The sequence below is a fragment of the Tenrec ecaudatus genome, chromosome 1, assembly GCF_050624435.1.
Source record: "Tenrec ecaudatus isolate mTenEca1 chromosome 1, mTenEca1.hap1, whole genome shotgun sequence".
NCBI lineage: Eukaryota > Metazoa > Chordata > Mammalia > Afrosoricida > Tenrecidae > Tenrec > Tenrec ecaudatus.
Window position 1 is genome coordinate 155756730 of NC_134530.1, and position 113694 is coordinate 155870423.

Here is a 113694-nt window from a genome sequence, read left to right on the forward strand (position 1 = left end):
TCCCTGGATTTGGTCTGGCCCCTGCCATACTACCAGGACCTCACCCCAGGAATGTTTGTATACAGTAGCTTTTTCCCTATGCCCCTTTCACATTTTTAAGTTTACCTCAGTGGACTCATGCTGTACTTGTCCTTTTGTGCTTGGCTTACTTCACTTAGCATAATTTCCTCCAGTTCTTCCCACACGGCAATGTGCTTCCTGTGTTCATCACTGCTTTTATGTATTGTGTATTCCTGTGTTCAGCACTGCATTGTATGTATTTAGCAGTTTTTAATCCATTTGTCTGTTGATGGAAATGTGGGTTGTTTCCAACTCCTTGAAATTGTGAACTGTGCTGCGATGAACATTGGAGCACAGATGTCTGGCCATGGTTTGAGAAACACACATTTTAAATTGAATTCCACATCACACATTCTTGGAAAACCTCAAGCAAGTGACAGTGCAGTGGTCTCAGACTGTACTTCCTTTGTGTGTTGTTGAATCTTCGGGTGTGTGACAGAGGATTGCACCTCAAACCACCGAGGGGTCCTTCATTTACCTGCACCCCACATGCGCTCCAGACTTCTTCTCAGTCGGAATGGAGTGAACAGTGAAGGTCTGCATATCGCTGCCTGATGTGGCTTCCCTGGACCACTCTGCAGATGCTCACCGTGGCAACAACACACTCCCAGCCGGTGGGCCTGGAGGCACCACTTTAAAGCTGTTTGCTTGTTCTCTGGACTCCAACCACACACTCCTTCCTTTAGTTCCACGCCGTTCTCAGCCCTCAACCCCACAAAGCTATCTGCACCCAAACTGTTCCCATTGCCTGGAGCCTCCCTCTCGTCATTCTCTCTCCCACTTTTGAATGTCTCAAATGCCTAGTTAACACCCGAGGAGCCCTGGTGATGGGTGCTTTCAGGTTATGCTGCTAAGCATAAGGTCAGCAGTTCGAAACCAACAGTTATTCTGAGGGAGAAAGACGGGGCTTTTTAGTACCCTAAATAGTTAGTCTGGCAACTCATAGGGGCACTTCTCTCCTGTCCTATGGAGTCATTATGAGTCAGCTGTACTTCTTGGAAGAAGCCTGTCTTCTCTTGATATGATAAAAAAAATCACCACTGTTCACGGTTGTTGTTGTTAGGTGCCATTGAGTTGGTTCTGACTCATGGCGACCCTGTGCACAGCAGAATGAAGGTGCCACCTGGTCCTCCATCAGCCTTACAATGGTGGTTCTGTTTGAGCCCACTGTTGCAGCCACTACATCAAGGATTTTTTCTTTCTTTCTTTCTTTCTTTCTTTTCTTCTTCTTCTTCTTCCTCTTCTTCTTCCTCTTCTTCTCCTTCTTCTCCTCCTCTTTCTCCTCTTCCTCCTCCTCCTCCTCCTCCTCCTTCTTTTTAACCAAACATGATGTTCATCTGCAGGGACTGGTCTCTATTGACAACATGTGATAAGTCTCACCATCCTTACCTCTAAGGACCCTTTTGACTGTACTTCGTCCAAGACATATTTGTTTATTCTTTTGGAAGTTCATGATATTTTCAATGCCCTTCCCCAACACCATATTTCAAATGCATCAATTCTTCTTTGGTCTTCCTTATTTGATGTCCAACTTTCACATTTATATGAATCAATGAAAAAAGCCATGGCTTAGGCCAGGCACACCTTAGGTCTCAAAGTAGCATCCTTACTTTTTAATACTCTGAAGAGGTCTCGTCCAGCAGATTTACCCAATGCAATTTGATCTCTGGACCGCTGCTTCCATGAGCATTGATTGTGAGCCCAAGCAAGATGAAACTCTTGACAACTTCATTCTTTTCTCTATTATTATTATTATTATTATTATTGGTTTGGTTGTGAGGATTTTGGTTTTCTTCACATTGAGTTGTAGTCCACATTGAAGGCAGAAATCCTTGATCTTCATCAGCAAGTGCTTCAAGTCTTTTTCACTTTCAGTAAGCAACACTGTGTCATCTGTACATCGAAGTGTGCTAATAAGCCTTCCTCTAGTCCTGTTGTCTTCTTCTTCTTCAAATACTCCAGCTTCTCTGATGATTTGTTCAGCATGCAGATTGAATACATTTGATGAGAAGAGACAACCCGGACGCACACCTTTCATGATGTAAAACCATGCAGCATTTCTTTGTTCTGTTTGGAAGACTGTCTCTTGTTCCATGTCCAGGTTCTACATGAGCACAATGAAGTATTCTAGAATTCCCATCTTCTCAGTTATCCATAGTTTATTATGATCCACACAGTTGAGTGCTTTTTACATAGTGAATGAAACACAAATAAACATCTTTCTGTGGTTCTCTGCTTTGAGCTACAATCCATCCAATATCAGCAATGACATCTCTTGTTCTAAATGCTCTTCTTCTGGATCTGTCCTGAACCTCTGGCAGCTCCCTGTCAATGTACTGCTGCACCTGTCCTTGGATGATCTTCAACAACATTGTACTTGCATGTGATGTTCACAATACTGTTCTACAATCTGAGCATTCTGTTGAGTCATCTTTCTTTGGATCTCTTCCAGCCAGTTGGCCAGGTAGTTACCTTCCCCAGTTATATTTTGAGCACCCTTCAACCTGAGGGTCTCACCTTCTGGCACTATTTCTGACAATATTCTGTTGCTACTCATATGGTTTTCAAGAGGACAAACTGACAGATGAGTGGTGGACCTACCCCATGGGAATGTTATCTCCTCTAGTTATATTTATCAGAGACTTTAAAATACATAATAAGTGTCTATATTATTATTATTGATATGTTTCATATTGTTACCATGTCCAGTGCATATAAAATACAGATATTAACCTGAGATTTGAGGGATCTAGGAGGTTCACAAATAAGCTTTAGGGGGTTCATAGATCCCCAAAACTAAATTCACACTTTAGAAGGCAAAGGGTGTGTCATTTGATCAGATTCTTATAGAGTTCAGTGAATTAAAAGATTTCAAGCCGCTGTAGTTAAAGTTAAGCAGACCAGTGTGTGAGGTATCAGAAGGACATTCTCTGATTACGAGATTTCCAAGGGAACAATTCAGAGTTCATACCCAACTCAACAATTTAGAAATATGATTTCATCTGAGATCCCACAATTGATCAGAGCTCCAGAGATTGCCACCAGCCTCATTCATAAGAGACTTGTATATAAATCAGACTGCAAAGTGTTCATAAGTAAAAGGAATTGGTGGACTAGGGACTGCAATGCCAGACCCCAGGCTTTCCTGCCTCTTGATATTGGGGGCAGGGATTGTGAGGGTGTCTGAGCAGCAGTCACCCCTGGTGATAGAGACTCCTTCGGGAACAGTCTTTAACTTCTACTTGTTTCTCCTGCTGTCATAGGGCTTAAAAATTACGGGGTCTACTGGGAAACAGGTCCACTAGAAGCCCCTTATTGGCATCAACCTCTTGCCATCGACTTGATTCTGGCTCCTGCGAAGACCATGTATGTCAGAGTAGAACTGCCCCATCGTATTTGCAAAGGCTGGTTTTTCTGAAATAGGTCACCAGGCGTTCCTTCCAACGTGCCTGGGGTGGGCGCAAACCTCCAACCTTTTGGTCAGTAGCTGAGCATATTATTTATACTTTGACACCACTGGTATCAAGGGATCTAGAAAATAAAATACTTTCTCAGCAGAGTGATAAACACAAGGAGTCACATAGTCAGAAGGGACATTTTTCAAACAGATTCTGATAAAATCGGTGAATTTTCTCTGCCCTTGATCAAATTACACCATGCAGATAGTACAGTTGGTCTCTCCCTGGGTTTTGTACATGCTGTGTAAAATTCAAAACACATCTTGCCAATGTTTTTAACCCACAGCCTTGGTCTTTGTATTCACTTAGAGTACACCTGTAGAAAAAAAAAGATATATGGTGTGCTTTGTTATGTTACAGTTTTCTTTTACAGTCAAGTGTACTTTGATGAAACAGGACCCTCTTCCCTTAATTTGATCTAGTGGTTCCCCAAACAACTCTTTCTGGCATTTGCCTTCTTTCCAGATAGGTTACTTTCTCAGGTAGTTAGCTTCATGCATTTTTTATTGATTTTTATTAGTTTCACAGGTGGCGGGTGGCCCTTTCAAGTTCTGGATGTACCTTACTGAGTCCTTTCTTACGTTCCTGCTAGATATTATCCTAACATTCCTCATCCTAATGCTAGCAAAAAAAAATTCTGTAACCAAAGGCTTCCTTTCTTTGCTGACATAGAGTATTCTTTTAAAAACTGAACTTGTAGAGTGCTATTTCCCTCCTGCTGAGGAACCATTCAGTGATTCTCATCCCACTTAGAATAAAGCCTACATTCTTTACCTGGGCGGAATAGCCAACTACTGATGTTACCGTTTGTCTTGTGTACTTCTGAGATGGCTCATTTTAAACCTAGTGAGATGGCAGATCTGAATGGAGGGTTCCATGAACCTTATCTGTCTTGGTTTCATTCAGCACTGTGATAGTTAAGATGATGTCAACTAGACAGGTAGGCTGGAGTTCAACCTATCGATCTGGTCACAGCCTGATAGTACGTCCCTAGGTGTGGCCTTTTGTATTAGAGAGAAAGCCTGAGCAGAGGAGAATTCTACTTGACCCTTCAGCTTCTGCTGGAGCTGAATCTCCCCTCTGGTTTCACAGTCTCTTGCATCACCCACCTATCTCAGGAGGCATCAGCCATCAGACTGACTTTGTATTCATATTGCCTGTGTATCCACCAGCCGGTGCCCCACAACTGTCTGCTTTGTCATCCTCCTTCCTATTCATCAGCTTCCACAAATCAGGAGAAGCCTTATTTGAACCAGACTGGATTTAATCTATTTCTACAACTGGGTAAGGCATTTCTTTATCTCACGTGTAAGCATCACTGTTTTTGCATCTTTAACCCAATCTAACACAAGCATGATGAATTTTCTTCTGGGAATCTTCTTCTTTTTCTTTCTTCAAACTTCCAGTCTATATTTGATGGAACTAACTTTTTCCTCAGATCCGAAGTGAACACTTTACTCAGAATGGACCAATCAGCAAACCTACTTCCTGCCACTGTGATTGGTTTAGGGATAGACACGTGACCCCCATTGCCCCAAGAAGGTTGGGTCTTGGATTTTTCTAGCAATGATTGAGAAACTAGTGTGATCTTCTAACTATCATTCTTTCCTCTTTGATTCAATTTTTCATTCCAATCACCATTAACCATCAATGCATCTTGATTACATGTTTGATAAATTTCAGGTTGAAGGAGAAGTACAGCCAGAATGTTCCTTGACAGCAAGAATGACAAGACATCATCCCACATATTTTGGACATGGTATCAGGAGACAGCAGTCCCTGGAGAAGGACATCATGCTTGGTAAAGTGGAGGGACAGTGAAAAAGAGGAAGACATTTGACAAGATGGATTGACTCAATGACAGCATCAATGGGCTCAAACATTTGAACAGCTGTGAGAACAGCACGGGACTGGGTAGCATTTGGTTATGGTGTACAGAGGACAGACTCAGTGGTACCTAACAACACAACAAGGCTACAGGAGGGATGGCAGACCTCCTCTAATTTCACGAAGGGGAGAGAGAGCCACCTTCAGCATCAGACCAAGACTGATTTCTGTGGGTGAGAAGTCAGACATCCCTCCTCTTGTCAATCTTTTTGCCAACTCTAACACTACTGAACCGTCTGAAGGCACTCTCAACTTTTCTGCTAGCTCCCATAATTCACAGCAGTGACCATATAGGACTCAGAAAATAGTCACAATTATGAAATTTATTAGAGTTGGAATAGGAGGTAACTTAGGATCAAGATCAACTTAAAACTAACAGGAACAACTCAGAGTACAGATTTTTTAAAATTATTTTATTTTATTTTTTTTACATTTTATTAGGGGCTCATACAACTCTTATCACAATCCATACATATACATACATCAATTGTATAAAGCACATCTGTACATTCTTTGCCCTCATCATTTTCAAAGCATTTGCTCTCCACTTAAGCCCTCTGCATCAGGTCCTCTTTTCCCCCCCCTCCCTCCCCACTCCCCCCTCCCTCATGAGCCCTTGATAATTTATAGATTGTTATTTTGTCATATCTTGTCCTATCTGGACAGATGTGTTTTTAATCATTTTATTGGGGCCTCTTACAACTCTTATCACAATCCATCCATCCATTCATTGTGTCAAGCACATTTGTACATTTGTTGCCATCATCTTTCCCAAAACATTTTCTTTCTACTTGAGCCCTTGGTATCAACTCCTCATTTTCCCCTCCTTCCCTGCCCCCTCCCTCATGAACCCTTGATAATTTATAAATTATTATTATTTTGTCATGTCTTACACTATCTGACGTCTCCCTCACCCACTTTTCTGTTGTCCATCCCCCAGGGAAGGGGTTATATGTAGATTCTTGTGATCGGTTCCCTGTTCACACCCACCTTCCCTCCACCCTCCCGGTATCACCACAGAGTACAGATTTCCCCCCCAATGATAGTACACCTATATTTGATTCTTACATCTTCAAAAAGCTCATTCTTTACACCCATAAGGCCTTTCTTGACTGCGAGTCCACATGTGTCGAGAGAGAAAGTGCTTCTCACATCACTACTCCACATGAACGATTTCCCGAAGGGACAAATGCTCTCACAGTTGTTAATGTGCACGCCTTCTTTGTACGGTGTTATTTTGTGTGGAGGGGTAAAGTCTGACGAAACACTTCCTTAGATTGTGCTTTCTTTTCTGCTGAGTCTTCTTTATTCAAGGTCCAACTTTCACATGCTTGCGAGGATAATCCAGTTTCTCTGATTATTTGCTCAGGAGCGAAGCTAGTCAATATCAGAAGGACAGATGCTGCACAAACCCACTACGATAAAAATAAACACCAACACAAGGCAACGGAATTTGTTCTCCGGTCATGTAATCTTCTTATCTAATCTACCAACCCACAAGGCAGTGTGGCTGCCTAAGGCTCAGCTTATTTATACATCTTCATGCCCATTTCAATGGAGGAGGCCTCCCCGCAGCTGGAGTCGGCTCCTCATATTGAGGGAAGAGGGGGAAGACCAGTTCATTTCCGTCACACAATGTGTTTTACAATCACCTCAAATCATCAGACACGCTTACTCAGTGAACCTTAAAGGAAATCCAAATCAAAAGGTGGGGGAGGAGAGAAGATGTCTGTCTCTGAGAAGATTATTTCACTTCTATTGGTGGGTTAACCAGGTGGGACAACCTGCCAGTGGATAAAGGTTTAACATTGTTATATAGACACCCCCCCACCCCAATGGGAGCATATGCCAGTTATTGTTTTCCTAATTGGTCACTTTGGGCCTAGTTTCTATCCATCCCTCGGTGACCCAGACTGTGTTCTACAGGCAACCGAGACTTTAAATCCTGTCCTTTAAAGGCTCACAACATCCAACATAGGTAACACCAGAAGGATTCAATTTGGAAACCCCACGAAGTGAACTGCACTTTATCTTAAATATATCTGTAGTAGATTAAAGGAACTGAATTAGTCCCCTGGACTGACAAGCGGAAATGCCCTCAGAAGAGAAGCAGATGACTAACTCCTATCCCAAAGTTATTGGACTTTTGTTCAAATCTCTTGCTTTGAAGGCGCCCAATAAAGGCAACCCAAGATTACCGTATATCTGCTGTTGTCATACTCTGCTTTTTATGACGTATCTGAGTCTTGCAGGCATTGTTCTGCCTTTGTGAATGAATAATATTAAAATTTTTGCCCTATCTCCAACCCTCACTGTTTGCTTAATCGGTGCTTCTCAACCTTCCTAATGCCGTGACCCTTTAATACAGCTCCTCATGGTGTGGTGATCTCCCAACCATAAAACCATTTTCGTTGTGAGGTAGTTTATTGTGCCAACCTGGCCGATAAACACATGTGAGGTTAATTGAAAGGCGGAGGGATACATGGCTCAGTGAGCCTCACCTTTCGAGTTCTCGGGTCTCTTGCTTTGTGATGGTCGGACCAGGGTGCAGCTGCCTTAACCAGTTCCCTACTTCAGCTGGGAAGGCTCACTTCCTGCAAGACATCCCCAAGGAGAAACCCCATGGACCTACCTCAATGCAGCCCTGGGTGCTGGAACAGCCCTGTGGAGATCCCTGCCAGCGCTGAGAAGCTTACACGTTCACTGACTTGGCTTTCCCCCTGAAGTTGGCATCATAGTGTGTGCTTTGTGTGATGTAGGAGGACTTTGTGGATTGGTGTTGGACATACGGGTTAATGGGTTAGTGCTGGACTTGTGGGGTTGGGCAGCACTGGGACGGGATGTTTTCTTGATGTGCACGTACCCTTTATATAAAACTCTCTCTTACACATATGAGTTTCTGTGGATTTGTTTCTCTAAATTATCCAGACCAACACAGTTGCTACTTCATAACTGTAATTTTGTACTGTTATGAATCCGGTGACCCCTGTGAAAGGGTCATTTGACACCCAAAGGGGTCACCACCCACAGCTTGAGAACCGGTGGCTTAAATCGTGTCTACTCACTTAAATTTTTCATCTATACAAGTAGAAAATCCATGTATTTTAGTCTAAAAAACTGCCTTACATATGTATGCTTCCTTTTTCTCAACAGAATTTTAGATTCTATTCCATTAGATAAATGAATGATAATGTCAATAGCATTACCATGTGCCCCATGGGATGATTTATGATGTCCCTCAATAGAACAATAAGATCTCTAATGTGAATCAAGGGCATAGCTAAACAATAGATACATGAATGGATTTTGAGCACACACTTAGTTCTTATGACCTGGCCCTCCTCAATACTTATACCCATGAAGAGTTCACTGAAGATATGGGTGCTCTAGCAAAGTGTGATGAGAAAAGCAGACGGTCTCTGGCTATCAAAGAAGAACAGCTTCTAGGATCTTACAGCGTTGTCATGCATCTGTACTGCCGTTGAGTAATGCTTAAGCTCCTTCCCAAGGTAAGAGCCTTCACGAGCGACCCATAGCCCATTTGCAGTCTCGTCTCATGAACTATCTCAGCACTCCCCCACCCCTAAATGTAGAGCTCATCCCTGAACGTTGTTTGTGCAGCTGTCCACTTCTCCAGCCCACTGCCATGGGGCTGATTCTGATTCACGGAGAGTTTTTAGAACAGACTAGACTGCTTTATAGGGCGTCTGTGCCAACAAGTAAAATTATATCTGGAAGCAGACAGCCTCATCTTTCTCCCACATGGGGATCGGTGGGTTTGAACCTTTGCATTCACAGCTCAATGCTTACCTTTATCTCTGGGTCTTTGTAAATGTCATTCTTGTATTATTATTAATCAAAGATCACTTTATTGGGGGTCTTACAACGCTTGGCACAATCCATACATTGATGGCACCAGGCATGTTTGTACATATGTTGCCTTCATTCTTTTCTAGGCATTTACTTTCTATTGAGCTCTTGGTATCGGCTTCTCTTTTTATCTCCCCCCCACCCCACCATGGCCCCTTGATAGATCGGCAATTATTATTTTCATAGCTCACATTGACCGCCATCTCCCTCCCCCATGTTTTCTGCTGTTCTTCCCCCTGGAGAGGGGTGTATGGTTACGTGCCTATGTGTCGATTACTGCAATCAGTCCTTTTGCTCTCTGGTTATTTCCTAGGGCAGTTAAGATTGGGAACTTAACCTCAGGCAGTGGGGACAAGTGGTCACTTACTTATCTTTGTCCCCTCTGAGCCTTGCTAAGTGGCTGTGCGGGGCACAGGTACAGTTCACCTGGGTCAGGGCTGGAACAGGCTGTGGAAAACCAAAGTCTGAGGTGGGCCTAAGTTTCGGTTTCTCGGAAAGGGCCTAAGGTTCAGTTTCAGGTTCCTGGAACAGACGTAAACCACCGCCTGATGTAGCCTGACCCACGCTGACCAATGGGACACAGTGTCCAACAGGTGACCACCCACCATCGGCAGACCAATCGGGAGGACAAACGCGACCCTTCTGGCCAGTCACTGCTGGACAAGACTGGCACCAGAAATATTCTCCAATAAATTTAAAGAATAATAACCCTGGACTGCCCCTTGCCCCCTAGCCCTATAAGAGCCTGGAGAACGAAGAACTCAGGGCTGATCCCCTTTGAATGCTGGGTCCCCGCTGCGCTGGGCAGCGGAGGGAGGAAAGCCCTAGCTCGAGCTAGAAAATTAAACTCCTTTTGCCATTTTTGCATCTCAAATGGTCGTAATTCTTCCATGCACCCAAGGTGAGCTCGCATTCCATTCCCCAATCTAACAGCTGCCTGTAGGTAAAATCAAAGTGGCATTGCCAGATTTCCTGGTGCCCCAGGTTGTGCTAGGGAGGTCTCTACCTTTCAGGATCTTGGACTCTAGAGGAGGTGACTCACAGTGACCCTCTAGGATGGAATAGAACTGTGCGTGTCCAAGACTGCAAGTTTACCGGACTAGAAAGCCTGGTCTTTCTCCTGAAAAGCAGCCACTACGCCACCCAGGCTGCTACCATCTGTCAGGAGAAGCCAGCCTCTAGCACATCATTACGGGTCCGGTAGGGACAATTGTATAGCGATAATAAGTAAAGGTCATAGTAAAGTTATAGAGACATGAGAGATAGAAGAGAAGTATTGAAATAAATGGAGTCAGACACAATTCATGGTAGCATGCTCACCTCAGCCCCACTCGGTGGTCCACGTGGAGGGAGAGAGAGTTTAATGCTAGCCCAGGCTTTTATATTCTCTGGGGACATGCAAGCCTCCTAATTACACATGAGGACATACGTCACAGGAAGGGGTTGTGCTATAGGTAATACAGTAATGAGAGGGGGTGATCTAGGGATTTACACGCAATAGGAAGGGGAGGGATTGGGGATATACATATGGCAAGATGGGCAGATCCTAGATTCATGATGGCGGCCTAACCTTGGTCACCCTTGGGTGGGTTTGACCTCTCTGGGGTCTCCTACAAGGAAACAGACAACTACTATCCTGATCAGAAGGAAGTGGGCCCTACTTGTTGTGGGATAAACAGTGGTGACTGCTTGCCCTAGATGGCTGAAGCTCTTAGGGAGCATAACCCCTGACCTACTTCTGATGACTTCCAAGTGTAGTCATTCCCAAGCAGCTGTTCGGCATATATGTGGGGGAGACAGCTGGGGAGAAATCCTTCCGTAACCCACAGCCCTCTTTTATGATACGTATTTAATAATAAACTAATGTTTTATCGCCATATTCTTCACATAGTGGATGATTTAATCATGTGATCATATTAAGAAAAGTTGTGCAATCATCACCCCAGTCAATACGATACACTTTAATTGCTGGGTTTCTTTCTTTCTAAGACAAAAAAATTCAGTAAAATCAAGAAAACAGATTCTTTCTTAGGCCTCCAGAAAGAAATGCAGTCCTGTCCACACCCTGGCTTAGTCCAGTGACACCTAAGTCACACTTCCAACCTACAGAAGTGTGAGATAGTACACGTGCGTTGTTTAAAGCCAAAAAGAAAGGAATCGTTGTTGGCTCTGTTGGAAGACACGCAGCAAAACACCCACCATTTCTACGCTGTGCAACCGTCCACCTCTCCTTTTAAATGAGACGTCCATGAAAGTAGGATCCTAAACCTCCAAGCCCAGGAACCCAAGCCCACGAGGCATTTAATTTTACACAAGCAGCCTCAGTAGTTAGTGTGTGTGTGTGTGTGTGTGTGTGTTGGGGCGGGGGGGCGAGGGGAGGAGGCTGGGGCAGGGAGACACTGTAGTTTGGCCATAGAATCTTTTATGGACACAGCCCGCCAGGTATTTCTCCCATTTAGTCACCAAGTGGGTTTGAACTGCCAACCTTAGGTTAGAAGAGCTTGCAAACCACTCGTGCCACCCGGGAGGATAGGTAGCATCATGGCAGGGATGGGGTGGCGTGTGTGAGTGTGTAACGTGCTCTTAACGAAATGAGAATGGAGAGCACAAGGTAGGGGGTGTTTGCATGCATCAGTTACAAAGCCCCTTGTGAGATGACTTGAAACAACCAATGCTATTCGAATTTAAATGCGGGAGGAAGCACTTGTAGAAGTTGTTTGTTTTTTTTAAATTTTTTTAATTTAATTTAATTTTTTTTTATTTTTTTAGAAGTTGTGTGTTTTGTGGTAAAACTTAAACTCCGTCCTTTTAAGGACACCGTCGATTCCACCTGGAAATAATTTGGTTTCCATTTTTCAGTATTTTCCTAAAAGATTAGAAAGATCTTTCCTTTTGGACTATGGGAGCCCGGGTGGTAGAGTGGTTCAGCGTGATCAGCGTGGTCGGCAGTTCAAAAAGAGCAGCAGCTCCTCGGGAGAAAGACTGGGCTTTCTACTCTCCTACACAGTCAGTCTCGGAAACCCACAGGGGGTTGCTATGAGTCAGCCCTGAGTCAATGGCACTGAGCTTGGTTTTGGGTCATTTGGGACTTGGACTATGTTGAAGGTATCTGTGACGTACATTTAGTTTTTTGGTTTGAAGGACATACATAATAAGGAAAATATAATATGGAAAAAATAATAAAGGGTTCAGGTCTGGCAGGCCCTCTGGGTTCACTTCAGACATTTCATATTCATGTGGGTTGACTTGCTGTAAAGAGGTGCAATGACCGGGTTTAAAGTCTCCACTGGGTGGAGACAGGGGATGGTCCCATGAAGGCTTGAAGAAAAGTAATAGTTAAAAAAAAAAAAGAGAGAGAAAGAAAAATAATATATTTTTAAGTGCTTCCTGTGTCCCCTCCCATTAGCCTCCTGGCATAGGCCTACTGTCTGCGGCACCCCGTCAGGACTGTTGGGTGCTTCCTGAAGAGACAGAGGAGAGAAATGCAGGGCACACACATGCTGGCCTGTGTGGAAAGTGATGCATCCATACAATTAAATAGAAGAGACCAGTTACCCTCTTTTCTACGGGGAGATTTGATGTCAAATCTGATTCGGAAGCCTTAGTACCTAGGAACAATCCATCCAAAATTTTCATAAATTTGGATTAGATAATGCATAATTCTAAAGGATAAGGATCTAGCATTAGACTGTCTTGAACAATAGAGGGCAAAAGCATACCGTGATTAAACAGATCGGATATGTCTATAGAGCTGCATTCTAGCTCGGTGTGTGTCTCAGAAATTAATATTTGCATCCTAACTCAGTACACGGGGCCCTGGTGGTATAGTGATTATGCGCTGGACTGCTAACCCACGAGTTCTGTACTTCGAAGCCACCAGGCGCTCCACAGGAGTAAAACGAGGCTTTCTACGCCGGTCAAGAGTTATAGCTTTAGGAACCCAGGGTGAGTGGGTGTTGGGGGCAGTTTTACCCTGTCGTGTAGGGTTGCGGTGACTGAGAATTGGCTCGGTGGCAGTGAGATTTTAGGAGTAACTCCGTGCACAGCCTGGCAGGACAGTGGAGTCAAGGGTGGGCTGCAGACCTCAGGCCTGCGTTTGAAAGACACCAGCTGTGCGGGAGGAGGTGGACGGTACTTTCTGTTTCCTTAGCGACGGATCTTGGTGGGTTTGGGGGTTGATTTGCACGCAATGTGGCACAGGAAAAGCGGGCTCTGTACAGTAGCCCCGCAGGCTCGTCTACCCATACGCTTCTGGGTGAACTACCAAGTGCAGCCTTTGCTTTAGCAGCCTGTAGCTGACTTGTCATTGTGTTTGGGTTCCCTATGCTCTGATGTTAGGCCCAGGAGCACGGTGGCCCCATGGTTAAAAGTCTGGGGGAGTGGGGGGCGAGTGGAAGTCTGTGTCTGTAGATCCCAGCCTTGGAAATCCTATGGGGTAAATATCTCCCAGTAGAATGGAAGTCAGCAAAGAGAATGGGTTTGTTTGTTTGTTTTTGTTTCTTTTCTGGGTGCTTGGCCACCAGAGACATGGGCTACTTCTGCAGAGTCAAGCACAGTGCCTTGCACATAATCGTTGCCCTCCACGAACGCGCGATATGCAAATGATGCATGAAGGAGGGGAAACAATAAAGATGAGAACTTCTTTTTCTCCCAGTCCGATCGCTTAGGCTTCGTTTGTTCCAGATATGAATCAGCTAAGCAGCGCAGACTTGCGCCTTCATTTGCGTACCAGGTGTAAGCAGGGAGGCGCTTCTGCCGAGATTGAGAGATTGATTCATCTCGGGAGAACAATAAAGTGGGCGCTGAACTGGCAAGCTGGAACCGCAAGGAGAAGGCGGAGCCACCAAGAGTTGGAGCCTTTCTGTCCAATCAAAAGAAGCGCTGGCGGCCGGAGGGGGAGGGAACGGAGGAGCGGGAGCCCCAGAATCTTGCCCACTTGCGCGAGCTCCAGGCCGAGCGGCGGTGCTTCGGTTAAGTTCCTGCGCAGAGGGACGCCGCGCGTTCGGAGAGCGACTTCAGCCATGGCCTTCGCCGATATGCGGAAAGTGCTCATCAGCGATAGCCTGGATCCTTGCTGCCGGCAGATCCTGCAAGATGGAGGGCTGCGGGTGGTGGAGAAGCAGAATCTGAGCAAGGAGGAGCTGATCGCCGAGCTGCAGGTAATGCAAGCGGCAAAGGGCGTGGGTCCTGGCCACTGGCCACCGTGCCCTGGCCAGCGCGTCCCTGCCCTCCCTCCGGGTATCCGTCACCCGGGGGGCCTCCAGAGATGGAGGATTTGGGAGGGACGAACCCACGGCGGCGGGCCGCGAGATGCAAACTTTTTTGTTTAGTTTGCAACAGCCTGGTTCCCGTTGGCTTGCCTCCCTCGGGCATTGCAACGCGCAGGCTGCTCCAACTGGTCCTGCCGGCTCGCCGCGAGATGCCCACGCGCCACGCCAGCGCCCGGGCGAGCAGCGGCCCAGCTGCCGGTCCACGCGCGGCAGGGACCCGAGGGGGCAGGGACGCCAAAGTGGCTTCCTTCGGGGAGCTCTGGAACCAGGGGCCCCTCCTAGAGCAAATCCCCACGCGGTCTGCAGTCTGGTGGCTGCTGAGGAAGCTGCTGGGGCAGGCGGCCCTGTTGGGGCAGCAAACGCCATGCCTGCCTTTAGTCTGATGCAAGACTCCTGCATGCTTTCGCCGCCCCCTGGGCCTCTGGGGGAGCGCTCTGAGAGCAGGGGGCCGGCAGGGGGCCGCCGCCTGACGCTGGGCCCATGCCTTGCCCCTCCACCTGGATCAGGCCACAGTGCCTTACTTCTGACCTGGAATGACCAGGCTGACCCAGAATCCTGTCTCTTCCAAACGTCCCCCGAAAGTTTATTTTCCTGAGCAAGTCTTTCCAACTCATTGGCTACCTTTGCATTGTGACACACCAGGAACTCCTCCTTCAGATATGATCCACCTTGCATGAAAAAGACCTTTGAAGTTTGGTAGCTGTATCTCAAAAGAGATTAACGAGCCTTCCTCTTCAGCTCCTGCACGTCCCCACTCTCACCCATCCTCCTAGACTCTCTCCTTGTCCAGGCCTGGCCTCCTACCACCCCCATTAGCGACACAAACAATAAAACTCAGCCCAAGCCAAAAACAAAAAACTCAAATCAACCCACTTCCCACTCTAGGCATTGGCCTACCTCTTAACCAGGGTCTCCTTAGCCCTTCAAGGCAGCTGATGATGTTTCAGCTTTGCCACACCTCTTGGTCCTCAAAACTGCCTGGGGCCCTCCTTGTCCACCTGTCTGTCAGAGGCTGTTTTCCATGGAACCTCCCACTTCCACCCACCCTGGCACGGAATCCACCTTCCCAGCTCTTTTCTTGTACCCAGAGAAGTTCCCTTCCACTCTGCCTTTAAGAAGCTTGTAGTCTAGTTGGGCAGCGTCACTAACACAGATGAAACCATGGGTGGACCCAGTAAGACAGCACTTCAGTGCCAAGTTGGCCATTTCACTGCCTGCTGGAATTGTAGAGAAAGGGGGGGAGGGCGGTGTCATTGTGGCCTGGCCTGGTGCACAAGGGTTTTAGGGCCTGACTCTGGACATCCTGGCGGGGAGGTGGAGCTCCAGCATGTTTCCCTCTCCTCTCTGGTGGTAGGCTTGCTGTCACTGACCTTGGCTCCGGGGTGGTTTGCAAACCAGTTTTGACACACACTTAGGGCAACAGACTGGGCAGACTGTTGTTTGTTTTGGTTGTTAGGTTCCATCAAGTGGTTTCCAACTTAAAGTGACTTTGTGTACAACAGAATAAAGCACAGTCCAGCCCGTCTCACAATTGTTGTCATGTTTGAGGCCATTGTGGCAGCCACTGCATCAGTCCATCTTGCTCAGGGCCTTCCTGTTTTTTTGCCAGCTCTTCACTTTACCAAGCATGATGTCCTTCTCCAGGGATTGATCTCTCCTGACAACATATCCCAAGTATGTAAGATAAAACGAAGTCCCCCCATCCTTACCTCTAAGGAAGTAAGGGCCCATATCTCCTGGCTGGACTTCTAAGACAGATCCGTTTGTTCATTTTGGCAGTCCTTGGGACTTTCCATGTTCTTTGCCAGCACCGTAATTCAAATGCATTGATTCTTCTTCAGTCTTCTGTATTCAATGTCAAACTCTTACATGCATATGAGGCAATTGAAAATACCATGGCTGGGCCCAGGCGCACCTTAGTCCTTGCTTTATTTAAAGTGTTAAAAAGCAAGGAGGCTACTCTGAGGACAGGATCACCAGACCCTAGCCATGGTATTTTCGATGCTCAGGGAAGCAGCAGTCACAGGAGCGCCTTTACCACTTTCTAATACAAATTTACAAACCTAACAGCCTTGGCGAGTGGGGTGGGGCGGGGAGCCGGACCCTGCAATAGGTTATGGAGACTGGCAGACTGCTGCCAGTCTGGGGACTGACACACAGTGGAAGTGAAGTCTGCAGCTGACACTTACAGAACGCTTTAAAACTCACTGCCATCGCGTACGTCAGTGCTCACTGAGAGCGACCCGATATGGCAGGGTGTAGAACTGCCCAGCAAGTTCCGAGATGAACTGTTGAAGGGAGTAGAAAGCCCCTGCTGATGGCTTCCAACTGCCAACCTTTCTGATCGCAGCCATGGCCATGCGTCACCACCACTAGGCCGTGGGGATCCTTTACGGAACCCTTTCCAGCTTTGAAAATACCTGCCCAGAAAGGAGGACCTTTGTCAGCTGCCATTGAATAAGGGAGGCTGAAGAATGATTGATGCATTTGAATTATGGGGCTGGTGGAGAATATTGAAAGAACCACGGACTTCCAGAAGAACCAACAAATCTGTCTTGCAAGCAGTACAGCCCGAGTGCTTCTTCGAGGCATGGATGTCGAGACTTTGTCTCAAGTACTTTCGACGTGATGTCAGGCGCGCCCAGTCCCTGGACGTGATGCTTGGTAAAGGAGAGGGGCAGCGAAACAAGAGGGAGGCCCGTGACAAGATGGATTGACACATGGACTGCAACAATGGATTCAAACATAAGAACCATGGTGAGGCTGGCGCAAGACCGGGCAGTGTTTCACTCTGTTGTGCACAGGGTCAGTATGAGTCAGATCTGACATTACGGCATCAAGCAACAACAGTAACATATCTGCTGGTCATGGTAGGCCCATTGGGAGGGCTGGGCCATTGTAAAGTGTCAGCTTTAGAAGGTCACTTAATCTTGAGCTTCCCCCTAAAAGGGGCCCTTTCATATTATGCCTTGTTATTGTGTAGTGCCAACTGCCCCTCCCCCCATTATTTATTTATTTTAAAAATACCACTGGTGGGAACTGGGACCAGCCAGAGGCCCTCAGTTTTCAAGCCTTTGTATTCTGAGCCAGCCTCTAAGCCAACCTAGTTCGCTCTCTCTCTTTCTCATGGCATGACCATTCCCCTAGACCCCTTAAAGGGGTCGCGACCCACAGGTTGAGAACCACTGCTCAGAATGATCCTTTCACTGCTTACAGCAAGTCACTCAACTCATGAGCAGATAAAGGAATGCTTTCAAAGGTCATGGGCGGCATTTATGAAAACAAAATAGGATATATCCCAGAGCGATTACCCACAGCAAGGTGCACAATTGTTTCGTGAAATTTCCTTCACTGTGAGAAGGATGTGTGTGGTATGTGAGCATCTAATCACAACTTAGGTGTGTTTTGGCTGTTTTAAGGAGAGAGCACTAAAAAAGTTTGAAAAACACTGGCTTCAAGCAATAAAGCATCCTCTTCAAACAACTCGGCCTGTGTGCCTCTCTTTGTCCCCAGGTATCACCTCATAAATAAATAGGAATATAGAGGAAGATAGATATGAACAATCTTACTATTCATCAATGCCATTTGAAGTTTCACCAGAACTCAAAATAAGAAACAAATTTTACATCATAACTCAGTACACACAGATGCATGTAACAAGGATACATATTTACATTTAAACATAATAAAGTTTCACGAAATGATACTCTACATGTGATGTACTTGAAGAAGAATATTCTTTTGCTTCATTACTTGTCCAGGCAGGTCCCCTACACCCGCCACCCCCAGAACAAAACAAAAGCCACCTGACTGCCATCAAGTTGACTGAGTAGCCACTCTCTAGAACTGCTCCTGGGGGTTTCCCAGGCTATAACTCGTGATGGGAGCAGAAAGCCTCATCTTTCTCCCAAGGAATGACTGGTGGCTTGGAACTGCTGACCTTGTGGTTAGCAGCCCAATGCCTAACCCACTATGTCACCTTTTCTGACTCAAAGTGACCCAAAACAGAATTTCTGAAACTGCAAATGTTTCTGGGAGCAGATGATGGGTTGCCCCTGCACCACCAGGGTTCACTAAGTAGCGCATTTAACCTCATGCTGTAGTGGGTTGCACCCTGGGCTGCCCACCATGGCCTGCCGAAGAAGACGAGGCTCCCTGCTCTCCTAGAGACGAACAGCCTTGGAAAAGCAAAGGAGCCATTCGACTCTGCCCTGTAGGGTCCCTGTGGGGGGAACGGACTCCTGGTAGTGAGGTTGGTTTTCAGTTTAATGCATTTAACCTACTGAAGTACCTTTCTGTCTTTATCTCAGAATTTTAAGAAAGATACAAGGCACACACGTGAAAGTCCATCTTTGAAGAGACTATATTTAACTCAGCACATTTACCCAAGGCTTTAGTTTGCAGAAAGTTAACTAACCACCCAGTGAGTCAAGATCAAATCTGTTCAAACCAGGGCATACTTGCCTTCTCATTGAGTTCGATTTAAATCAGTGGTGCAAGCCATGTTAGAGTTGCCCCGAGGCCAAGCGCAGCCTCCTTGGCAAAGCAAGCAAGTGCAGACTTGAGAAACGTGCTGTGGATTTCTGCTGCTGAGTTGGCAGTTTGTCAGGAGCAAGCGTCTTTGAAGCAGAACAGTGGCTGAGGGACGGGGAGGGGGAGGACACCAAATGTAGACAGTTTCTGTTCCTCCCAGCTGCAGGGCCGAGCTGCAGCCCAAGGGGAGCTGGGAGCAGGAGTGTCCGGGAGGGCAGAGGAGGGGGAGGAGGAGGGGGCGGGGAGGATCTTGGGATGCTGGAGAAGAAAGTGGTTAGTTGCCTTCAAAGCAGTGCTTCTAGTCCAGTGGTTCTCCACCTTCCTCATGCCGTGAGCCTTTCATACAGTTCCTCATGTGGTGGTGACCCCCCCCCCAACCATAAAGTTATTTTCGTTGCTACTTCCTAACTGTAATTTTGCTACTGTTATGAATCGGGTGACCCCTGTGAAAGGGTCATTTGACCCCCAAAGGGATCTCGATCCACAGGTTGAGAACCGCTGCTCTAGTTCCTGAATGCTTCCTCTCGCTCACTACCGTGACTTAGTTCTACCTTAAAAATCGGCTAGACTGGAGTACACACATTGGTAGAGATAAGAGCTCTCAACACATGGAATTCAGGACAGATAAACCCCTCAGGGGCAGTAGTGGGAGTGCAATGTCATGAGGGTAGGGGGATAGGGGGGAAAGGGGAACCCATCACAAGGTTGGATATACAGCCCCTGGGGTGACAAATAGCAGTAGGGTGGGTGAAGGGGGACAACGGACCGTGTAAGACACGAAACAACTATAATAATATATAATTGATCAAGGATTTAGGAGGGTGGGAGGGAGGAGGAAAAAAAGAGCTGATACCAAGGGCTCAAGTAGAAAGAAAGTGTTTTGGAAATGGTGATGACAACATATGTACCGGTGTGCTTAATACTATTGAAAGGTGGATTGTTACAAGACTAGTCAGAGCCCCTCAGTAAAATGATTAACTTAAAAACAAAATGGTGCTTCCAAACACAACAGAATGAAACACTGCTGGTTCTGCACTATTTTCAAGGTTTCCCATGCTTTTGATCATAGGTAGTGGCCGCTGTGTATTGTGCGTTTCGTCTAGTCTGTGGTTACACATGGGTTGCGAACTGCATGGTCGACAGCTACCAACCAACAGTGGCTCCATGGAGAAAGACTGGGTTAGAGTCTCAGAGACCCACGGGGTCACCGTGAGGCGGCATTGACTCGATGGCAGGGAGTTATTTTTTCTCTAGTCTATGGGCTCGCCATCCAGCACTGCCGTAGATGATGTTTCGCTATGAAAAATTGGCTACTTTTTGGAAGTAAGTCTTGCCTTTTTCTTCAGCTTGTCTTAGTCTGGAAGCTCCACTGAAACCCATCCACTCTGGGTGACTCTGCTGGTGTCTGACACACCAATGCTTGCAGCGTCTCAGCGACACAATAGGCGAGCCTCCATGGAATGACCAAGCGGCAGACGAGGAGGGCGTGGACATTAGGATAGGTCGTCACGCATAGTGGAGGGCTGGGGTTGGCAGCATAGTGCAAAATCATGGGGGGTTGAGATATGCCCTATGGAAGGGGCAGTGCCTGAGCGTGCGAGGGGTTGAGGGGGATAGGTAGGCTGGCTCTCAATAAATGTGTTGTCTGAATGGGCAGAGGGGCCAGTTGACTGTGAGAAACCATGGAAACCAGTTAACTGATCAATATGGGGAGCCCTGGTTCTAGTTGTGGGTGAGCTGGTGTCTCTTAAGGCAATTCCCTGCCTGGGACACTAACCGATTGAACACTGATTTGAAATGCTTCAGCCTTCCTAGTGCCAAAGGTTGATTTGAGGGGTAGTAGTCTTGAGGGTATAGAGCCACTAGAGGGTAAGTCAAGAGACCTAGTGGCGCTGAGGTTAAGCATGTACATTTTGTCTATAAATTAGAACACATCGGCCTCTTTGTGGAATAAAGATTTGGCGGTCTGTTTCCATAAAGATGACAGTCTTAGAAGCCCTGTGGGGCAGTTCTGTTCTGTCCTGTGGGGTCATTGCTAGTCAGAATCACTAGTGGATTTGGTTTTGGCTTGAGCAAGGTGAGCCTCAAGAATAGGGCAAAGAGAGGAAGAAGGAAAAGGAGAAGGAGAGGAGAGCACTTTATAGCTAGACACTCTGCGTGTGTGTGTGTGTGTGTGTGTGTGTGTGTGTGTGTGTGTGTGGTTTCTTAAAGTGCTGTTTCTGTGCTTGAGTTTAGCTTGGCAAGAATGGGGTGGAATTCTGGGAACCTATAGTCCAGTGGGAATGATGAGGAAACCACAGGATCCGGTGCAGCCGTGGGCATGAGGGAAGGAAGAATGTGATGGATGAGGTTAGCTCTCTGGTCCAACTCCTCTTCTCTACAGTTGAACTTTGAACCTGACCCTTCGTCCTGGGCTGCCCACTTCAAAGGAAGGTTTTATTTCCTCTGCATGGTCACCCATTACTTAAAGTGTAGTTACTGCGTATAAAGGAATGAATGGAAAATGTGCTTACATACTGACAAATTGTCTTCAGAAAAGGTGGTACCATTTTTAGTCCCTTTCCCCCTGCCCCCTCCCCAACACAGAGCATGATCATTGCTTTAGCCAACAGGATGCCTGAAAACACACTTCAATTTTACTGTTCTTCCTTCTATTCCCTTTAATTATTGCTGAACTCTTTAATGAATTCATTTGCTTATTTATTTATTTATTTTTTTGCGAACTGGGTGAATGTTTACAGAGCAAATCCGTTTTCATACACATTTTGTTTCAGGCGTTGATTATAGGATGTCCCGCGGTTGACCATTTTCTTGCTACCTCGAGCTTACTCCTTCTCAGCCATCAAGTCTACTCTGAGGGCTAGCAGCCCCTGGGCAGGGGAGAACTGCCCCTGGGGGCTTCCCAGACTGTAAATCTTTACAAGACTGGAAAGCTGCCTCTTTCTGCCACAGAGTAGCTATTGGTTTCACACTTCTGACCTTGTGGTTAGTAGCCCAACACATCACCACGATGCCACCAGGGCCCCTTCTGCAAGTTATTGTAACAGCCACACCGAACTCCCAGACACGATTCGTGATAGAAGGTGGGGCTCCTTGGTGCTGCGTTTGGGCTTCTCATTACTGGTAAATCCGTCCAAGGTTTCTGCCTGGAACGGACGGTCGGCCCTTGCCTCTGACCTGATCGTGTTAGCGTCTTGTCTTGCTCTCCGGCTCTTCCTTAGGTACAGGCTCAGAGCTTGCCCATGGTGATGACTTCCGGGTTCCTGGGCTGGTTTGCCATCTTTAAGTGCCTTTTTCTCATGTCGAAAATGGGCATCGTTTCACCCTTTCTCTGCGGGCAGTGCTGAGAATAATGCATGGCCTCCGGTGTGATGTTTGGCACCTGCTAGGGGTGCGTGCTGATATTTACAGCACAGATTAGGGAAGCGAGCGAGCACGACGGAGAAAGATTTAACAACCCAGATAGAGGGAGCATTTGAATACCTAGCCCTGGCGTAGGGAGGGAAACTTGGTGTCGCTGAGAAGGAAGCTGCAGGTCAAAGAGAAGACAGCCGCTTGTGAAACACGACACTGGTGACATAGGAGCGGAAGTAGGAGCAGGGGTTGTTGGCAAAGGTTTTGTGGAAGAGAAGTTGCTGAGCCTTGGAAACTGACAGAGCATTAGCAGGGTCAGGAACTTAAATGTGGGGTGGAGAACAGCATCCCCTCGCTGCCCCAGAATCGCTGATATTCTCTGAGGCTGCGGCTCAGCAGGAAAATCAGGGGTCCCTGGATATGCCCCGAGCTGGCCACATTCCTGGGGCATTTACCCAGACGTGTCTCCTGCTTCATGTTGCTATCTTCGCAGCATCCGTTGGTCCACCTGTCACAGCACTCATGGTGATGATGGACTTTGGTGTGTCTGTCACCGTGAGTCCCTTGAGGACTGGGACTGTGTTGAAAGGGCTTAGCATAATACTGTATATCTGCAAATAAAACCCCAAAATACAGCACCATGGAGTGGGCCCTGACTCACAGTGACCCGAGCTACAGATGGTTTGCGAGGCTGCAAATCTTTATGGGAGCAGGCAGCCTCATCTTTCTCCTTTGGAGCCGCTGGTTGGTTTGAACCACGGACATGTGATTAGCCTTACAATGTTTACCCAACAGTGCCGACAGGGTTCCTTGTAAATACGTACAAAACCAAAACACCATACTCGCTGCCATCGAGTTGATTTTCTGAGACTAACTTTATGGGCATAGTAGTAGAAAGCTTCATCTTTTACCCTTGTTGGAGCAATGCTGGTATCGAACTGCTGACCTTGCAGTTAGCAGCCTGTGTTAGTCCAGGTTGACTAGAGAAACAAACTCATAGATGTGTATAAGAGAGAACTTTATATCAAAGAGTAATTGTACATTAAGAAAGCATCCCAGATCAACTCCATAAGTTCAATATTACCCCGTATGTCGACACTAGTCTATAAATTCCTCTTTAGACTCACGCAGCCATGCAGTGATGCTGAATGCAGGGAGATCATAGGCCAGTGGGTGGAAAGTCTTGTGAATCCAGTGGTGGTGAAAGCATCTCAGCGCTGGTGTGGGTCTCCACGTGGCTCCTCCAGCTCCTGGGTAGTGGTTCCATCAATGCAGCCCCATGTGGCTTATCACCAGGAATGTCTCGCAGGGAGAGAGTGTATGTCTGGCCTCCAGTGAGCTATTTATCTTCCTAGCACCTCCAAATGGGTCATCCTAGACTCGACCCCTTTGCTCTTAATAGTCTCAAGTTGACACCAGATCGTGTAACTGCCAGGCCACCAGGGCTCCTACGTACAAACACGGCTCCCAATAAATATAAATCAGCTGTAACTGAGCTACCCCATGTGTGTGAATAGAACTGTGCTCTGTACGGATATCAGTGACTAGTTTTTGAGCAGTACCTCACCAGGCCTTTCTTCCAAGGTGCCTCTACTGGTCTGGAACCACAGGACCTCCATTCAATAAGCAGAAGGAAAGAAAAGGGGAGAGTGGAATTAGGCAATCTTATCTTCCTTGGGCTTCAGTTTCTCATTAAATTGGGTTGGACCTGCTACTTGTAAATGTCCCTCTGAATGTTCACTTGGAAGCTTTGTTTCAGAACCTCAGCTGTACAGGGACTTGAGGCATCCTGCATCTGGCTCTCTGTGATCAAGAGATCACAACCCAACCCTTGAGAAGGTGTGGGACCTGCTTCTAAGCTCCCCTGGGAAAGAATTCTGCAGTCTCTCCTGAATGATCCCTTTTCCAGTGCTCAGAAACCCTGATGAGCTAACTCTCTCATGCTTCAGCGTTCCCTCCCTTCCCCTTCTTCCCTGCGTGGAGGTGAATTGCACACTGCTTCTCTGGTAGGGCGTGCTCTATATTTCTATATTTCTACCTGTTCAAACTTGCTCCAGGCCTTGTGGGTGCACAGTCAATCCGTGTGGGCCCTCACCCTAGGAACTGCCTTCATGTGGCTGTTCCAGAATCCCTGCGGTGGGGCGGGGAGAAATGAGAAGGTTCTGGTTGGATCCAGCTGAGTCCTGCCATGGGGAAAATGCAGAGGCTTACCCCCGGCGGCTGTCAGGTCAGACCTGGGAGGAACCTGCAAGCCGTCTGCTCTGGTCCTCTCCTTGTGCGGATGGAGACTAGGGGTAGGGAGTGATTCGACTTGTCCACAGGGACCAGCTGGCCACTGACAGACCTACAACTAGAACTCTGGCCTTGGGATTGATTACCAGCAGGGTGTTTTTGCCCTGGCTGTCTTCGCCATCTGGGGCAGAGTACGGACTGCTAAGTATTTCAGGGCTCCTCATTTGCTATTTGGGCAAAAATAAGACCTTGTTCTGGTAAGATGCCAGAAGATGCTATATGAACCTAAAAGGGCCATCCTGGATCATCCTGGGGTGTGGCTTGCCCATCTGAAGGGTCTGTGATGGTTTTAAAAGACTCATTTTTCACATGTGCACCTTTGCAGTCGAATATTGTCTGGGTTGCTCTGCAGATAGATAGCAGTTGATGGTTCTCTCCTGCTGCCCCTTTCTTGGAATTCGGATTTAGGAAATGTTCCTCCCACCATTGTCTTTCATTCACTTAAAAAGCAATCTATTCAACCAGGTTACCGAGCCCCTGCCTTGGCTTATGGAGGCAATTCTAACTTGTAACAACACTATAGGGTAGACTAGAACTGCCCATTGTCAGTTTCCAAGGCTGTAAGGTTTTTTTTTAAAATTTATTATTAATGGGAGTTTATACATAGAGGATATAAGTCTACATGGAAGCAGAAAGCCTCATCTTTTCCCCTCCAAGTAGCTAGTGGGTTTTAACCACCAACTTAAGGCCACCAGGGCTCCTTGTGCCTGTTTAGGAGCCTTTAAAGAGATGGAGCTGCCTCTGCCCTCCAGCACCTCGTTATGTAGATGAGAAGGTGATGTCGGTTGAGTGGGACCAGGGATTACCTATCTTATTTCATTACCTCTTCCCACATCAGAGGGGCTGGAACCTCGTAGCTAGTGAGGGATGGAGCTGGCATTTGAATCCTGGCCAGACATGACAAAGACTTTTCAGGTATCCCTTCTAGCATATATTCAAATCCAGCCAGCACCCAGGAGCACTCACTTTGGGCGAAGCAACATGCAGAAATAGAGAACTCACCGAGATGAACAGGCCATGGTTTCTGACTTCCTGTATGCGTCTGGCGTGCACTGAGAGTCCATTAAGGATACGCACCACTTAGCTGGTCCTGGGTGCTCCTCCTGGCAGCGGGTGGCGTGGCGCACTCCAGGGAGAGACAGGCCTGCTGTCTAGAGCCCCAGAGTGGGTGCTGAGTGTGCCACGTGAGCACTTGGTGTCCTAGCACTGTGGAGCCTCCAGTTGGGCAGACGGTTAATGCTCTGGGTTGGTAATGGGAAGATTAGAGGACCCAACCAACAGGTGCTTAGGAAGATAGACCTGGTGGTGCACTTCCAACAAGCCGGCCATTGTAAACCCTCGGGAGCCCTGTTCTACTACGACACATAAGGGGTCACCATGAGTCAGTTTTTCCTCAACTCTCAGTGAAGAGGATTTGACTCTTAGCCCACATCTCTGACTCATTACAGGCATTCCAAACAAGCCTGTGAGCAGGCTATGAACCTGTCTGCGCGGGTCTGGGAATGGCAAGGTTTCAAGGTGGTGCTAAAGGTGTTAGTTGGTAATTATTCCCCCCTCACAGCTCTGGAAGAAAGACCTGGTGATCTACTGCCACCAAGATCACAGTCAAGAAAGCCATATTGGAGCAATCCTGCTCTGTCACATGGTCAGAATTGACAGTGGTGGGTGGTAGGGTACAGTCGATTTTTCAGTGGGAATATGAATCTCAAGTGAACTCTGTGGACCTTGGTTTCTCCCCTGCCTCAGGACTGCGAAGGCCTTATTGTCCGCTCGGCCACCAAGGTGACTGCGGATGTCATCAACGCTGCAGACAAGCTCCAGGTGGTGGGCAGGGCCGGCACAGGCGTGGACAATGTGGACCTGGAGGCGGCCACCAGGAAGGGCGTCCTGGTCATGAAGTAAGTCAGGGAGCCTGCGGGGTTGGTATGGTTCTTGACAGAGAGAAAGCCATGTCCTGCTGAGCGGGGCAGCTGAGGGGAGCGCTGGGTCTTGGTCCCTGAGTCCAGAGTTATGATCAAGGCCCAGAGCTGAGTGGTTTTCGGCCATTTGAAGTAGGGACTCTTGGTGCTCTCACAAGGTGCCACCCCCTTACCCCACGTGAGGAGGACGTTCAAGAGTATAGCTGCTTTCCCTGTGCCTCCGCCTCTTGCGCCGATCATGGTCAGGCTTTGTAGAAGCTCTGCCTTATTCCACCTTGAACGAAGATGCTGCTGCTGCCGGTAATAGGAGTCCACACCCTTCCTCTGCCTCCCTGCCCCACAGGGAGCCTAGCCACCACCCCATTGCTTTCTTCGCTCCCTGTGCCGAGAGGTGTTCCCTTGCAGAAGCCCAGCATACCAGCACCGAGCCCTCTCGTTTCTGACTCCTGTCCTGGGACCTGCGCCCCCACCCTTGAGCCTGTACCCGTCTCTTGAGGCCCTCCCTCAAGTCCTCAAGGTCTTTCCCCTCCCCTGCTCACCACGGGCCCCTGTAGGGTAGCAGGTAGCTAGCTCGCCTGTCGCTGGCCTTGCTCAATAACAGACAGGCACAAGGTTAAATAGTAGCGTTCTTTCTTGCCTTGGACACAGCCAACCCCCAGGCCCTGCTCCTCACGCCTCCCCTTCTAAGCTGGTGGTAGGGGGAGAGGCGGAAGTCAGGTTTCTTGTGGGAAAAGACTGACTCTGACAATCCCCTCATGTCTCCAGCAGAATCACTAGACTTTTTCTCCACGTACCCTTAATTTCCAGGGGTGAACAGACCTAATGGGGTAGAAGGAGAGTGAATCTGTGCTAAAGTCTTCCCAGCACGGGACTTGAGAATAGGGCTAACTTTGTGGGTGGCCACCTCTAGTCTCCTTTCTGTAAAATGGGGACAGTCAACCTAGCCCTGGGGGTGGGGTATGAGGAGTCTAGTAAATAACACCCTTCTCCATTCCGGACTTACTGTGAGCGGAGCAGACAGCTAGCCGGAGGTCAAAGAAGCGGCGTTATTACTGACAAACGTAATGTGGTGGGCATCTGTGGGAAAGGAGACAGACTCGCCCACTCACCGAGGAGCCCTGGTTACACTGTGAGTGATGGATGCCTTGGGCTGCTAGCCAACCACAGAGCTGCTGGTTCGAAACCCACCAGCTGCTCTGCAGGAACAAGATGCGGCTGTCTACAGCCTCGGAAGCCCTATGGAGCAAAGCAACTCTGCCCCATTAGGGTCACTAGGCAGTGGCATCAACTGGGTGGCTGTGGGCTACCCGCCCATCCCATGAGCCCTGGCGCCACAATGGTTCAGCATTCGGCTGCTCAATGGAAGGTGTTTGAAACCCACACTAAGGGAGGCTCTGGGAGAGAAAAAGGACAAGCTGTCCCCCCCAAAAGGGAAAGTCTATGTCACAGTGTGACCGGGCCACTGTGGGCCAGAGTGAACTTGACTTTACCTAACAACCCCCACCACCCGTCCCTCACAGAATCAGGCTGAGCAAGACTTAGGCATGGCGCTGGAAGGATCCTGTGCCTTCTGCAGGTAGGGGCGTCTGGAAGGAGCACAGCTGAAGGGCGGAGCCACATGTAGCTCTCCCAATCTCGTGGGGCAGGAGTGGGCGTCCTGGGTCTGGGTGCACTGATGTATCCCCTCTTGTCTTTGGTCTTTAGCACCCCCAACGGGAACAGCCTCAGTGCTGCGGAGCTCACCTGTGGGATGATCATGTGCCTGGCCAGGTAAGCCCCGCCCTTAGCAAAGCCTGTCCGTCCAGTGGCTCCTGACAGGGAAGTAGACTTATTTTAGCTTGGGGATGCTGACAGCGCTGAGAACCTTCAGGCGATTAGTCTCTCTGATGAACATTCATTACACTGGTTCCATCAACATCCAAAGGTCAACAACTCCTCAGGTTCCCAGTGATTACAAATGGAGAGAGGAGGGGGCGAGGTAGGTCTGCTACTCAGTACCCAGGGAACTGATTGTTCCTTGACGGAACCCTTCCTGTTACCGCACCCTCATTTTTCTGTCTGGACATCCATCCTATGCTGTAGCCAGAGCAGTACATTTCTGAGCACTGGCCTTCGCTGGCCTCTATGCTTTGCAATTACTGTTGGAGCCTCGCTTCCTGCAGTCTTTGTCCAGGCAACCTGACTTTGTCCTTCAAGATTAAGCTCAAGTGTTATCTTACACAAGGAGCCCTAAAAAAGAAAACAGAATCATTAAAAAATGAGCCATGGTGGTGTAGTGGTTACAGTGTTGGCCTGCTAACTGCAAGGTCAGCTTTTCAAACTACCAGCTGCTCTGTGACAGACAGATGAGACTTTCTGCTCCCATAACAAGAGTTAGCAGTCTTGAAAACTCAAAGAGGCAGTTGGACCCTACCAGTAGGGTGGCTATGAGTTGGCATTGACTCAATGGCAGTGAGTGTTTTTGTTGCTGTTGTTATTTCATACATAGAGCTATGCTTCCCACTGACTCGTAAGGCCCTCACACTTCTGTCACTAATCTTACAAATCCAGATTGTAATTCAGTGAAACAAAAAGCTGCCTTCCCTGGGGAATCTCTGTGCCTACCTATGGATTGACACGACAAGAGAACTGAGCATAACAGATGTGTTGGACTCTGATATTTAGAGAATTGCACAGTGTGCGTGGAGAGCAGGTGAGCAGGGCCTCTCAGTGGGGGACTTTGAACAGACAGCATGAATTTCTGGAGTGTACGATTCTAGGAGGCTGGATAAAACAGTGGCCCAAAGAAGAGAAATGCAGCAATAATGAAAAAAGTAAGTGCTGAGACTGTACATACAAGCACACACCTCCTGGGATTGGTTCTTGGTTTGAAGGTTTAAGGTCCGTCATGGTTTCACATGTTGGTGCTTCAGTTCTATCACCTACTATATATACTCGTGCATAAGTCGAGTTTTTCAGCACAAAAAATGTGCTGGAAAACGGGTTCGGCTTATACATGGGTCAGTGGTACCCCAGCGAGGTGTAACGAGCGCCCATGATCTCACAGGTGATTGCCATTTCTCTGCTGTTCATTCAAACCCCCGCTGACACTGCAGGTCTTTGAACGTTTGTTTACTCACATCTAACCAATCAGAGCCGTCCTATGATGTGGACGGCTCCAATTTACAGAAGCACCTGTAGTGATTCACTTACGCAGGCAGCTGAACTGGTAAGGGTGTGTCTGTGGCTGCGCTCCATCTCTCCCCTCTGGTCTCTGTATTAATTCACATCCTGCATCTCCCACCCGCACAGACTCCGAAATCCCTGCCCCCTCCTTCCAGCTAACACATCGCACGCTTGGAGGTGAGGGGGATGGGGTATTACCATGAAAGTTCTTTTTCAAAGTCTTGTTTTTGTTTTGTATCCTATTAGAAGTGGATACTCTTGGACCAAAACAAAAATGCCGGTCATATGAGGCTGGTTTCAAAATGAAGGTTGTGTCAAAAGCAGAAGAGAGCATTAACAGTATTGCAAGTAGGGAATTCTGTGTTGACGAAAAACAAGTGAGGGAGTGGCCGAAAATGAAGGCTGACTTGGAACAGATTCCAAAAGCTAAAAAAGCTTGCCATGGTTTAACGTCTTTTTATGGGGCTCTAGAGAGAGAATTGCATAAATGGGTTATGGAATGTCGTCAAAATGGTTACATGGTTACTGGGTAACACAAATGGGAATCCACGTACGTGCTCTACAATGGCTAAGGATGACAAATAGAAAGCACCAGGCATTGAAAAATTTGCTGCGTCTGCAGGATGGTGTACCCGCTTCATGAATAGGTTTGGCCTATGTTTGAGACAATGAACAAAGATTTCCCAGAAATTGCCACAAGACCTTGACGAAAAAACTATGTTATGTCATTCCAGTCATTGATTATAAAACAAAGAAAGATTTATAATTATGACTTGGCAGATATTGGGAATACGGATGAAACTGCCATGACTTTTGATCTTCCAAGCAACAGAACTGTGGCAAGTTTAGGAGAAAAAACTGTTTTTCTCAAAATCACAGGAAATTTAAAAAACGTACTTTACAGTTGTTCTATCATGTTTAGCTAATGGAACTAAGCTGCATCCTGTCATTATTTTTAAAAGAAGGACCTTGCCTAAAAAGATCAATTTCCCACCAAGAATTACTGTGCGTGCACAAGTTAAAGGCTGGATGGATGAAGACGGAACAAAAAAATGGCTGGAAGAAATTTGGAACCGACGACCAGAAGCATCCTTAAAGAAAAAGCCATGGTTACTTGTTTGGGATATGTTCAGAACCCACCTATTGGATGACATAAAAAAATTGGCAAAATCTAATAAAGTTACTTTAACTGTTATACCAGGTGGGCTTACATCTGTACTACAGCCTCTGTATGTGTCTTTGAATAAGCCTTTTAAAGACTGTGTGCTCAGGATGTGGCATGAATGGATGTCATCTGGTCAAGCCTGACTAACAAAAGGAGGAAATCTCATGAAGCCTGACATAGAGTTAATAGCAAAGGGGTTCGAGATGCATTGGGAAGACATTCCAGAAGACATGGTGCGACGTGACGTGCCTTCCAGAAATGCAGTATTAGTAATGCTATGGATGGCAGAGAAGACCGTGCTTTGTATGAAAATGACAGCAGTGATGGTGATGACGGCGATCTCAGTGAGGACAGCGTCTATGATGACCTCACACCAGCTGAAGCTCTGCATTGGGATATGGATGATGATGAGGAATCCAGTTTTGAAGGATTTTAACTCTACATTTTAGCTTGGTTGCTGATTGAGCTCAGGGAATAGTACTCTTAAGGTATCATTGTTGATACCTTATTGCTTTTGTTGAACCTATTTTCCACTTACTGTGCTGGTTTACTGATGTTAAATGACTTGTTGTCCTTTTATTTCTGTTTTTTTTTAATTTAAAATAAATATTTAAATACATTACCCCACTGATGTCTCAATTTTTAGTAATTTTATTTTCATTTGTTTTGATTATTGAAACGCACCAATAACTTCTGCATTTTCCACCCTAGGCTTATACTTGAGTCAATCAGATTTTCTGGTTTACCAGGTAATAATTAGGTACCTCGGCTTATACTCAGGTCAGCTTATATTCAAGTATATACAGTAGTTTATTGCAGGGGGTTGGGGGTAGGTGGACTAGGGACTTCAAAACCTACAATCAGCTATCCAAGGCACAACAAATGGTCTCTATAGAGGGTCTCCAACTGTATTATGATGGGATTCCATTCTAAGTGCTCAGTTAATAGTTGCTTCTGATATAAGTCAAATACCTTGAGTTTTCCCCCTATTCTTAATTTCTTTTGTTATTACTATCTTTGTAATTCTTAATAGTGAACATACCCAAGGGTAATACCAGAAGCAAATTACTCTTTGTATGCAGCACTCATTATCAATGAAAAAATGTACCAAGAAAGAAAGAGAAGAGTTCGGGGTGCAGTTCCCCCAATTTGGAACTATCTGTAGGCACCCAAGAGTCGGCAAAGGAAAGTTAGGGTGATGAAGAGGAAATGGAATGTGTGGCTAATTTCCTCCATGTATAACTAACTACCCCCTTTGCCACAAGACAAGAAGTGGATGGTGCCCTGGCTACCATCGTTGAACATGGCCATCAAAGACTCTGCGGTAACATTTTGATCAAAAGGGGAAATTGTAGAACCGAATTTCAAATTTCCATGAACTCCAGACTTTCTGGAGCCACGAAGGCTGGATGAATGTCTAAAATGATTGCCTTGAAGTACTCTTTAAGCCTCAAACTTAATATATCCCCTGAAGTCTACTTTGCATCAAATTATCACGTAGCTTAAGTAGCAAAGAATGTCTGCCTTTAGCAGTTGTGCTCTTTTAAGAACTATCTATATGGAATCAAATTTGGGGGTCTGTGAGCATATGCTAACGAGGGAAAATAATTTGGAAAAGGGTGAAATAGGATAGACAACTTGAATGTGATCAATATCCCTAGATTGCACATGTAACAATGGCTAAGTTGGTGTATGTGAAGGTATTGTTCAGTGAAGTGAAAATGTAAGCACAATACCTTAGGATACTTATTTTGATGCTCGCACACACTCCACTCTGAAGTTGTTGGCTTGCAAGAAAGCCGGCGAGGCTAGATAGCCATCTCTTCTCTTTGTTTGCCTCCAGAAACTTCCACGATGACCCAGGATTTAGCTCTACCTTTTGATCGCTAACTTTGCCCCAGCTGACACTTTCTCTGTTCCCTCCCAGAGGCACGTGAGAAGATCTGACTGCCGTGGGGACCAATAGGAGGAGAAGAGAAGCGAGTCTATTTGGTAGTAGGCAGAAGAGTGGTGCGCATGGTAGACAGGGCGGGACAGGCAGTCAGGTCAGAATGGAACAATCTGGATTTGGGTACCTTCTCTGAACAAACCAGCCTGAGGATTTAAGAAATGATAAAGGAAGAATTCAAGAGAGCTGGCTGATGAACAAAGAAGACCAAGGAAGAAATGATGCACTTGAATTGTGGTGTTGGTGGAGAATATTACAAGAACCATGGACTGCCAGAAGAGAACTACATCTGTCTCAGAACAAATACAGCCAGAGCGCTCCCGGAGTGAGGATGACTGCTCCTGACGTGTCCCTGGAAAAGGACATTATGCCTGGGAGATCAGCAAAAGAAGTCCCCAGATGAGATGGACTGACCCGATGACTGCAACGGACTCACACCTGACATTGTGAGGAAACTGCAGCACCGGGCCAGGTACTGTTCCCCCGGGCTGTGGCACATACGGTCGCTCTGAGGTGGAGGTAACTTGAAGGCACTCAACAGCAACAAAAAAGAAGGAGTAATCAGATCTCTCCTTGCACAGCAGAAATTAAAATAATAGGATTCATTTTGATGGACTAGGAAGGTGAAGATAGTGGCTTATATTTTGGAGTACCTGATGTTACTCTGGGGGAAATTGCCACAAGTGAAGAAATTAAATTGTATTCTGTAGCCGCGAAAAGACAACAAATGTTGGCTATTCCATCAGAACAATATCTGCCCGAGTCCAAAGAACACGACAAAGTCAACAACAGAAACAATATCACAGTTTAATAAAGCATTTTCTTTCCATAGATTTGCTAAATCACTACTGGATTGCCATGGTTTCTTTAAACAATGGAAGAAACTATCACCATTGTCTTTTACACAAGTATTGGAAACATTCTTGGTTTGTGATGCAAAGATTATTTTGAAAACATGTTGAAGTCTTCTGACTTCATGGAATCGAATGGGAGAGGCTGTTCATTGGTTTCTCGTTCACAGCAAAGGCTGACAACTTTCTCAGTCTTAGATTGTGCAAACATGAAACGCTGTAGACGTCCTACTCATGGATGTAAGAAATGGCACATACATATATTTCATTCACAAAGCCTATCGGAAACTTTCCTATGCCTGTAATACAAACAGTACTTTGGAAACATGGGAAATAAATTTTACCTCATGCACTTGAATGATAAATATTGTAAATGGTTGCCTTTTCCACATAATAATATTGGAAATATTTCCATCCTTAAAATGGAAAGTGTACTCTGGCAATGTATGAAAAACTCTTCAGTTTTTGTATAGAACAACTCTACATCTCACTATTTTAGTCAACACTTTGAGAAATGCATAAAATTATGTTTACTTCATGTATGTGAATGAGATAAGCTTTATATTTATTTCCCACTTCCTCTTGCTTCCATTCCTCCTCCTAACCCTCTTTACTTTATCCTTGGGTAAATGCTGCCCTTCTGACCTGGAATGGTTGGTTGATGGTTCTAGCACAGGAGTGAGCTCAGCTCCAGATCTGAAAGGTGTCTGAAGACCACAGTATTTGGGGTGGCAAAGTCTTCATCTGATCAGGAAGCCTGGTCTCTCAGGATTGCTTTTTGAAGAATCATTGGTGTCTGTCTATTCAGTAAGGAGGGTCTTTATTGGAAGGACGAGAAGCATCTTGTTTGTTGTAAGAAGGCATGTCCAGTCAAGTTCCCTAGCTTTTTCTACTTTCCGCAGGGGTAATGTCCTCTGGCTTCATGAGGGGGAAGGAGAATCCAACTCCCCATCTGCCCAAGGATGATTTCTTTGAGCCAGAAGTCAGACATGGCTCCACCCTCCAGCCTTCTTTACCTATTTTGATCGCAACTGCCCTCCACACACACTCTTTCTGCTGGGTTTACCCATTGCAATGACCTCACAGAGTTCACAGAAAGTATAATTCTCACAATTCTGGGGTTGATTAGGCAAGCTAACAGGTAACAAGTCAGGATCAGAAATGTTCAGGATACAATTCTGTTGTACTTTTGCTCAGTCATGCTGGCAGGCACATCTGTCTGGTCTTTGTGCTCTCGGTCCATGACCTCTGCCTGCTTCCCCCTTTAAGTACTGATAAATGCCCAAAGGACACACCACTCTACAAACCACCCTATTACCTGAAGGAACTTGGCTTTACTGATTCTGGGGGCCAGGAACCCTCCCACTGGCTCATGGTCTCCAGGCTCCGGCAGCTGCAACTTTTGCATGCAGAGATCTCAAATGTGCTCAGCTTGTGACGCTTCTTCCTTGATGACTATGAGATCCTCAGTTCTTGCTACTGAGATGTCTCACTTTAGGCCCAGTAGAATGGCCAGGCTGACCAGTCCTCGTGTTAAAAGTTTTACACACCCAATTTGCAGGATCTCACCCAGACATTTGTTTGGGGGTACAAAGACTGCATAGAAGAGCCATACCAACTAATTGAACTAGCCATAACTAATTAATTTACTCTTCCTGCTTGATATATAGTCAAGTTTTAACCATGATTTTTCTGAGGTCAAAATGCTTTTCCCTATACTTTTTTTCTTTTGACTTGTCTACACATGGAAATGTTTGCAGTACAATGGTCAGAGTCACTGGGAAATTAACAGAAGCCACTCAAATAGTGTCTGAACTTAATAGCAAAAATTGAGTCAGGGTTCCAACTGTAGGCTGCAGCCTTGAACAAATTAAATGCTTTTAAACTTTAGGCTCTGATTTGATTGCTTCTAATCCCCATTTTAAGCTCCCTGCCATCGAGTCAATTCTTATACAGCAACCCTACAAATCCCGAAGCACTGTATTGCTTAGACCCCCAAGTCATCCTTTTGGTGGCTGAGGTGGAACCAGGGTCTCTTTCCAGACGCCTTGGCTTGTAAGTCAGGTCTTTCTCTGCTTCACCTCTTTACCCACCCCTGGGATCCCAGAACTAGACTGCATTCGATGCGCGAGGGGTTGAGTGCCCATGGGTGTACAGGCTGAGGTACTTTCTCCTTCCAGGGCTGCCTGGGTCTTGGGAGGGCCCACTGAATGTGTGTCTTTCTTGCAGACAGATTCCCCAGGCGACAGCTTCCATGAAGAATGGCAAATGGGACCGGAAGAAGGTGAGCAGCCGTCCCGCCTCTCCCAGCCTGGGCCTACTGCCAAGATTCACTCCTGGTGCTGACTTTGCCTGTTTGATTGCAGTTCATGGGGATGGAGCTGAATGGAAAGACCCTGGGAATTCTTGGCCTTGGCAGAATAGGGAGAGAAGTAGCCACGCGGATGCAGTCCTTTGGGATGAAGGTAAGGGGAGTCCTTTAGGGCATTCTGGACTGGGAGAAGCTAAAGGCTGACCTTCCATCAAAGCTCGTGATGACACAAAGCCTAAAGGGAGGAAACAGGTGTACCTGTGTGCCTTTAGGGCTAGGATGCTGTGGGCGTGTGTGGTTAAGAAATATATGTCTTGGAACACAGAGATAATACTTTTTAAAAATTACTGAATGGTATTCTATTGAATGGATCACTTGCTTTCTATTTGGCCATTATGCCAATGATGGATGTTGACATTAAAAAGTATCTATTTAATTTGTGCTGTTGGCAGTGCAACAGGAAGCACTGCTCTGAGATATACACGGCAGGAGGGTCATCGATTCAACAAATTCTACCAGAGCACGTCAGTGACCTTGATCTTCAAGATTTCCCACCCTTCTCAACCTCCTCCTGTTCCTCCTCCATGAACATAAACCCGCTGCCTCCACCCCCGCCGCCCCTCCAGAGTCCTTCTATTCTTTCTAGTTGCGGTTGCCAATCTAGTCCCATGGAGGTACATTTAAAGAGCGTAATGCTCAAGGCACGTGTTCTTGACTCCTTAAACTCTACCAAGACTTCAACTTTTTCTACTGGAGACCCTTTACGCCCCAAATTGGCAGCATGGACAAATGCTGCCAGGACCTCCGCAGGCTGAGTACGCCTTTGATCTTGACTTCATTTTTGGTCACTGTGAGTTCAGAGTCCTTTTACTGTTGCCAAGTTTTCCACGACCCCCACACTCATTTACACAAACCCCAATGGGGTCTCGACCCACAGTTTAAGAAGCTTTGATGCTACTGCACTGTTTGGTTTAGAGAAGACTTCCGGGGCCATTGTTGGTTTAAGGCTTAAAGATTATCTCGGGACAATAGTTTCAGGAGTCCAGCCAGTCTCCATGGCTCCAGAAAGTCTGGAGTCTACGAGAAGTTGGAATTCTGTCCGGATTCTTCTATAGAATGTGATCAAAAGCGTCGTTAACTGAGTACCACCCAGTCCGTCTGATCTTGAGACTAGGAGAGCAGTTGTCCATGGCGGCGATCAGCCTCACTTTCTGTGTTCTCCTATTCTTGACTGGTTTTCTCCCCCATGTGATTGGATTGTTTGTATGTTTGGACTTTCTTACCAAATCTTTGGTGAGGTTTATTATGATATGGCCAAAGTGCTCCTTAGAGGCAAGCAGGGTAAGATTTCAGCTAATATTCTTTGGACATAGGGTCAGGAGAGAGATCAGTCCCTGGAGAAGGACATCCTGCTTGCAGTGAAAAAGAAGGAGGCCTTCAAAGAAATGGACGTGCACAGTGGCTGACGCAATAGGAACAATTGTGAGGATGGCACAGGTCCAGGAGTGCATCCTTCTATTGTACACAGGGGTGTTATGAGTTGGGACTAATTTAATGGTGCCTAACAACAGCATTATGATTCCAAGGAGCGGAGGTGGCATGGTGGTCAAGCAGTAGGGTCAAACACATCAACCATTCCAGCTGTCTGCTTCCATAAAGATTTACACCCTGGGGAACTCTACGGAGCAGTTCAGCTGTGAGCTGGAACAGACAGGGTGACAGTGGGGTCATGAGGCCCTAGGGTTAGGACCAAGGATGTAAGCGTGGAGTTAGAAAGTTCAGGGATTTAGTCACTGGTGGAAGGATTACTATTCACTGCCATCGAGTCAATGCCCACTCATGGCAACTCTATAGGCAGGGTAGAACTGCCTCTGTGGGATTCCCAGACTGTAACTCTATGGGAGTAGAAAGGCTCATCTTTCTCCTTCTGAGCTGCCTGGTAGTTTTGAACTGCTGACCTTCCAGATAACAGCCCAACACATAACCACTACACCACCGGGGCTCTGGGTAGAAGGGTAGACCCGCCTTACTCTGGAGAAGGGGCGATTACACTGGAACGTTCGGGACTCTGCCTTGCCCATTCACAACAACAAGCAAGATGATGTACCATTTGTGGATGACAGGAAGCAGGGAGAGGTAGAGGTAGATGGAATGATGTCTCGCCCAAGTACGCCTTCTGCACCCTAATCTTCCAGTTGCTGTCTTAGGTTAATAAGACAAGGTTCATGTAGGGTGTGTGCTCAATTAATCTCTTTGGAAAGATAAAAGAGATCGAACAGGGTGGCAGCGGAGAGATGAGGGATGAAAGATGTTATGCACAGGGAGGTTACAATTGAGCAGACACTGTATCCTTCCCCCGGGGCTGGCAGGGAAAGCGTTCCTCTGGAATCGGGCATTCCTCTGGAGGCAGACTTATGTTCAGTCTTCTAGCTTCATCTGCATGTGAATTTGAAAGACCCAAGAAGAAGAATCTATGCATTTATTTGAACGGTGGTCCAAGGGAAGAATGCTGAAACTATCTGACAGAAGAATAGACGGACCTATGTCAGGAGTACATACAGCTCCTTAGCATGGAGGTTGGTGGGGCTTTGTCTCACTTTTACTTTTGGACTTGCTGCCTGTCCGGAGAGACAGTCTGTGCGAAAGGACACCAGGCTCGGTAACGCAGAGGGCCAGTGGGAAACAGGAAGGCCTTCGACAAGCTGAATGGACACAGGTGCTGCAGTAACTCACTCAAACACAACAACAGTTGTGAGGGTGTCACAAGAACGTAGGGTCGCCATGAGTTGGAGCCAGTGGGATGGCACCTAACAACAGCAGCAAACTGAGAAAATTGAATTTCTGCCGCAGCACTGGGTAACTAACCCACTAGCTAAGCCTGGATCAGGCCCTAAACGCCCAAAGGAAACGGGAATGACTAGTTACCTTAACAGACCATTTATAGGGTGACCTTTCACCACCCCCATGTGGATGCAAAATCTAGACACAAAGGCCTTTAGGAAATACCTCTAGGGTCTTAGCTGACCAGAGCTCCATGGTTCCTCCAGTGGTGTGCCTGGGGAAGACTTGGCAGCTTTAAAAGAAGTCCAGGTTCCAGAGGGAGGGAGCTCTGGACTGGTCAGGCAGGCTTTCTCTGCAGGTACTATGAGCTTTGAAGGGCCCCGTGCTCTGTGAACCTGTGGAGGTACTAGAGACAAGAAGAGATGGCCGGGAGGCCTGTCTGTGCATCCTAAGGGGAAGCTGAAGGTGTTGGGGTTGTTGAGCCCCATCAACATTGGGGAGTCAGCCTATTGAAGAGTCATGCAGCCTTCTCAGCGTCTGGCTTCCTATGTAAAGCTGAGGGGGAATCGATGGGTCTGAGTTACGCAGACGAGTTGTTCACAAATAGAATGGGTGGTCGGTCTAGAGAGCAAGCAAGTTCGCCATCACAGCAGATACGCATGCAAGACTGGATGACCACCGGGTGGGCATTGACAGTGCCGTGGAAGCAGGGGCCTTTAAAAGTGTAAAGCCCTGGCATCTTTGAGCATCCACTTTTCATGGGTGACTTGGTCTTTGTGAAATTGTGAGTTCCTGGTGCAGCCATAGGAAAGAGCTGAGAGGACTGAAGACCAGGGTGTTATAGGGAGAACAGGTGGGGGTGGGGCAGCCTCTCAGGAGCCCTGTTGCCTGAATGAGGACAAAGGCATGGTTTCTTGAGTGGTTCCGTTTGGGAGGGCCCAGGCATGGATGCGAAGATTTCCTTTTATCACGTCCTTTCTTTCCCTGGAGCCTGGGATCTCAACCCAGACTGACCTGTCACCCAGACTGCTAATCAATGGCTGTTGACCATTGACTGGCACCTGACCCCTCTGCAGAGTATGACCCCGTCAGAGCTGTGTTTAGATTCAGGCACGCCACCTTGATTCCCTTGCTTGCTTCATGGGTTCTGGTCACTCAGGGAAGGGAAAGGGCTCCAGTTAGCTCTTCCGGGACTTAGCCCGCACCACCTGGCTGCAGGCGTGATGGGTACTTGGGACTAGAAGTCTGTGTCAGTCCACCTCTCCCGACAGTCCATCGGACACAGGGACAGGTGGGAACTAGGCATGCCACCTCATCCTGGCAGCAGGCAGAATGGGGGTTTTCTGAAACACAGAGTCCCTATGCTGTAGAATGCGTCTTCAACGTGTACCCTTTGCTGCTAATGAGTAACTGGCTAGAGCGCTGAAGACACAACCTGAACATTCACGCTGGTTTAGCCCCAGGACATGTAGGCAGACCCAAGCCTGTCAGGAGCTGAGCCTTATACTTTCTTATCAGTGCTTTCCCCGAGGGGCCAAACCACATGCCTGCCCTTCCAGTCAGAGGATGAGCTGGACATTCGCTCAGAGGGGTGGACATTGAACCCAGAGCCACCCAGTTGCTTCCTCTTCCTTCAGAGATGGGGCTGGTGCTCCGTGAGGGCCGGTGTGCTGACAACAGTCCTGTGGGCCATTGTTGCTCTGATTTTACAGAAAAGGAAACTGAGGCTCGGAAGGTCAGACGATATGCTCAAGAGAGGAAGTGGTAGCGTCTAGAGCCGGGGTCTTCAGACTTGCAGTCTGCTGCTCTTTGCCCAGTACCCACACTGCTGTCTTCCATTAATGACTGCAAGGTAAACAGGTCCTGGAGCCAGATGGGCTTCTACTCCCATAAAGAGTCACAGTCTCAGAAACTCACAGGGGCCGTTCCTTCTACCCTGTCAGACAGCATCGCTATGAGTCGGCCTAGGCTCGATGGCAGTGAGGTAGGTTTTCTCTGTTTTGCTTAGCCCCCTCTACATCTCGGGCCCGGCGGCAGTGGGCCTCCAACTCTCTCCAGAGCCACTGGTTCTGGAAGGGTGCTTTAGGGAAAAAGGTGGGGGTGGGGAGAGGGCCAACGGGGACCGCAAAGGGTGGGGTACTGGTCCTTCAACTTCACAGCTTGAAGTGTAGCCTTCTCATGTGGGGTGGGTTTCAGCATGCTCTGCTGCCCTCGGTAGGTGGGCGGCTCAAGCCTGTATGCTCAGAGGCCCCCTGCAAGAAAGACCTGGCAATAATCCACTTCCAGAAACCCAGCCACTGAACGCTCCCTGGAGCACAGGGCTACTCTGACACGGGTGATTAGAATCGACTCAGTGGCAACAGGTTTTTGTTTTGTTTTGCATTTGGTTTCTATGCAAGATTTAACTGAGCGTGGGGGGTGGTCAGGGACACAGGGAACAAGAGCTCAGTCTCTAAAACCAAAACACGTTGGCTCTAGGCCAGAGAGAAGCTAGGGTTTTCCTTGAAGCTCCTGGCTCTGCTCTGCTTCCACTGCCCAGACAGCAGTGCTTCCGAGCAGGCCTGCCGGGCCTCCCCTGGCCCCGGCTAGGAGAGCTCCCTACAGGGCACCCCAGAGAACCAAGGATTTCTCAGCTGCACCAGCGCCCGGGGTCTATCCTGGGGCTGGGATGGGGGGGGCATCCCTGGGGTGTCCCTCCGTAGCTCCGCTGTAGCAAGGGTCTCTGGCTGATGTGTCCAGAGACGTGCTCCAACAGCTAGGGATCCCAGGACATCAGGACCCTGCGCAGGCCCACATTTCTTGGGTCCAGGATGACCCTTGTGACGGGTCTCCTAGCATGGTCCCCTTCCTGGTGGAGAATATTCTATGTAGGCGGTTCCTGCCGCATGAAACGTTTCAATAGTGTTGCTGAATAAGACGCTGTAACTTTGAGACTTAGTGCGTCTATGCTGGCCTGGCATCCAGAACACCGAACAGACTCAAATCAGTTCCCCCTACCCCCCACCAGGGCGGGCTGATTCCGCTCTGGCCCGCGCTGGCTGTCGCCAGGGCACAATGAGAGCAAGGGGGAGCTCGCCAAAGCCTTTCCCTGTGGTGGTCTGTGGAGGAAGGAGACGCCGTGTCTGGAGGAAAGAGGGTGAGCTCATCCCGGTTGGCCATCTCCTCTTATGCCCCATCCTTTCCCTGAACCCGAGGGAAGCCCTCATTGGCAGGGGTGCGGGGGTGGGGGCCCGGCACATAGTGCAGACCCTGCCTCCTGCCAGGCTCCGGCTGTTCCTTGGCTCCTGAGAGCCAGGCAGGCGAGAGAGTTCTGTGAACTGGGTCAGCTGACCTGGCTCTGTGATCCTTGCTGGTCCCACTCCACATGCAAAAAAAGTCCATCTGGCTTAGCGATGAATGGACCCATTGTCCTAGCCATTCTCAGAGCCGCCAGACAAAGAAGACTTGTAGCAACAAGGGCCGAGATGCTATCTCCTCCCCTGGACATTTCATCCTCCCCAAGAGAAGGGAGGAGGGCAGTTTTTGTTCAAGGACCCAGGTTTGGGGGCCAGGGACGCTGGTTCCACCTTGATGCTGTTGGCAGTGATGGTGCCAGGAAGCAGATCTAAGGCTCCTGCATCACAGCTGATGACATTGGGTCCTGCTGCCTGCCCTGCCTTCTTGAGGACATGAGTACCTCTGAGACTTAGTGTTCCCAAGTCTCTTCCCCCCGACTTCGTCAGTATTGAGGATGTGGGCAAAACTCACAGAGCTGAGAGGGCCTCAGGCTGACCAGGCAGAAAGTGGATAGGGCTTTGCAGTTCCTGGGGGGTCAGACCCTTTGGGCTTCCCTCTGCCCAGGTGTCTGTGTCGGTCGGGTGGCCCATCAGGCACTGCCCTCACTGTGCTGGAGGATGTAGGGCTGGAATCTAAGACTCTCAGATGCAGGAGAGGAGTGGTCCTCTCTCATCGCAGTCCATTCTCCTTTCACCATTCCAGGGACTGTGGTGCCCTCCCGCCTGACCGCCACGTGACAGAGGTCCCATGTGTGCACCTGCCCTTCTTGCCAGGCTTACAACCCCTGTTGAGAGCCTATACACATAGTGCAGGGACCACTAGCCCTGGTGCAGAATGGTTACAGGTTGGCTGCAATGTCAGTGGCTTGAAATCACCTTTTGCTCTGCAGGAGAAAGGTGGGGTTTTCTACTCCTGTTAAGAGTTACAGTTTTAGAACCTTACAGGGCAGGTCTACCCTATCTCATTGGGTTGCTCTGGGTCAGCAACACCTTGATGGCAGTGAGATACATCGAGTGCCGGCCCTGGCGCCAGAACACCTGGTTTGTATCCCAGATCTACCATCTACCCAGGTGGTAATGTGGTTTAAGCATTGAACTGCTCGCCCAAAGCTTGGCAGTTCAAACTCACCATGTAAGCAAAACAGGAGGTTCATGTCCGAAACCCTCACTATGAGCCAACACTGACTTGATGGCTGTGGGTTTTCTATCATTTACTAACTTTGTGACCTTGGATACATGATGTAACTTCCCGTGCCTCAGTTTCCTCATCTGTAAAATGGGGAAGGAACCGTGTCTAACCACTAAATAATCAGTGTAGATAAAAACATCTGATTCACAGTAAATGCTATTGAAATATTTGCACTGTTTGGCTATGGCTACACACCCAATCAGGACTTTAACATATTGCATTGGGCGCATCTGCTGCACAAGATCTATTTAAAGTGTTAAAGACATCCCTGTGAGGACAGAGGTGTGCCGAACCCAAGCCACGTTATTTTCAATCACCGCCTATGTATGCAAAGACTGGGCTTTGAATAAGGTGGACCCAGGAAGAGTTGATGCATTTGAATTACAGTGCTGGCCAAGAACACTGAAAGTCCCACGGGCTGCTGGAAGAGTAAACCCATCTGTTTTGGGGGGAACTACAGTCCGAATTTGGGGAAGCTAGGGTGGTGATATTGTCTCATGTACTTTGGGCATGTTCTCAGGAGAGGCCAGTCCCTGGAAAAAGACATCGTGCTTGCAAAGTGGAGGGTCAGCAAAACAGGGAGACCCTCAGCTGGACTGGCACAGTGGCTGCAACCATGGCTTCAGACACAGCAGCAATCATGAGGCTGGTGCAGGACCAGGCAGTGTTACATGCTGTGTTTTAGGGTTGCTATGGTTGGCACCTAACAAAACAACAACAACACACACACACACACACACACCCTCTCCTCTTTCGTTGGAGCATTGTCTCGGCAGCATCTCTGTCCTATCACTAATCTACAGTTGGACAGTTTCATAAACTGGTGGAGTTTGCTGGAGTTTTCTGACTCCATTTCGCAGGATCCGATCTCTCTTCCTTCTCAGCAGCTTCAGGGAGTCCCTTTGCTTTGGGGACCCCTGTCTTCCCTGACCAGTCTAGACCAGGGTTCAACATGGTCCCTTCCCCATCTTCCCTGTCAGTATGTGCCATGTTCCACCTCTTGTCCCCACCAAGATCAGATCTGCCTTAGTCCCTTGTACTGTGGTGTGATCTTCGTCACCAAGCTAGGCCCTCCACGACTAGATGCCTTGTAAGCTTTTTATGAAAAGTAATGCTGGAAAACACTCCTAAAGGTCAACTAACAGACCTGGAACTATTTATAGGCTTTTCTTTTGTTGTCGTTGGGTTTGTTTTGTTTTGATTGTTTTGCTCTGTCTTGTTTTTGTGCTTATTATTGTCTCTGCATGTTTATCCAGATAAGATAGGGGGGATATACAATCCAGAGGAGAAAACAATGGTACTGATGGTCCCAGAGGGACACAGGAGAAGGGGAGCCAGGGGAAAGGAAAGAGGGTGTCAACAAACCCAGGCTAGCCACCTAAAGGTGTGGGGGGATGCAAATAAGAGCAACCCATTGGGCCGTTGTGGGAATTAAACCAGTGTTTGCAGCTAGGCTCAGCTTAGTGTTTGGATTATGGTAACTGCTCAACAGGTGGTAGCCCCCTCGCCCCCCCCCCCATGTGAATGATGGCAGCAATCATGACAAGCTCTCTCTGGCTTCTGCTCAGACTGTAGGGTACGACCCCATCATCTCTCCAGAGGTCTCGTCCTCCTTCGGAGTTCAGCAGCTGCCCCTGGACGAGATCTGGCCCCTCTGCGATTTCATCACGGTGCACACACCTCTCCTTCCCTCCACCACAGGTAGGTGTGCTCCTGCCTGTGGGTTGGCCACAGCTGCCACAGCAGGTCCTGGTTGGTGGCTAGCTGAGGAGACCTCGGTGATGCTCGGTTAGACGGGCTGTCTCAGAGGGAGGCATGCTGAGCTGGCTGGAAGTGGACAGGACATCCGGACGAGTTTGCTACAGCCTGTACGTCCTGTGAGCCCAGGAGTGATTCAGGGGATCCTGCCAGCCTTTCTGACTCCTGAACTCTTCGAGACAGGCATCCCTCGGACTTCTGGGATGTCTCCAGACAAAACTTTTAGCTCAGAGCCGGCCCAGATCCTGACTGGTCCTGGAGCATCTGAGGAGGGAGAGCTGAGACCCAGAGGGAAGGACGGGCATTCCAGGCACCTGCCAGCAGGGAAACTCCCTCTTTTTTCCAGGCTTGCTGAATGACAGCACTTTTGCCCAGTGCAAGAAGGGCGTGCGTGTGGTAAACTGCGCTCGAGGGGGGATTGTGGATGAAGGCGCCCTGCTCCGCGCCCTGCAGTCAGGCCAGTGTGGTGGGGCAGCGCTGGATGTGTTTACCGAGGTAAGTGCCTGGCAGCCCGTGGCGGAGGAGCACGGAGACCCCAGGGCAGAAGGAGCCCAGCCCAGCATGGTCCCATGCCAGGGGGGTCTCTGCTTACTCTTCTTGGGCCCATGATCCATGGGGGCAGCCGTGTGGACTCTTGAAAGCTTTCAATAAGACCGCATCTCCTCGGCTGCCATTTCCATAACTCGAGGGAAAGACCGAACCCAAAGCTGCGCCCACTGCCAGCACGTCCACTCTGACTGATGGTGACGCGGTGTGAGGTTTCTGAGGCTGGGAATCTCAGGGGGACCCAGCGTCTCGTCTTTCTCCCTAGGTGTTTTTGAACTGCCGGCCTTGCGCTTACCCGGCGGCACCACCAGGACCCCTTAGGGGAAGACAGGAGCTGGAGAGCAGTCTGAGCAATTGCTGACGTGTGTGTGTGTGTGTGTGTGTGTGTGTGTGTGTGTGTGTGTGTGTGTGTGTGTGTGGTGGGGAAGTGTCTGTGAAGCCAAGGCAGCAGGATGGGAAGGATTGAATGTGCTTATGGCTACAGGTCTCTCGTTGACGAAAATGGTCCAATGTGGGAACCATTGACAGACCCATTGCCAGCCTCTTCCCGGGACTGGGAAGGAAGCCCTCAGAAAACAGTGGTGGAAGGGACCCCTCACTCCCCAGACTGGGCTGCCGTCCCTGCGCCACTGACCGTCCCCACACGCCCCAACGAACAGGACAAGTGCATTTTCATGCTTTCTGCGCACACTGTTTGCCCCAGGTCCAGGGCGTCCCTCTCCGTCTGGGACACAGGGGAGGAAGCATGGCCTCTGGGCCAGGCAGAGGTCTGCTCACTCCAGTGCCTACTTGCTGGGTGTCCTGGGGCAGGTACTGGCCCCTCGGCTGTGCATTTTTGTCTTGTCCTTGTGGTCATTTTGCTGAAGTAGATTATAAGCTCCTTGATGGCAGAAGGCCAGTCTCTGTATTACCAACCTATCCGAACACCCTAATACTGCACCGAAAAGTGTTCTTTTGGGAATCTTGGGGCTTGGGTTCATTAGGCTGCAAGGTCAAAGTTCAGCAGGAGCCAACAGAGCTGGGGAGGGAGCCCAGAAAAGGTCAAGCTACTTTCCCAAAGGTGATACATTCTGCCCGGTGTGCAGAAGGGGCGTAAGGGACTCTCAGGTGGGAGGCGCCCCCTTGAGCCTGGGAGAGGAACCCAGGTGCAGGCAGGGGAAATGCAGAACACTGCCCACAAGAGGCGCCGCGCTGCGGGCGTGCAGAGGCCGAGCGTCGCAGGAGTCAACAGATAACACTATGAGGACCACCTTTGTGAAAGGAGCAGAAACCAGCGGCTGTGGAGCTGATGCAGACTCCTGGCAGCCCCACATGCCAGGGTGTAACTGCGTTCCGTAGGGTCTCCAGAGGAGCCCTGGTAACAGAGTGCTTATGCATCAGACTGCTAACCACAAGGTCTGAAGTTCAATACCACCATCCTCTCTGTGGGAGAAAGACCGGGCTTTCCACTCACATAAAAAGTTATCGTCTCAGGGGCAGTTCTACCCTGTCCTGTGGGGTCGCTGTGAGTCAGCATTGACTTGATTGACGTCGGTGAGGTTTTGGTTGTTTGTTTGGCATGAATAGATGCCCCGGCCTTTCTTCCCAGGAAACTGGTGAACCCACACCTCAGCTGTTTGATGGCCTAGCCCCCTAGGACACGGTCATTTGTACCACCCAGGGGCTCTAAGGGTGCATGACCTCACAACAGTGCCATGATGTAGATGCGAATCAACCCACTCTGGAGAGAGGGAAAGGGAGGCTTCAAGAGATCAATATTTGTCCAAAGGCATCTAGGTGCTGAGGTTTGACTCCGGGTCCCCGGTGGTGATGCTCACGCTGCTGTGCCAGAACCAGTGATCTGGGAATAAAGGCCCTCGGGGAGCATCCCTGGAGGGAGACCTCTGAGCCATAGGGGTTAGAGCCAGTGCAGATCTGAGGACACCCCTTCAGCTCCCACCCCGACCCTGGGGTCCGCAATCGGAGGAAAGGGGCAGGGTGTGGGGAAGGCAGAACCACAGAACCCTGGCACGCTCTCACCACCTGAAAGCTGGCTGGGCTGAGATTAAGGGTCCCGCTAATGCTTCCCCACCTCCTTTGGGCCCTCCCAGTGAAATGTGATCCACCAAGGCAGCTTGAGCCTCCCCTCATGGGGTGGCGTCCTGGTGGCATGGGGCTTCGAACTGCAAGGTCAGCAGTTCGAAGCCACCTGCAGCTCTGTGGGAGAAAACCAGGACTTTAAGCTACTCCTGTAACGAGTTAACAGCCCGGAAACCCACGGGGCTCTTCGACCCTGTGCCACGGGGTCTCTCTGAGTGCGCCTCGTGTGAACATTCATGCGGAGTCAGTGATTGAGTTGAGTGAACGGCCTGATAAACCCAAAGCAGATGGTCGCTCTCCCCCTGCCTTCTCCCTCTCCAACTTCCCTTCGCTCTGGGGCTGCCCGAGGGCAAGTGGCGGCCCAAGCACAGGCATCGACGGGCAGGGTGTCTTCCTGGACAGGAGCCACCCCGAGACCGAGCCTTGGTGGACCACGAGAACGTCATCAGCTGCCCCCACCTGGGTGCCAGCACCAAGGAAGCCCAGAGCCGCTGCGGGGAGGAAATCGCCATCCAGTTCGTGGACATGGTGAAGGGCAAGTCTCTAGCAGGGGTGGTAAGTATCCCCAGGCGGGGCTGGTGAGAGCCGGGGCTGAGGGAGGGCGGGTGGAGCAGCCGTGTGCCCCCGCCTGGCAGCGGCCTGGCCTGGCGGCAGAGGCGCCCAGCTTCACCGTGCTTCGGGGATCGCGGGCGCTTCCCAGGCCAGGCTCCCAGAGAAAGGGCCCTTTGTTCCTGCATGCCTTGGGAAGCCGCAGCGTTGCTGAGGTGACTGCCCATGCCGCCAGTGGGGGGGCCTGTGTGGAAAGCCCCTTCACACCGGGCAGAGCCTCCAGAGCCCCTCCCTCTTCGTGTCTTGCCTTTGAGCCCAGATGAAGGTCCCCCCGCCCCGCCCCCAACAAACTCTCCGCACCAGCCTTCTGCCTTGTTTTCTCCAAACCACGGCCTCATTGCCCCTCACATTTGCACAGTGTGGTGAGAGGGTGCAGTTAGTCGATTCGACATGCTGTGCCCCTATCATTCCTGACGCCGGTGCATCAGTCAGCACGCGCTGCCACGTCTGCAGCCGCATTCATCGCCACGAGCTCCAGCATTCACGCGATGCTTCCGCCTCCGTGGCGGCCCCTCACCTCGTCTCCCCCGGCCCTGGTCCGTGTACATTTGCCTGCTGCACACATTGCATGGGCGTGTCCGTGCCCCACATCTTGTCTTCTTTTTCTTCTGGCTTGACTAACGCTCCAACTCCTGCTCGGTCATTCCTCCTGGAGACTCTTCTGCAGTCCCAGGGGTGCCGCGTGCACTCAGTAGAGAGGCTGGAGCAGCTCGTGGTTTCGAACTGCTGACCTTGAGGTTAGCAGCCCAACTTGGAATGCACGACGCCACCAGGGGCCTTTTGGAGTGTGCAAGGAGGGGCTTTGAAAAGCTTGTGGGACGATTCTGTCATCTTTCATTTCTACTCTTGTATGAGCTTTTGAAGCCCCTCTTACACACACTGCCCACGGCAGCTTCAGGGCTGGGCTACCAACCAGAAGGTCGGGGGTTGAGAGCCAGCGGCCACTGCTGGAGAAAGTCGAGGCCGAGGCAAGGCAGTCTGCTTCCATAAAGATTCCCAGCCTTGGACACCCTGGGCAGTCTACTCTGTCCGATAGAGTCACTGTGAGTCTGAATCGGCACCAAGCCTGTGGGTTCGTGCCTTTCCTTCACTGGGTTCACCACTCACTCCACAGAGACTGAGAGTACAGCTGCCCCTGTGGGTTTTCCGGGAATAAATCTTAGCGGAGCTGAAAGCCTCACCACGGTCCATGCTCCGTGGCCTTTTACCTTGCCTCGCTCTAGTTTCTGTGAGGACAAACGCCAGGACGTAAAGCTTCCCTGTGGCCTGTGTCGTGCCTTTGCCCTCACCCGGAGTGTCCCCAAGGAGCTAAGGGGCGAGGGGAGAACTGGCTGGCCTCCAGCCACGTTGAGAGATCTTGGCCTTCTCTCTCTGCTTGATAAGGGCAAGCCATTGCCTGCCTGGTGACTGGGGAGCAGTTGCTACCCACCAGGCACCCCAGCAAGGGTGGCCCTTTGCCATCTGCTCTCCATGTGGCAGCAAGAGGCTGACTTAGGAGTTGGGCGGGCACACCCCGGCCTGCCTCTTCCTGCCCTCCGTCCTCCTCCCTTCTCTGCAGGTCAATGCCCAGGCCCTTACCAGTGCCTTCTCTCCACACACCAAGCCGTGGATTGGTCTGGCAGAAGCTCTGGGGACACTGATGCGAGCCTGGGCTGGTTCCCCCAAAGGGACCATCCAAGTGGTGACACAGGGTGAGTCCAGATATTGTCACCTGCACTGGAGGAGCTGGGGGCCCTGTCAAGGGAGGGAGATGAGCGGCAAGGACACTGCACCCAGCTGAGGGTGACAGACCGCAGAGCAGATCATAGATCCGGAGGTGACTTAGAGCCTGGTCAGGTGATTTCCCACATCCTGTTGGGGGCAGTAGGTTTAATGCCCACAAATTCTGTTTGTGCCGGGTTTTTGACATGTACATTGTTGGGGTCCAGGAGATCTCTCACACGAGGCAGACTTGCCTGCAGGAAGCAGAGGATCTGAGGAGGGAGGCCCCATGAAGCAACAGGATGTTAGCTTTGGGTTTGAACCTGCTGCTAACCTACCATGTGACTTCCCCTTCTCTTGTGATGTGAGAGGAGGGGAGGCTGTTGGGGGTGGGGGGTGGCTGGTGTGTTCTGTGACATATTGAGCAGTGTGTGCCCTTGGGAGTGTTTGCTCAGCCACAGAGTGGGTGGGGATGGGAACCCGGGGTGCCCTTTGTCCAAACTCCTCAAGGACACAGAGCAGGCTCTGGATGCCTCTGGAGGGGACCCAGCCCTGGGCAGATGTGGTTGAGAGGCCAGGGGGGTATGTCCTTCCCCTGTGACTGCTGGGCACTGATGTACTTTGGGTAGAGAAGAGGGTGGAGACACTAGTGCCCAGGCCCTGAAGATATTGAGACTAGGTCACAGAGGGATGTGAGAGGGTGACCCAGCAATCCCTTCTGTTTCCATTTCCTAAGGCCCACAAGACACCGGGTGGCAGGAAGGGGTGCAAGTAGGGAGTTCTCCCAGTGTGACCTCTAGGAAGGCGAATAGAGGGGCGGCACGAAGTGGGGTCTATCTGAGTCTTCCAGAGGCGTTTCTCAGGGCAGGGAGAGGTGGAGAGCATTCCAGGTTTCCCAGCTGGGACCCCAGGGTGCCCCTGCCCCAGCTGGCTCTGAGCCCCCGGGAGGAAAAGCGCAGTCTCTTGGGGCCGTGAATGAGTGAGATGGGGTCAGCAGCCTGCTGCCCATCCCGTGTTCCCAACAGGGTCTTAATGGTAGTTTCTCTTGGTTCCCAGGAACATCCCTGAAGAACGCCGGGAACTGCCTGAGCCCCGCCGTCATTGTGGGCCTCCTGAAAGAGGCCTCCAATCAGGCGGAGGTGAACTTGGTGAACGCTAAGCTGCTGGTGAAGGAAGCTGGACTTAATGTACGCCCCACCCCTGCCCCTTCCCGCCTTCACTATAGCCTTACCCCTCACCCCATGACCGTAGAGTCACTTCGGACTCATGGCCATCCCATAGGATAGAGTAAAACTGCCCCTGTGGGTTTACAAGACCTTAAACCTTTACGGGAGTGGACAGCCTCACCTTTCCTCCTTGGAGTCGCTGGTGGTTTCGAACTGCTAATCTTACGGTTAGCAGTCCGATGCGTGCCACATTGGTACCAGGGCTCTCTACAGTCCTACTCACCGAGTATATACCCTGGGTCTCTGAGAGGACGGTGTGCTGTCCACCTCTGAAGGTCACTGTGAAGACGGCATGAGTGTGACAGGCAACAGGATAGTAGTGTCCCCATTGCTTGGCGCGGTAGGGCTGTGGACAAAACAAAACCTCAGGCAGGTGGGTTTGAAGCACAAGGTTATTTCTCCCAGTCCAGAGGGACTAGAGCTCTAAATTCAGGGGGTGGCCCCACCAGGGAGGGCCATCCGTGTCCCTCTCAGCTTCTCGCAGCTGCCGGCAAACCCAGGTGTTCTGTCCCATATGCCTGTCTTCATTCGGCGTCTTTCCTGGCGTGCCTCTGAGCCGCTTCTATGACCCATGAGAGCCCTGGCGCGGAGTGTCCACTCCCTGGGTTGTGACCCGAAAGGTCAGCAGTTAATTCAAACCCAGCAGCTGCTCCTCGGGAGGAAGATGAGGCTGCCCACTCCTTTCGAGAGGGATACTCTCCGAAACTCTCAGGGCAGTTCTGCTCTGTCTTAGGCGGCTGCTATGAACTGCACTGGCTCATGCCAGTGAGCTGTGTTTTGTTTTTTTTAAATAGTCCTCGAGGTGATTATGTTGAGGACCCACCTTCTATCATTGGTATGACTTCATAAACCGCTCAAAAGAAAAATTCCTATTTCCACACAGTGTCATACCAGGGGGCTTCAAAAGTTTGCGGAAAAATAGAATGGATAGAGATAGAATTTTCCTACAAAACCTTCTGAAACCCCCTTTTATTTCCAGGTACAGGCGTCAGGGTGTCCATGCATGTATCTAGACACGCAATCCCATCCCTAACACTCCATCTTTCTGCAGAGGAGAACGGCAACCTGGCCAAGGCTCCAGGCAGCATCTGGCCTGCTGAGGACTCGGAGAGGGCCCCGAACCCCAGGCCCCTGCCCAGCCCCCAGTGTTCCTTCACCCTCGGTGCTCCACTTCCTGATGAGCTCGCCAACCTTGAGAGCAAGCAGAGTACCCCACGCATCCTCTCCTGCCCCTCGCTGCTTCCCTTGCCTCTTCACCTTTGACCCCTTTCGCAGATCAAAGTTTGAGTTGCTCAGCCTAGGGGAGCTAGCTGGCCGCACACGGGCAGTGGAAGCCCAGAGCCGTGTTTGGAATCCGCTGCCATCAAGTCGATTCCGACTCATGTCAGAACAGAACTGTGCACTCTAGAGTTTCCCATGGATGGGCTCAAGCCTCCAGATCTCTCGGTTTCCAGGCTAGAGAATGAGCCATGTGAATCACCCAGGAACTCCAAACAGAGGTTTCCTCCCCTATCTCCCAACTTCCTCCTTCCCCACTATAGGGTACCAGCCCCCACAATCGAACAGTTCCAAGAGGCGGGTGTGTAACTGAGGCGTAAAATTAAAGAGACTTCAGACAACATGAGGCATCCAATTGCTCACCTGCCGGACGGCCATGATCTCAGCAGCCGGGTCCACGCAGAGAGCAGGAGGAGGAGGAGGAGGGAGAGTGAATATAGTTCTGACCAAGGCTTTTATATCCTTAGGGGGCATGCAGGTCCCACTGATTACAGGTAACCACATACGGAGCAGGAAGGCGCTGTCCATGAGGCATATGCGTGACAGGAAGGGGACGAGCTAGTGGTGTGCATACAATCGGAAGGGGTGGCACTAAGGGTACACCTGTGACGAGATGGGCGGACCCTAGATTCAAGATGGCGGCCTAACCTTGGTCTTCCTTGAGTTGCCTCCACCTTGTCTCTGGGCTCTCCTTCAGTGAGATAATCTATTCTTATCAGCAGATAGTGGGGCCTACTTAGGGTGAGACAAACTATAGCACCTGACTGCTCTAGATGGTTGATGACCTCAGGCAGATAACCTCTAAGCAGTTGACATTGACCTCCAAGTATACTGTCATTTACCATGTGTTGCTTGCAGCGTCTTAGGTTTGACAGGTATTTTGGGGACAACCTGGGGAAAACCCTTCTGCATCCTACACCCCACCTCATTCCTCCTCCCTTCCAACTACCATCTGCCCAGCTGGGCCACTGACCCTGCACTGAAAAGCAGTAAGTCATAGTGGGAGAGGCCAGGCTGAGTCATCCATGGCCCGCTGCCTCCCTCTCTTCCACTGCCGCCTCTCGCAAATTTGCACCTGTAAGATCGCTGTGTCCCTCCTCCAGAGAGCCAGCGGCCATCCCAGGAAGCCAGTGCCCAAGGGCGCAAGCTTAGCTGTCTCCCCCGCTGCATCTGAACGTAGCATTGTGTCTCAGCTCGACCAGTGGCCTGTTTAGCCGAGGGGAGGGTGGACGTGATGCTGTGGGGATGAATCACGGCCTCCTTGCTTTCTCTTCACAGGTGACCACCTCCCACACCGCTGCCCCATCCGGGGAACAGGGCTGTGGGGAATGCCTCCTGACCGTGACCCTGGCAGGTGCCCCCTACCAAGCTGTGGGCTCCGTTCAAGGCACCACACCTGTGCTGCAGGCACTGAACGGAGCAGTCTTCAGACCAGAAGTGACTCTGCGCAGGGGCCTGCCTCTGCTCATGTTCCGTGCTCAGCCCTCCAACCCTGCCATGCTGCCTACCATGATTGGTGAGGAGGGAGGGGCCTATGGGGACTGCTGGCACCCTGGAGGAAGGGATGGGGTTTTCTGTCCCTGAGAATGGGCCCCACAGATGTTCTGCCTCTTCTCCACACCGCAGAGCAGCTCTGTCCGCATCCTGCTGTGGGTCTGTCACACCCATTTCCAGGCCAGTAAGAGCAATGGACTGCCTGCAGAGAAGGGAAGGGCCTTCCTTCTTCAAGGCTGCAGAGCGGTGTGAAGGTCGGGACCAGAGCTCCTGCTGACCTAGATGTGTTGACCGTGCCTGAGACCCAAGCTCCCAGGACCTTAGCCCTGACCATAGGACCTTCTCCTGACCACAGGTCCTGATGCCCAACCAGGCTGTAGCCGAGCCTGCCGGGGCAGCCCCTCCAGCAGCTGTGGGCATCTCGATCCTGCCGCTATGCTGAACTCTGGTCCCCGGGGGCCGGCTGGGAGCACATCCAGGTTTGGCAGAGGGCGTGTCAGGCTCAGAGGCCTGCACTTTGCCATCCTTGCCAAGGTGCCCAGCAGAACATCCCCCTGCTTTCCACTCTTACTCTGAGTCTAGCGAAAGCGGCGGTCGGCAAGTCAAAAGGGCTACAGCTGTCTGGACCTCTCCTCTGTGCCCGACAGCCAGGGTGCGCCCAGGCTCTGGGACAGCGGGGGGAAGCTGGCCAATTGCACTTGCTCCTTCCAGCGCCGATGGCTTGGATTCCGTGGCCGCCGTGGTTCTCCCTCGCTGCTTTGACGGTGCTGTTGCTTGCAGTGGAGTTGGTGCCAGTTGGCACGACCCCTTGTGTACAGAGTAGAACTCCTCCGGAGGCCTTTTCTCTGGGGGCTAATGTTACGAGCAGATCGGTTTTCCAGTCCACAATCTCTAGACATATTTGTTTGTGTCACCGATTGCAGTCCCCGCAATGCCACCTCATGTATTTATTCCACTTCCTCCCCTTGTTGCCTGTCTCCATTCCTCTTCCTTCCTAACCATTCTGAACTTGGTCCTTGGGCCCCTTTGCACGGGAATGGCTGATGGCTGTAAGGAGGGTGCCTCACTCACTAGTGCTGCTGTTCCCCCAATACACCTACCTCTCCACGGTTTGCCTGAAAATCAGGCCGCGGAAGGTCAGGTATTTTTCAGACTTGAAGTGTGACTGAACACCATTGTCTTTGGGTTTTTAACCGTCTCTACCTGATCAGTATGCCTCCTGGCTTTTTATGTAAATTTGAGTTTTGTTCCATGTTTTTTCTCTCACTCCACCCAGGACCTGCTAAGGCAGTCGGTGTCTTTCAGAGTATCGGAAGGGGTTCTCGGGCACTGTCTAGCTCTTCTTGTCTGAGAGTCATGGAGACTGAGTTTTGAGTGGACCCTTCACTCATCCCATTATTTTTTTTCATGGGCCTATGATTTTTTTCTTCCAATCTTCTTTCCTCCAGATAGGGAGAGACCAGCAGTTGCACCTTAGTAGCTGCTCATGAGCTTAAACAATAAGTAATTGAATAGTGAATGGGAAAAGGTGTACAGAGCTGTCCAGACAACACTTCAGACCACTTGTTTCATCTCACCCCCACCCCCAGTGTCCCATCCGGATCCCACTTCCTCCCTTTCCTAGCCCTTCTGACCTTTGTCTTTGAGTGAATCCTGCCCCTTTGACCTCAAATGGTTGATTATTCAAACCTCTGTGTTTTTGAAAGTTTGGTTTGGCTTTATATGAAGGGGTACCTCAACCCCCCAAACTCCGCTGGACATACACATCTTTTCCACTCAGTGAACATCGACCAACTCGCTTTGAGTTAGTGCACCCAGTGGTGTCACCTGGGAAGGTTCTCTCTGGTCACAGTGACTTTTTTCATAAAAGCAGTTTCCCTTGCGCCTCAATTTTGGTCATGGTCAGTTTTTAAGAGAACAGCGTGCTGACTGTGAAATTTTGTTTCCTGCTCAGGAAAAACACAGCAGGAACTGTTGTGATGTTGAACACAGCTTACTAGGATAAAGCTATGGGGAGAAAAAAAACTCAAGTGTAGGAGTGGTTTTTTCATTTAAAAAAAGACGAAATGTTGACCGATATATTGGACAGGGTTCTCGAGAAAGACAAACCAGATAGCTAGTAATTATTTATAAATATATTTATAAGGATAGATATATAATTCAAGAAATAAACCGTTAAATAATATACAGATAGATAATACAAGAAATTAACAGTTAAATTATAAAGCAGTGAGACACTAGCAGTCCTTCGAGTTTTTTGTTTTGTTTTGTTTTAAAAACATTTTATTAGGGGCTCATACAACTCTTATCACAATCCATACATATACATACATCAATTGTATAAAGCACATCTGTACATTCTTTGCCCTAATCATTTTCACTTAAGCCCTTTGCATCAGGTCCTCTTTTTTTCCCCTCCCTTCCCACAGTCCTTCGAGTTTTGAGAGCTGCTAGGAGCCAGTCCCCTTCTGTAGAGAGAGCTGGGCTATATATAGCCAGGCAGCAAACAGCAAGGCAGGTCCCCAACTGTCATCAACTGTCAGTCCCCAGCTCCAGAGATGAACATTCCAATCGTGTGGGCTTAAAGGGACCTCAACTTACAGCGACACAGCCCACAGGCTAGGCATCCCACAGGTAGTGTACCCCTTTAAACTGAGGCACAGAACAACCAAGGTGAGGCTCACCAAGCCATTTATCCCTCTGCCCTTCAGTTAATCCTACTTGTGTTTATCGGCCAGGCTGGCACAATAAACTATAGCAATTGATGACAAACCTCATTCTGGACATCCGTCACTTCCCTAACGGATGAAAACGTCGAGAAAATCTGAGCACTTGTGCTTGAAGACAGACCATGAACCATTGCAGAGATGGGAAGCTATCCGGACTGTCTTGGCGCTCGGATCAGTGGATTGAAGTGGAAGATTTGGGACTGAGAAGGGTCACTGCGAAATGTGTGCCTCAGATTCTGATTGACCAACAAAGAGTATTGAGTGGAAACATGCCATGCTTTGAAAGAACAGCTCCAAAGTGACCCAGACTTTGTTTCCCCAAGGCCATTACTGGTGACGAGATGTGGTGCTATTCTTATGACCTCGAAAGCAAACATCAAGCAAGCCAGTGAAAGACACCACCGTCACTTTGACCTCCCCAAAATCTTGTCAAATGAAAAAAAAAAATCAAGACAATAGTCATCTGGGTTTTTTGGGGTTTTTTTTATGTGAGGGGGATAATGCATTTGGAGTTCATTCCACCAGGTCAGACTGTTCATCAAACTTTCTATTTAGAGATTTTGAGAAGATTGTGTAACAGTGTGGAACAAAAAAAAAAAGGCATGATCTGTGGCAGACTGGGGACTGGTTTTGCCAGCACGACAATGCAACTGTTCACGCTGCCATCTCAGAGCACCAGTTTTTGGCAAAAAACAGCATACCTCTCTTGCCCCAAACACCTTATTCACCTGACCTCACTCCATGGGACTCCTTTTTGTTTCCACGAATGCAGAGGGACATGAAAGATCAGTGATTTGGAAATGTAGAAGAGGTGAGAAAAAAATCGAGGGAGATGCTGTCAGCCATCCAAACAGATGAGTTTGAAAAATGTTTCCAAGAATAGAATTCCAGATTTGACAAAGTATTAGATGTAATGGAGAATAATACTTTGAAGGTGATAAAGTTGTTTTGAAAAATTTAAAAATATATAGCTTTGAGAAACAATTCTTTTTGGGGGGGAGGGGTGTACCACCCTCGTTTGCATTCAGAGGCATGCTCTCCTTGGCCCACCGTGCTTTCAGGGCAACCACCTCTGTCTGAAATGCCAACCCCTCCACGCGTGGTGGAGCACTCCACTTTTTGCACCACCCAGGGGGCCCCAGCTTTGGTCACTGCAGCCCCCACGTCTCATCCAACCCCCTGCCCCTCCCTCCTCCTTTTCCATGTTGTTGCCAACCAGGGTGTCTTCTGTTCCGCAGGCCTGCTGGCAGAGGCAGACGTGCAGCTGCTGTCTTACCAGACCTCGGTGGTGTCGGATGGGGAGACCTGGCACGTCATGGGCATCTCCTCACCGCTGCCCAGCCTGGAGGCGTGGAAGCAGCACGTGACCGAGGCCTTCCAGTTCCACTTCTAACTTTGGGGCTCACTGGTCCCGCCTCCAAGGCTTTTTGAAGAACCCTACCACTGTGACCAACCGGGAGAGGAGAGCCACATCCCAGGACTCACCGTGGGCCACTGACACTGCTTCCGCCTCCAAATCCCTCTGAGCCCCATGAAGCAGCAATAAGCCTCCATCCAATAAAGGCCGCCCCAAACTCCCCGTTTCTTTGTCTTGCATTACCTTTCAGAACCACCGGAGGGCAGCCCTGGCGCTTGATTTGGGCTGCAGGAGTGTGGAGGGTAGGGGTAGAGGGCTGAGACAGGATCCTTGCGGGGGTTTTTTCAGATGCATATTGACTAAACTCACTAGAGGGAACATGGAATATCTATTTTAGGTTCCGGTGGCACTTTATATTTGGGAGCGTGTCAGCAACTCCATGTGACAGGAGAACTGCCCCCATTGAGTTTTCCAGCCTAATCCATGTGAGTAGATCACGTGTTTCTCTGGTTTGCGGCACCATCACAAACGTGCCCATTAGTGAGCAGAATTCAACCAGGGACACGCTTAACGTGCTGGGCAGTGGGCTGGGTGCTTACGAGGATGAGAACATCCAGACCTCACTGCCATGGGAGCCTGCCTCAGGAGGACCAGAGATTAAGGCCCATGACGCGTTCTGTACGTTACATAGTATGTCTCTGTATTCAATATATGTATCAAAGCCACCGCCCAAGTTGCTCTGCTGCTTCTTAGCACCCGTAAGCTTATGGTTTGAACCCTTGCACCTATGTTTGCCTCAAGGTGCTGGGGGGGGTCACCTGAGCAGCCCCCCGGGCTGGGAATCAGAAACCTGAAGGATGGGGACGGTGTCTCCTTGTAGGCCCGGGTACAAAGGGGTGACAGGACAGGACACGCACCAGTGGAACTAGCAGCAGCGGCTGGGGGACCTGGCTCCTGGGCTGAGCCCTGGTAGTGGAACGAGCCCATACAAATGTGGCATACTCATAGCTGGCCCAGTCCCTGGGCACCTTCCCAAAAGCCCCTCCCCACCCCACCGACGTGGGACATTACGTAGTGCACACCTGTGTGGGTGCCTCAGACCAGACATTCATCTGAGCTGAAACAGCATTTCAGAAGGAGATATTGGGGAAGATATTACAGGATGCAGAAAATGTGTAAAGACGTGAGAAATACTTGACACGTTCACAAGGAAATCCAGTAAAGTATTGGGCCATATTAAAACCCCACTTTGGACTCTGACTGTGGCGACCCTTAGAACCAAGTAGAACTACCCCACAGGGTTTCTGAGGCTCTAAGTTCTTTCTGAAGCAGACTACCTCAACTTCCTTCCTCGGCGCAGCTGGCGGGTCCAACTCCCTCCTACCTTCCAGTTAGCCGCCCAGTGCCCAACCCACTGCGCCACTAGGACTCATGGCCAGTGTTGTTTCCTATTTAAAAAGATGAGTTTCATGTGAAATATTTTTAAAATGGCAGCGTGGCGCCCCACCCAAAAGGGCTCAGTAGCATCTGCTTTGGAGACGCCTACCAGGGCTCACGGAGAGCAGGTGAGCAGCACCTGCAGGGCGGCCCGCCCACCACGTTGGTCTGCGCACTGTGATTGGGCACAGTGTTGACTGGCAGTCCAACGAGGAGTTGGGAGAAGTCTAAGAAGAACTTGCTATAATACAGGCCTTGAAGGAGAAGGGCCTGGACTTGGACTGCAAGGGCAGCTTTCCTGGTTCAGCAGGTTTATGCCCTTGAACGCTAGATTTAACTCCTCTTTTGTTTCCTCCTCTGCGAGGGGTGAGGGGGTTGAAAACGCCTCCCACAGGACTGCGGGAGAATTGTATGGCAATTCCTGAAGGCCTTAGAGAAGGCTGGCCTCCTCCGCCAGATGCCTTGAAGCGAACCCTGCACCCAGAGCCCCACATCCGCCCTTGTTGGACCAGATCTGGATGCACGACGTTTGATGTCACACAAGCCCGCCCCAGGACTGGAGACGAGTCTGTTTCGAGGATCTAGATAAGGTCGTTTCCTGAGTCCATGGATAGGTCGAAAAGCGACTGAGGTGGATGAAATGACTTTGTCCAATAGCAGTTAAATAAAACTCATAAAACTCAAGCTCCATTTTCAGTCTCAGCCTCCTTCCTCAAAGCATAAAATTCTGTGCCCCCAAGAACTTCTTCCGTCTTCACTGTAGCTAAAGATCTGTGGGAAATGGTGAGGACAATTCCAGGGTCACCGTGTCTCTCTATTTTCAGAAGTTTTGCATCACCTTGGCAGAAACGCAGTGTCCCCTTCAGCTCTAACTCCTCTCTCCCCTTCCCCCTTTCAATCTCACGGAAGCAGAGAGCATCCTCTTCTCCTTCGCACGTGCTGTTTGTACCAATAACCTTGCGGTGAGCAGCCCAGGGCCTCACGCACAAGGCCACTAGAACCAGAAAACACCAAACTCACTGTCACTGAGTCCAATCTGACTTACAGAAACCCTGTAGCAGCACTGCCCCTGTGGATTTCCAAGGCTGTTAGCCTTTGGGGAAGCAGACAGCCTCATCTTTCCCTCAAGGATTGAGCACCCTAAATAGCTTGCTGAGGGGAAGCAGGCAGCAGGGTGCTTTGCAAAGAGGGACTGCTGAGCAGTGGAATATTGGTCACTGAGGGACTGCTGAGCAGTGGAATATTGGTCACTGAGGGACTGCTGAGCAGTGGAATATTGGTCACTGAGGGACTGCTGAGCAATGGAATATTTTTAGCTGGACTCGTGCAAGGCCCTTGAGAGGCAGCTTGTGAAGAGAATCGATTGATGCTTGTTTAGCGGCACAGTTGAGGTTTACTTCAGATTTGCTGACTGGTTACAAATTGGGCTGCACATCACAACATCAGAAGTTCCAATCCACAAGCGGTTCCTTGGAGAGAGATGAGCCTACGCGCTTCCACAAAGATTTACAATCACAGAAACCCAAAGGGCCCTGTCTTCTGTCTTGCAGGACCCCTATCAGTCCTAATCGACTCAATGGCAGTCAATTTTTTAATTTTGTTTTGTTTTTTGGGGGGGAGGCTATAAACAACCTAGAGTCCAAAAGTGGACTAGAGACAGCCCAGGATTCAGTAGGCTCCAATGATTCCCAAGGTCTTCTAAAGAATGTCCTGTTCTTTCTCTCTCCTTTTTTTGTTCCTTTCTTTCTATTTATAATTTATTGAGCTTTCCCATTCAGTTTTGGGGAAAGAACCTATAATAATGGGATGTTTACATTGCCATCAGCAATCAAAAAAGATGCTCACAAGAGCAAATTGCCGTGACAAGATGCTTTCATTTGTTTCTTTCCTCATACTGTTTCAGTAGTCCCATTTTCAGAGTCATTCTGTTAACCCAGGAGATGTTGCTACCTCCAAGAATGGCCTGCAGGGGACCTCCGTGCCTGGGCATCCAGCAATCGCAGAGTGTCTTGCTGTGATCAATGGTAGCTTGAAGTGCTGTTGGTGTCGGGGCTTGAGGACACAGCTCTTTACCAACTGCGGGGCAGAAATATTTCAAGCAAAGTGTTATCCTCTTATTGGGGTGGCTGATTTTAAATCATGCAGTGTCCCCTTGTTCTGTTTGAACAACTGTTTCTTAGTCTGTGGACAGATCCCAGCTGAGAACAATTAAGTTTCTGGAGTTTCCATTCTTTGAAATATTATCCATAGCTCGTTAAGATCCAAGTAGCCAGATGCCTTTGCATAGTCAATAAAACACAAGTAAAAATTGATGTATGTATTTAAGTATGGATTGTGATAAGAGTTGTATGAGGCCCTAATAAAATGTTTTAAAAAAACACAAGTAAACATATTTGTGGTATGCTCTGCTTTCAGTCAAAATCCATCTAATGTCAGCAGTGAACTCCCTTGTTCAGAATTCAGCTTGAATTTTTGGCATATCTCTGTCAAAGTACGGCTAAAGCCATTTTGGAATGATCTTTAGCAAATTTTTATTTCCATGTGATATTCTTCCTACTGTTCAATAGTTTCTGCATTCTGTTGGATTGCTTTTCTTTGGAAATGGCACAGATATGGGCCTCTTCCAGTTGCCTATCTTCAAAATTTTTCTACATAGATTATAGAGTACTGTTAGCCCAGCATCAATTTTTTGAACCATTTCAGTTGGTATTTCGTCAATCCTGGGGTTGGTTTCTGGACAATGTCTTCAGTGCAGTTTGGACCTCTTCCTTCAAAACCAGGAGTTCTTTTTTTTTTTTTTAATCATTTTATTGGGGGCTCATACAATTCTTATCACAATCCATACCTACATCCATTGTGTCAAGCACATTTGTTGCCATCATCATTCTCAAAACATTTGCCTCTACTTGAGGCCTTAATATCGGCTGCTCATTTCCCCCTCCCCACTCCCCCCACCTCATGAACCCTTCATAATTCATAAATTATTATTATTTTGTCATATGTTACACTGTCCAAAGTCTCCACCACCCTCTTCTCTGCTGTCCATCCCCCAGGAGGGAGACTATATGTACATTCTTACAATCAGTTCCCCCTTTTTACCCCACATTCCCTCTACCCTCCAGGCGTTGCCACTCTCACCACTGGTCCTGAAGGAGTCATCTGTCCTGGATTCCCTGTGTTTCCAGTTACTATCTGTACCAATATACAACCTCTTGTCTAGCCAGATTTGTAAGGTAGAAGTGGGATCATGATGGTGGGGGGAGGAAGCCTTTAAGAACTAGAGGAAAGTTATATGTTTCATCATTGCTACCCTGCACCCTAACTGGCTCATCTCCTCCCCACAACCCTTCAGTAAGGGGATGTCCAGTTGCCTACTGATGGGCTTTGAGTCTCCACTCTGCACTCACCCACATTTACAATGATATGATATTTTGTTCCTTTATGCTTGATAGCTGATTCCTTTGACAGCTCATGGTCACACAGACTGATGTGTTTCTTCCATGTGGGCTTTGTTGATTCTGAACTAAATAGCCACTTGTTTATCTTCAAGCCTTTAAGACCCCAGACACTATATCTTTTGATAGCCGGGCACCATTAGCTTTCTTCACCACATTTGCTTATGCACATGTTTGTCTTCAGTGATCGTATCAGGAAGGTGGGTACCCACTGATATGATTTTTAGTTCTTTGGTGTCTGATAACTGGTCCGTTCTACACCTCGTGGTAACATAGGCTGGTGTGCTTCTTCCATGTGGGCTTTGATGCCTCTCAGCTAGATGGCCGCTTGTTTATCTTCAAACTTTTAAGACCCCAGATGCTATATCTTTTGATAGCCGGGCACCGGCAGCTTCTTCACCACATTTGCTTATGCACACATTTTTCTTCAGCAATCGTGTCAGGAAGGTGTGCACCCTGGAGTGTCAATTTAGTAGAACAACATGTTCTTGCATTGAGTAAGTGCTTGAGTGGAGGCCCAATGTCTATCTGCTGTCTTAATACTAAACCTATAAATATATGCACATAGATCTGTTTCCCCACACTCATATAAATATATTTACATGTGTACATTCCAGTCTTTAGACCCCATAAATACCCTTTGTCACCTAGTTCTTTCCTCTATTTCCTTTTACTTTCCTCTTGTCCCACTATCATGCTCAGCCTTCATTTGGGTTTCAGTAATTTCTCTCGGTTACCTTGCTCTTGCTGAATCCCTACCAGGCCTCTGACACCCTTTTTGCCACTGATTTGGGCTCACTTGTTGCTCCCCTGTCCCTGGGTTGGTCAGCACCACTTCCTTACCCCGCCTCCCCCTCTCCCATGTCACCCCGGAACCATTGGTCCCATTATTTTTTCCTCCAGACTATTCATCCAGTCTATCTTATCAAGATAGATTTGTAGAGGTAATAATATATACCAAGAATCAAGCCATAGCACGATAAATGATGAGTGAGAACACAGCAATGACAACCAAAAAGGAAATCAATTACCCATAGAAGAATAAATTAATTAAAACAAAAGATTTTTAAAAGAAAGAAAAACCTGTAAATAGATCAAGGTCTGATTTTTTATCTCTAGGCATGTCCTTCAGTCAGGTCTGATGGGGTACCGTGTGTTGGCCCCAGAGTCTGTCCTTTGTACTCCCTCAGGGGCTCCCTGCTCTGCTCCCATGGTTGCTCTGCCGCACGCTTTTAGTGGTTTTCCTCGGTGTCACAGGGTCAGTCTGGGCCAATCCCAACATTGAGTATCCAATGTTGTCCCCCTTAGGGTCCTGGGCCATCAAGGGACGGTGTGTCTCATAGAGGGATCAGCCATATTGTCCACTCTGTCCTTTGGCTGGTTAGAGAGGGGAAAATCGTCCTCCACGTCTAATGGGCCAGGATGTGCTCCACTCTCTCTCCTTCTCCCTCCATTTGCTCCCATTTGTGCTGATCAGACATGCCCCTCTTCTCTAGCTGCAGCTTCAGTGCCGTCCTCTCAAATAAATTCTTCTGGGGGGAGGAGCAATTGTCCACGTAGCTGGTATGGGGGCCGAGCCCTCAGGCCCCTCCACTGACTCCCTACTCCTTGCCAGCACACTGCATTCATCTGGCACTGGCTTTATATCTGGTCCCTCTTTCCCTGTTGAGACACAAACAATACCCTCCCCTTGGGTGGGTCAGTGTCCTATTCCCCCATCGCACATCTTTTTTTTTTAATTTCCCTTTTCCTCCCTCCACTCCCTTTTTAGTTGGCTACCATATGTACCCCTGGATTTGGTCTGGCCCCTACCATACTACCTGGATCTCACCCCTGGAGTATTTGTATACAGTAGCTTTTTCCCTGTGCCCTTTTTGCACTTACCTTTCTGTTCTCTCTTTTATATATATAAACTTACCTCAGCAGACACATACTGTGCTTGTCCTTTTGTGCTTGGCTTACTTCACTCAGCACAATTTCCTCCAGTTCTTCCCATGCGGAGTTATGCTTCATGCATTCATGACTGCTTTTTTGTGATGCATAGTACTCCATTGTATGTATGCACCACAGTTTTTTCATCTATTCGTCTGTTGATGGAAATATGGGTTGTTTCCAACTCCTTGCGATTGTGAACTGTGCGGCAATGAACATTGGAGCACAGATGTCTGTTTGTGGGTTTTTTCTTGCCTCTTCCCAGTAGGGGATTGCTGGGTTTTATGGTAACTCAATTTCCATCTGTTTGAGAAATCGCTGTACATACCTACAGGTCCACCAGCAGTGGATGAGAGTTCCTATCTCACCACAGCCCCTCCAACACTTATTGCTTTCTGATTTTTTGAATTGGGCTATCTTTGAGGGTGTTAGGTGGTATCTCTTAGTTGTTATGATTTGCATTTCTCTTATGGCTAATGAACGGGAACATTTTCTCATATGTTTATTAGCCATTCGGATTTCAGATTCTGTGAAACTTCTGTTCAGGTCCTTTGCCCACCTCCTCAGTGGGCATTTAGTTTTTCTCTTATTGTAAGCTTGCAAAATATTATAGATTTTAGTAATAAGGCCTTTGTCTGATGTGTCATTGCTAAAGATATTTTCCCAGTTGGTGGATTCTCTTATTACCTCTTGGTGAATTCTTTCGATGTACACAGGTGTCTTATCTTCGGTATATCCCACTTGTCTATTTGTGACTCCTCAGTATTTGTATTCTTCCCTATTTCTGAAAGCCTATGTATTCCCTGTGCCAAGGTTCTCAGGTTTGCCCCAATTCCCTCATTAATCGCTCTAATTGTTTGGGGTTTTATCTGAAGGTCTGTGATCCACCTTGAGTTTATTCTTGTGCATGGAGTGATGTAAGGTCCTTGCTTCATTTTTCTGCAGGCAAATGTCCATTTTTATCAGCACCATAATTAAAGATGGCATCTGCTTCCCATTTAATAATTTTTGGACCCTTTTCAGAGATCAGTTGCCTGTATGCTGATGTTTTTGTTTCTGGGTCTTCAGCTCTTTTCCATTGGTCTGAATATCTGTCATTTTTCCAGTACCACACTGTTTTGACTACTGTGGCTGTATAGTCATGCTAAAGTCAGGTAGAGAAAGCTCACCCACTTTGTCCTTCTTCTTGAGGAGTTCTCTGCTAATTCTGGGCTTCTTCCCCCTCCATATGAAGTTGGTCATCTGTTTTTCCAATTCTTTGAAGAAGATATTCATATTGGGATAGCATTAAAGTTATATAGTGCCTTGGGCAAAACTGACATATTTACTATATTGAGTCTGCCAATCCACGAGTATGGGATAGTCTTCCATTTGTTGAGGTCATGCTTGATTTCTGGTAGTAGTGTTTTATAATTTTCCTCATACAAAGCCTTCATTTTTTAAGTCAGGTATATCCCTAGGTATCTCAACTTATGCTTGGCTATTGTAAAGGGTACTACCTTTTAAAACATCTCTTCGGTGGTCTTGTCTGATGTGTAGAGCAGTCCACTATACCTCTGTTTGTCGATTTTGTATCCCGCCACTCTGCCATATTCTTCTATTGCTTCCAGCACTCCCCTGGTGGAGTTTAGGGGAGCTTCGAAATATAGAATCATATCGTCTACAAATAATGATAATTTCGCCTCTTCATTCCCCAGATGAATACCTTTAATATCTTTCCTTTGACTTATGTTGTTAGCTAGGACCTCCCGTGTGATGTTAAATAGGAGTGGGGGCAAGGGGCATCCTTGTCCCCTTTTTCAGTGGAAATACTTTCATCTTTTCTCCGTTAACTACCACGTTGGCTATTGGTTTGTCATATATGGCTTGTATGATATTGTGGAATTTTCCTTCTATTCCTATCTTCTTAAGTGTCTTAAACAGGAATGCGTGTTGGATGTTGTCGCAGGCTTTTTCCGTATCTATCGATATTATCATGTGCTTCTTAACATTTTTCCTGCCAATGTGCTGAATAATGCTGATGTTCTTTCATAGGTTGAACCATCCCTATATCCCTGGTATGAATCCCACTTGGTCATGGTGAATTGTTTTTTAATATGCTTTTGTATTCTATAGGCCAGTATTTTGCGAAGGCTTTTTGCATCAATGCTTATTAGGGATATTGGCCTATAGTTCTCGATTCCTGTGGCTTTTCCCACTTTAGGTGTCAGGGTTATACTAGCTTCATAGAAAGAGTTTGGGAGTTTTCTTTCTTTTTCTATGTTCTAGAAGTCTTTCCCTGAATGCTTGGTAGAATTCTCCTGTGACGCCATCTGGCCCAGGGGATTTTTGTTGGTAGTCCCTTGATTACCTTCCTTTGCTATGTGTCTGTTAAAGTTCTTGACATCCATCTGGGGCAGTCTAGAGAGGGATTGTGTTTCCAAATATTTGTCCATGTCTTCCAAACTGTTCAATTAGTTAGAGTATAGACCTTCATAGTACTGTGTAATTATCCTTTTGATTCATTAGGGTCCGTTGTAATGTCCCCTGTTTCATCCCTCATCCTTGAAAATGTCATTTGTCCCTTCCTTTCTTTGGTTAGGTTTGCCAGAGGTCTATCAATTCTGTAAATTCTTTCAAAGAACCAACTTTCGGAGCCATTAATTTTTTTCCATAGTTTTCTTGTTTTCCCTCTCCTGTATCTTGGCCCTGGTTTTTATTATATTTATCCTCTTGCTATTAGTTGGGTTGTTCTGATGACTCTGCACTGATTGGTGTAAGTTTTGTGTCAGCATATCATCCACGAGTCTCTTCTTTTTTCATGTGTGCATTTATTGCTATCAGCCTTCCTCTGATAAATGCCTTTGCTGCATCCCACAGGTTTTGGTACATCATATTTTCATTCTCACTGGTTTCTCGAAACTTTCTGATTTTATCTCAGATCTGGGTTAATACCCATTCCTTTTGCAATAGGAAATTGTTCATCCTCCAATTATTTGCCCTTGTTTTCTTCACCATCCTTCTGTTGATTTCCAATTTTATGGCACAGTGATCGGAGAGAGATGTCTGTATAACCTCTATGTGCTTGAGTTTACTCAAGTTCAACTTGTGTCCCGGCATGTGGTCTATTTTCGAATATGTGCCATGTGAACTTAAAAAGAATGTGAATTTTTTGCATGTGGGTGGAAAGCTGAAAATATCTATCAAGTCAAGGCGTCAAATTGTGCTATTTAGATCTGTAGCCTCCTTGTTGAGTTTCTTTCCCAATGATCTATCTTTTTCAGAGTGTAGTGTATTAAAGTCACCAACTGTTGAGCCTGTGATCTCTTTTTTCACCTTTTGGAGTGTTTGAATTACGAATTTTGCAGGTCTCTTATTAATTGCTTATATGTTTATAATGCTCTTGGTCTATTGTTCTCTTGAGCATTATATAGTGCAGCCACCTTGTCTCTTGTTATGGCCTGTATCTTGAGGTTAATTTAGATTCCTACCTGCTTTTTTTTTTTTTTTTTGCATTACCATTTGCTTGGTATATTTTTCTCCAGCCTTTAATTCTCAACCTATTTTTGTCTGCAAGCTTGAGATGAGTCTCCTGGAGGCAGCATATCAATGCGTTATGTTTTCTGAGCCAGTCTGTTAGCCTCTGCCTTTTAAGGCCTGAGTTCAGGCCTTTGATATTCAGTGTTATTATATCCATCTGTGGGCTCTGTAATGTCACCTTGTATCTTTTGTGTTGGATATTTTCCTATCTACTTATCTGCTCATGTTGTGTGTGTGGTTTATGTTTGCCTTCTATCCACTATTGAGCTGATGCTATCCTGGGGGCTGTTTCCTCTTTGTTGCCCTATGGGTGGAATTGTTCTATGCGATGGTCTCTTATTTGCCCTCGGTGAGTGTTGATCTTCTGCCCGTACTGGATCAGCAAGGATCTTTTGTAGGGCTGGATTTCTTATGTATTCTTTGAGGTTGTCCTTGTCTGGGAAGACTCTTAGTTCTCCATCTGTCTTAATAGAGAATTTGTCTTGGTAAAGTATTATTGGGTTTGCATTGTGGGATTACTTCAAAGGCAAGATGATACCTGTGGCCAGGCATCAGGTGAGTGCTGGAGTTTGCTGGTGTACCTGCCTGTGCTGTATGTAGCAGTGCAGCAGAGGCCAGGGCAGGGGTGTTCCCACAGCCCAGTCTAGGGCCCCAGGACAGGCAGGACCTCCTCAGCTGTGTGTAGAATCACTGTGAGGGAAGCTGGGCTTATTGTCCTATCTAGTCTGTTGTTGCCTACAAGATCAGAGGATTTTATTTTTTATTTTTTTTATCCCCCTGGCCAGCTAGAATAAAATCATATTAAATTGTCTCCCACAGTCTCTGGGCTGTAGCTCCTTGCTGTTTGAAGGTGACACTTGCTACTGCGGGCTTTTGTTATGCAAAAGGTGCCCAGCCCTGTAGCTGAGTTCTGGCATTTCTTAGCTAGGTTGCTTCTTATGCTAATTTATGTTAAGGAAACACCCCTCCCACCACCACCACCACCACCTCTGTGCTCCTTGGAGCTCAGCAATGAGACTTAGGTTTGAATTTTAAGCCAATAATATATATTTCACCCTTTTAAAATTATGCTTGTGAAGTGCTCCAATTTGGGCCTGTCACGCTGACCCACAGAGGGGGAGATCTAGCTTATCAGGGGGTTGTTTTCTTCTCGGCCAATTGGAAATAAATTCGCTCCCTGGACTCCCGACTTTCCGCCTATTTTCTCCCACAACTCGATCTCCCTGAGGTAAATCTGCTTTTTCTTCTACTCTAAATTATGGCTATCCGCCACCGCCACTCCCCAGGCTGTGAGCTCAAGGCAGCCAACAGCACGGAGAGCTTCGGCGTGGGGTTCTTCTCGTGTCTGGGATTCTGTCCCCTTTAGGGCGTCAGCCTGGAGAAATCGCTGCTCCCGGCAAGGGCACAGCCGGCGCCCGCAGGCTTGACAGAGCGAGAGCGCTTTAGAGTGTTCTTGCTTTGCTTTGTGAGTGGAAATCCCACACAAAAAGGGGTTCAGGAGAGACCCTGGTACCCTAGTTCTAATTCAGGACTCCACTTCCCCGTTTCCTTCACCTTACCTCACAATTTTCTTGTCTGGCAGCAGGAGCTATCGGGTCGCCATTTTTCCCGGTCCCATGGGTTCTTGATCATATGCTACCTCTTGAAATGTCAACCAATGTGGTTTGCTGCAGAGACTCTGTTTATTCCTTCCCTCTTCCTTGGACATTTCCTGCATCCTTCAATATTTTGATCCCAGAGTCCTTTAGTATTTGAACTTGAGGCTTAGATTTTTTCCCTTCATTTCTTTCGGCTTGAGAAATGCTAAGCATGCTCTTCCCTTGGGCTTCCTAACTCCAGGCCTTTGCACATTTCATTGTGATACTCTTTTTCCCTTTCAAACTGCCAAATGAAAACTTCTGCTTGGCTATTTACCTCATTTCTTCATTTGCTTTAACTTTCTATGTTGAAGAACAACTTTCAGAGTCTCTTCTGATATCCACTTTGATCTTTCCTTTTTTTCCCTGATTTCTTTTTAATCATTTTATTGGGGGCTCGTGCAACTCTTATCACAATCCATACAGATATCCATGTGTCAAGCATATTTGTATATTTGTTGCCACCATCGTTCTCAAAACATTTGTTTTCTGCTTGAGCCCTTGGAATCAGCTCCTCATCGCCTCCCCCCTCCCACTCTCCCTAATGCTCATGAACCCTTGATAATTTATAAATTATTATTATTTTGTCATATCTTATACTGTCTGATGTCTCCCTTCATCCACTTTTCTGTTGTCCAAACACTGGAGAGGAGGTTATATGTAGATCCTTGTAATTGGTTACCCCTTTCTACCCCACCTTCCCTCCACCCTCCAGGAATCACCACTCTCTCCACTGGTCCTGAAGGGATCATCGGTCCTGGATTCCCTGTGTTTCCAGTTCCTATCTATACTAGTGTACACCCTCTGGTCTAGCCAGATTTGTAAGGTAGAATTGGGACCATGATAGGGGTGAGGTGGGGGGTGGGGAGGAAGCATTTAGGAAGTAGAGGAAAGTTGTATGTTTCATCATTGCTACCCCGCACCCTGACTGGCTCGTCTCCTCCCCACAACCCTTCTGTAAGGGGATATCCACTTGTCTACAGATGGGTCATGGGTCCCCAATCTGCACTCCCCCTCATTCACAATGATTTGATTTTATGTTCTTTGATACCTGATACCTGATTACTTCAAAACCTCATGATCACACAGGCTGGTATGCTTTTTCCATGTGGGCTCTGTTGCTTCTCAGCTAGATGACCACTTTTTTTACCTTCAAGTCTTTAAGACCCTAGATGCTATATTTTTGATAGCCGGCTCCATCACCTTCCCTCATCACATTTGCTTATGTACTTGCTTTGTGTTCAGTGCTCATGTCGGGAAGGTGAGGATCATGGAATGTCAGTTTAACAGAACAAAGTATCCTTGCATTGAGGGAGTACTTGAGTGGAGGCCCGATGTCCATGTGCTACCTTAATACTAAACCTATAAATATATGCACATAAGTCTATTTCCCCATCCCCATATATAAATATATTTACATATGTGCATGCCTGTATTTTGACCTCTATAAATGTCCTTTGCCTCTTAGTTATTTCCTCTATTTCCTTTAACTTTCCTCTTGTCCCACTATCATGCTCAGCCTTCATTTGGATTTCAGTAATTCCTCTTGGTTACATTACCCTTGATCAATCCCTACCAGGCCTCCTACACATTCCTCACCACCGATTTGGATCACTTGTTGTTCCCTTGTCCCTGGGTTTGTTACCACCACTTCCTTTTCCCCTGCCTCCTCCTCTCCCATGTCCCCCTGGAACCATCTGTCCTGTTGTTTTCACCTCCAGATTGTCCATACAGCCTATCTTATTTAGACAGACCTCTGAAGATAATAACATGCACAAAAACAAGACAGAGCAAAACCAAGCAACAAAAGAAAACAAAACAACAGCAACCAAAAGCCAATGACAAAAACAATAAAGAAAAGGTTATAGTTAGTTCAAGGACTGTTTGTTGGTCTTTAGGAGTGTTTTCTTGTCGAGTCTGATGGGATGCCATGCTCTGGCCCCAAAGTCTATTTTTGGTATTACCTGTGGACTTTGTTGCTTTGCTCCCCTTGCTGTTCTGTTGCATGCCCTTAGTGTTTTGCCTCGGTGAGGTGGGATCAGATTGGGCACAATTCTCACACTGTGTCTCCAGTGTTGTCCTCTGTAGGGCTATGGGTCAGTGAGGGATATCGTGTCTCATAGTGGGGCCTGCCATATGGTCCTCTCTGTGGATTGGCTGTGCTAAGTGGGAATATCATCCTCAAGGCTTGGTGGGCCAGCATGTCTCTACTCTCTCTTCCTCCCCCTTCATTTCTTCCCGTGTGGTCTGATCAGACATGTCCCGCTCCCTGAGCTGCAGCTTCAGTGAAGTCATCTGAAATAAATTCTTCTGGGAGGAGGGACAGGTGTCCACATAATTGGCATTGGGGTTGGCCCCTCATCTTTTCTGATTTTTTTAAATGACCTTTTTCTATCTTCACATACAATGTTCTTGATGTCACTATATAACTCTTCGAGTTTTCAATCATTAGGGTTTTGGTGTGTCAAACCTGTTCTTGAGATGGTCTTTAATTCAATATTTTTGCTGTCATGGACTTGTTTTAACTTTTCTTCAGCTTCAACCTCAACTTTGCATATGAGAAATGGATGGTGTTCCCCAGTCAACCCTGATCTTGTTTTGACTGATATCAAACTTCTCTAAGACAGAACTTAGAATATTCATTTTGGCGATGAATTTGTTCTGTGTGCATTTGTCTAGAAAATATTGGCATGGTGTGATCAAGGAGGCTTGAGCTATAGCTTCTGCAAACATGGTTTCTACCCTGCCTCCACCTGTAGGCGCTGTATCTTTGACCTCATTGTTTATTTTTTTAAAGAAGATTGCCTGGCCTTTCTTCCTAGTGTGTCTTAGGCGCCACGGAAAACTGTCCATCACCCTAGCGATACACAAGCCTCCTCTTGATGACAGGTGGTCATTGTACACAAGGTGCAGGGATCAACTGTTGGACTGTTGTTTCATTAAGGAGAGTAGGAATTTGACCACTGGGCCCCCACTGCCCTCACGCTGCATCTGTGGACTGGGAAAATGGGCAGAGCCTGAAGCTGTGTGTTTTCCATCTTTGTTTCCCTGGACCTCTCTCAATGAGCTTGTCGAGGAAATGGACTGGAATTGGGAAGGGAAAGCATGGGGTGAGCTAAGTAATCAGCATTTTTATTACAGTGGTGCAGGCTCAGGGTGGGAAGAAGGAGTGTCCCTAGCCTGATGGGCTGGTAGTCTTCTTATTAATTGGTATTTAATATGTATATCATATAATTCCATGGTTCAGTCACGTCAAGTTGGCATTCTTCTATGCACACCACCTGTGCACTTTGGGGGCGTTTCCCTCAGGACATACAGACATCCTTCCTTCTTTCTTTTTGCTGGCTGATATTGTTTTAGTAAGGTCCCTGTGTGGTGAAAATAGTTGGTGCTTCATTATTCAAGATTGGCCATCAGAACCCACAGCCATAAAGATTCCTGCCAAGCAAACCCTATGGAGCAGTTCTACTCTGTCACTTGGGGTCTCCGTGGGTCAGAATGGGTGGAATGGGAATGCGTTGGGTTCCTTTAGTATCAGCTGTAACATTTAGAACACCTTAAGAAATAGACAAAAAGATAGATCAGTATAGACATTTAATCATAATAAAAATAACCAAGCTATAACAAATGATTGAAAAGTTATCTGGGCCTTGAAGGAAACCAATGGTCCCTCACATTTCTGAGGACTGCTCATTGCAGAACCAATCTCCTCTCCGTCCCCGCATCTCACTCTGCACAGCTGGGACAGCGGCTGCAGCTGAGAAAGCAGTGATGATCTGTGTAAGGTTGGCTCTTCATTCTATGTCCTGTGTATGGGAGAAACTGCACGCAACCCGCGTACCAGCAAAGAGAGAGGACTTTTTCTGTACAGGATCACAGGAAGAAGCTCTGCGGCTCCATGGATCTATAGAATGAAAAGACACAGAAGAAGGACGGTCACTCACTGGTCTCATGATGAGGCATGTCTGCATCCAGCGCCTGCTCTTTGCCAGAGGAGTGACTTTGCAGGGCGGTCTTCCTAACAGCTCCCACTGCTTGGCCAATCCTAATGCACAGGAGCAAAGGCTGGGGCTCGAGGGTCCCCTCACAGGTGCTGACTGAGACTGGAGAGCCAGCTAGACATTGTTGGGGCAAGGCACAAGTTCCTAGGGCTGCACTGACATTAGATTCCACTGCTAAAACCTATCTCCACTCGTCCGACTGCCCACGTGAATAAGCAGTGTGAGAAAAGTATGAGAGTGTCCTAGCTCCAGTCCTGCTTGCCGTATTGAGAGACGCTTTGTGTCAGTCTGGGTACTTTAGAGAAACAAATCCACAGAAACTCATGTATAAGAGAGAGTTTATGTAAAGGTTAAGTGTGCATCAAGAAAACACCCCAACCCAGTGCTGCCCAGGCCCACAAATTCAACATTAACCCATATATCCAACACCAATCCACAAAGTCCTCCTCCATCTCACAAAACACACACAATGATGCTGACTGCAGGGGGAAAGCCGAGTCAGTGAATGTGTAAGCATCTCAGTGCTGGCAGGGGTCTCCACACGGCTTCTCCAGCACCCAGGGCTGCATCGGGGTAGGTTCATGTGGCTTCTCCTCAGCGATGTCTTGCAGGAAGAGAGCCTTGCAAGCTGAAGTAGGGAACTGGCTAAGGCAGCTGCACCCTGGTCCGACCATCACAAAGCAAGAGACCCAAGAACTCAAAAAGTGAGGCTCACCAAGCCATTTATCCCTCCTCCTTTCAACTAACCTCACATGTGTTTATTGGCCAGGTTGGCACATTAAACTACCTCAGGCTTATACCATGAGAGGGGAGGAGTCTGATTTGGAAATTCTCCAAAATCTTCTTCCCTCCTTCTCTCCCTTCCTCCCACCCATCTTTCTTATTTTGCTTATGGTGACTGAACTTTGTGAATACATTAGTAGCCTTGCCACTGGAGATCCTGGGTGGTGCAAGGCGTTAAGCATTCGAATACCAACTAAAAGGCTGATGATTTGAATCTATCCAGGGCCGTTGACTTCCTAACCACCAGCCATTGAGCACCCTGTGGTGCGCAGTTCCACTCTGACACGTGTGGAGTGGGCCTGACTCAGGTTTGACGCCATAACAACGGGCTGGTTGTCATTGTTGCTTCCTTTCCACAAGTGGGAACTTGTCACTGTGAGGTGTCACTGAGTCCATTTTTATGGTGGCTCTACGTGGCCTCTTTGGTGGACCCAAATGTCCCAAAGGGTTCTCTTGCCAGTACTTTTTCTGAGAATCAACCATGGTGTCTGTCACCTGAGAAAGCACTGGTTAGTTTTGAACCACCAACCACTCCATTAGCAGCTGGGTATTTAACTGTTTACCACCAGGAACCAGATTTAAGTCAAATGAAAGACTGATAAAACCAAAGTCCTGTGAGTCTGCTCACTGGTTTGCTTGTCAGCGCCTCCTGCACCACAGCCCCTTCCCGCCTCAGGCAGTGCCTCACATCTTGGGTGCAGGGATTTGGTGTCTTAAGAATGAGGCCAGGCAGCTGAGAATGCCCCCAGGAGTTAGGGGTGAATGGAGAGGGGCACCTCACCTAGAAGCTCTCCTACTTCCTCTCCTGGTGCACTGCCTGTCCATTCCCTTTATCCACGGGCTTCCACCCCCACCCTACCCCTTTCCCGGGCTCCACACCTTTCACTCTTCCCCTTTCACCTACCAAAGGAGAAAGATCAGTATGAGGGGTGTAGCAGTATTAGTGAGATTATTTTTAAAAGCACCACTTCTCACCCATCCCTTTGGCTGAGCTTACTTATTTGGAAGCCAAAATGAAGGCAGGTCTACTGCGGCAAAATGATGAGATTCCAATTCTGAACATTTGCTGTTTCTTTTAGTGGTGCCCTGCAGAATTCTCCCATTTTCCCCTCTTACCCAGCCCTCTTCCAGGGAACTCTCCCTTGCTGTACTGCTCCGGACTTACTTCCCAAACCTCCCTGTGCCTCTCCAGAAGGAATTGGATTGACACGAGAACCGTTCCCTGGCTCCCTACCTCCGAGGAGTCCTATTGGTAGAGTGGTTAAGAGTTCAGCTGCTACCCTATGTATGGGAGGTTTAAACCACCAGCCATTCCATAGGAGAAAGACGCCTGCTTCCTTTCGAAAATCCCCTGGGGTACAATCCCTTGGGGTACGTCTCCTCTGTCCTAAAGGATTGCTAGAAATTGGAATGGACTCCATGATAATGGAGTTGGTCTGGGTTTCCCCTAGTCTAAGAGACCCCCGCCCCCAGCTCAGACTTCTGCCTTGAGAAGAGCCCCCCAACACCCTATTTCCTTAGGAATCTGTCTCCATGGGAACAATGAGCTCCCTGGGTTCAGGCTCAGAGCTACTACTTTTGTCTCTCTGAAACTTCTAGAGATACTTCAGGCTTTGAGCATATCAAGATAGCAAGTCTTGCTCAACTAGTCACATTCATTTAGTGACTTTAAACTTTCCCCCGGGTTTTATTGGCCCTCATGGTATAGCCTCCCTATCACGGACCAGACTGGAAGCAACGGGCCATCTCAGACCCAGTGGCAGTGTGAGCATCAAACCTGTCACCCAGAGGAACGACATCGTGGTTTCATGCCCCTGGCTCTTGCACGCTCACTCACCACCTTTAGAAGGGACGCCGCTCGTACTTCCGGCGGTACATCTCATCCACTTGCTTCAGGTACCAAGTGCCTGGGAAAAGGCTGTTTGTGTCACCAGGGGGCGAGAAATTCACTGTGGAATGATGAGAAGAGCCAAAACTCAAAAAAAAAGGCAATAGAATGGAGAGGAAGAACCAAAGAGTAATACGGATGCTGTGCTAGTTAGAATTTGTATCAACTAGACACGCTTGGGGTGGAGCCCAGCCTATCGATCATGTCACAGTCTGATGACACCTCCTTGGGGGTGTGGCCTTTGGTATAAGAGAGACCCTGAGCAGAGCAGAGCCTCTTTGCCCCTTTTTCTTCTGCTGCATCTGGTCAAGTATCTAGTTAGTTGATCTTCTGTTGTGTTGCCTGCCTTGCTGCCTGCCGATCCCAGGAGCTGTCAGACTTGGCCAACAATTTGGCCAACTTGAGATTCATTTACCTCTGCATCCGCCAGCCTGTGGCTGTTCTATTTCTTCATCCTGCTTCCTGATAATCAGCTTCCATAGTTACATGAGTCAGAGACAGCTTCAAATTACATCTGACCTACGGGCTTGAACCAGACTGTACTTAGCCTCTTCTACAGCGGTGTAAGTCATTTCTTGATATGCATCTCTTACTCTCTATATACACATACACGTATCACTGGTTTTGCTTCTCTAGAGAATGGAACCTAACACAGGTGACATCACTTCATGGTGAAGCTCTCCATGCTGTCCTTCGGGGGCTGCTAGATATCGTTCTCCGGTTACAGCACTGGGCCAGCAGAGGGTTCAGAGACGCACGCAGCCACTGTGGGTCTGGAACTTGGCTTGGCTGTTCACAGCTTTATCCTAGGAGTAGAAGTTTCCCTCTGGGAACACACTTTCTCCCCTGAAATCATCCTTTGCCCGATGATACACTGTTTATGATGGACTCCAACCAAAATGTCCACTTTCCTGATAGATATTTCCTTCCTCACCAAGTTGTCTAATTGTGATTTCATTGTAGCATTCCTTTGCTTTGTCCATTAATGTTCTCATAAGACATCCTATTTTATGTAAATTTTATTGTGGTAAAATATAGATAGCAAAACCGTTAACCCTATTAAGTATATCATCCAGCAACAATAATTTCATTCTCTATATTGTGATATTATCTATTTCAGACTGTTTTTCGTCATCTTAAGCAGAAACTCACTATACCTTAAGCAATAATTCCATCTTTCTTCTCCTCCTTGTCCCTGGTAAGCACTAATAACCATGTGCTTCTTGGTGTTTGCCTTGTCTAGATACTTCAAATACTTCTGAGATATATTTCAATATCTGTCCTTTTGTGGCATACTTGGTATCTTCGCAACAGGCAGACCTCCCAGACAGATACTCACCTGTGACTGTGTGTAAAGTGTTTTGGTCAGGAACAGGACCCTGGTCTCCTGCTCAGAAGGTGAGAATTCCTCCACTGGCTCCCAAACACTGGCATGCATAGACTCTGAGGTGTGTCGCCTTCACTGTTTCTCACCCTGCTTCTTTTCTTACCCTTTCGCAGAAAGTGCTCTCTCTGATCCATGATTTCTGTGAACTCCTCCACAGATGCGCGCTTCCTGGAGGCTAGGCGGTTAGGCAGGTCTGATACGCTAGACACCAGCTTCTCCAGTGGAGATCCTGGCAAGAAAAAGTGAGATGTATGACCTGCTTCATCAGCACTGCCAGCGACCAGTAGCCAGATTCTGTGGGAGCTCACATCCTGGAGACAGTGCTCTGCAGGTGGCATAGAATATCAGCAAATCAAGGACAGCCAACTGGCTAGGCAGACTCACTGCACTGATCAAGGCGTATCTCACAGGGTGCCTAGACGTGCGTCCTGGAGTAGGTGAATCATGAAATCATCAGCAAATATTTTCTGGATACCTCAAATACATCAACTTATCTTCCAGCCATTGCAACCAACTCCTGTCTTAGTAGACCTCCCCCTCTCCCTCTGGCCTCTACGATTTGCTGGTCTCACCTTTATTCCTCTTCTGTTTGTGCTCTAAGTAATAGCCAAGTGTGGCAGTTAGATTTCTTGTCAACCTGAATTTGTATGAAAGTATAAGGGGGTGGAGTCCAACCTGTCAATCAGGTCACATTCTGGTGATGTGTTCCTGGTGGTGTGGCCTTTTTCAAAGGGATACATTGGGAACCTCTTTCTCGATGGCCCTTCGCTTTCCTGCTTACTGGAAATCTACGTGCTGCCCTGCCTCATGTGGCCACCTGACCCTGAGAACTGTTGGCGCCCTGCCAACCAAGTGTTTCTACCAACCTCGGATCCGCATGACTCTGGACTGACTAGCTTGTGATCTTCCTGCATCGCACTTCCCTTTCTGCAGCTACCTGACTGAATCCCCAGCTAACATCAGACCCATCACCTTAGGTTGAACTGGGCTGGGAGGCTTTCTTGTTATAGAGTTACTTTGTGGTATAACTTCTTTCTTCTCTATCGATGTGTGTCTCTGGATTTGTTTCTGTAGACAACCCAGGCTAACACAACAAGGGAACGCTTTTAGAACACACATGATACAATTTACTCCACTGCTCACAGCCCTTTGGTGATTTGCTCTGCTTTCAATCTCAAGCCCACGAAGATGTGAGCCTCAACATTCGGGAGACAGCAGAGTTTCTTTTACAGATGAATCTCCTTAAGAGGGCTTCAATGGAAATTGATGGGACTCACCTGAGGAAGCATCCTTGGATACTCGCAAGGAAAATAAGCTTGCAGCCATGCCAGAGCCATAGGAGAAGGCACCAATCCTGGAGCCGGCCAAGTCTTGGGCAGAGTGCCTGCAGGGAAACAAACCCAAGCAAAAACACACCCCACTTTATTCTGTACTTCGAGTAGGTCGGCACCCTCTCTGCCAAATCCAATCCCTGTCAACCTCGTGCCAACTGCAAATGGCTCCAGGGCATCTACCTCTACAGGGACTCAGGGTCGGCCCTGAGGAAAGGGGTGGATGCGGAAACCTGAGTCCAGAGGAGAGCAGATGACGGCTGAGATACCGGAGGTTCAGTGCTCATAAGGGGATTTGTGGGTGCAAAAGGAATGTCTCCAGTCAAGGACAAGATGAGCTCAGTGAACTCTGAAAGCCCTTTCGCATGGCGGCCACGTCACCGCCTCATGGCCCCATGCTGCCTGCGCATGCCTCAGTAGTCACACTCTCCCACCGTCTCCTCAGCAGTCACATCCGATCAAGCACACCCATCTCTATGGTTCCCCGGCTCACACAGGTTTGCTATTAGCAACAACAACAAAGCATCTTCCACTGAGTCAATTCCAAGTCAAGGTGACGCTGGGTGTGTCAGAGTTGGATTGTCCTCCATAGGGTTTTCCATGGCTGATTTTTTGGAATTCAATCACCAGGCCTTTCTTTGGAGGCACCTATGGGGAGAGGTGCAACCCCCAGTCTTTCAGTTAGCAGCTGAGCGTGTTAATGGTTTGCACCACAAAGGTTTCTATGCTACAATGGTTTCCTTATAAACCACGTAAGATAGAATCAGTGAAAACAACAGCTAACATTTGAGCACCTGCTTAATGCTACCGTCAGTGCCTGGTGACCGCGCTTGGCTGCTGAAAGAAAGACTGTAAACGTACGAGGCACCTTAGAAGACAGGTCTAGCCATGACCTGAAAAGTCAGCCGTTGGAAACCTCTGAAGCATGGTTCTCCTCTGACATGAAGGGCCCCCTAGGAATGGATGCGATAGCATGTGGTAAAAAGACACTTAATGCTCACCAAGACTGTATATGGTAGCTCTTCTATCCACCATATTTTACAGATGGGGAAAGTCAGGCAAATAAAAGCTGTCTTTCCCCCCTAGGTCTAAGCTAAGAAGAGGCAGAGAGGGATTTGACTCCTGAACATGAACTCTAAAGGTAGACACTTCAAACCCTACCACGCTCTACTAAGTACAGAGATTTTAAGTGAATATGATAAAAATATAAATAAAAATTCTACTATTTCTTGCAGCTCCCAAATTGATTTTGCCCAGTCCCTGGTATATATGCACTTCACTTTAGAGACGACTGTTTAATGATGATAAATTTACCTATAAAGACACCTTTGAGACTAGTTCCGTTCATGGTCTTTCCTTCCCCCTTCTCTTTCTTCCACCAGTTCTCCCATCCACGCTCCCTCCTTCCTTCATCCCACTCATTCTTCTTCCCTCTCCCCCCGCCCCCCCATTTCCCCATTTCTTGTTTTTTTTCTCTCTAATTTTCTTATAACTTTTGGGGCCAGGAGATAGAACATATCCGGGGGTGGGGAGGTGAAGAGGGGTGCTCCGTGTGGGGGTGGCAGTGGGGCTGGGTGCTGTACTCACTGGGAGAGAAGTGAGGCCAGGCACCCATACAGGGACGAGGTGTACATGTTCCCGTTGCGCGCGGAGAGGTACAGGGAGGCCTTGGTTTTCTTATTGAACATGTCCAGCGAAGCCTTTTGAAATGCCGCATCCACGTCCCGGTTGGTGTAGGTGTCTTCCAACTTCAGGCCGCTGTGAAGCAGCCCGAGGAGTCAGCCAGGTGTGAGCACACAGGAGGGGAGGAAGAGACCAAGGAGAAAAGTTACAGCTTCTGGAGAGAAGACTCAGGGGGCCATGGCTTTATTGTACATTGTTATAGAATATTTTATTGTATTTCATTACGGAGTATTGTAGAAAAGTACAAAGGAAAATTTTCAACAATAGTCCTACTATTCATAGGAAGCACTTATGTCATGTTTTTCTTGTAGAATCCATCCTTTGTTTCATACATTTTATTCGAAAATAATATTATGTTAATATTCTGTTTAATATACTTTAGAATAAAACACATCTCTAGTGCCTAATACATTGAGCTTCTAATGGAAAGGCCATTGGTTTGAACCCACCAGCCACTCCAGGGAGAAAAATGAGGTCATTGACTCTCACAAATATGTCGTTTCAGAAATTTATTCTGCACGATAGGGCCACTCTGAGCCAGATGTAACTCGATGGTAGTGAGCCTGGTTTCGATTTTATAACTCTCTTTAGATATCTACATATCCACACACACAAATATAATTTCTGTCTTGATATTAACTCATGTAACATTATTTTTAAAGGCTGCAGAATGATCCACGGTAGGACGAATGTTGCTTTAACCAGTCACCATTTTTCTTTCTCACTATTTGAAATATTACAGTAAATACCCAAGTGTCCTTTACACAAACTCAGCTACTAAGCCAATAGCTTTCTAAAGGCATTTGCTTTCTCTTGCCCTATTGCTCACCAACCAGGCTGTGTTGACTTACACATCCCCTATAGCCCACTCTTCATCGCCTTGCTCATTCTGGGGAATATTATGGCACCTAGTTTTAATTTGCTGTTAATGAGCTCATACATTTAAAACTATTACATCTATTTCTTTTTGGGGGGAAATATCCCTTTCCTATCCTTTGCTCGTTTTCTCGTAGGTGTTTACCATGCGAGTGAGATCTTTATATATTCATGGCTTTCGGCATTCTCTCTGGCATATATCACAGTTGTTTTTTTGATGATTTTTGTTCTGAGGGTCAGTGTTTGTGCTCAGTTTGAGGCTTAGGTCAGTGGTAAGGTTTTTGGTAGAGGCAGATGTTGGTAGAATGCTTCTAAATATTAGACAGATATTAAACAAAGAAGGAAACAGTCCAACCCTACTGGGAGGCCTTTCTTCATACTGAAAGCTTTTACAGTCTAAAAATATACCTATGAGTAATGCTTAAACACAGAAACTCCGTGTGTATCCCTTATGTGAAGGGCAGTGACACCTGGGGTTGTCTCCTCTGGGGCTCTGCGCTGACCTGCATGGGGTTGTCCTGAATTGGAATCCACTTGACAGCAGCCAGCAAGAGCACCACGTGTCAGTGTAGACTGTGAGCTCCTCCGTGGCAGGGATCATTGGGTCACATTCAAATTTATGTCTGGTGGCATAGTGGCTATATGTTGGGCTGCGATCCCAAGGTCCCCAGTTCAAAACCACCAAATGCTCCTCGAGAGAGAGTGACGGGCTTTCTACTCCCATAAAAAGTTACAGTCTCAGAAACTCGCAGCAGTTCTAGTCTGTCCTATTGAGCCACTGTGAGTAGGCATCGATTGGAGGGCAGTGAGGTTGAGGGGTTTTTCTTTTGAAGCATCTTCAAGTTACATGCAGATGGTAGCCTGCTAACACATGCAAGGATTCTGTCTCATTGTGTTGTGTTGGAAGAGGCTGATAATCTAGCTTAAGGTGTCTGCTCCACCTTCCTCATCCCCAGGTGCCTCTCGGATCCCCATGAAGAGCACTCACCTGAAGGCCTCCAGGCCCTTGTAGCGGCTGGTTTGTACGTCACTGCTGGCTGACAGGAAGTCATTGAACATCAAACGTCCCAAGGATTTCTGGACCAATTTGCAGAAGGGTGAGTGAAAGATTATGAACTGGAAATCTTCCATGGTGAAAGGTCGTTCGATGCCAGCTAGAGGAAGCACAGGAACAAGGATGTCCAGAACAGACTAGCCACCCTGACCTACGTCTCCAGGGACTCAGTAGAGCCTGCGATGCTAGGCCTCCACCGAGGACTAGTCCCTACCTCCAAGAAGCTTACAGAATAGAAAGGGGCAAATTGTTTATTCATTTAACAAGTATTTACTGGGGACCTTTTACGTGTAAGAAAAGAAGGAAAGAAGTAAGCATCTTCTGAAGAAATTATCGTGACCCTCTATGGCAGCGGATTTTTATTTATCTGTGTATTTAAGATTTCACTGTGAATTGGGTGTGGGTTTACAGAGCAGACTGTCAGTTTTACACCCAATGATTCATACTCATGTTATTTCTTCTCAGTCATGGCAATCCCTCCAATGTAATACCACTTATCCCACTTCCTTTCTACATTTCCTGTTCCCAGTTCTTCCCTTTGGATCTCAAGTAGCTGATGAAGATGTGTTATTGTTCACTAGTGCTATGGTTCCCCTTCTAGACCTGTATCTTGTTTGGCTGAAAACTGAGCCCGTGAGGTGAGTTCATTTTCAGACCTGAAGGTCAACTAAGAGTCCCAGTGTCAGTAAGCCTGGCGTCTTTTACGATTTTGTGCTTTGTTCCCCATTTTTCTCCCACTCTCCCCAGGACGCTGGACACCGTCTAGTTCTTCTGGTCTCCGCATCACGGAGATTCATATTTGCATGGTCCCTTAGATCATTGGCCTAATTGTTTCCATCTGTCTTCAATTTCTTCATTCTTTTTTTCCTCCAGAGAGGGGGAGAGATGGCTGCGTCTCAGATGGCTCCTCGTGAGCATTTCAGACCGCAGTTGCTACTGGCCGAAGCAAGACGTGGAATGTTGTCTTTGTGAACTCTGTTCTCCTGACACTGTGATCCTGAGCCCTCATGCCCAGCAGCACATTCCCTCCAGGTGTTTGATTAGGGCTAGGAAATTGTCATAACGGTGCCACCTGTATGCTCCACCAACTTCCTGGATACATACTCCCATTCTCCCATACCCATGCAGGCCGCATGTCTAGGATATGTATGGATTATGTATAGAACAATATTGACTCTGTTGCCTTTAATGCTTGCAAACTTCCCAGTGTGTTCTCCTGCTTCCATCATTTTTTTTTTTTTTTTGGCCAACCTCCTGCTTCTGGTATATTGCCTTTCTCGTCACCAAAATTAACATGTGTCTACTCTCTAGTTCATAACTTGCCCACCATTGCCCTCCCTCACACACCTGGAAAAATCAAAGAATATTTCTTTTCATCTCAAAGCATGCTCCTGACTTTTTACAACTTGTCTCATACAATATTTGTACTTTTGTGATAGACTGATGTCACTCAGCATAGTGTCCTTCAGGTTCATTCATGTTATGAGGTGTTTGGGAAATTCATCCTTACTTTTCTAACATTGCTTGGTATTCTACTGAGTGTGTGCTCCAAAGCTCATGCATCCATTCCTCCACTTACAGAAATTTAGGTTGTCATCCTATGTTTGCTATGGTGACTAGTGGTGAAGGACATGTTCATGCATAGATCCATTTGTTTCAGGACACATTTCTCTAGGCTATATCCCAAGCAGAGGGATTGCTGAGTGATATGCATCTCTGTTTCCAACTTTTTGAGGAAGCACTGCTTTCCATAGTGGTTGCACCAGTTTACAGATCCACCAAGAGCGTTTACAGGCTCCAGTCTCTCCACATCCTCACTAGCATTTATTGTTGTTTGTTTGTTTAATGAACTTTGTCATTAATGGTAGGTTATATCTCCTTGTTCTTTTGATTTGCATCTCTCAAATGGGTAATGATCATGAGCATTTCTTCATATGCTTGTTGGCTGCACATGTTTTTGTCCGTGTCCTCTGCTTTTTTTCAATTAGATTAGTCACCTTTTCCTTTTTTGAGGTGTTAAAATTTTTCTATATGAGATATGGGTCCTGTTTCATTCTTCTGCAATAGAGATGCAATTTTGCCAGCACCATCTGTTAAAGATTAACTTTCTCGAATTTAATAAGTCCTTGACCTTTGTCAAAAATCAGCTGTCCATGTTGTTGTTAGGTGTCCTTCTTTTGATGCATTGTGCATCATTGAATATTTTACCTATACTCAGTATTGCAACTGGAGGCTGGACTTTTTTCCCCATAGTTCTTTCAGCTTGAGATATGCTGAGTGACTACATCATTTTTGATTTTTAAACTCCAGGTCCTTACACATCATATTGTTTTACTTTGGATTCTTGAGGTGCCCTTAGAACGTTTCTGTTCAGTTCTTTTTTTTCATCGTTTCTTCAATTTGCGTTAGCTGCTCTATGATCAATAACAAGTTTTGGAGTCCCTTCTGACAGCCACTTTGAACTGTTCTTTCTTTACTGTCTTTTTAGTGACCTTTCACTTTCTTCATGTCGGACGATATTGATGCCATCCCACAGTTTTTATCCAGTCTTCGCTAATTAGTTTTAATGCCTCAAACCTGTTCTAGAGAGGGCTATAAAATTCAGGTGGGATATACTAAAGATCATATTTTGGCTCTCATATACTTGTTTAAATTTTCTTCAGTATCAGCCTGAGCTTGCATAAGACTTACCTAACAGTCAGCCCCTGCCCCTGACCTTGTTTTGGCTGATAACATTGAGCTTCTCCATGTCTCTTTCCATGGATGTAGTCAATTTGATTCCTGTGTATTCCATCTGTTGAAGTCCACATGTATATTCACTACCATGGAGTTGATTCAGACTCGTGGCAACCTTGTATGAGTTTGTGTTGTTGGAAAAAGATATTTATATTGTGGGAATTTATGTTGTCACAACTTATGTTGTTGGAAAAAGGTATTTGCAATGAAGGAGCTACTGGTCTTGGAAAATTCTGTTATTAAATCTCCAGCTTTGTTTCCATCACTAAGGTCATATTTTCTAAATATTGTTCCTTCTTCTATGTTTCTAACCTTTGCATTTTAATCATCAATAATTATCAATGCATCTTGATTGCATTGATAAGTTCATATTGAAGAGTTTTTCAACTTCGTTATCTCTAGCTTTAGTGCTTTGTACATACATTTGAATAATAGTTGTTTTAATTGGATTTCCATATACACATATAAATTATCCTATCATACACAGCATTGTACTTCAAGATAGATCTTGAAATGTTCTTTTTGATGATGAATATGATGGCATTCTTCTCAAATTTGCCATTCTTGGCATAGTACACCATGTGATTGTCGGATTCAAAGTGGCCAATATTAGTTCAGTTCAGTAATAGCTAGGATATTGATCTTTATGCATTCTATTTCACTTTTGGATTTTGTTTTTTTTATTAAAAGATTATTTTATTGGGGCTCTTACAGCTCCCACTACAATCCACGCAGCAGTGATGTCAGGCGTCCTTGTGCACAGGCTGCCGGCCTTCTTTTCCAGACAGTTCTTTCTCTTGGTATCGGTATTGGTCCTTGGTATCGGCTCCTCTCCACCCGCCCCCGTAACCCCTTGATAGATGATAAATTATTATTTTCATATCTCACACCGACCGCTGTCTCCCTTCCTCCATGGTTTCTGTTATTCTTTCCCCTGGAGGGTGTGTGTGTCTGTGTGGTTATGTGTTGATCATTGTGATCAGTTCCCCTTCCTCCTACTGCCCCCCCCCCCCCACTTCCACCTACCCTCTGGTATCACTATTCCCATTCCGGTTCCTGGATTCTGTGTGTCATGAGCCCTTATCACTTATCTATACTTGTGCACATGTTCAGGTCTAGTCCCAAGTGAGAAGCAGCACTGGGGTCTACTTCATTTTTGATGATTTCTAATTTTCCTAGATTCATGGATTTACTTCTGAGTTCTTAGTTCTGTTCCGTTGGTCTATCGGTCTGTCAGTATCTCCGTGTGGACTGTGGTGACTAAGTAGCGTGTTTTGAGACTGGGAAGGGAGAGGCCTCCCACGTTGCCCTCTTTTAGTAGTGTTTCCTTACCCAGGGTTTTGCTGCTCTTTTCCTAATTTCTGGAGATTTGGGGTTAAGATGTTGATTTGGGTTCTTTCTTATTCTTTGTGTGTGCACTTACTGCTTTAAATTGTCTTCTGAACACTGCTTTTGCTGTGTCCCGATGGTTTCAGTATGTTGTGTTTTAATTTTCATTTGGTTCAAGGAATATTATATATGTATATATATTTAAATAATTTTATTGGGGGTTCATACAACTTGTATCACAATCCATACATCCATCCATGTGTCAAGTACATTTGTACATTTGTTGCTATCATCATTCTCAAAACATTTTCTTTCTTTATATGATTCAGGATTATTTTTATTATTTTGAAATTTTTCTTCCTTTATATCCAGCAGTTTTTAAGCAGGATGCTCTTCAATTTTCATGTATTTGATATTTTTTCTGTTTAATCTTCCTATTGTGGATATCTAATTTTATAATGTTGTGATCTGAGAATATGCTTTCGAGTATATTTTACTTTCTAATATTTTTACATATGTGGAGACTTGCTTTCTGGCCTAGCATATGTTCTACTCTGCAGACTATCCCATGTTCACCAGAACATTATATATATATTGTGCTGTTGGATGCACTGTTCTGTATATGTCCATGAGGCCAAGTTGGTTGGTTGTACTGTGTTGTTCTTCTGTGACTTTAAGTTTCTTTCAGGTTGTACTGTCCTTTGTAGAAAGAAGAGTTTTACACTGCAGACAGTGTGGGAATTGTGCCTGATCTGATCCTGCTACACCGATGCAAGACAATAAGGGGGTGCAACAGAACAGCAAGGGAATGGATCAGCAAGGGCCCCAGGGAATGCTGAAGGTAGACTTTGGGGCCAGGGCTTGGTCCCCAACAGACTGGACTGGAAAACACTCCTAAAGCCAACAAACAGTCCTTGAACTACCTATGAGCTTTTCTTTCTTGATGTGTTTTGTTTTATTGTTTTTTTGTCATTGGTTTGTTGTTGCTTTGTTGTATATTATTGCTTGGATTTGCTCTGTATTGTTTTTTGTGCATGTTATTATCTCCATAGCTCTGTCTGAATGAGATAGGCTGGATGAACAATCTGGACGAGAAAACAATGGGACTGATAGTTTCAGGGGGACATGGGAGAGGGGGAGGTGGGGGTAAACATAGTGGTGTTAACAAATCCAGGGACAAGGGAACAACAAGTGATCCAAATCGGTGGCAAGGAGGGTGTAGGAGGCCTGGTAGGGTGTGGTCAAGGGTAATGTAACCAAGAGGAATTACTGAAACTCAAATGAAGACTGAGCATGATAGTGGGACAAGAGGAAAGTAAACGGAAATAGAGGAAAGAGCTAGGAGGTCTAAATAAAGGCATGCACATATGTAAATATATTTATTTTTGAGGATGGGAAATAGCTCTATGTGCATATGTTTATAAGTTTAGTATTAAGGTAGCAGATGGACATTGTGCTTCCATTCAACTACTCCCTCAATGCAGGAATACTTTCTTCTATTAAATTGGCATTCTGTGATGCTCACCTTCCCAACAAGATTGCTGAAGAAAAAGTGGGTGCCTAAGCAAATGTGGTGAAGAAAGCTGATGGTGCCTGGCTCTCAGAAGATATAGCATCTGGGGTCTGAAAGGCTTGAAGGTAAACAAGCGGCCATCTAGCTCAGAAGTAACAAAGCCCACATGGAAGAAGGACACCAGCCTGTGTGATCATGAGGTGTCAAAGGGATCAGGTATCAGGCATCATCAGAACAAAAAAATTATGTCATTGTTAATGAGGGATATAGTGTGGAGTGGAGACCCAAAGCCCATTTGTAGGCCACTGGACATCCCCTTTCAGAAGGGTCTCAGGGAGGAGATGAGTCAGTCAGGGTGTGATGTGTAGCAATCATCAAACACAACTTTCCTCTCATTCTTAAATGCTCCCCCGCCCCCCACTATCATGATCCCAATACTACCTTACAAATCTGGTTAGACCAGAAGATGTACACTGGTACAGATAGGAAATGGAAACACAGGGAATCCAGGGCGGATGATCCTTCAGGACCAGTGGTGTGCGTAGCAATACAAGGAGGTTGGAGGTAAAGTGGGATGGAAAGGGGGAACTGATTACAAGCATCTACATATAACCTCCTCCCTGAGGGATGGGCAACAGAAAAGTGGGTGAAGGGAGACATGGGACAGTGCAAGATATGACAAAATAACAATTTATAGATTATCAAGGGTTCATGAGGGTGGGGGAGCTGGGAAGGAGGGGAAAAATGAGGAGCTGATGCCAGGGGCTTAAGTGGAGAGCAAATGTCTTGAGAATGATGAGGGCAATAAATGTACAAATGTGCTTTCCACAATTGACGTATGTATGGGTTGTGATAAGAGTTGTATGAGCCCACTAATAACACATTAAAAATAAAATTAAAAATAAATAAAATGGAAGAAAGGAAGGAAAGAAGAGTTTTAAAGTCTCCCGCTATTATTGTACAGTCATCTATTTATCTCTTCAACTCTGTCAGAGTTGGATTGGTGTATTTGGAGGCTCAGTCCTTGGGTGAATTGATATTACATCTATGCATTTTTATTCAACTGTTCCTTTAATCACATAATGCTCTTTTTTTTTTGGTCTCTTATGCTTGTTTTACCTTAAGGCTTTTCAGAAATTCATCTTGTCATTGGTGTTCTTTCCTGAGTGCCATTAACATGATACACCCCCACCCCCATCCCCCATCATTTGATTTTCGATGGGTCCTGTTCTCTTACCCATGTTGCTGCTTGCTGATTTGTCAATGGTGAATTTAATCTATTTATGTTCAGTTTAGTTATTTATAAATATGAATCTATTGCTGCCATTTTGCTATGTCTATTTTCTTTGTTGTTGTTGATCTCTTTGTTTGCTTTGTGGGACTGCTGATTTCTCTGTTCCACATAATTTTATGCCCAGAGATCATTTGGGTTTTCCTGTCATTTCCTTTGTTGCTATTTTTTTCAGTTTTTAAAAATAATTTTATTGGGGGCTCATACAACTCTCATCACAATCCATACATATATCAATTGTATAAAGCGCATTTGTTCATTCATTACCCTCATCATTCTCAAGACATTTGCTCTCCACTTGACCCCTGGCATCAGCTCCTCATTTTCCCCCTCCTTCCCGGCTCCCCCACCCTCACGAACCCTTGACAATTTATAAATTATTATTTTGTCATATCTTACACTGTCCAATGTCTCCCTTCACCCACTTTTCTGTTATCCATCCCCCAGGAAGGGTGTTATATGGTGATCCCTGTAATTGGTTCTCTCTTTCCACCCCACCCTCCTTCCAGCCTCTCAGTATCGCCACTCTCACCACTGGTCCTGAAGGAGTCATCTGTCCTGTATTCCTTGTGTTTCAAATTCCTATCTGTACCAGTGTGCATCCTCTGGTCTGGTCAGATTTGTAAGGTAGAATTGGGATCATGATAGTTGGGGCCCGGGTAGGGGGAGGAAACATTTAAGAACGAGAGGAAAGTTGTGTTTCATGGTTGCTACATCACACCCTGACTGGCTCATCTCCTCCCTGAGACCCTTCTGTGAGAGGATGTCCAGTGGCCTACAAATGGGCTTTGGGTCTCCACTCTGCACCCCCCCTCATTCACAATGATATGATTTTTTGTTCTTTGATGCCTGATACCTCATCCCTTCGACACTTGTGATCACACAGGTTGGTGTGCTTCTTCCATGTGGGCTTTGTTGCTTCTGAGCTAGATGACTGCTTGTTTACCCTTTTTTTTGTTTTGTTTTTAGTTTTTACTCAATCTTTTTGACTTTCATCTTTTAAATTTGGATCAGTTTTATTCATTTTCTTTGATGTTATCCTGCAATTTATTAATTTCCCCCAAGTTTAAAAACAGTCTGTTTCATCTTGAAATCGGGTTGCTCTTGTCTCCACTGGAGATTCTGCACACTAGTTAGTTCTTATTTTTACTTACATTTGTCTTTGCTGCAAATGATATCCTTGGTCCCCTGGTTTCCGTCTTGAGGGTTGGTTTCACTGTGGGCGCTTGATAACTGTTCTGGCTCTGGCTGGTGGTGTGATGCACGTTAATCTCAGGTCTTTGTCTATTTCGGTTGCTTTTTCTGTCTGAAGAAATCCCTTTAGTATTTCTTGTAAGAGTGACCAAAACTTTACACAGTTTAAAAATTTCTATTTATCTGGAAATGTCCTACCTTCACTGTTATATTTGTAGGACAATTTTGTTGAGTATAATATTCTTCTTCTTGAGGGTGGGGTGGAAAGGGGAAATCAAGCACAAGGATCTACATATAGCCTCCTCCCTGGGGGATGGACAACAGAAAAGTGGGTGAAGGAAGACATTGGACAGTGTAAGATATGTCAAAATAATAACAATTTACAAATTATGAAGGGTTCATGAGGGAGGGGGAAGCGAGGAGGGAGGGGAAAAATGAGGAACTGATACCAAGGGGTCAAGTAGAAAGAAAATTTTTGAGAATGATGAGGGCAACGAATGTACAAATGTGCTTGACACAGTGGATGTATGTGTGGATTGTGATAAGAGTTATGTGAATCCCCAATAAAATGATTAAATTAAGAAAAAGAAGAGCTGTCAACACATGGGATCCAGGACCGATAAACCTCTCAGGAACAATCATGGGAGTAGCGATACCATGAGGGGAGGGGAAGGTGAGGGGAGGAAGGGGGAACCAAGCACAATGATTCACACACACACACACACACACACACACACACACACACACACGGGGAGGGGGAATGAGCAACAGAAACGTGGGTGAAGGGAGACAGTGGTCAGTGTAAGATATGAAAATAATAATTTATAAATTATCAAGGGTTCATGAGGGAGGGAAGGTGGAGGAGGGAGGGAAAAACTGAGGACCTGATACCAAAGAAAGAAAGTGTTTTAAAAAGGATGATGTCAACATATGTACAAAGGTTTTGACACAATGGATGTATGGATTGGCATAAGAGCCTCCAATACAATGATTTAAAAGTATATATATTCCTCTTCTTGTTCTTCTTCTTCCTTCTCCCAGAGATTTGTATATGCCATCCCATGACCTTGCCCACATGGGTCTGCTGAAAATATAAAGGCTTTGTCTTGTTTCTCCTTTGTAGGTAACGTTTCGGTTTTACCTGAATTGACAGAATTCTTCCCTTGTCTTTGGTTTGGGGAAGTTTGATTATGATAAGTTGGTAATTTTCTTTTGGGTTCTATCCTGTTTGGGCTTTGTTAAATTCTTAAATGCATATGTTCTTGTCTTTCATGTTCTAGAACGTTGTTTTCAAACTCTGACAATTTTTTCTGTGTGTCTTGTTGTGCCTTCCAGTTCTTTACACATGTAAATTCTTGTTGTTGTTAGACTTTCTTAGACGCCTTTGCTGTTTTCTTTTCTGATTGTCCTTCTACCAGATTACTATTGAGAAATTTGTCTTCAAGCTCACTAATATATGTTAATCTTGTGATTCATTTCTACCCTTTTGCCCTTTCAGTGAATTATCTGTTTCTGAAAATGTAATATTATTTTTTTCTTTCTATTTCTCTTTTTGTACTTTTGATTTTTCAGTTATATTGTCAATGTGTTCTTGTAGTGCCTTCCTGGATTTTCTAAAACATTTTCTTTGTTTTTCTTGATCTCATCTGAATTTTTTTCAATGTTTCTCTCAGTCCATTGACAGTACCTAAAATCTATTCTTTTGAGTTTTTTATCAGGTGGTTTCCATGGCACTTCTTTCTCATAAAGGTCTTCCGGCTTTATATTTTGATCATTTGTTTGAGCCACTCTGGACAGATGCTTTTAAATAAATCAACTTATTTCTTATTGTCCAAATCAATCTTCCATTGCATTTTATTTGGCAGAGGAAGATATAAAAATATAAATGAGTATGTTATATGATATAGCCAAGGGACTCAGCTTGGAAACAGCTGGCAGTGAATCTAGGTTCAATTATCTCTGACTCTACCCTCAACAGTGTGGAGTCAAGACCATCTTACTCCAAGGATGAAGAAAATGCCCTCCCTACCCTTAGGAAAGGTTACACTTTACTGTAATGTCCCAGGGTAATAGCCATCAATTCTATATGAGAAGAAGGACTACGATTAAAATGCCTTGAGAATTCAGAAGACATAAGATCAATTAGTCCATAGCCATTTAACAGTGGAGAGGCAGAAGTAAACGGGTCCACGTTGACACCACAGCATGGGGTCAGTGTGGCACAGCACCCCGCCCCGTCCAGGTTCCTGATGCCACCCCTGAGGCATCCATGTAAATGGCAGGGCTGGCTGAGGGCCGTGAACTGAGGGCCACCGCCAGAGCAACAGGAGGCAGGCAGGCTCTGCAGCTTCAGCAGGCACCGTTCCCCAGACCCAAACCTACGTTTGCTGGTGCCTCGGTAAGAATCCTGTTCCGAGCCTTTAAAGTATATTCTCTGCATTTTAAAATAAGTTTTTGTCTGTGTATGCAAGTAATATATATGTGTATGTGAATGCATATCTATATACATGTACACACATTAGGAGGCTTTGAGGTTTGTGGAGAAACTCCATGATCTCTTCATTCAAAATTTCCACAAATTTTATATGGCACACATATGTAAGCAGGAAAATTGGTAAACAAGAGATGTAAATAAAATCTGCCTGCAACTTCGACATCTAGAGAGAAATTACAAATAACATTTCAGCCAACCAAAGTCCTTAAAAGGTGGCGAGCACGAAGTGTCCACTTACTCCTGAGCTGAACAAAGACCAGGAGCAATCTGACTGCCAAGAGGTTCCTTTGCCTCACAGCGGTTCCTCCCCGGAGAGTGTCACCTACTGGTTCACAGTGGAGGTTTGGGCCCTGGATTGTGTAATATCCCTCCTTTATCTCCAATCAGAAGTATTAAATATTTGAATCTGGGTAAGTTTCAAATGGGTTTTAGCACAGCGGCAGAGGAGCGTGCTAAAAGGAGACATGACACAATTCTGCCGACAACATGGCCAAGTAAAGAAAGAAGAGGCCCCATCTTCACCCCTTGTAAAGAGATCCCCCACTTCAGCTCTCAGGACCCCATACCTTGCTTCCACTGGTTGTGGATTTTTTGGCGGTAAAACGAGTAACATCGATCCAAAGCGCGAAAGTAGCACTGGATGGAGAGCTTCCCATCGACCACTGGATACTCTGAGGCCAGGTCTGGTTTGTAAAAGTCATATACGTTTTCCATGTGGGTCCCCCTAAGCCCTGGGCAAGAACACAGAGGGATTCGGGAATGATGTAAGTCTGCCGATCTGCTCTTCATCTCCCTCCCATGCCCAAACCCAAGCCAGTCAGTATGCCCCACTTGTTCAAAGGTTGTTAAATAGATGGTTTGCATTGTCTGAATGAGATTTCTATTCCTTTTCCCACATTTACACAAGCTTAGCAAATTCTGGGGTGAAAATAAGAAATTTAGAGGCAGGGTTTTCATCTTATACAATTTCATCTTCAATTACCAAGTTAGCTCCTTAAGCATTGGAGACCATATTTATACCAGTCGTTCCATATCTTATCATAATTGACAAGAAGGGAATCTCCCTGATCCCCTTCTCCTTTCGTCCCTGCTCTCTGCTCCTTCATCAAACCCATACCTCAGGCTGGAGTAGCAAACAAGGCAGCTTGGTATTAAACACAAAAACCAAGTCAATTCTGACTCTTGGCGACTCATATACGTCAGACTGGAACTACACCCTGCAGGGTTTCAATGGCTGATTTCTCAGAAGTAGATCACCACATCTTTCTTCCAAGGTAGAGCAACTGAGCCCATTAGCCATTTGCACTATCCAAATCAAAAGCCAAACCCACTGCCATAAAATCAGTTCTGACTCATAGTGACCACATACGACAGAGAAGAACTGCCCCATAGCGTCTTGGGGCTAGACGTCTTCACAGGAGCAGGTGGGTTCTCCAGTGGAGTGGCTGGTCAGTTCCAAAGGCCAATCTTTCAGGTAAGAGCTAAGCACACGAGGCCATTTAGGTTCTTTGTTGCACGACCCAGGGACTTCTGATTTTATCTATGTGATTGGCCGTGTCTCTTGGTAGCATGCACTTACTACATGTTTACTACAAACCTTGTTCAAGAGCCAGAGGGGCCTCGGGCCCCACCAGCATGGCCACGGCTCCAGCTCCCCCCGTGGGGCGCGCACTGCCACTTGCATAGACTGCGATGTCTCCACAGACCACCAGTGCGTATCGACCTGTAAACAGAGGTGGGGCATAGTTATCAGCACTGTCAAATCTGTACTTGACTGAGTGCCTCTGCTGGGCAGGTGCAATTTGAGATGCTTGAGATGGAGTAGTGGACCCAAACAAAACGTCCTGTCCTCTTGAAGCTTATATTCTTTTGAAATTCAACAAAGGCCACTTGAAAAGCAGAGTCAAAATTCAGTGCCCTGTCACTCCAGATGTAAAATGCCAACATAGTAGAAGAAAACAACAACAAACAGGACCCTGTTTAATAATATACACTGTTTAATAATATACACTGTTTAATAATATACACTGTTTAATAATATACACTGTTTAATAATATACACTGTTTAATAATATACACTGTTTAATAATATACACTGTTTAATAATATACACTGTTTAATAATATACACTGTTTAATAATATACACTGTTTAATAATATACACTGTTTAATAATAATAAAAAACAAGAATGTCACCACTTGTTGGAGACTGTTTATGTTGGCTGCCTTTTTTCTATTGGCATATTGAAATGTTAACATAAAAGATATCCTGTTACGATGTGTCACTGGGTCCTCATAGCAGCCCCATGTGTCAGAGTATAACTGCCCTGTAATACGTGCCTTTTCTCTGTGAGCTTTTTTTTTTTTTAAGGAACATAGTGAAATTCATTTAATTAGTATGCTTCATATAAATAATTTGTGATAAATTTTGCATCTTAAGGGTTCACAGGAAAAATCACTGTATACACATAGACTAGAAGCAAAAGCTATCAGACAAAAAAAAGCTTACAGATATTTATGTTGCCAAAGTTTTACACCTTTTCCAAATCTTCTTAGGTTTTAGAAAATTTGGGGTTAAAAACACAATGCACACACATACACACACACACTGTGATTTTTTTTATTCTTTTGTTCCTCACAACAACAATAAAAGAAATCACTTTGCTACAAATATACGTTTTAAATTAGTGGTGTTGGTTTATATTTCCCAAGAAATAGTTTACCCATTACCGTAGAAGTGGAATTAGAAGTAAATCTGGCGAACTAAGTTTTTAAGGGAACAGTTTTGTTGAGTTTATAGACAATGACATGTATTTAAGCAATCATACTTTATCTTTTCCTTGGGTGTAATTTGGAAGGAGCCTGTCTTTTATGTGATAGCTTACAGAACATATCACGATCACAATCCAAGTAAATAACATCACAATATCCTCAAAAACACACATGTTGCTGAGGACAGCATGTCCCAATGATGACATGGGAACAGCCCGGGAAAAGAGAACCGCTAAGTCTTTAAATGCATACAAATTCAGCACTTTTGATAGGAGACGAGTCTTCATTTTCCTTCATTTGGAGGGCTTTCCACTTGGACTTGTGTTGTTTCTTCATCTTTCTTTTTTACATCTTCCTTCACGCTGAGAGCCTCCAGTTTGGCAGGCAAATCTGAGGTTCCCTCGGTAGCAACTGAACCCTGGATGTCCGGTATGGCATTCCTGCGGCCTGTCCTTGTTGAAGATGCAAAACTGGTGACCACAGACTCCACATCAGTCATTTCTGATGAATCTGTCCTCATAGCAACATAAATCTCCTAATTAAAATCTGCTATTATTTGTAAGACAGGTTTGGAAAGAAATCCTGATATATTTTCTTCCAGTCGCGCGCAGAGCTGCCCGCCAAGCCCCAGCCTGGTCCCCGCGCGCTCAGGCTCCCCAGCTCCCTCGGCCCCGAGCTGCGACGCCGCCTCTCGCTCGCCGCCACCGCCACCGCCGTCCGAGCGGCTGCGAGCGCCTCTCTGTGATCTTTGTGAACGATCCCCGGTCGTTCTCCCTTTTACCCCTGCTGGATGGCAACCGGCAACTCTTAAGTTAGTAGCTTGGCGCTAACTGTTACACCACCAGGGCTCTTGTGACTGTGATGGATTTAATAGAGTATATTATTAAACCCAAAACTGGTCTACATATAGTCTATTAATTTAAAAAAGTTTCCTTACACACTCATTTATTCAGAATGCTGGACAAAGAAAATGTTAATTACTTCAAGACGATTTGATTTGTACTGATCACCTCTGTGATCTTTAAATTTCTTCCAAATCATAGATCATCAAGGGTTAGGAGTGGAAATCAGTATTTGAAGTACTAGCTAGACACTCTGACTCGCTGCCATTGAGTCAATGCCGACTCCTAGTGACTCTATAGGACACGGTAGACTTGCTCCTGTGGGTTTCTGAGACTATAACTCTTTACGGGAGTAGAAAGCCCTCTCTTTCTCTCAGTTAGACACTAGCTATCTTCAAATAATCTGCCAAACAACCCAACGAGGTAAGTTATATCCACACAAAAGAGGAAGACACTGCCTTCCAGAAAGAGCCCGTGGTGGTGTGACTGGGGAGGTGTGGGTAGGGAGGACCACAGTGGTGATGTCCTTAGAGAGAGGGAGGCCACAGGCACTGCCTTACAAAGTCTACCCCTGTCGTTGGCGATGACAACAAAAACAGTGTTCACAAGCACCGTGGACCAGGCTAAAAACCTACACTCACTTGCAGTTTGAGCTTTCTCGTGTGCTCCAGCCCCCAATGTCATTATTACCCAATTCCAACGGTACTTCAAATCATGTGTCTCTTCTACACACCACTCCGCAAGCACACTGTTGTTAGAGTTGCTGTCAGGTGTTTTTATGATCACTGAAATTTTGTAACATTGTCTCCTGTTTTAGCTACAACATTGTGATCACTAGTATGTGTGGGCCTATTTCGAACCTTTTTGAGGTTTAAGTAGTAAAAACAGGGGACAGTTTTTAAAGAGACTTCCTCTCCATTAATAATAATGTAACGAATAATGTACATTAGTGTAAAAACTTAAACAAAAAGATTTGTCAGTATTTGTACACTCTAAAACGATGACAGTGAAGAAGTTTATAACTACATAGAACACATTGTTCTATGGCTAAAATTGATAGCCAGCATTTTATTTATTTTAATTTTTTTTCCGTGTTCCATGCTCTGGCTCTGTGCTCCTGTTCAGGTATCCCTTCCAAGAGCTTTCTTCAGTCGTGAACTCACACATGTTCCACGCCCAGTCTTGCACATTTTCCAGAGATAGCATGATCTTTTGAGACTACTGCCTGAAAGTTCCCTTTCTCTCATGAAAGTGACTTGGATTTACAAAAGTGTGTCTGCCGTGTGAATTCTTTCAGCACTGTGAAGCGAGAAGAGAGGAAACCCACTCCAGAACCCTAAAAGATATTCCCTGTTGAAAATAAACACCAAACTAAATATTTATTCAAAGTTATCCAAACACATAAAATATTTTAATTCAGGAGGCTCTTTTATTTTGAAAATGTTATTTGTAAAGAGATACATATGGTTAGCTGCTAACGTGTACAATATGAAGCCTATGAAGATCACTGGTAAGATTCTCTGTTACAGATCGATAGCCAGCATTTTAATAAACACTAAGAATTCCATAAGGTCTCTATAGGAAGAGACAATAGCAGGGTGGGTAAGGGAGTACTGTGCACCACTGCACTGGGTGACATTAATCCTAATAATGCCACAGGAGAGATTAAGAAATTTATCCAAATCACACCCTCAATGAATGTGTAATCTGGTTTTCAAAATTCGTTTTGTCTGGATACTGAACCACACATGTTTGGTCTGCTTGGCTTTGTGAAATGGGTTTACATTGAGTAACCACATTTACTGTGGATGATCCATATAATCACTGTAATTGTCAGACTACTTCATAAATGATTGTTGCTCTACTGTATTTCCCCCTAATTAACAATGTAAGAGAACTCTTCCCACTTTGTCCCTGGATTCTCTTTTTCATTGGTCTCTTTCTGCCCCTTCTTGCCTTTTGAGCTTTGTTTTGGGGCAAATACTGCCCTTTTGGTCGCACATGGCTGATGGTTCTGAGGAATATGTGTTTCCCAGGTGTCATTGCTCACTTCGTAGAACTGTCTATTGTTTGCTTGGACGATGATCTCCAGAGGTCACTTCCAAGTTTGAAGAGCATCTGAAGGCCCCATTCTTGGAAGTTCCAACAGCCTCAACCAGACTAGGAAGCCTGATAGATTTTCATAGTGAATTAGGCGAAGGCTCACAAAGGAGATCATCATTTTACATTCAACAACTCGTACATATTTTGCTTCAACTCACCCATTGTGATCACCTTAATGTCCCATCACATACTTTGCTTTCTCCTTGCGTTTCCTGTTTCCATCCCACCTTCTTCCCCAACTTTCTCAGCTGTGTCCATGGGTAAAAGCTGCCCTTCTGATCTTAAATGGTTGAATATTCTACCAGGGTAGTGAGTTTGGTTCCAGACCTGAGGGCTGACTACGGGCCAGACTGTTGGGGAATCCTAGCAGTTTCTATCTGAGCAGTATGCCTCGTCTCTTTTGTGAGGTTGGCTTTCGTCCCACATTTTCACTACTCTGTCCAGGATCTTCTAGCATGATCCTTTTCAGGGCTTTAGACCATAGCAGGCAGGTGCCAGCAGGTTGCCTTGGTTTTAAGATTATGGAGACGGACTTTTGCATGGTCCATTAGTTCATTGAACTGATTGCTGTTATTGCCTTTCAATTCTCATCTCTTCATTCCTCGGACGAGAAGAGACCCATGGTTCCCCCTTAGATGGCTGTTCATGAGCTTTAAAAGCCCCAGTTGGCACTCACCAAAGTGCGGTGTGGAACCTTGTTCCTGTGCACTCTGTTATGCCAATAGACTCCCGGGTTCCCCATGACTAGAATCCTCATCCCTCAGTTCCAGTGACTCTCTCCCTCAAGGATTTTGGCTATGTCTAAAGCTATGTCTAAGAAGTATTTAGAAATTTGCTTCTTGTATGATTTACCATATGAACGAGTATTTTGCAGCCAAGGTAAATACACATATACAAATATCCTCTGTCAAATCTCTCCGTATTCGTAGGTCTATTCCCAGTCTCCCTCACACACCTGTTCAGCCTGCATGTTTACCTCAGCATTTACTCAAACTCACCACTATTTCAGGGTTGTGTAAATAAATAATAGTATTCGCCTCTATTGTCTTTCACTCTTGCGCCCCTCCAGATGTCTTGCCTGCCTCTATCATTTTTTCCATCTCCTGCTTGTTATATGTTGTCTTTCTGTTCATGCAAGTTAACATCTGTCTACATCTCTCTCCAAATAGGCTTAGAGCCTTAGGCTGTTATCCTGGTCAGAGCAATCAGTAGTGACAGCCAGGCACCAACCAGTTGGTTTTTCTAGTTTTAGGCTAGTGGAGGCTGTGGTTCACATAGTCCACCAGTCTTTTGGACTATTGTATCCTTGATTTAAAATTTTTTCTTCACATTCTAAACTTTCAATTCAACATTTCCTTTGATTTTACCATCATACTTTTAGCAATCTGGGCTTACAGCAGATTGCCACAAAACAGGCAAAACCATTGCTCAAGGTTCATTAAAAGATGGTTTCAAAAAGCTTATGACAATCCTAATCTCCATCGATGTGGAACTGCATCATACATTTTAGCACATCCATACAGCGGAATATTGTAAAATCAGGGACTAACTGTATCAACTAGACACTCCTACGTAAGAGCAAAGGCAGAGTTCAGCTTGTCAATTGCTTAGCAGCCTGATGGGAGCTCCTTGGTGTCATAAGCTTTTTTGTGGGAGGAAGACCACGGAGTGTTGAAACTTTGCCTTCTGCCAGAGCTGCATCTTGTGTCTGGTTCCTCAGTCTCCCCTGATCCCAGAAGCCATCAGTGAACTACAAACAGTGGATTCATTCAGCTGACTTTGGACCGCTGCATCTACCAGGCTGTGCCCACTGCTGGCTCTGTTTCATCATCCTGCTTGCTGCTCCTCAGCTTCCATGGTTCAGGAAAAGCCTGACTTGGTTCTGACCACACTTACCTATTTTTACAACTTTGTAGGTCATTCTTATATAAATCTGTCTGTATACACTACATGTAACCATGACTGGCTTTATTTTTCTAGAGAACCCAACCTAACACAAAAATTATGTGTCTTATAGAAGAATGAAGTAGGCAGTCATTTCATACATGTAGAAATAGATAAGATGATCTCTAAAACATCATTTTAATGAGAAATAATAGATACAGAATTCAAAATAAGACCAAAACCAGAACAATTCTAGATGATTACAAAGGAACTTTTTGGAAAATATAATAAGGTGTCAAAAGAGGCTGATTTTTCACTCTATACTCATTTGTGTTAAAAAAGCAAAGCAAACATGATGGCTTCCAGAAAATCTGAGCCTGGACTCCTTTGTACCTTGTACCTTGATTTCATCTTCAGGGTGGTTCAGAAGGAACGCCCCGGCAAATCCCATCACACCATCTTTCAGACAAGCATTCTCAGTTGGATGCCTGGGCAGGTCAGAAACAAAAACCTCAGCCACAGCTGGGCTTGTCTGGTTCGGGCAGTTGTCCTCATCTCAAGAGTATATTATCCTGGCATTCTGGCTCAGATTTAGATAGACTTTCAAATTTAATGCAAACCAACAGCCAGCCGCTGCAACAATGGGCTCAAACATAAGAATAATTGTGAGGATGGCAGGAGACTGGGTGGTGCTTCATTCTGTTGGTCAAGGTCAACTATGAGCTGCAACCAAACAGAAGCAACATCACACTAAAAAGAGATTCACTTGTAGCGCTCCTTAGTGGACTATCCAGTCACTAGCAACCTCTATTCATTTACAACGGCATGCCTGAAACTCCTAATGTTCCCAAGAGTAGGCTCTATGTTTCTTGGAGAAAAGCTAAATGTTTGGCTGGCCATCTGGTGGTGGTAGGGAGGTGGTCTTGGTAGGGGGACATTCAACGCAAAACCAAATCACTGCCATCAAGTTGATTCCAGCTCTCAGCAACCATATGGACAGAATAGAACTGCCTCTGTGGGTTTCCCAGACTATAACTCTTTATGCAGAACAACAAGGGGTTTGTTCAAACTACAGACTTTATGATTAGCAGGTTTAAATTGTAACCAACTACACCACCGAAGTTCACTTGAGAAGTAATTATACAAATGCTAAGTAGGAGAAATACTGTAAGAACAGACTTAATGACTCGATGCAATGGGTCCGAAGGACTAATAGACCACATGAATCTCATCCTCTGACCCTGAGATTTGAAGAACTACTGGTACCTGGCTTTGCTACCAACTGTTCAAAAAGAGATCACTTTAGAAAAGTCCTAGTGAGAGAAACATGTGGAACAAAACACAAGATCATGAAAAAAGGGCCAGGCTTATTGGTCAGATAGAGACTGTAGAATCTGAAAGATTTTGACACTTAGTCACTCTTTAAGCCTGGACTGAACTCACTTCTGTGGCTCAATTTTTAACCAAACAATAAACAAACACACCCCCACCCCTCCAAAATAAACACGACCAAAAAATAACAGTCACTGAATCAATGTGGCCCTATAGGACAAAACAGAACTGCCCAGATGGGTTTCCAAGGCTTCTAATACCTATGAGAGCAGAAAGTCTCATCTTTCTTCCATGGAGAGACTGGTGGTTTGGAACTGCTGACCTTGAAATTAGCAGCTCAACCTGTAATCCATTACTCAACCAGCGCTCTAGCCAAACACCGAACCGATCTATAAGATGAACACTAGGGAGGTATGCAGTCCTTAGCCATTTTCGATCAAAGGGCAGTATTTTCCTAAAGACAAGTCCAGAAAGCAGGAAAGTTTGGCAAAGAAGGGAAACGAGAAAGAGGAAACATAGGATAGAGGTGAAATGATGACGGTTACACTGTGGAGATTTCCGTCAATGACATGAAACAAAATGGCTGTTGAGTGGAACACTGATTTGCACGTTAAACCTCCACCCAATTCACAATAAAAAATGAAAAAGAAGACAGACAGAGACTTTATGGCATATCAACCGAAACATTCAAATCAGTGATAGTTGGAAAGCACTGAATGGACTCTGGAATTGCACTGCCTTCCTGCATGGACAAGGGTCAACTGGTGAACTCCTTTAGAACTTTGCTCCTCATTTACAAATAAAGGACACTGAGCTTGCTTTCAGTGTTATGACTTGTTAACTAATTTTGTAATTAAGGTCAATTATGGTTTCTAGGTGACTAAGTCTAGTTTCCAGGTTAGTCTAAACATGGAAGGACTTGTCTACCAAAATGATCTTTCTCAAATCTCTGTGGGTGATCTCATTCAATCATCTTAATGACCCTGTAAGGTAGGTAGTTAAATAAGAACCGAAGGTTCACAGAAGGATCTTGCCAGTAATTAATGATAGAGCTAGGTTTTTAAAATCACACTTTGTATGGTTTCCTTCAATTCTTGCCATCAACGGCCTTTTCTCAGCACAGCATTGAAGAGGGTTATAAGTAAGATACAGGGTAACCTTAGCCAACTGGCAATTTCCAAGGAACCAAGCAAGAGAGAAAGAGAAGGAAAAGTGTCTGAGTAACAACCCACCTTATGATTCTCCAGGTCTGTATCTATCGAAGCATTTTACCTCACCATCTAAATCTGTTTAATTTTGTCAACCCCAACAACTTGCCTGCTGAAGAGTTAGGAGAAGTTTAAGACACAGAAACAGTAAGATAAGAAACATTGAATTTAGCTTGGTGTTCTGCCACTCAGATGTCTCATTTATAAATTAGATATAATATTTTCTTCCTAAACTGTTGTGAAGACCAAGTAGGTAGCTTATCCAAATATGCTACCTAATTGTACAAAGCTATTTAACTCCGTGTGGTTGCTGTTAGAGTAGTTGTTGGCTAATAGCAGCACATGGATGACGGAATTGTCCTTCCCTCCCCAGTGGAGCCCCCTCGGGGACAGAGAAGCAAATTGTACAGGATTACTCTAGAAGGTGATACGGCACTTCTTCAAATGGCAATCCTTCTACTTAATATACAATCTGGGAAAGAACAAGGAATAAAGCACAAGCAGATATCCGCATACCAAGTTCATCTCAGCACTATTCCCAGTAGCAAGACTATGGAAACAACCTAAACACCCACCAGTGGAAGAATGGATAAATAAACACTGGTACATGCACACACTGGAATATTATGCACCACTGAAGAATAATGCTAAGAATAATAAGATGGATGGATCTGGAGGACATTATGCTGAGTGAAGTTAGCCAATCAGGAAAGAACAAATATTGTATGAGATCACTACTATAAACGAAAAGAAAAAAAAATCAAGATCAAAGTTTTCATACCAAAAGAACCAGACATTGGTGGTTCCCACATGAGGGAGGGAAGAGGAAACAATAGGCTAGAGGCGACTCATCGTGACCCTGTAGGACAGGGGAGAACTGCCGCTGTGGGTTTCCAAGACTAACTCTTTACAAGAGTTGAAAGCCCCATCTTCCTCCTGAGGAACGGCTGGTGGTTTCAAACTGCTGACTTTGCATGTCGCTGCCTGATGCATAACTACTACACCACCAGGTTCAGGTGTTAACGTGGGTGGAGGGGGTGATAATAAACAACCTACAAGAGGGAGAAGTAAAACAAGGGCGAGGGGACAGGGAAAGCTACTGGGAGGTTAGATAAGTTGCTGAGGTTGTTGAAAACAAAAATGACGATCAGAAATGTAAACCCCTACCTAATTCCCAATAAACAGTCAAAACCCCAAACCTGCTAGGATTCAGCCGCCAACCCAAGCTTCCTTCTTACACAAGAGCCTTGGCAGTACATACCATCCCAGGAGCTGGACTCCATCCAGTTGGCAGCATTAAAGAGTGAGGCCGTGCCACCGTAGCAGGCATTGGTGGTATCTATGCCCTCGACGTCTGTGTTTCCCGAGTCCTGGAAAAGCTCCATGAGCACTGTTTTGACAGATTTGGATTTGTCAATGATGGTCTCAGTGCCCACCTCCAGGCGGCCAACAGAGTCCCATGGGATCTGTGTGCGCTCCATCAGCCGCTGCACCACGGTCAAGCACAAGGAGTTGATATCTTCTTGGACTGAGCAGAAGCCCATTTGGGTCTGGCCCAGACCCACTGTGTATTTTCCTGCGTCTACTTTATTATACTTCTCCAGGTCAGTTTGATCCACATATTGGGCTGGAAAGTAGACTTCCAGGGCAAGGATGCCCACATCCTTTGGCCAATGATTGGTTTTGGCCAAAGGAACAGCAGAGACCGTAGAAAACCTGTAGTGGAGATGAAAGCAATACAACAATCAAAATATTTTAAAAACATGCTATCAGATGCATACAAATTTTTGATGGCTTTGTCTGTTGAAATGCCCTTTATCCTGATGAAATGCCCCCCTCGTGTGGTACAGTCATTCTCGCTTTAAAGTGTACCTGTGTGAACTTTAAAGCACCAGAGTTTTCATTAGTGCAGGGTGGCACATCTCTCCCCTTTCATTTATAGTTTCAGCCTATCAGAGTCCTTATAGGTCTCTTGGAAAACATATTTTTGTTGTGTATTTTTGAGTTGACTCCGACCCATAGCAACCCTATATGACAGAACAGAACTGCCCCATAGGGTTTCCTAGGTTGTCATCTTGATGGCAATAGATGACTAGATCTTTTCTTCCTGTGGAGCCTGAACTGAGTGGGTTTGAGGGTAACAGTTGGTCTTTAGCTTAACATTTGAGCATCAACCCATTTGCTATGAGTGCTCCTGAAACAGCATCGAAGTAATCTTTCAAACGATTATAGCAGTTGTTGTTTTTGCCTTTCCCTTTTCTATGGCTTCACGTGTGTTATTAACTTATTTCAAACATGTTTACTATGGTTTAGGTGAAAATTCACGCAGCAAATGTGTTTCCCATTCAACCAGGTATACACAGATTACTCCATGACTCGACTGCTCTCTGCACTCTTCATTTTCACCCTGGTTTCCATCCCTCCAGCTTTCCTGCTCCTCCTCTCTTCATCTTTATTTATTAAAATTATTTTATTGGGGGCTCTGACAGCTCTTATCACATTCCATACATCGATTTTTAAAAAATCATTTTATTGGGAGCTCATACAATTCTTACCACAATCCATATATCCATCCATCGTGTCAAGCACATTTGTACATGTGTTGCCCTCATCATTCTCAAAACATTTGCTTTCTACTTGAGCCCTTGGTATCAGCTTCTCATTTTTCCCTTCCCTCCTCACTCCCCTCACATCAATTGTTTAAAGCATATTTGTACATATATATTTGTACATATATTGCCATCCTCATTTTCTAAACATTTAGTTTCTATTTGAGCCCTTAGTATCAGCTCCTCCCTCTCACCCCCGTGACCCCTTGATAACTTAGGAATTATTATTGTTTTCATATCTTACACCAACCACTATCTCCCTTCTCCTATATTTCTATATTGTTCGACAACCCTGCCCTGGGGGAGGATTATGCATTTATCATTGCGATTGGTCCTCTCTTCCTCCCCACCAGCCCCCCCCCCATCCTCTTGGTGTAGCTACTGAGTTACTCCTAATTCTGTTCCTGAGGAGTTTATCTGACCTGGATTCCATGTGTCCTGAGCACTTATCTACACTAGTGTACATGCTCTGGTCTAGCCAGAACTGAAAGGCAGGACTGGGTCATGATAGTTGCGGTGGGGGGGGGGGGGGGGGAGAGGAAGCCTCAAAGAACCAGAGGAATAGTGAGTGTTTCATTGGTGCTATACTGCGCCCTAGTTGACTCATCCCTTCCTTGTGACCCTTCTGTGAGGGGATGTCCTATTGTCTACAGATTGACTTGGGGTCTCTGCTCTGGCGCCACTCATTCTCAATAATATGTTCTTTGTTTGTTTGCAGTCTTCTGGTGCCTGCTATCTGATTCTGTCACCCCTTGATGATCACACAGGCTGGTGTACTTCTTCCATGTGGGATTGTTGCTTCTCTGCTAGATGGCTGCTTGTTTAACTTCAAGCCTTTAAGATCCCAGATGCTATATCTTTTGATAACTGGGCACCAACAGTTTTCTTCACCACATTTGCTTATGTACCCATTTTGTCTTCAGGAAATGTGTTGGGAGGGTGAGCATCACAGAATGCCAGGTTGTTGGAACAAAGTGTTCTTGTGTTGAGGAGGGCTTGAGCACAAGACTCAAAGTCCATCCCCTTCCTCAATGCATTTCCATAGAAATAAATGTACATAGGCCAATGCCTCTATTTTTATGAATTAATATATGTTGGGAGCCGATAGCCATTAAGACCCTGGCCTCAGACACGTAGCAGAAACTTGGCCGCTTTCTAACAGCAAGGCCTTGTTTCCTGCCCAACTTCGCCCCCACATTCCAAGCTACTGTAGCATGGGCAGTTCCGATAACTGACCTTGTTGCCATTAGTCAAAGTACTGAGCACCCCTTGAAGTGCAGATATAGGAACATCGTGATCAGTTCACCCGGTAAGCCTTGATTTGCATGCGGACGTCACCACGACGTCTTTGAGTACTGTTGCGCACCCTTTGTACCTTATTGGGAACATGTGGCTGATTGGTTGTTGTACAGTGTGCGGTTGTTACACAGTGTGCTTCATTGGAATATGTGCCTCCCACTTCCTTCTCTGTTGTGAATATATACCCAGAGTTTTGGCAAAATAAACGGGCTTGATCGGCACTTGTCTTGCCCCATGTCTCTGTGTCTTTCTTCCATCCAGGTTCGTTGCCCCTCCGGGTCACCATGTGAGGGTCTCGCTGGACGAGACCCTAACAAATATATTTGCATAAAAGCACACCCGTGTTTATACCTGTATTCCATAACTTTGCTTTCTAAATCTTTCCTGTTTCCTTTTCCTTTCCTCTTGTTCCACCATCATGCTCACTCTTCTTCTGCCTCTTACACATTCTTGTCTTTCTACCTCATTTCCTGCCTTCATACAGTCAGAGCGAAGGGGAAAGAGGCTTTGCCTACCCCATCCATCTCGAATCTTGCAGCAGTGACTGAAAGTCCCTTGATTTCTTTACACAGCTGTTGGCATAGAATCCAAGGGACTGGTGAAGCCTAAGAGTAGAGGTGGGAATGGCAGTGGAAAGGAGAGTGTCATGGGACCTGGGAACTAGACCTACACCACTCTGCTTCTTACTGGGGTGGTCTGAGGAACTTGGCTGGCAGCTTAGCGCTGGCAGCTTAGTGCTGGCAGCTGGATTCTGCAGCAGATAAAGCCCCCCACTTGGGGTTTTTATAATAAGCCGCAAATCTCAGAAATGTAGCAATATCCCCACCTATTGATAGTATAGACACTGGTGTGGGAAAGAGAACTACATTCGGAGTATGGACTGCTTCCTGAAGCTTTTTATCTTTCATTTGTATCTTAACTACCAGCGCTTTGGGGGAGGGGAGGGGAAGAAAAGAAACATTTCAAAACTCCAAACCCATCCGCTTTAACTTCCTCTACAACGAACAAAATCATGTGTTTACCTCTGCTGCAAGAGCTGTAGGGGACCCCTTGTACCAACAGAAGCCAAGGAAGACCAATCCACCGGCAATCCGGCAGGCTGGAGCGAGCTACTGTGACTGTCAATTCTTAAGATACTTATGCTGATTGGAGGCGGCCAAAGCTCACAGACCATACCACTAACTTCTGATGTGTGTGTGTGTGTGTGTGTGTGTGTGTTCCTTCTCCCCCCTCTTGTCCCTTATCACACTTTCTCGCATACACCACTTTTTAGGAATAACATAAGACTGTGATGTCCAGTCTTCTGGAACAACTTAGTCCTAACTAAGAATGGCTTTCAAACAGCTCATCGTGAAAAGTACACACAGTCTGGAAATTGGATATTCCCACTACCTTCTGTGATGGGGAAGGGAAAGATGCTGGCATTTTCAAACACAGCAGGTGCCAGAGCTTTGGGATCCTGGGATTCTAAAGCTAAGAGAAACTGTTCAGAAAGAGGGGAAGAGAGAACCTGACAAGGTAACTTGCTCATCTAAGCCTGTGCCACATCTTTGGCAACTTCTGACCAGTATTCTAGTGGGTTGTTCTTATGACAAACCACCTACCTCTTGCTCACTGGTTCCATACTGCCTCTCAGAGATTGACCTGTGCAGTTTCCCAGGGTGATGGGACTTACTTTTGGTGGAGTGCTGGCAGTAGGTAAGCCGGAGGGAGAGAAGCTTCCTGCAGTACTCTTTTTACATGCAAGACCCGCTTCAATGGAGTCAACAGCCGCTGCATTTTCAGTGGAGCAAGCAGAAGCCAGGCAGCAGAGTCCTGGAGAGAGATGCCTAGCACAGCTCCATCTGATTTTATATTGCTGGGAGGTTTCTGTGTAGCAAGCCCCACCCCTGAATACCCAGGCTCACTTGGCTTCTAAAACTGGGCAAAAGGTCACACTCAGAATATGGGCGAGTCAAAGGAAAACATAGCTCACCAACCTGGACACAGTTGCCCTGCTCCTGGGAGTGTGTGGGAGAGGGACTCTCTGGTTTTGTGTATCTCAGCCTTTAGGGCAGCTCCCCTTCTGCCCAGTCATGTTGCCTTGGAACACATTCTAAACTGGCTTCTTCTGGCCTGATTCCCCATCTCCTCCAGCTATCCCTGGCCTCTCTGAGTTACTCTCTCTTGGTGCTCAAGGATCTTTGCTATGGTTTTAGCTGTTAGTATTTTAGGTATTATGCATATTCAGAAACAATTTCCCAAACCAAAGGAAGTGATTGTTTTTAATAGTAGCTCTGGCAATCACTGGGTTTGTGTATGGGTACATAGGCCCAGGGGTAGGTCTCAGAGAGGACGTATTTCTCCTGTTTTACTGTCAGCCTTTATGTTGTACTGCTCTAGAGAATTCCCATCATAATAAATGAAGAAGAAAAAATGGGAAGTATTACTGTTTCCATTCCACTTGGATCGACAGTCATTGTCCATGGAAGTAGCAGGTAAGCTATCAAGATATGTCTTGTAAAAGAAGCCTTGAAAGTTTTAAGAATAGGCTTATTGGTCAGCTAGAGTTTGGTGGAACCCCCAAGACTATGACCCATAGTCACCCTTTGGGTTTTCAATGGAAAACACCCTTATGTTAGACTAGCCACCCACTTAAGATGAAAAAGGCAGCAATTATCCACAGACTGAGCTTAGGAAAGAGGGAAAAACAGAAACACTAGGAGGAAGTGGGTTAAGTGATGGTACGTTGGGGAAACAGAAATGGATGAGTTGAAACAAAATGCTTATACATTGAATGTAAAATTCATGATCTGTTTATAAACCTTCACCTAAATCACAACAAGTTTTTTTTCTTAAAGTGTTACAAAGCAAATATGTCACTTTAATGACCAAGGCTCACTTGACCTAAGCTATGGTCAGGTGTATCATAGTCATGCAAAATCTGATGAATGAATAAAGGAAGACAGAAGAAGAATGGAAGCATTTGAGTTGTGGTGTTAATGAAGTATACTGAATTGCCACGGACAGTTAGAAGGGCAAATAAATCTGTCTCAGAAGAAATATGTGGTAGTCACCTAATCTGGTGTCAATTTAAGGATTAAGAGTGTAGAGGGGGAAAAAAGATGACCTGATGCAAAGGGCTTAAGTGGAGAGCAAATGCTTTGAAAATGATAAGGGCAAAGAATGTACGAATGTGCTTTGTACAATTGATGTATGTATGGATTGTGATAAGAGTTGTATGAGCCCCTAATAAAATGTAAAAAAAAAAGAGTGTAGAGGTGGAGTCTAGGCTGTCAATTTGGAGATAGCCAATGAGACTTCTGTGTGGGCATAGCCTTCTCCTGAGAATTCAGGTACTTCCTCCTAGGAGGCGGAAGACACTTCTCTCTCTCTCTGCCACTCCTTGGGAGACTTTGCAGAAGACAAGCCACATGGATGCAAACAGACCTCAGAAGCCAGAGAAGCCACAGAGAGACCCCTGCCAGTGCTGAGATGCTTACAATGCCACTGGACCCAAAGGCTTTCTACCCACTGGCTTTTGATTGTCCTACATTTGGCTTTAGTGTATGTGTTTCATGAGTCTGAAGAGGACTTTGTAGATTGGTATCAGACATATGGGCTAATGTCAGACTTATGGCCTTGGACTGGACTGGGCTGAGATGTTCTCTTAATGTACAACTGCTCTTGTATATAAACCCCTTCCTTATACACATATGTGTGTCTGAATTTGTTTCTCTCGTCTACCCAGTCTGACACAAAATACAACCAGAAAGCTCTTGAGAAGGAGGATTGTGAAACTGGGGCTTACACCATTAGGAAACACTAGTTCCTGGATAAGGATATGTTTGGTCAAGCAGAAGATCAGCCCAAGTGAAGGAAACCCTCAGTGGTATGTGTGACACATAGCCACAACAATGGTCTCAAACGCAGCACTGATGGTGAAGATAGCAGAGGACCGGGCAAGGTTTCATCCTGTTGGAGCGGATTCAAGGGCAACTAGCAAGAACATCAGTTTCCAAGTGGAATGCATTAGGTGCTTCAGGAGCAGTGCAAAGATCTCAAAGGCGACTTATCTTTCTAACTCAAGCATCTCAGAGAGGAATTCCCCCTTTAGCGTCAAGGCCAGTGATATGTAGAGAGGTGACAGGGATTTTCCAAAGACATACAGCATTACAGACTGAGGCAAACTAGGGACTCAGCCTGACCCTTTCCCCCAAGATTCTGTTCTTTTCACTCTGCCCCTCTATCTCTCAGTGAAAAGCTTCCTGCCATTTGGACACCCACGTGAATATCTCCCTCCTTTCCTCTCTCCTGTCTTTTATAAGGATCATTTATCCGTGCATTCGTTCACTAGTGTGTTCAGTGAAGCACTTGTTCTGATGAGGCTTTGTGGAGGATGTGAGTGGAGTCAGAGTGGCTCTTGATTAAGGGAAGACAGAGACATTTTCCTGAAGTCTAGAGCTTCCGGGACCCCCGGGAGGGGGGCAAGTCCCCTAGGTCCTCCATCATCTTAGACACTCCTCTCGGTCCATCTCAGTGCATTCCAGTTCTTACCTAGTCACTCCCCTCTCTCCATCACCGATACCTTCCACGGAATAGTTTGCAAAGTTCTCTCACCAGTTGTAAATTCTTCATTTACAAGTGCTTTCCCAAGTTTGGCTTTCTCTCTGCTTCTCAAACTGGCTTTCCCCTGTGGCTCCCTCAAAGGGTAACTGCAATCCTTCTTTCCGCTGTCTCCTAGTCACCTAAAGTCTCAGAATAAGGTGCATGGCCTCTGCTCTTCATTGCTACTTCCAGAGTATGTCCACTCTCCTCCTCTGAAAAGCCCCCCCCCCCCTTGAAGCAAAAGTCACCAATTTAAGTCCCCCTCCGACTTCTGTTGTTGCAGTGAAATAGCAACGTCACTTCACTTTCCTGAGTCGAGAAGATTTAAGTGCATGGGCCCCCGTCCTCTCCTCCAACACTCTCTGGACAATCTTAGATGCCTTTATCTCCCCCGAGATAGATCCTACTCCCTGGCCACTCACTTAAGTCTCGCATTTCCTGTGATTTTGCCCTTTATATGGCTTCAGCCTTCCTTTCACCATCCTACCCGGGACTTGTTATTACAATAGCTTCAATGCCTCCCAAATGTTAATTTCATATAGTCCAGTTTCCAACGGTGTTTCTCTTTCCAACTCACTTTTACTTTATTTATTTATTTTAATTTTTTTATTATTGTTGTTCTTACTCTTTTAAAAAAATCATTTTATTGGGGGCTCATACAATTCTTATCACCATCCATACATACATCCATTGTGTCAAGCACAATTGTACATTTGTTGCCATCATCATTCTCCAAACATTTTCATTCTACTTGAGCTCTTGATATCAGTTCCTTGTTTTCCCCCTCCCTCTCTGCTCCCCCTTCCCTCATAAACACTTGATAATTTATAAATTGTTAATTTTATCAAATCTTACGCTGCCTGATGTTTCCTTTCACTCACTTTTCTGTTGTCCATCCCCAGGGAGGAGGTTATATGTAGTTCCTTGTAATCAGTTCCCCCTTTCTACCCCACCTTCCCTCCACCCTCCAGGTATCTCCACTCTCTCCACTCTCACCACTGGTCCTGAAGGGATCTTCTGTTCTGGATACTGTGTTTCCAGTTCCTATCTGTACCAATGTTCATCCTCTGGTCTAGCCAGATTTGTAAGGTAGAATAGAGATAATAGTGGGGGGAGAAAGCATTTAAGAACTAGAAGAAAATTGTATGTTTCATCATTGATACCCTGCACCCTGACTGGCTTGGCTACTCCCCACAATCCTTCTGTAAGGGAGTGGTGTCCAGTTGCTTACAGATGGGCTTTGGGTCTCCACTCTGCACTCACCCTTATTTAGAATTATATGATTTTTTTGTTCTTTGATGCCTGATACCTGATCTCTTTGACAGCTCGTGGTCACACAGGCTGGTGTGCTTCTTTTATGTGGGTTTTGTTGCTTCTGAGTTAGATGGCTGCTTATTTATCTTCAAGTCTTTA

The 113694-nt window shown here is 46.5% G+C and overlaps 3 protein-coding genes across 3 annotated transcripts; 1 reads left to right on the forward strand and 2 right to left on the reverse strand.

Moving 5' to 3' along the window:
• The first annotated feature begins 14191 nt into the window (after window positions 1-14191).
• PHGDH (phosphoglycerate dehydrogenase) lies at window positions 14192-58327 on the forward strand. Its single transcript, XM_075560111.1, has 12 exons — window positions 14192-14434; window positions 26471-26622; window positions 28348-28413; window positions 36002-36056; window positions 36139-36237; window positions 44897-45029; window positions 45433-45581; window positions 48114-48266; window positions 49879-50011; window positions 51078-51208; window positions 53804-54041; window positions 57987-58327. The coding sequence occupies exons 1-12, from the start codon at window positions 14297-14299 to the stop codon at window positions 58139-58141; spliced, it is 1602 nt and encodes a 533-aa protein (XP_075416226.1). The 5' UTR covers window positions 14192-14296; the 3' UTR covers window positions 58142-58327.
• Window positions 58328-76711: 18384 nt separating this feature from the next.
• On the reverse strand, window positions 76712-109473 carry HMGCS2 (3-hydroxy-3-methylglutaryl-CoA synthase 2). The gene is made up of 9 exons (XM_075540508.1): window positions 109370-109473; window positions 105048-105502; window positions 95243-95368; window positions 94212-94376; window positions 83023-83188; window positions 81063-81233; window positions 79422-79528; window positions 78248-78373; window positions 76712-76818 (listed from the first exon to the last, which is right to left on the reverse strand). Exons 1-9 carry the CDS (start codon window positions 109471-109473, stop codon window positions 76712-76714), a joined length of 1527 nt encoding a protein of 508 aa, XP_075396623.1.
• LOC142437023 (cAMP-dependent protein kinase inhibitor beta-like) lies at window positions 96263-96949 on the reverse strand. The gene has a single exon (XM_075540331.1). It carries the CDS (start codon window positions 96935-96937, stop codon window positions 96701-96703), a length of 237 nt encoding a protein of 78 aa, XP_075396446.1. The 5' UTR covers window positions 96938-96949; the 3' UTR covers window positions 96263-96700.
• Window positions 109474-113694: the final 4221 nt, after the last annotated feature.

Coding starts and splice junctions, on each gene's coding strand:
- PHGDH (XM_075560111.1), top strand. CDS start 14,297: ATGGCCTTCGCCGATATGCGGAAAGTGCTCATCAGCGATAGCCTGGAT. Junction 36,057..36,138: donor GCAAATGGGACCGGAAGAAG/GTGAGCAGCCGT, acceptor GTTTGATTGCAG/TTCATGGGGATGGAGCTGAA. Junction 54,042..57,986: donor CATGCTGCCTACCATGATTG/GTGAGGAGGGAG, acceptor TCTGTTCCGCAG/GCCTGCTGGCAGAGGCAGAC.
- HMGCS2 (XM_075540508.1), bottom strand. CDS start 109,473: ATGCAGCGGCTGTTGACTCCATTGAAGCGGGTCTTGCATGTAAAAAGA. Junction 95,369..105,047: donor GGAGTCCAGCTCCTGGGATG/GTATGTACTGCC, acceptor CTCTGTTTACAG/GTCGATACGCACTGGTGGTC. Junction 78,374..79,421: donor ATCCAAGGATGCTTCCTCAG/GTGAGTCCCATC, acceptor TTTTCTTGCCAG/GATCTCCACTGGAGAAGCTG.
- LOC142437023 (XM_075540331.1), bottom strand. CDS start 96,937: ATGAGGACAGATTCATCAGAAATGACTGATGTGGAGTCTGTGGTCACC.